General features: G+C 41.4%; 2 protein-coding genes across 5 annotated transcripts; both read left to right on the top strand.

Moving 5' to 3' along the window:
* Nucleotides 1-37745: 37745 nt before the first annotated feature.
* Nucleotides 37746-104210, top strand: MRPS6 (mitochondrial ribosomal protein S6; the record flags this gene model as incomplete). Of its 3 annotated transcripts, none has more annotated exons than XM_081235993.1 (3): nucleotides 37746-37860; nucleotides 87212-87351; nucleotides 103647-104210. In XM_081235993.1, 3 exons carry the CDS (start codon nucleotides 37819-37821, stop codon nucleotides 103834-103836), a joined length of 372 nt encoding a protein of 123 aa, XP_081092119.1. In that variant the 3' UTR covers nucleotides 103837-104210. The 3 variants fall into 3 exon arrangements, with proteins under 3 accessions (XP_081092119.1, XP_081092117.1, XP_081092118.1); XM_081235991.1 differs by lacking the exon at nucleotides 37746-37860 and adding an exon at nucleotides 38185-38318; XM_081235992.1 differs by lacking the exon at nucleotides 37746-37860 and adding an exon at nucleotides 39021-39167.
* On the top strand, nucleotides 38205-71959 carry SLC5A3 (solute carrier family 5 member 3). 2 transcript variants are annotated; one of them, XM_081235990.1, is made up of 3 exons: nucleotides 38230-38318; nucleotides 59171-59253; nucleotides 60339-71959. In XM_081235990.1, the coding sequence occupies exon 3, from the start codon at nucleotides 60678-60680 to the stop codon at nucleotides 62832-62834; it is 2157 nt and encodes a 718-aa protein (XP_081092116.1). In that variant the 5' UTR covers nucleotides 38230-38318; nucleotides 59171-59253; nucleotides 60339-60677; the 3' UTR covers nucleotides 62835-71959. The 2 variants fall into 2 exon arrangements, with proteins under 2 accessions (XP_081092115.1, XP_081092116.1); XM_081235989.1 differs by lacking the exon at nucleotides 59171-59253 and having other exon boundaries at nucleotides 38205-38318.
* Nucleotides 104211-144179: the final 39969 nt, after the last annotated feature.

The following is a 144179-nucleotide window of genomic DNA, read 5'->3' as shown; positions in this document are numbered from 1 at the left end:
TGCGGTGGGCTGTTAGGGAAACCTTTCAAGGGGAGCTGAGAAAGCAGCTGAGTTAGGAAGAACATAATAATTACCCAACTAAGTGGGGAAGGCTATGCAAGGCACCAACTTATTAAAGGCAAGGAAGTGGGTACTTTTGGGGAACTGTATGGTACAAGGCAGGGATGCATTGAGAGATTAAACTGGATATGTATGGGAGAGCCATTCACAGATGACCTTGAATTTCACTGAATTTTATATCAACATGTCTGCTCTATTTTCCACTGTATATCCACTGCTGGCACAGTGCCTGTCAGATGGTAGGACCTCCGTAAATATTTGCTGAATGAGTGAATGGATTTGGAATGCTACCCCAGAGCAACCCTTGCTCCAGGAGCCAATTAGAATTTTAAATAAGGAGGGGACCTGATCAGATTGACTTTTGAGATAGACCACTCTGGGAGCAGAAGAAGGAAGATTCAAGTCAGTGAGGGGTGATCGGGAGTGAATTTAAGGATCCTGGAGTGAGGTAGGTCAGAAGGATAAGATGGATTTGAGAGTTACATAGTGACTGGTTGGATGGGAAGTAAGAAGTAAGATCAAGGCTAGGAGGGTTGCAGATTTCTGGCATAAGACCTGGGTGTTTGCTGGTGCCACTCGCAGGACATGGGACCCAAAGGGGAGCTACTGGATTCAGCTGGGCCCCTGAATCTGAGTTGCATTTGGAACATCCTGGTAGAGACGTCAATAGTCAGCCAAAATGTGGGCCTGGAGCCCAAAAGAGAGGTCTGGGCTGAAAGAAAATGTGGACACCAGCAGGGTCTAGGTAGTGCATGGAACCTGACAGTGTGAGCCCAGGGAGGGAGCTCTCCAGGGAGGGGGCTGCAGGGGTCCTGGAGGCAGGTGAAAGGACAAAACAGAGAGGAGACCCAAAACTGCCTCAGAGGTGGTGGTGGACCAAGAATCATGGTTTAAAGGAACCAATGTCAGAGGCAAAAGGATTTTGCCATTGAACACAATTGAAGCATGAAAGAATGACCAATAATGCTGAAAGCTGAAAGGATAAAATCCAGGATGGAGTGAGGTGGGAGGAATGGACCAAGGCAGGCAGCCTGGAACAAGCAGGGATGGGACAGTTTCTGTCTTTTCATAGCTTTCAATGCCATCTCCCAGGAGGTTAGAGCTTCTCTAAAAATTATGCCCCTGGGATGGTGGCTTTCACCTGTACTTCTCCTGTACTTCTCTGCCACCCAGGCTCTGCTGTACAGCACTTGAGCCATCAGCTGTTTGAGGTGGTGCAGCCAGAGGCGGGGTCCAGGTGCACCATCTGCACGTGGGCAATTACATGTCTAGACTTATTACTCACATTCTCTGGCACAGATTTTCACATAAATCAGGCATTTCCAGCCATTCCCAGTTCCTCTTTCTAGATCCTGTGATCTCTTATGCTTCCTTGTTCTGGGGAAGTTTGGTTGCAGTTTCTCGGGGACTGAGAACATAGGATCCTTGCCATTTGGGTGTCAGTTTCCCCAAGTTCTGGTTCTAATCTGAGACCTGCTCCACACTGCTGTGCCCTCTTTGGGAAAACAGTGTGGCTGTAGACCATAAACGATTTGGGAAATTCTTCTTTGAGAGGCCAAGTGAAGGAGGCATTCCTAAATGCAGAAAAATCCGATGTACAAAGACATTCATCTTGGGATTGGTTTTAAGAATGAAGAATGAAAAATTGTGAAGTGAAATGGTCAAAAGCAGAGGAATGATTAAGAGGACAATGGCATTTCCTTGGATGGAATATAACACAACAGTTTTATTAATAGTTACGAAGATGAGCTAAGAACGTGGAAATGCTGCTGATTAGATATCAAGGAAAGAAATAGAATACAAAATGATGTGTATAGTATGATTAAAACTATGTAAATAAAAACACACAAGAAGTCTAGAAAGAACCTCTAAAGTCTCAACAGTGGCTGTGGGATTATGGGCATTTTTTTCCTGTTTCCCAGCTTTTCCATAATAAGGTTATATTGATCTTACAATGGAAAAATACATATAACAAAAATAACTTTTTAAAACCCTGAAATCTCATTTGACAGCTACCTTCTCTTCTCAGGCTTTTCAAGAACCAGGCTGTCCTGGTCCTCCCTCTGACCCCCTCTGTCCTCTGTGGCCTGGGGTTCATCTGTTGATCTGTCTAGGCAGGGCCTTCCCTGGAAACTAGACCCCCTTCTTGGTGTGGGGTAGATAGGGCGCCGTCCTGAGGTGTGGGCATTTAAAATGTGCACAAGTTTTAAAGAGTAGCACATGGTGAGCAGGGGAAGCTACCGGAAAGTTCTTGAGGGCCATTCTCACAGCCTGTCCCTGACCCTAGTCATGAAGCCCCCGGTAGGTAGGCTCATGAGGGTGGGGCACTCAGCCTCCTGTGGCCACTCTAGTTAATGTCCCATCCTGGTGCACCAAGAGTAGACTCCCAGGCCATAGGGAAATAACTCCATCAAAGGCAGGGGGATGGTGTCATGGGGTAGGGGCAGGTCCCCTCTGGGAGACTCCGGAGAGGCAAGCCGGCTGACAGCTGGCCCAGGAAGGCACACCAGTGGTGGCAGAGACCAGTCTCTGGTATCCGAGAGGTGCAGATGGGAGTAGAGGGAGGTGAGGGAGTGGGTACTGGATGGCACAGTAAAATAGGGGCTGGACTACAGGAACAGGACAGCCAGCCTGTGTTATAGCTGACTCCTGCGGGATGAATTATTAGGGAGATAAAACACCAATGATGTTGCAGTGTTGTTTTGCACAACTGTGGACTCAAGAAAGGAGAATGTCACCGTTTTCCACCCGACACTAGGATGGGGAGGCCAGCATTTATCCTAAGGTTTGAACTGCCTTTGAGTTCCTCCTAGAATGTTTTTGATTCAGGCCCCCTGAGGGGAATGATGCTGAAAGGACTCCCTAGGGGGAGGGTACATGGGGGAAGAAATGGCAGAGACCTGTGTCCCAAATGGAGCCCGAGGCCCCAAGTTTGAGGCTCTTCTTTTTTCTCTAGTCTCTGTCCCTGGGGGCTCCCCTGAACTAAAGGCTTGGGTACCACCTATACAGGGACTCACAGGTTGATACCCACAGTCCACCCCATCAACAAAATCCTACCTTGTACTGCCAACAAATATTTGTTGAGTGCCCTCTTTGTGTCAGGCGTTGTATCAAGGACCAGGATCAACAGCAATTAGACTAAGCCCCTGCTCTGGAGATCCTGCATCCCACTGACGTCTCAAAGGCACCGCAAACCCATTATGTACTACACGCTGACACTTACAGAGCCAGGCACCCTTTTAGATGCTTTACGTGTATAAACTAATTTCATCTTCACAACAGTACTTTCCTCATTTTCAGAGAGGAAACCTGATAAAGAGGTTAAGGGGCTTGCCTGATGTGCAGCTGCTGAGCAGAGAGCTGGGCTGGAACCCGGGCAGCCTGATTCTGTACACTACCAAACTTCCTGTTTCCTGCCCTAAACAAAAATTGTGATTTCCCTCTCACATCGTCTCCCTAAATGTCACCAGTACCTATCCAGTGACAGAGAACCACAGCCCAGAAGGCACTGCTGACACCTTCTTCTGCTCCTCGTCCACATCCACTCAAGCAACAAGCCTCACTGATTTTACCTGTTAAGTTTTTCAAGAGGCAGAAAGGTGTGTGGTTTTGGATGCCATTGTGTCCAGTCCCCAGCAAGTATAGTGACCACTCCACAGTGAGCCCATCAGTGAACCCCACACTCATGCTTGGCCTGGAGGGACGGAATCCCCTATCTTTGGATGCATCACTTTGTTCTAGATGGAGAACGAACATCCCAGGGGGCAAATCATGACTGAGATGGAATCTCTTGTCAGGTTTGGTGGGTGGGAGCCAAACTGGAAGATCTGATTTAGATAGATATATATAGAGATAAATTAATTAATGAATGCAATAATTCTAGCACCTGAGGTGGGGAGCAAGTTCATGCAACCTCCATCTGTTTACTTGTCTGTTTTTTCAATCAGAATACACAGCAAACAGTTGTTAAACACTTGCCACATGGCAGGCAGGTTTCCTCATGCTTTCCACGTACTACCGTGTAACCCTCACCACAGTCCTATGCCTTAGGTATGATTATGTTACAGATGGAGAAATTGAGGCCCAGAGAATTCAGTTACTTAGTCAAGGTCACAAAGTCATTAAGCCATGGGACCATGGGTTTGGATCCAGGCAGTCTGGCTTTGGCTCCGTACCGTTTACCAGCAAGCTCTACTGCCCCAAAACAGCCACCTTTGGTGAGATCTCCTCTGAGGACAACTCTTCCCTGAGAACCAAGCATTTGTCCTTCATGGCCACACTCTCTTGGATTCAGGGTGGATGCACCTCCTAAGGTGGATCTCAAGTGAGATTCCTTCTTCAGACCAAAGGTGATGGTCAATGTCAGCAGTCATTTGAACTCAGCACATGTCCCCAGAGCAGTCAGGCTATGGGCCAGCCATCTTCCACAATGGGGATGGAGAAGCAGAGAGACAAGATACTTCTAGGGCAGAGCAGAGACAGATACACGTAGTTCTGGAGACACCAAAATTGTCACATCTATTTCTTCAGGAGCCTCAGCCTCACTTCCTATTCCAGATTATATTCCAGGATATACTCTGGAGTCCTTTAGTAAGTTCCTGTTGTTTGCTTTTTCATTGTAATAACTACAAAATCATGGCCATTGAGATAGGCAAAGACATAAAAAGAGTGTTGCAGACAGCATTCAGTTAACCCTAATTTTACAGATAAGAGATTAGCTGCAATCTGCTGTCTGTGTGTGGGTTTGAGCCTGCATGTATTTATAGGGTGTGTCTACTTAAATCAGGTGATAGAAAGTTGAAAGAGGCTTCAATTAAAATAGTTGAAAGGAGAAACTTGGAAGCCACCCAGAAAACACATGATGCAGTGTTATGAAATGAAATTCCAGGTGAAGAGTGTAGGCTCAGAGATTCCTCTTGACACAGGAGATAGAGTTCAACTCTAGTTTCCCAACCCCAGTATTCACAGCTGCTCAGGCAGGATCATTCTGGAAGTACCATGCACCCATATCCACTTCCAGTCTTCACTTCTCTATCAAGAACTTGAATCTGTAACTACTTCAGGATCCTGAATCTCTCACAGCTAGACCAAGTTGGCCCAAGATAGCAAATATCCTCCTCTTGTTTGTTGGGTAAGTAACTTTGAAACCCCAGGAAAATGTGGAGATCAGAACAGAAAATGAGCTAAATCAAGACCAGAGTATTGCTATGTTTTATCGATTTTAACATCTTGCAAATTGTAGTGCATTCTACAATCAATGGTGTCATACAACTATAAATGGTGGTACTTCTTCTTTAATGATATTATAAAATAATGATGAATCTTATATTTGAAGATATCTTAGATCCCATGAAATACTGTTGACCTTGAACAACACAGGTTCGAACTGTGCTGGTCCACTTATATGTAGATTTTTTTTTCAATAAATATATTGGAAAAATTTTTTGAGATTTGCAACAATTTGAAAAACCTCACAGACAAATTGTGTAGCCTAGAAATATAAAAAAAAAGAAAGAAAAAGGTAAGTCATGAATGCACAAAATATACATAGAAGCGAGTCCATTTTATCATTTATTACTATAAAATAAACACAAGTCTATTATAAAAAGTTAAATTTATCAAAATATGCACACAAACACTTACAGACCATACATGGTGCAATTTACTGCTGAGAGAAATGTAAACAAATGTAAAGATGCATTAAATATGTATTAAATCATAACTGCATAAAGTTAACTGTAATACATACTGCACTACTGTAACAATTTGTATCCACCTTCTGTTGCTTGGCAGTGTTTCAAGTGTTGTGATATCCACTTAAAACGCAGTGTGATGCTCATCATTTCTGAGTGAGCAGTTCCTCTCTCCAGTAAATTGTGTTTCAAAGTAAAAAGTGACCTCTCACGGTTCTTGCTTACTTTTCATTGTGTTTAGTGCAATAACATAAACATTGAATAACACCCTGGGACCCATACGAACTGCCACTAGTGATACTGGAACTGCTCCCAATAAGCAGAAAAAATCCATGACATTAACAAGAAAAAGTTGAATTGCTTGACATGTGCCACAGAGGAGGCAGTTGCCCACCATTTCAAGATAAATGAATCCAATGTAAGGACCACTGTAAAAAAAAGAAATTCATATAGGCATTGCTGCAGCTACTCCAATAGGTGTGAAAACCTTGAGCTTCTGTGAATTAACAGAAGATGACTTGATCGAGCTGAGCACTTCCAAACCAGTGCCAGATGATGAGGAAGAAGACGTGGAAAAGACAGTGCCAGAAAACAAATTGACATCAGACAATCTGGCAGAAGAGTTCCGGGCTTCCCTGGTGGTGCAGTGGTTGAGAATCTGCCTGCTAATGCAGGGTTCGAGCCCTGGTCTGGGAGGATCCCACATGCCGCGGAGCAACTGGGCCCGTGAGCCACAGCTACTGAGCCTGTGCGTCTGGAGTCTGTGCTCTGCAACAACATAGGCCGCAATAGTGAGAGGCCCGCCCACCGTGATGAAGAGTGGCCCCCGCTTGCCACAACTAGAGAAAGCCCTCTCACAGAAACGAAGACCCAACACAGCCATAAATAAATAAATTAAAAAAAAAAAAAGAGTTCCGGTTATTCAAGACTGCTTTTGACTTCTTTAACAACATGGGCCCTTTTATGATATGGACACTGAAACTAAAGCAAACAGTGGAAGAAGGATTGGTACCATGTAGAAATACTTTTAGAGAAATGAAAAAGCCAAGAAGTCAGACAGAAGTTATGATATATTTTTGTAAAGTTACACAAAGTGCGCCTGCCACTCCTGCCTCCCCTTTCCTCTCCTCCACCTCTTCCACCTCTGCTATCCTGAGACAGCAAGACCAACCCTCCTCTTCCTCCTCCTCCTCCACCTATTCAACATGAAGACAATGAGGATGAAGACCTTTCTGACGATCCACTTCCACTTAATGAATAGTAAATAATCATCATGCCATACAGTTCATAAACATATCTGTTGTGTATGTTTGAGTGTCTTTGTGTAAAAATCTGATAACTGTACATCAAGAGCTGTGTGAGACGTTATTGTGCCATCATCATGGAAGTATTCATCATGTAGAACATCGTGGGCAAGACTTGTATTGAAGTGGATAGCGTATCCTTACATCAGCATAAGGTGAGTGATAGTGAATGTAAAATTAATAATATGTTAGTTTTCTTACTGCCTTACAACTTTGCTTCCAAAGAATTACATTACCATAGAGTATGCCTCTCTCCCTTGTAATTGGAGAAAGTGCATATCAGCCTATCATCACAGAAAAGTGTTTCTTAAAATGTAACAATGTTTCTAATATTGTATTATGAACATGGTTATAATACTGTATGCCATAGATATTTTATAACAATTGGTGCATTAGTGTATAAGATAGGCTACCATGAGGCAATCTCATATCGATTACACGAGGCTATCATAAGTCAATCATATTGCTGCGTCTTTGTTATCAATGCATGAATCGTTATACCTGTCAATAAATATGAATTTTTGTTTCACATTATCTTTTCATTTTTGATGTCTAGTTTTAGTAATACATATAACATCTACAGTGTTTTGTATCATTGAAGACACTACTGATGACAAACAATTCATTTTGTAAACAGATGACGTAAATTTATGGTATCATAAATGCAATACAGTACTGTAAATGTATTTTCTTTTCCTTATGATTTTCTTAATAAAATTTTCTTTTCTCTAGGTTACTTTATTGTAATAATATGGTATATAGTACACATAACATACAAAATATGTGTATCAACTATTTTCTATGTTATCAGTAAGTCTTCTAGTCAATAGTAGGCTATTAGTAGTTAAGTCTTGGGGGAGTCAAGTTATACATGATTTTTCAACTACAAGAGGGATCAGTGCCCCTCACCCCTGTATTGTTCAAGGGTCAACTGTATAGCATTCCTTTTGCAGTAAGGTTAGAAATAAGTTTTTAATCATCATAATCTCTGTTATTTAAAGAACCTTGAAACATTGAGGAAAATCTAACATATTAGAAAACCTGACATATTAGTCTTGTGATTTTAATTTGAAACGTTTAAGAGTATATAGTTAATTAAGCTAGGGACAGTCTTTGGAAATTGTATTATTGGGGTACAATCTAACCCAAAATTACAATGGCTGAAAGATGATAGGAGTTTACTTCATGCTCCTGTAACAGTCAAGTGGTGTGTGGTCCAGAGCTGTGGGCCAAGCAGCTTTGCTATGTGAGGTCTTCTAGGGAATTGGCTCCTTCTCTACTTTGGCTCTGCCATGGCCTAAGTTGTTATCTTCATCAGCCTGGATGATGTTGGCACACCACCACATCCAAGGGAAGTAGGAAAGAAGAGAGTCCAGGGCAAGTGTCTTAAAGAAGAACGCATCATATCTGCTTATATCCTATTGGCCCAGCTTAGTCACATGGCCACAACTAGCTGTAAAATGTAGCCTACTGTTGGGTGGACATGTGTCCAGCTAAAACTCAGGGGTTTTAGCTAAAGGGGAAAAAATGGGAGAATTAACACTAGAAAATATTTGGCAGTCATCCACCTTGAGTCTTAAGAAACTTCACTCACTAGATTTATTAAATTCCAGTAATTGCTTAAAGGCTTAGAAAGATTTCACTTGTCAGTTTTATAAGTTTGCCATGGAAGGTGTGTGAAGTGTTTTAGAGAAACAGATATATTTTAATTTTAAATGCACTTAAAATGTTTCAAGAAACTAAATAATAAGTTTATAAATAGGGTTAGTTATTTAGGAAGACTTACTATGTTAAACTTAAGAGTCAATTCAACATTAATCAGAGAAAATGAAAGCAATTAATATTATTTTTATATAAAAACTACTGCACATAATTAAGAATAAGATTGTGAGTTAAACATAAAGGGTTCCAAAAACCCTGGGTTTTAAAATGCTAAAACTTTCCAGATTGACTTCTTATACTTAGTAACATGAATTTAAGTTTCCTCCATGTCTTTTCATGACTTGATAGCCCATTTATTTTTTATTGCTGAATAATATCAAATTGTTTGGTGTACCACAGTTTTGTCAACTAAATAAACTTAGGAGGCAATAATCAAGCAAAAGCTGTTTATTTGGGATTGAACAATTGCAATTCGGGACACACAAATTCAGGTAGCAACCCAAACATTGTCCCACTATGGAATAAAAGTCAGGGGCTTTTAAAGGCAATGAAGAAAGGTCTGCATTACAAAGAATTTTAATTAGAGTTCCAGGCAGAAACTAGTCTTGGCTAAACAAGATTGACTGCTAAGTCTGTCGCTAGAGAGAAGGAAAAGTTCATTACTGTGACAAGTTGCAGGTGCTCTTGCAGAATGCTTTGAATATTTAGTGTCGGCCCAGTTCGAAAGTTCATGGCTCCACCTGGGGAGGATGTGTATGTTTGTTCTTCTTAATGTTCTCTCTGCCCCATTTTAAAACCCTTTGACATAAGTGACTCCATTTTATTTCACATTTCATAGTTTTTCATTCGTTCACCTGCTGAAGGATACCTTGGTTCCTCCAAGTTTTGGCAATTATGAATAAAGCTGCTATAAAATCCATGTGCAGGTTTTTGTGTGAACATAAGTTTTTAACTCCTTTGGGTAAATACCAAGGAGTATGACTTCTGGATCATATGTTAAGAGTATGTTTAGTTTTGTAAGGAATCACCAGACTGTCTTCCATACTGACTGTACCATTTTGCATTCCCACCAGTAATGATAGTTCCTGTTGCTCCATATCCTCACCGACATTTGGTGTTGTCAGTGTTCTGGATTTTGACCATTCTAATATGTGTGTTGTGATATCTTACTATTGTTTTAATTTGCATTTTCCTGATGACCTATGATGTGGAGCATGTTTTCATATGCTTATTTGCCATGTGTATATCTTCTTTGGTGGGGTGTCTGTTAAGGTTTTTGGCCTATTTTACCATTGAGTTGTTCTTTCTTTCATAGATTGTGCCTTTAGTATTGTATTTAAAGAGGCTATGTACTATATTATTTCAATTACATGACATTCTGGAAAAGGTAAAATTATGGGGACAGTAAAAAGATCAATGATTGCCCAGGGTTAGGGAGGAGGAAAGGATGAATAGGCGGAGCATAGAGGGTTTTTAGAGAAGTGAAAATAATCTGTATGATACTGCAACAGTGAAAACATGTCATTATGCATTTGTCCAAACCCATAGAATTTACAATACCAGGAGTGAACTCTAATGTACACTATGGACTTTGGGTGATGATGTGTCATTGTAGGTTCATCAATTGTAACAAATGTACTACTCTGCTGGGGGATGTTGGCTGTCGTGGAGGCTGTGTATGTGTGGGGGCAGGGAGTGCATGAGAAATCTCTGTACCTTCTGTTCAATTTTCCTGTGAATCTAAAATAGCTCTAAAGAAATAATCTTTAAAAAATATTACCAGTGAAGTCATCTGACCCTGAACTTTTGTTGTTTGGAGTTTTAAAAATCACTGATTTAATTTCATTACTGGTAATTAGTCTGTTCATATTTTCTATTTCTTCCTGGTTCAGTCCTGGGAGATTGTACATTTCTAGGAATTTGTCCATTTCTTCTAGGACATCCGTTTTCATTGACATATAATTGTTTGTAGTAATCTCTTGATCCTTTGTGTCAGTTGTAACTTCTCTTTTTTCATTTTATTGATTTGGGCCCTCTCTTTTTTTCTTGAAGAGTCTGGCTAAAGGTTTATCAATTTTGTTTAACTTTTTGAAGAACTGGTTCTTAGTTTCATTGATCTTTTCTATAGTTTTTTGTCTCTATTTTATTTATTTCTGCTCTGATCTTTATGATTTCTTTCCTTCTACTAACTTTGTTTTTTGTTTGTTCTTTTTTTTTCTAGTTTCTTTAGGTGTAAGGTTAAGTTATTTATTTGGGATTTTTATTGTTCTCTGGGGGTAGGCTTGTATTGCTACAAACTTCCCTCTTAGAACTGCTTTTGCTGCATCCCCTAGATTTTGGATCATTGTGTTTTTATTTTAACTTCTCTCCAGGTATTTTCAAATTTTTTTCTTTGATTTCTTCTGTGAATCATTGCTTGTTTAGTAGCATATTGTTTAGCCTCCAGTTGTTTGTGTTTTGCAGTTTTTTCTTATAGTTGATTTCTAGTCTCACAGTGTTGTGCTTGGAAAAGATGCTTGATATGATTTCAATTTTCTTAAAAATTACTGAGACTTGTTTTGTGGCCTAGCATGTGATCTATCCTGGAGAATATTCCAGGAGCACGTGAAAAGAATGTGTATTCTGCTGCCCTTGGATGGAATGTTCTGTACATCTCTATTAAGTCTATTTGATCTAATGTGTTGTTTAAAGCCAGTGTTTCCTTATTGATTTTTCTGCCTGGATGATCTGGCCATTGATGTAAGTAGGGTGTTAAAGTCCTGTACTAATACTATGTTACTGTCATTTCCTTGCTTTATGTCTGTTAATATTTGCTTTATGATTTTAAATGTTCCTGTGTTAGGTGCATATATATTTACAACTATTATATCTTTTTCTTGGATTGATCCCTTGATGATTATGTAATGTCTTTCTTTGTCTCTTGTTACAGTCTTTGTTTTAAAATGTATTTTTTTTTTGGCTGCACTGTGAGGCATGCAGGACTTTAGTTCCCTGACCAGGGATTGAACCTGCATCCCCTGCAGTGGAAGTTCAGGGTCTTAACCACTGGACTGCCAGGGAAGTCCCTAAAGTGTATTTTGTTCAATACAAGTATTGCTACTCCAGCTTTCTTTTAAGTTCCAGTTGTATAGAACACCTTTTCCAACTTCTCACCTTCAGCCTGTGTCTATCTTTAGATCTGAAGTGAGTTTCTAGTAGGGAGCACATATATGGATCTTATTTTTCTATCCATTCAGCCACTCTATGTCTTTTGATTGGAGCATTTGACATTTAAATTAATTATTGATAGGCATGTACCTATTGCCATTTTGTTAAATGTTTTAGGGCTGTTTTTGTAGGTCTTTTTTGTTTCTTTCTTCTTCTTTTGCACTCTTCCCTGTGATTTATGATTATCTTTAGTGTTATGTTTGGATTCCTTTTTTTTGTGTGTGTGTATCTATTATAGAGTTTTGGTTTGTGGTTACCATAAGGTTTATATACATTAAACTTTAAGTAATCATATATATGATTATTATATGACTATAATATGATCTCTTAAGTTCTAATGCATTTTGACAACCCTGCATTCCACCAAACATTTAGAGAAGTGTTAACACCTATGCTTCCGAAACTATTCCAAAAAATTGCAGAGGAAGGAGTGCTTTCAAACTCATTCTACAAGGCCACCATCACCCTGATACCAAAATCAGACAAGGACATCAACAGCAACAAAAAAAATTACAAGCCACTATTAGTGATGAAAATAGATGCAAAAATTCTCAATGAAATATTAGCAAACTGAATTCAACAATACAATATTAAAAGGATTATGCACAATGATCAAGTGGAATTTATCTCAGGGATGCAAGGATGGTTCAATGCCCACAAATCAATCAACATGATACACTACATTAACAAATTGAAGAATAAAATCATATGATCATCTCAATAGACAGAGAAAAAGCTTTTGACAAAATTCAACACCCATTTATGATAAAAACTCTCCAAAAAATGGGCATAGAGGGAACCTACCTCAACATAATAAAGGCCATATATGACAAACTCACAGCAAGCATCATACTTAATGGTGAAAAACTGAAAGCATTTCCGCTAAGATCAGGAACAAGACAAGGATGTCCACTCTCACCACTATTATTCAACATAGTTTTGGAAGTGCTAGCCACAGCAATCAGAGAAGAAAAAGAAATTAAAAAAATACAAATTGGAAAGGAAGAAGTAAAATTGTCACTGTTTGCCAATGACATGATACTATACATAGAAAATCATAAAGATGCCACTAGAAAACTACTAGAACTAATCAGTGAATTTGGTAAGGTTGCAGGATACAAAATCAATGCACAGAAATCTCTGGCATTCCTACACACCAACAACAAAAAACCAGAAAGAGAAATTAAGGAAACACTCCCATTTACCACTGCAACAAAAAGAGTAAAATACCTAGGAATAAATGTGCCTAAGGAGGCAAAAGACTTGTACTCAGAAAACTATAAAACACTGATGAAAGAAATCAAAGATGACATCAACAGATGGAGAAATATACCACATTCTCGGTTTAGAAGAATCAATATTGTGAAAATGACTATACTACCTAAAACAATCTACAGACTCAATGCAATATCTATCAAACTACCAATGGCATTCTTCACAGAATTAGAACAAAAAACTTTACAATTCGTATGGAAACACAAAAGATCCCGAATAACCAAAGCAATCTTGAGAAAGAAAAATGGAGCTGGAGGAATCAGGCTCCCTGACTTCAGACAATACTACAAAGCTACAGTAATCAAGACAGTATGGTACTGGCACAAAAACAGAAATATAGATCAATGGTACAAAATAGAATTCCCAGAGATAAACCCACGCACATATGGGCACCTAATTTATGACAAAGGAGGCAAGAACATACAATGGAGAAAAGACAGCCTCTTCAATAAGTGGTGCTGGGAAAACTGGACAGCCACATGTAAAACAATGAAATTAGAACACTCCCTAACACCACACACAAAAATAAACTCCAAATGGATTAAAGACTTAAATATAAGACCAGACACTATAAAACTCTTAGAGGAAAACATCGGAAAAACACTCTTTGACATAAACCACAGCAAGATCTTTTTTGAGCCACCTCCTAGAGTAACGAAAATAAAAACAAAAATAAACAAATGGGACTCAATAAACTTAAAAGCTTTGCACAGCAAAGGAAACCATAAACAAGACAAAAAGACAGCCCTCAGAATGGGAGAAAATATTTTCAAATGAAACAACAGACAAAGGATTAATCTCCAAAATATACAAATGACTTATGGAGCTCAACAGCAAAAAAACCAACAATCCAGTTAAAAAATGGGTGGAAGACGTAAAAAGACATTTCACCAAGGAAGACATACAGATGGCCAAGAGGCATATGAAAAGATGCTCAACATCACTAATTATTAGAGAAATGCAAATCAAAACTACAATGAGGTATCACCTCATGCCAGTCAGAATGACCATTATCAAAAAATCTAGAAACAATAAATGCTGGAAAGGGTGTGGTGAAAAGGGAACCCTCCTGCACTGTTGGTGGGAATGTAAATTGATACAGCCACTATGGAGAACAGTATGGATGTTCCTTAAAAAACTAAAATAGAACTACCATATGACCCAGCAATCCCACAACTGGGCATATACCCTGAGAAAACCATAATTCAAAAAGAGACATGCACCACAGTGGTCATTGCAGCACTATTTACAGTACCCAGGACATGGAACCAACCTACATGTCCATCGACAGATGAACAGATAAAGAAGATGTGGCACATTTATACAATGGAATATTACCCAGCCATAAAAAGAAATGAAATTGAGTTATTTGTAGTGAGGTGGATGGACCTAGAGTCTGTCACACAGAGTGAAGTAAGTCAGAAAGAGAAAGACAAATACTGTATGCTAACGCATATATATGGAATCTTTAAAAAAATAATGTTATTGATGAACCCAGTTGCAGAGCAGGAATAAAGAGGTAGACATAGAAAATAGACTTGAGGATATTGGGTGGGAGAGCGAAGCTGGGGTGAAATGAGAGTAGCATCGACATATATACACTATGGAATGTAAAATAGTTGGCTGGTGGGAAGCAGCAGCATAGCACAGGGAGATCGGCTCGGTGCTTTGCAATGACCTAGAGGGGTGAGATGGGAGAATGGGAGGGAGGCTCAAGAGGGAGGGGTTATGGGGACATGTGTATGCATATGGCTGATTCTCTTTGTTGTTGAACAGAAACTAACACAGTATTGTGAAGCAATTATATTCTAATAAAGATAAATTTTAAAAAAAGATATATGCACCCCTATGTTCATTATAGCGTTGTTTATAGCCAAGATATGGAAGCAAGCAAGTGCTCACCAATAGATGAATAGATAAAGAAGATTTGGTGTGGATATATATATATATATATATATATATATATATATATATATATATACATATTTCACTATATATATAGTGAAATATTAGTCAGCCATAAAAAGAATGAAATCTTGCCTTTTGTGACAACGTGGATGGACCTAGAGGGTATTATGCTAAGTGAAATAAATCAGGCAGAGAAAGACAAATGTGGCATGATTTCACTTATATGTGGAATCTATAAAAACAAAGCAAATGAACAGACATAAAACAGAAACAGAGTTATGGAGAACAAATAGGTGGTTGCCGGAAGGGAGGGGATGAGGGAGGAAAGAAATAGGTGAGAGGTACAAACTTCCAGTTGTGAAATAAATGAGTCACAGGTGTAAAATGTACAGTGTGGAGAATAAAGTCAATAATTATGTAATATCTTTGTATAGTGACAGATCATAACTAGACTTATGGTGATTATTTTGAAATAGGTAGAAATATCAAATCACTGTGTTGTATAACAGGAAATAACATAGTTTTGTAGGTCAATTATACCTCAAAAACAAACTCCTAGACAAAAAGATCAGACTTGTGGTTACCAGGGGTGAGTGTTGCAGGGAGTTGAACTGGATGAAGGTAGCCAAAAGGTACCAACTTCCAGTTATAAGATAAATAAGTACTACGAATGTAAGATAAATAAGTACTAAGGATGTAAAAAAAATTACAATTTTTACAACTTGAATATTAATTAAAACAAGTAGCTATAGGTGATCCTCTGCACATAAAAGCCTTCTTCAGATATTAAAAATCTCAAGTACCATATTTATGAGCCTTTGGATGGGTTTTGTTACTTACGACCAAAAAAGTCTTGAGGAAGACTCAGTTTCTCCCCTAACCCCATTATATCATGGTTCTAGCCTGTCTCAGTGTCATAGATCACACAGCTATATTTCTAAATTTTGTTCTGCTTATGACAACCCTCCAAACACACATGGGTGGAGAAGATGCCTATTGGGATGCCTGTCCTCTTTGCTGCATACTGTTTCTCTGCACCCATAAACCTCCAAATCTACAGGGTTCAGAGGTATCTTGTTGCTGTAATGATATGATTTGACCCACTATTTAGACTTGACTATTGGCCCAAGGTAACCACTAACCCAAGCAAGGCTAATAAGAGTGCCAGTTGAAAGAGAGCCTCAAACTATATCTAGGTGGCTAGAAGGATCATATGTAGACCACGGAACTGGGAATAGCTATCGTCTACTTTTGGAGACTGGAGAGCAGAGAAAAAGGGTCCTTTTAGAGAGAGAAGAATTAATCTGATGGCAGAGAAACAGAAAGAAAAGATGGAGAGCATCGGGTTCTAGTCTGTTCCAGAAGCCCAGTCAGCTGCACATTGCCTTGAGGCTTGGGAGACATCTGATACACTAATAATAATTCATCTCGGGCTTCCCTGGTGGCGCAGTGGTTGAGAGTCCGCCTGCCGATGCAGGGGACACGGGTTCGTGCCCCGGTCTGGGAAGATCCCACATGCCGCAGAGCGGCTAGGCCCGTGAGCCATGGCTGCTGAGCCTGCGCGTCCGGAGCCTGTGCTCTGCAAGGGGAGAGGCCACAACAGTGAGAGGCCCGCCTACCGCAAAAAAAAAAAAAAAAAAAAAAAAAATTCATCTCTCCCTTCTGAACAAAACAGAGTCAGTTTCTATTATTTGTAACCAAAAGAATACTATCTAATATGCCTGAAAAAATGTTAAACTCTTCATATGAAACAAACTCATGGGTTTTATTTTAAAAAGAAATAGCTGCTTAGTTGTCTCAATTAGAGGAAATTACCAGTGTAGTTCTGACTTCTGGGTTATAAGTACTGGTCCAAGGTATGTCCCTTGGTAAGTCAACAAAATCCAATTTACCTAAAACTCAACTCAGAGTAACTCTGGCCTGATAATCACTTGCAAAATACCCAACACTGAGTATAAGAAAGTTACAGACAATTAACCACCTGTGACTCGTGTAGCATCTCATTATACTTAGTCTATTGGAAGATCTCCAAATTGCATTATATGGTCCATGGTTGAAACTATTAGTTTACCATTCTCTCCCAGGAAAAGCTACATTTCCCAGCCCCCCTTGAAGGCAAAGGAAGGCCATAAGACTAAGTTCTGACCCATAAAAAAGGAGTGGACATGATGGGGGCAACTTCCAGAACATTCCCTTAAAGGAACATCCCAAGTCTACTTTTTCCCTTCCTTCTGGAACGTGAACATAGGCTGGCAGCAGGAATGGCTAGGCTAGACCACAAGATAGAAGTCATGTGCTGTAAATGGAAAGCAAAACTCTAGAAAGAGCCCGAGTCTCCAGCCCTACTTACATTTAGACTTGTCCATGTGAGAGAAATAAGCCATCTTATTTAAGTCCCTGTTATTTTGACTTCTGTTTCAGTAGCTGAGCCAGCACCTTAACTATAACACAGTCTTTGCATGAAAAAAACAGAAATGAATGACTGTTTTCTACAGAAGGTAGTATAGCCAAAAGTAAAACTTTAAATTTGTGCAATTCACTCATTCAACAAATATTTATTGAGTCACAAAGGTCTGAATGTGAACAGACTATCACCCTTGGAAAAAGTGTCCAGGCTGGTGAAGCAATTCAGCTCATGTGAAATGACGAGTGCCCAAAGGAACATGGGGCATTTAGCCTAAGGAGGGAAAAGGTCAGGATAGGTTGGAGAGCTGTCATCAGGTTTAAGAAGAACTCATGTGGAAGAGAGGATAAACTTGCTCCGTATGACCCCAGGGGGCTGAAGTAAGACCAACAGGGTATGCAGGGAATTGAAGCCCTAAGATCCAAAGAGTTCCATGTCAGTTCTTGTTCTTGGCTTTAAGCAACAGAAGCAGACTCTAATGTCTCAGGCAAAAACAAAATTTGTTGGAATGATATTTGGGGGGGAATCACAGAATTAACCATATATTAGAGTACTGGCCAGGAATCAAGAGTATCTGGAGGGCTGGTTTACAGGAAGCATAGCCACAGCCATGGAGCAGACAGGGTCTAATCAGCATGATGAATGACTTCTAACTGGTCCTCACGTCTCTGAGCCATTCACTCACGAGTCAGAATCATGGGAGAGAGTCTTATGGGTTGCACCTAGATCATCTTCCATTCCCTGGCTGAACACGGGGTGGACGAGGGGAAAATAAGGTCCCTGTTGACTCTGACGAGGAAGTCAGATACTACCTCCAGGAGGAGGAACCAAGATAGTATCAGACAACTATCCAGTGCTACTTCTAATGATTCTTTCAAAGCCCATGAATCTGTGACCCGTGTCTTGGGATTGGGAGGAACTTGTCCATTCAGGGAAGTTATCTCCTTTCTATATTCCTCACATATGCTCATACACTCTCTGCCGAATGATTCCAACCATGAAAGGGTCACTACTTCACAAGTTCCTTTTCATGTTAGGATGAAATAAAGGCTGGTGGCTTAGACTCCACCTGATGCTCAAGACCCTCCAACTCTGGTCCCACTTTTGTAGGGGTAAGTCCTATGATTCTTCTACAGAAACCTTTCTTCCTATCCAACTTATTCACTCAGTGTCACCATCCTTTGAACCCATCAAAGCATCTTGTGTTTATTCTCTTTACTCCTCCTATCTATCTAAATGTTATCCATTCTTCACATTCCAGCTCAAATCCCACATCCTACATGAAACATTCTTGAACCATCCCAGTCCAAAGTAGCTCTTTGGAAAATTTTGCCTGTACTCTTCATTAGGCGGTTAATCACTCTCTTTTAAAATGTTTTCTATTTTTTTTAGAATTGATACTTATGCTTTATTAGATAATTTAATTTTAAACATACTTATATCTTCTCTCTCTACCTGGATTATAACTTCTTGAAGACATGAACTATTTCTTATCCAACTTTGCATCTCCTGTAGAACTTAACAAAATTCTTTCCACATGGACTTTTTTTTCCCCCTTAATTGATATGAATACCAGAGGTGGGTATGGTCTTGACTCCTTATCCAGGAATTTGGGAAGGGGAAACAGGGGAAGATGAGGGGAGAAATAAGTCAGACAATGACTTAAAATAACTTTGCTCAGACTATAATAATGATGTGAATGATTTATCTTTTTATAGCGTTTTGAGTTATAATTGGTATGAAAACTGCATATATTTGATAAGTTTTGACATATGTTTACATCCATGAAACTATTGCCCTAATCAAGATAATAAATATGTCTACCACCTCCCAAAAGTTTCCTTATGTCCCTTTGTAATCTCTCTCATTCACTTCCACCTCAAGCAACTGCTGATTTGTTTTCTGTCACTTTAGTTTGAACTTCTAGAATTTTATATAAATGGAACCATTTAGTATGTACTCTCTTTATCTGGCTTCTTTCACACAGCATAATTATTTTAAGATTCACCCATGTTGTTGAAGAGTTCACTCCTTTTTATTGCTGAGTAGTATTCCATTGCATGAGCATATCACAATTTGTTTATCTGTTGATAGTCATATGAGTTGTTTCCAGTTTTTGGCTTTTACAAATTAATCTGCTATGAACATTTGTACAAGTCTTTGTGTGGATACATGATTTCATTTATCTTAGGTAAATACCTAGGAGTAGAATGGCTGAGCCATAAGGTAGGTCTCTGTATAACATTTTAAGAAATTACCAAAATGATTGCACCATTTGTATTCCCACCAGCAGTGTAGGAGAGTCGCAGTTGCTCCATCTCCTCACCAATATTTGCTCTTGTTTTTAAAATTTTGGCCATTGCAATGTAGTGGTAGCTCACTGTGGTTTCAATTTGCATTTTCCTAATGACTAATGATGAACATCTTTTCATGTGCTCATTTGTCATCTTCTTTGATGAAGTGTTTGTTCAGATCTGTTATCCATTTTTAAAATTGAGTTGTCTTACTGCTGAGTTTTGAGTTTCAATTTCCCTATATATTTGGGCACAAATTCTTTATCATACATGTGATTTGTAAATATTTTCTTATGGCCTCTGGCTTCTTTCTTAACTATATCTTTTCAAGAGTAGAAGTTTTAAATTTTGATGAAGTCCAATTTATCAGTATTTTCTTTTATGAATTGTGCTTTTGGTGTTGCAACTAAGAAATCTTTAACTCAGGGTCATAAAGATTTTCTTTTTCTGGAAGTTTTATAACTTTATGTTTTACCTAAATAAGTTTATGATACATTTTGAGTTAATTTTTGCATATGGTATGAGGTATTGATCAAGGTTCATTTTTGTGTGTGTGTAAAGACATTAAGTTGTTCCAGAATCATCTGTTGAAAAGACTATCCTCTCTCTGCTGGATTGCCTTTGCAACTTTGTTGAAAATCAGTTGACCATATGTGTGTGGATCTGTTTATGGACTCTATTCTGCTCTAATGATTGTTGTGTCTGTCTTTACACCAATATGTCACTGAATGATTTATATTCCTATAATGTCTTAGATAAAGTGCTTTCACCCACAGATATAGAGTTGTGTTCATGTGGACTCTGGAGCTAGATTACTCTGTGCAAATCCTGGCTCTAGCACTTACTGGCTGTATTACTTTGGGCAAATTCTTTAATATCTCTGTGCCTCAGTTGACTCATCTATAAAATGGGGATGATGACAGTATCCACTCATCAGATTGCTGTGATGGTTGTGTTGATACAAATAAAAGTCTGTAGAACAACACCCAATAAAAGTTTTCTCTTATATAACTTCCTGAACAAAACAGTCAGAGGAGTTAGTTAGGTATTATTGTTCCCTGAAATGTCTTGGCCAGTGTCACACAGATAAAGACTACACTTAGGTCTTCTGGCTCTAAACCCAGTGTCTTTTCCACTCCATCTCTGAGACTATAATGGAAACCCCAGTCTTTTTATAACCTAATCTCCGAGGTTATCTTCTATCACTTCTGCTGTATTCAGTACTTTAGAAGCTAGTCTTTAAATCTGGCTCACACTCAAGGACAGGGAACTATATGAAGTATAATGCCAGTAGGTGGGGACCATAGGAGACCATCTGAGAGGCTACTTATGACAGGTCCCTTCACTTTTCTAAGATTCTCACAAGTCTGGTGGGAAGTGTTGTAGTCAGAGGCTTCTGAACTATGGAATGAGAAGCCAGGGAGAGTATTCCTGAGCCAATGACCTAATAGGAGACTTTGTCTTCCCCTCATGGAAAGAAAGCGAATCTTAGCTGCTTCTTTCACCGTTGCACACTGGCCACACCTTTTAATTAGGAAGTACAGTCTGAGGCTATGCTTGTGGAAATAAAGGAGGTATCAAGTTTGGCCAAGAAGTTTTCTTCTGCCTTTCAGATGACACTAGAAACGTGTTCATACGAAGCACAGAAGTGAGAATCTCACTTATAAAATAAATAACTTATTGATTCACCAAGATTTACTCAGCACTTACCATGTGCTAGTCCCTCTATTAGGCACTGGGGGCACAAGAGTTTCTTTTTTCATAATTGTTCTGTTGATTGTTAAGACCACAAAATCAAGAGGAAATTACATTGTGTTAGTTTAGGTTCTCTAAGAAGTGGATACCAAGATAGGATTAGACATGTAAGAGATTTCTTGGAGGAAATGCCTATGAAGGACAAAGGGAGGGAACCAGAGAAGGTGGGGGGAGATTTCAGACTGCATTACCGGTCTGACATCTGTGCAAGGCTGGGGGAAGGAAGGAGGGGTGGGTAGGGAGAATTTTGCACTGCAGTGCAATTCTAAGAAAGGATGTGCCGGGTCCCTGGGAAGTCTTTGAGCCCAAGTCACCCATCAGAGGAGTCCTGTGTGTAACAGAAGTGAGCCTGGATTTGTATCATCACTGTGCTCTGTCCTTGACTGGGAGCACCTGAGGGATATGTGGCCTCAGCTCTAGTGGAGCAGTGGGTCCAGAGGGACAGCAGCTAGGGATCTGAGCAGCATCTTCTCACATCTGTCATGTGCATGCCACAAGGTATGACTAGTGTCATGATGAGGTGAACATAGGTACTAAAGAAGTACAAAAGAGGTGCACCTAATCTAGACTTTCAGGCATAGGGCAGGCTTTCTGCAATGCAGTGGTCAAAACTGAGACCTGAGCAGAAAAGAGGAATTAGCAAACTCACACATACTGCTGATGCAGGTGCAAACTCGTACCACCGCTTGGGAAAACCATTGGCATTATATAGAAAAGTTGAAGTTTTGCATACTCTGCGAGGTAGCATTCCACTCCTAGGGATGGCAATTAGAGGAACTCTTTGCACATGCACATATATGCACTGGTCTCTATGTAGAAGAGTGTTCCCAGCAGTATTATTTGTGATAGCCACCCACAAAGGAAACGACCCACGTCCATCAGCAGAACAGATGAATTGTGGTACAATGGAGTAGTATCAGCAATGAAAATAAATAAATTTACAGCTACATTAAATAACTTGGATCATAAACGCAATGTGGAGGGGGAAAAGATACTCATACAATACTTAAAAAGCAGGCAGAGATAAGCTACGGCTTAGGGAATGCATACATTGATGGTAACGCCATACAGAAAAGCAAGGAGAGTTGGGGTTGTGTTTGTGGAGATGCACAGAAGAGGATTCTGGGATGTGCTATTCTGGAATGCTTGTTGAATAATTTTTCTTTAAATTCTCCATATGTGTTTCATGCAATCTCTGTCTGTATATTTCATAATTTAAAAAAGGGGGTGAATAGGAGTAGGCTGGGTGGGGGGAGTGGGGTGTGTTCCAGGCAGAGGGCAAAGGATGGGGGGGGGAAGTGCATGCAGAGCTCAGGGACTTGCAAACACAATGGGGTGACGTGGTGAGGAGTGACGAGAGTGGTGGAAGCAGACAGGAGGCCCTTACAGAAGGAGGGGCCTCATAAACCCCTGCTGAGGAGTTTGCACTTTACCCTGAGGGCAATAGGGAGCCACTGAGGTATTTAAGCTGTGGAGAGACTGAATCAGATTTACATTTCCAGAAAGATCCTTCAGCCCCAGTGTAAGGATGTGCCCTACAGTATCCAGGCGAGTAGCAGTGAGGTGAGAAATGGACGAGGATTCCTGATCCTAGGTATTGCTGGTGGCTGGTCTTCCTCACCATCAGACTAACTGCCCTGCTATGCTGCTGCATCTAGGGACTTGTAATTTCTTAACCACTGAATCATTAATAACAGGAGAAGAGTCTCCTATCTGGTTGCTCTCCAATGTCCATCGGTCATATTATTTTATTTTATTTTTTGCGGTACGCGGGCCTCTCACTGTTATGGCCTCTCCCGTTGCAGAGCACAGGCTCCGGACGTGCAGGCTCAGCGGCCATGGCTCACGGGCCCAGCCGCTCCGCGGCATGTGGGATCTTCCCGGACTGGGGCACGAACCCGTGTCCCCTGCATCGGCAGGCAGACTCTCAACCACTGTGCCACCAGGGAAGCCCCATCAGTCATATTATTAATTGAGGTGAAAGTGTCATTCTGGGTCCCAAAGGCCATCTCATTAAGGTGCTGAACATTTTGGTGCAGATGAGAAAAGAAAAAAAAGCAAAATGATTTGTAAATAACTGATCATTCCAAAAGATAACCCTCTGTAGGAATCATTTAATAATAGCGCTATAGGTAATGATTCTTTATCACTAGAATGACTTGTTCCATTTGCAGTGCTATTATAGATGAGCATTTGGTTAATATGGGGAAGTTTTCTTAGTGATTATGTATTTAATACTAAGGTCAGTTGTGAATTTCTTTATTCAAGTGAGGAACTAAATTGCCAAGATATTTCCTGCATGTTCTCTTAAGGCCTCAGTAAACCTAGGCTGAAAGTTTAAGATGATTTATTGTGGGAGGAACCACCTAATGGCCCCCAATTACCTTGTAATTTTAATTGCATGTGAGGACAATTTTTTTCTTACTGGCAGCATGGATAGCTGCTATTATTACCATTGTGTTTATTTTTTAAAATATGGGCAATCTGAGAAAGTAGATACTATCTAATACTGAAATAATATATCTAGATTTGATACATTCTAAAGTAACAAGTCGTCCTCATAGCAGCTTTGGAGGAAGTTGGCTACCTACTAAATATATTCTCCAGTGACAATAATCATTTACTTCCTGAATATGTTCTCTGTTGGAATTCCCTCTGCCTCCTACACCCTCTTGCCTAGCTGTCATCTTCTTCCTTTGTCAAGGGAAAGTCAACGAAGTTCAGATCAAGGGCACAACTCTGTTTTGCCAAGGCAAACTTGACCCGGAGTCAACGGGGGCTGCACAGCTATTAAGCGTAATCTAGTGCCTATGGGCTTTGCTTCTTTTACTAAAGCTCTATTCAGTCCTGTCTGATGACAATGTGGACGTTCTTGCAAACGTGCCTCAATGGAGCCCCAGAAACACAGGGTGGGATGATCCTCATGGAGGGCTAGACTCTGAGATGGTACTTGAATGTATGAACTTCTTACCAGGAAGTGTTGACCGGTGGTGTCATGACACCCACCTTTCAACATTCCTTGGGTGGCCAGATCATTTAGGTGGTGCTTCTCCTGCAGGCTTCAGGACTGTCACTTTCCTTCTTTTGGTTAAAATCCTGAACAGGGAGACAATTTTGAGCAATAAAAGGTAACACCTAGGTTCTCCAGAAGATTATAACATTGTTATGAAGATTTATGAAGGTAAGACAATCAGAGAAAAAACACCAACACACTGAGTTGTCATATAAGCCTTATGAACTAGGAGCTGAGGAAATAGCACATGGAGGTGTGACCAGAACTAAAGGAAATTCAGTCGAGAACGTTCGTTGCCGTGGTTGACACTTGCCTCGCTAGCTGCCCCTCAGATATCTGATCAGCCTTCAAATCCTACAGATTCTATCCCTAACACTCCTGCCTTCAACCTCCACAAGACTCCACCCCTTTTTTGGCCTGCACAATGCCCTCTGAGCTTGTCCCTGCTTGCACAAGTACACACTTGCACACATGCCCCCTTTGAATCCATTCCTCCCTGATCACCTCCAGCCTCGACACTCCTATGTGCTGAGCAGGGCAGGCTCATGCCCCTCTCTGGCCTCCCCTGAATGACTGCCCATTTAGCTTATTTTGCCGGGTGCTCCCGTCTCGCCCAGAAAGCTTCGCCCCTCCAAGACCACTGTAGATGTGTTTCATCCACCCACAACCTTCTCCAGCTCCTGGCCTTTGTTTATTTGACTAAATCTCAAATCCTTCCACATGTGTTCTTCTGTATTTTGCACTTGTGGAGAAAGAACATAAAGCTTTTTAATACCTACAACATTATTGACATTTAACCTTAAGAACACTGTGGGAGGAGACCTTCAAGATGGCAGAAGAGTAAGACGTGGAGATCACCTTCCTCCCCACAAATACATCAGAAATACAACTACACATGGAACAACTCCTACAGAACACCTACTGAACGCTGGCAGAAGACCTCAGACCTCCCAAAACGCAAGAAACTCCCCAATGTCCATTGGTCATATTATTAATTGAGGTGAAATTGTCATTCTGGGTCCCAAAGGCCATCTCATTAAGATGCTGAACATTTTGGTGCAGACGAGAAAAGAAAACAAGCAAAAGGATTTGTAAATAACTGATCATTCCAAAAGATAACCCTCTTTCTTTTGTACATGGGTAGGACAAAAGAAAAAAGAAAAAACAAGAGACAAAAGGATAGGGACAGGACCTGCACCAGTGGGAGGGAGCCGTGAAGGAGGAAAGGTTTCCACACACTGGGAGCCCCTCCGTGGGCGGAGACTGCGGGTGGCGGAGGGGGAAGCTTCGGGGCCGCAGAGAAGAGCACAGCCACAGGGGTGCAGAGGGCAAAGCAGAGAGATTCCCGCACAGAGGATCGGTGCCCTCAGGCACTCACCAGCCTGAGAGGCTTGTCCGCTCACCCTCCGGGGCAGGCCGGGCTTGGGAGCTGAGGCTCGGGCTTCGGTCGGAGCGCCGGGAGAGGACTGGGTTTGGCGGCGTGAATACAGCCTGAAGGGGCTAGTGCGCCACGGCTAGGCGGGAGGGAGTCCGGGGAAAAGTTTGGACCTGCCAAAGAGGCAAGATACCATTGTTTCGGGGTGCGCGAGGAGAGGGGATTAAGAACGCTGCTTAAAGGAGCTCCAGAGACGGGCGCGAGCCACGGCTAACAGTGCGGACCCCAGAGACGGGAATGAGACGCTAAGGCCGCTGCTGCCACCACCAAGAGGCCTGTGTGCAAGTGCAGGTCACTATCCACACCTCTCCTCCCGGGAGCCTGTGCAGCCCACCACTGCCAGGGTCCCGTGATCCAGGGACAACTTCCCCGGGAGAGCGCACGGCGTGCCTCGGGCTGGTGCAACGTCACGCTGGCCTCTGCCACCGCAGGCTCGCCCGGCACTCCGTACCCCTCCCTCCCCGTGGCCTGAGTGAGCCAGAGCCCCCGAATCAGTGGCTCCTTTAACCCCGTCCTGTCTGAGCGAAGAACAGACGCCCTCAGGCGACCTACACGCAGAGGCGGGGCCAAATCCAAATCTGAACCCTGGGAGCTGTGCAAACAAAGAAGAGAAAGTGAAATCTCCCCTAGCAGCCTCGGGAGCAGTGGATTAAATCTCCACAATCAACTTGATGTACGCTGCATCTGTGGAATACCTGAATAGACAACGAATCATCCCAAATTGAGGAGGTGGACTTTGGGAGCAACGGTATATATTTTTTCTTCCTTTTACCCTTTTTGTGTGTATGTGTATGCTTCGTTGTGTGATTTTGTCTGTATAGCTTTGCTTTTACCATTTGTCTGAGGATTCTGTCTGTCGGTTTTCTTTCTTTCTTTTTCTTTTTTTCCATAGAGTTTTTAGCGCTTGTTATCATTTGTGGGTCGTTTTTTTTGGTTTAGTTGCTCTTTTGTTTCTTTCTTTTTTTCTCCCTTTTCTTCTGAGCTGTGTGGCCGATAGGGTCTTGGTGCTTGGCTGGGTGTCAGGCCTGTGCCTTTGAGGTGGGAGAGCCGAGTTCAGGACATCTACTAGAGACCTCCCAGCTCCATGTAATATCAAACGGCAAAAGCTCTCCCAGAGATCTCCATCCCAATGCTAAGACCCAGCTCCACTCAGCGACCAGCAAGCTACAGTGCAGGACACCCTATGCCAAACAACTAGCAAGACAGGAACACAACCCCACCCATTAGCAAAGAGGCTGCCTAAAATCATAATAAGTCCACAGACACCCCAAAACTCACCACCGGACGTGGTCCTGCTGACCAGAAAGACAAGATCTAGCCTCATCCACCAGAACACAGGCACCAGTCCCCTCCATCAGGAAGCTTACACAACCCACTGAACCAACCTTAGCTATTGGGGGCAGACACCGAAAACAATGGGAACTACGAACCTGCAGCCTGTGAAAAGGACACCACAAACACAGTAAGTTAAGCAAAATGAGAGGACAGAGAAACACACAGCAGATGAAGGAGCAAGGTAAAAACCCAGCAGACCTAACAAATGAAGAGGAAATAGGCAGTGTACCTGAAAGGGAATTCAGAGTAAGGACAGTAAAGATGATCCAAAATCTTGGAAACAGAATGGAAAAAATACAAGAAACATTTAACAAGGACCTAGAGGAACTAAAGAGCAAACAAACAATGATGAACAACACAATAAATGAAATTAAAAATTCTCTAGAAGGAATCAATAGCAGAAGAACAGATAAGTGTGACCTGGAAGATAAAATAGTGGAAATAACTACTGCAGAGCAGAATAAAGACAAAAGAATGTAAAGAATTGAGGACAGTCTCAGACACCTCTGAGACAACATTAAACACACCAACATTTGAATTATAGGGGTCCCAAAAGAAGAAGAGAAAAACAAAGGGACTGAGAAAATATTTGAAGAAATTATAGTTGAAAACTTCCCAAATATGGGAAAGGAAATAGTCAATCAAGTCCAGGAAGCACAGTGAGTCCTTACAGGATAAGTCCAAGGAGAAATACACCAAGACACATATTAATCACACTATCAAAAATTAAGTACAAGAAAAATATTAAAAGCAGCAAGGGAAAAGCAACAAATAATATACAAGGGTATCCCCGTAAGGTTAACAGCTGATCTTTCAGCAGAAACTCTGCAAGCCAGAAGGGAGTGGAAGGACATACTTAAAGTGATGAAGGGGAAAAAACCTATAACCAAGATTACTCTATGCAGCAAGGATCTCATTCAGATTTGATGGAGAAATTAAAACCTTTACAGACAAGCAAAAGCTAAGAGAATTCAGCACCACCAAACCAGCTTTACAACAAATGCTAAAGGAACTTCTCTAGGAAGGAAACACAAGAGAAGGAAAAGACCTACAATAACAAACCCAAAACAACTAAGAAAATGGTAATAGGAACATACATATTGATAATTACCTTAAATGTAAATGGATTAAATGCTCCAACCAAAAGACAGAGACTGGCTGAATGGATACAAAAATAAGACCTGTATATATTCTTGTCTACAAGAGACCAACTTCAGACCTAGCGACACACACAGACTGAAATTGAAGGGATGGAAAACGATATTCCATGCAAATGGAAATCAAAAGAAAGCTGGAGTAGCAACTCTCATATTGGACAAAACAGACTTTAAAATAAAGACCATCACAAGAGACAAAGAAGTACACTACATAATGATCAAGGGATCAATCCAAGAAGAAGATATAACAATTGTAAATATTTATGCACCCAACATAGGAGCACCTAAATACATAAGGCAAATGATAACAGCCATAAAACAGGAAATCGACAGTAACACAATCATAGTAGGGGACTTTAAGACCCCACTTTCACCAATGGACAGATTATCCAAAATGAAAATAATAAGGAAACACAAGCTTTAAATGATACATTAAACAAGATGGACTTAATTGATATTTACAGGACATTCCATCCAAAAACAACAGAATACAGTTTCTTCTCAAGTGCTCATGGAACATTCTCCAGGATAGATCATATCTTGGGTCACAAATCAAGCCTTGGTAAATTTAAGGAAATTGAAATCATATCAAGTATCTTTTCTGATCAAAACGCTATGAGGCTAGATATCAAATACAGGAAAAAAATCTGTAAAAAATACAAGCACATGGAGGCTAAACAATAAACTACTAAATAACCAAGAGATCACTGAAGAAATCAAAGAGGAAATGAAACAAATGACAATGAAAACATGACAGCCCAAAACCTATGGGATGCAGCAAAAGCAATTCTAAGAGGGAAGTTTATAGCAATACAATCCTACCTCATAAAATAAGAAACATCTCAAATAAACAACCTAACCTTACACCTAAAGCAATTAGAGAAAGTAGAACAAAATTATCCCAAAGTTAACAGAAGGAAAGAAATCATGAAGATCAGATCAGGCATAAATGAAAAAGAAATGAAGGAAACAATAGCAAAGATCAATAAAACTAAAAGCTGGTTGTTTGAGAAGATAAACAAAATTGATAAACCATTAGCCAGACTCATCAAGAACAAAAAGGAGAAGACTCAAATCAATAGAATTAGAAATGAAAAAGGAGAAGTAACAAGTGACACTGCAGAAAAACAAAGGATCATGAGAGATTACTACAAGCAACTACATGCCAATAAATGGACAACCTGGAAGAAATGGACAAATTCTTAGAAAAGCAAAACCTTCTGAGACTGAACCAGGAAAAAATAGAAAATATGAAAAGAGCAATCACAAGCATTGAAATTGAGACTGTGATTAAAAATCTTCCAACAAAGAAAAGCCCAGGACCAGATGGCTTCACAGGTGAATTCTATCAAACATTTAGAGAAGAGCTAACACCTCTCCTTCTCAAACCCTTCCAAAAGATAGCAGAGGGAGGAGCACTCCCCAACTCATTCTACAAAGCCACCATCACCCTGATACCAAAACCAGACAAAGGTGTCTCACAGAAAGAAAACTACAGGCCAATATCACTGATGACCATAGATGTAAAAATCCTCAACAAAATACTAGCAAACAGAATCCAACAGCACATTAAAAGGATCATACACCATGATCAAGTGAGGTTTATCCCAGGAAGGCAAGGATCCTTCAATATACGTAAATCAATCAATGTGGTAAACCATATTAACAAATTGAAGGAGAAAAACCATATGATCATCTCAATAGATGCAGAAAAAGCTTTTGACAAAATTCAACACCCATTTATGATAAAAACCCTCCAGAAAGTAGGCATAGAGGGAACTTATCTCAACATAATAAAGGCCATATATGACAAACCCACAGCCAACATCGTTCTCAGTGGTGAAGAACTGAAACCATTTCCTCTAAGATCAGGAACAAGACAAGGATGTCCACACTCACCACTATTATTCAACATAGTTTTGGAAGTTTTACACAGCAATCAGAGAAGAAAAAGAAAGAAAAGGAATCAAAATCAGAAAAGAAGAAGTAAAGCTGTCACTGTTTGCAGATGACATGGTACTATACATAGAGAATCCTAAAGATGCTACCAGAAAACGACTAGAGCTAATCAATGAATTTGGCAAAGTAGCAGGATACACAATTAATGCACAGAAATCTCTTGCATTTCTATACACTAATGATGAAAAATCTGAAAGAGAAATTAAGGAAACACTCCCATTTATTATTGCTCCAAAAAGAATAAAATTCCTAGGAGTAAACCTACCTAAAGAGACAAAAGACCTGTGTGCAGAAAACTATAAGACACTGATGCAAGAAATGAAAGATGATACAAACGGATGGAGAGATATACCATGTCCTTGGATTGGAAGAATCTTTATTGTGGAAATGACTGTACTACCCAAAGCAATCTACAGATTCAATGCAATCCCTGTCAAACTACCACTGGCATTTTTCACAGAACTAGAACAAAAACTTTCACAATTTGTATGAAAACACAAAAGACCCCGAATAGCCAAAGCAATCTTGAGAAAGAAAAATGGAGCTGGAGGAATCAGGCTTCTGGACTTCAGGCTATACTACAAAGCCACAGTAATCAAGACAGTATGGTACTGGCACAAAAACAGAAATATAGATCAATGGAACAGGATTGAAAGTTCAGAGATAAACCCACACACATATGGTCACCTTATTTTTTAAAAAAGAAAGCAAGAATATACAATGGGGAAAAGCCAGCCTCTTCAATAACTGGTGCTGGGAAAACTGCACAGCTACATGTAAAGGAATGAAATTAGGACACTTCCTAACACCATACAGAAAAACAAACTCAAAATGTTTTAAAGACCTAAATGTAAGGCCAGACACTACAGAACTCTTAGAGGAAAACATAGGCAGAACACTCTGTGACATAAATCACAGAAAGATCCTTTTGGACCTACCTCCTAGAGAAATGGAAATAATAACAAAAATAAACAAATGGGACCTAATGAAACTTAAAATGTTTTGCACAGCAAAGGAAAACTTAAACAAGATGAAAAGACAACCCTCAGAATGGGAGAAAGTATTTGCAAATGAAGCAACAGACAAAGGATTAATCTCCAAAATATACAAGCAGCTCATGTAGCTGAATATCCAACAAGCAAAAAACCCAATCCAAAAATGAGCAGAAGACCTAAATAGACATTTCTCCAAAAAGACATACAGTTTGCCAACAAACACATGAAAGAATGCTCAACATTACTAATCATTAGAGAAATGCAAGTCAAAACTACAATGAGGTATTACCTCACACTGGTCAGAATGGCCATCATCAAAACATCTACAAACAATAAATGCTGGAGAGGGTGTGGAGAAAGAGCAACCCTCTTACACTGTTGTTGGGACTGTAAATTGATACAGCCACTATGGAGAACAGTACGGAGGTTCCTTAAAGAACTAAAAATAGAACTACCATATGACCCAGCGATCCCACTACTCGGCATATACCCTGAGAAAACCATAATTCAAAAAGAATCATGTACCACAATGTTCACTGCAACTCTATTTACCATAGCCAGGACATGGAAGCAACCTAAGTGTCCATCAACAGATGAATGGATAAAGAAGATGTGGCACATTTATACAATGGAATATTACTCAGCCATAAAAAGAAACGAAGTTGAGTTATTTGTAGTGAGGTGAATGGATCTAGAGTGTGTCATACAGAGTGAAGTAAGTCAGAAAGAGAAAAACAAATACTGTATGCTAACACATATATATGGAATCTAAAAAAAGAAAAAAAAATGGTTCTGAAGAACCTAGGGGCAGGACAGGAATAAAGACACAGATGTAGAGAATGGACTTGATGACGCAGGGAGGGGAAAGAGTAAGCTGGGACGATGTAAGGGAGTGGCATGGGCTTGTATATACTACGAAATGTAAAATAGATAGCTAGTGGGAAGCATCTGCATAGCACAGTGAGATCTGCTCAGTAATTTGTGACCACCTAAAGGGTGGGAGAGGGAGGGTGGGAGGGAGACGCAAGAGGGAGGAGATATGGGGATATATGTATATGTATAGCTGATTCACTTTGTTATAAAGCAGAAAGTAAAGCAATTATACTCCAATAAAGATGTTAAAAAAAAAAGAACACTTGTGGGACTGCAATAGGCAGTTGGGGATACTTCACAGTAATGTTAGAAGAAAAACTAACTGCTTCAATAAGTGGAGATGCAGGAAGTATTTTGTCTTTTTAAAGTCATAAAGTTAAAAAATACATTAAGCATTTCTTTCCTAAAAAAAGACATTGTGGTAAGGAGAACATCTCCCACAAACATCCCATAATTTATTTGCAGGCAGGGTAGGCAAGGGTGCAAGTAAGAGCACATTCCATTTTAGGCAAACGTTGCTTTATCTTCTTTTTTTTCTTATAAGTGGAGCCCAAATTTGAGCTGCACCGCCCCTCCCCCCAAAAAACCCCTTATTTTTTCAAGATTAAAAAAATAACTTGGAAATTGGGGAATTAAAAGAGAGGAAGATGTTTAGGGAACTCCCCAAATGCCTGACCTAACAATATATGTAGCACACAGGATTTCATTCTGCAAGGGACACAACCAATAGCACATGCAAGCTGACGGGGTGAGAGAGGTAAAGATTAGTCTAGATATTTCCTAGAGGCTTGCTGAGAAGACAGAAAGAATCACAGGCAAATCAACAAGGCTGAAAGGATCTAAAAGGTTGGGCAAGGCTGCGGGTAGGGGGTTTAGGAAATACCACCGGTACACTGGTAAATCATTTAAAAACAAAATAAGTGTGAAATGTTGTCACTTGGGTGTGGGCCATCGGATGAGGAACAAAGGTACATACTGAGCAGCCAGGCAGAGAAACAGGATTTTACAGGTCCATGTTCTGGGAGCAATTAGCGATGGAACAATCTCAGATCTTAGTGAAGTGAGATACAGGACGGGGAGCTCACATTTGCCAGGAATGGTGGCTCCCTTTCATCAGTGAGAAGATGATAGGCTGATGAGAGTGATGATTGACAGCCTTAAATATGACTTGATTCCACCGTGGGATTATTTTCTCCGTTGATTGAAAACATTCACATCTCTTCACTTTCTGAGGGTTGTATTTAGAGACACAGGACTCTTTTTGAGATATCTTTGAGAATTAATGATCTAATGTGACTCAAGGTCAAGCCTCATTATACAGTAATATAAAATAAAAGGGTAAGGTGATTAAACTTACGTAGGGCATAAGCTGAGGTTACATTTTTTGTAATAGGATCAGATTTTGACTTCTTATTTTTTCTTTTCTATTCCCTCTCATAAAAACTTACTTGAAAATGTATTATAATTTCTGGCTAATCAAATCTTAAACGTATACCGTATCAAATCTTTAGGAGACTCTAAATTACAGGGTAATTTTTTTTTCTTGTAGAACTGAAACTGTGCTCTTTGACTAACTAATACCTCCTCTTTCCCCTGCTTCTCCCAGGTCCTCCCAATCACCATTCTACTCTCTGCTTCTATGCGTTTGACTATTTTAGATGCCTCATATAAGTGGTATCATATAGTATTTGTCTTTCTGTGTCTGGATTATTTCACTTTCATAACATCCTCCAGGTTCACCCATGTTGTCACAAATGGCAAAATTTCCTTCTTTTTAAAGGCTGAATAATGTCCCATTTACCACATCTTCTTTATCCACTCATGGACATTTAGACTGCTTTCCTGTCTTGGCTGTTATGAATAATGCTACAATGAACATGGGAGTGCAGATATCTCACTAACATCTTGATTTCAATTCCTTTAGATATATAGTCAGAAGAAGGATTGCTGGATCATATGGGAGTTTTATTTTTAATCTTTTGAGGAGCCTCCATACCGTTTTCTATAGTGGCTGCACCAATTTACATTCTCACCGGTAGTGCACAGGGTTCCCTTTTCTCCACACCCTCACGATACTTGTTGTCTCTTGACTTTTTGCTAATAGTTATTCTAACAGGTGTGAGGTGATATCTCACTGCGGCTTTGATTTGCATTTCCTAGATGATTAGTGATGTCAAGCTCCTCTTCATATTCTTGTTGGTCATTTGCATGCCTTCTGCAGAGAAATGTCTATTAAGTTCCTTTGCCCATTTTAAAATCAGGTTATTATTTATTTATTTAGTGCTGTGAATATTATGAGTTTCTTTTTTTTTTTTTTTTTTTTTTTTGCAGTATGCGGGCCTCTCACTGCTGTGGCCTCTCCCGTTGTGGAGCACAGGCTCCGGACACGCAGGCTCAGCGGCCATGGCTCACGGGCCCAGCCGCTCCGCGGCATGTGGGATCTTCCCAGACCGGGGCACGAACCCGTGTCCCCTGCATCGGCAGGCGGACTCTCAACCAGTGCGCCACCAGGGAAGCCCATGAGTTTCTTATATATTTGGATATTAACACTTTATTAGATATATAGTTTGCAAATATTTGCTCCCATTCTGTAGGTTTCTTTTTCATTTTGTTGATTATTTCCTTTGCTGTGCAGAGGCTCTTTAGTTTAATGCAATCCCATTTGTCTATCTTTGCTCTTGGTGTCATATCCAAGAAATTATTACCAAGGCCAATGTCAAGGAGCTTCTTCCCTATGTTTTCTTCTAGGAGTTTTATGGTTTCAAGTCTTATATATACATCTTTAACCTATTTTGAGTTGTGTGTGTGTGTGTGTGTGTGTGTGTGCGTGGTGTAAGACAAGTCCAATTTTATTCTTTTGCAAGTGAATATCCTGTTTTTCCAGCACTATATGTTAAAGAGACTATCCTTTTCCCATTGTGTATTTTTAGACCCTTGTTGAAGATCATCCATTGACCTCATATGTGTGCGTTTATTTCTGTGCTCTCTATTCTGTTCCATTGGTATGTGTTTTTATGCTAGTACTGTTTTGATTACTATAACTTTGTAATACAGTTTGAAATCAGGAATTATAATGCCTCCAGCTTCGTTCTTCTTGCTCAAAATTGCTTTGGCTATTCAGGGTTTTTTGAAATTCCACATGAATTTTAGGATTCTTTTAAAGAAATTCTCTAAAAATTGTCATTGAGATTTTGACAGGGATTGCACGGAATCTGTAGATTGCTTTGGGAACTATTGGCATTTTAACAATATTAATACTTCCAACCCATGAACATGGCTATCTTTCCATTTATTTGTGTCTGCTTTAATTTGTTTCATCAGTGTTTTGTAGTTTTCAGTATACAGATATTTCACCTTTTTGGTTAAGCTTATTCTTAAGCATCAGAGCAATTTTTAAAATTTATACATGGATACTGAAGAAATATTTTATAATTCTAAATGATGACTATACATTGCACAAAAATCTTTTTTGGTGAATTTACATTTATAGTTACAGTAGGAAGACACTAAATTTGCAGCAGCATTCTCTATGATTTTATTATTATTTTTAAATGAACCCGCCAGCATTCTGCAGCTGTGCTCAAAAAAAAAAAAAAATTGAAGGGGTGTAAAGTTTATTAACAACAACAAAAGATAGAACAGTAAACAGCTACTGAACATGGGATACTTCCTTATTTACAAGTTTCGCTACAGAAGGCCTGTTTTAATCAGCATTTCAAATAATCAAAGGAGTACAATGCTCCTTTTTCTCCTTTTCAGAAGAAATGGAATGAGCCCTCAGGCAGCCACCAGCTTGGGAGAGTTGGGGGTGCTGTGTTGAAGCATTAGGCAATCAGGCTAATTTCCTTATGCTACTTCTCAGGTTAGAGGGAGGAGGAGAAGCAGCAGCTAGATTCTCACTCACCCCTGGGCACTGGGGGAAACTGTGGCGCTTCCTAGGTGGAATGCTGAAAGTTGAAGTCAGCTCTTGGTATTGCCCTCGTCTTTGGCTCAGCATGTTCCTTTGGGGTCCACATTTTCTCATTCAAACGGGGACACATGATTGATAACAGGAGGGAGAGTTGAAGTAGGGACCATCCTGGGAAACCTGTAACTCACTTCTGAAGGTCCAGAAAATTCCTTACTTCCTTATTTATTTACAATATATACTCTTTATATCCAAAGGCGAAATTGCACTAACGAGGTAATTTGTATTAATACTTCTATGGTTTCTCTTTGGAAGAATATGTGTGGTGGAGTCGTCCACGAAAGGAAAATGTTAAAATCCAGGTATCACAGAAGAGTTTGTGTTCAAACCATCCTTATCTCTGGTGATGGATGGGAGGTTGGGGATGAGAAATAGAAAGGTGTCTGGATAAGGTGACAAAGGGACTCATTCTTGGTTCACACAGAGCATGTCTACTGAATAAGAGTATGAGCTCAGTCTCCATAGTCTGGATCCAAACTTTGTCTCTATTACTATCATAACCTTTGCGTGCCTGTATTCTAAATCCCTAAAGTGGGGTTAATAATAGTTCTTGCCTCATTGCAATGTAAAAATCGTAGCGTGGTGCCTGATCCATAGTTAGTGCTCAGCAAGTTTTACCTATTATTAAAGCACTTAAAAGTTGACAAACATTTCGCCTACAGACCATTTTAATGGGGCAAGCATGGGCAGAGGCTACAGTTGCAGGAGACTCCAACTCTAAAGAGTGCAGCTGGAGAAAAATGCATTTAGTCCAACTCCTGCCAGATAGAGTACAGCCAAAGGCTGGAGGGAGGTGAGCTCTGCGTTCGTGCTTGCGCGGGTAAGGGGTACGCAGGATGAGGCTCCACTCCTTCCAGGGCACGCACGATCCCGGACAGTTACTAAGTGGCTTTCCAAGCATTCAGCGGGTTCTCTAAATGAACGCCCAGTAAACATTTGAGCCAAAGTCTTAGCCTATCCTTAGCAACAACACGTGGGTCAGGCCGTGCTCATAGAACAACAAATGCCGGTCTGTGCAGGCATCGTTCTCAGCGGTTTAAGAGCATCAACTCACTCAGAGGCATCACAGCCCTGGGAAGTAGGTGCCCTTCACATCCCCTTTTTGTAGGAGCCTGCCCAAGGTCAGGCAGCCAGCGAGGGATGGGCACGATCCGAACCCGGCGGCCCACTGCCTGCGCCTGGCGCCCAATTCGCCGCGGAAGGGGCCCCGGGAAGCCGCGCCAGCAGCCGCACTGGAACGGAGAGCTGTGGGCAAGGGCGCGAGGGGTAGCCGGCCCCCCCGCCCCGGTATCCCCCGCGCAGTGCGGGTGGGGGACGCAGACCGAAGCGGGAACGTTCCGGAACCCGGGTGCGCGGCCGGGGGCGGAGAGAGGCCCTGGTCCGGCCGAGATCCCGCACGGAGCAGCGTAGCCACGGAGCAGGCCCCTCACCCCGAGAAGTCGCGGGGTAGGGGCGCGCGCACGGGCTAGACCGCACCGCAGCGCACGCGCACACGGGGGCGCAGGCTCGCCCGCCGCCCAGGATGAGACGGAAGGCATGGAAAGTTCCAGCTGGTTCGAGAACTGTACGTAGCAAGCGCGGCGGCAGCGGCGGCGGCAGGGTCGGAGGGGGCGTGCGGCTGCAGCTGGAGGTTTCCGCCGAACCCGCGGTGCCTCCCCCCGCGCAGCACCTGCGGGGCCAGGGTGGGGGTCCCGGCGGGGACCGCGGGTGGCGGGGAGAACGGCTGTGCAGGGGGGGGCGGCGCAGCCGCCTTACCGAGGGGGCGTGGCTTGGCCTACGGGGGCGTGGCTCTCTGAGGGGGCGTGGCGGCCCGTCTGCGCAGCTGCCAGAGCCTTTAAGCCCGGGCTCGCTCGGCCGGAGCGTGCTTTCGCCGCCTGGGAGCCTTCCGGCCCAGCTGCCTGTCCGGTCCCCGCGGTCCCCGCCCTCCTGCGATCCGGGAGCCGGCTCGGTTCGGAGCCGAAAGCTGTGCGTTCGGGCATGCCCCGCTACGAGCTGGCTTTGATCCTGAAAGCCATGCAGCGGGTAAGTGACCTTCCCCTCAGAGCCCGCCTTCCCGCGCGGGCGCCCTCGCAGCCGCTAGGCCGCCGCCCCCCGCCCTCCCCGCCCTCCCCGCGCGGCCGGAGGGGGCCGGGGCCGCGGGCGGCGGGCGGCGGGCATCCGCGCTGAGGGGGCGCGTGGGGCCGGCCGGCCCGGCGAGGCCGCGTGCGCGCGGCCGCGGGAGGGTGTGCCTCGCACGCGGCCGCCGGGCGGTCTGGCGGGCGGGCGGGGGACGGGGGGCGGGGCGGCCCGCGGGAGTCCAGTGGAAGGTCCGCGGGAGGACACGCGCCAGCGCCCGGCCCCGGCCCGGGTCCCGCGCCCGCCGTCGCGAAGCTGCCTCGTCGCCGGCCCCGCCGCTGCCGCCCGCTCCGGCCCAGCTCCGCCGCCCACCCGCCTCCGCCTCGCCTCCGCCGGCCGCCCCGGAACCGTCCGCGCTCAATAAAACCTTCTCCAAAGCGTGTTTGTGCGATTGTCTGGACCACGGTCGCGTAGAACCGGCTCTCACGTCAAAAAAAAAAAAAAAAATCTTTGACTTCTCGTTTTCTGACTTCAGCGACAATCCTGCTCCGGGTGCCCTTAGCCCAGTTTCATTCATCCAAGTTGTGGCCTTTTTTGCGCCTTCCGGAAGAAATTTGGCTCCCTCTGCTTTTGATTGCTCTTGAGGTAGAGGATTTCAGGTTTGGAGGGATGTTAAGCGATCCTGCAGTCCGTTCACTCCAGGTAACGCTGTGGCCGAGGACAGGGACCCGCGGCCCGGAGGCAGCTCTTCGTTCTCTGTTCTGGGTCAGGTACTCCTCAAGCCGTCGCCGAAATCCCCATTCTTCCGTGAATTCGGTAACGTAGAGTGTGGTGTGTGCTTTTTTTCCTCCCCCCCTTCCCTTCCAGGTATAATAATAAAAATGATAATAATTCGATGTTCGAACTTTGGGAAGATAGCTTCCTACAGCGCCAGAGGCTTGGGCACATTCCATGTTTTGGGTCAGTTTTGAAACGGAGCTGTTAGGAAGTTAAGCCTGGGGTCTTGGTCCAAGCGCTGTTGAAACGCTGCCAATCACAGAGCATTAGAAAATCGTTCCGTTCTTTGCACACTATAAAGTGGAAAAGACACCAGTGTCTCTCGATCAGGTCTGGAGAGTCTGGTCAGGCATGCCATTGTGTCCCCAAGCTTGTTCTCCCTGAATTTGGGGGAGGGTAAGATTGCATTGTTTAGCCTCCTGAGTATTGCCCCTTTCTTGGACCTCTTCCCTCTATACTGAAATACACTGCTTAAAAAGAATGGGAACAATGAAGAAAAGAAAAGCACGGTATTGAAAAGGAAACATTTAAAATTTTGTGGCAGTTTAAGTCCTCCCTTTAAGTTACGCGTTTTAGGAGCTATCAGAACCTGGGAAATGGAGATACTGACATTTCTTTTGTTTCACCTTGTTTTAGGGAGAAAACAAGTATCATTAAACAGTCAATGTATTTGAGTCAACGTACAGACATAGTATTTGTTCATTCCATAAACCTTTGGAATGAAAATTCAGAACTCTTCTTTGTCTTTAGCATAGCTGCCAAGTACTGTACATTTGTTAACAGAGCTTCAAGTATGTTAGTTAAATGTATTTACTCTGTGTTCCTTTTTTTTTTTTTTTTTTGGTATCCTGTAACAACCAGGATTCACAGTCTTTGGTGTGGATCATACATTTTTTACTCCAGTTCAGATAAGCCACGTAGTACAGTTTGGTTAAAATAATAATTCAATTAACCTTCCTTGAAATCCTGGTGAGGTTGGGCAGGGGCCCTTTGCAAATAATCAAGGTGAACTCCTCCCTGGAGGCGGAGGCCTCCATGGCTACAGATAAGGACATTTTAACAATGATGAAGTTGTGTTGAAGAGATCCTTGACCTAAATAAAGTAAGATTAAACGACAAAAAATTTCTCTTTTTATATTGTTCATAAAACCTGTTTTTGAGTAGGTTGTCAATAGGTAACAAACACAAAGACTTACTGGTTTTGAACAATTTTGCTTGCTTTCCATTTGGGGAAATAGGATCCTAAAATAAGATCCATACTTCGGGGGAAATGAATGGAAAATGCCACCATGAGCTTATATATCTCTGACAGGCTTTGGGGAAGCCTTCCTTCTAATATGCAGTGGTTTGCAGTTCCGCTTGCAGGTAGGCTATTCCATGTAACTCCTCAACTTTAAGATGCATATCTTTTATATTTTTAGATTCTGAAAAGTATACCTCTTATGGTGTACCCCTTGATGACTTATTTTCCTTTCCCACCTTCCTCAGATCATTTATGTATCTTGGAATTGAGGAAATATTCTATGTTAGACAACTCTTGTAAGAGATGTGGAAGTTGCAGTCTTTTCTTGGATTCCCAGAGAGGTTTTCCTGTTTCTTTTTTGTGGTACTCTGTAGGCCTGAAGAGCATTCCTCTCTTTAGGGTGAAAACTGAGCATAAAAGAGAGTTAAAATTCTAGATGCAGGTACTGTGTTGAAGCTCTCACAGCATTTCTTGTGTTAAAGACCCACTGCATTGTAGCACAGACTCTTGTGGGAGTCCCCATTGGAAGATTTCAGGGTGTAGTATATAGAATGAATCTTTATTGAACTATATACAGTTGTGTATTAGTCACTTAGAAGTTTCAGTGCTATCTTTCTCTCAGTTTGCAATTGGTAGTCCATTATAATGAATCGCTGCTTGTGTTGCGCTTTCAAGTTTGTGTACTAACGAATGTAGATACCAGCCCTCCCAAGAAGAAATTTATTTGCAGGTACCATTTAGCTTCAATTTTATTAAAACGTGTGTATGTAAAGTTGTCTTTCTGTATTCTCCCTATTTTTAATTTAGCGTGAAAAGTAGATAAATGTGGTTAATTCTGAAAGTTGATGCGGTAGAGTAATGGATGTTGTGAAACCAGACTTTTAAAGGTGATGACTAAAGCCATTTGAAAAGGTGGTTGCTTAGACCAGTTGTAGATCATTAGGTAGAAGTGTCTCCAGAAGAAAAAGGTATTGAAAAGTCTTGTCATAGGTCAGCATCGTAAGAGTTTTATTCCTTTCTGGCAAACGCGGTTTTCAAGGCTGCAGTATGGAAGGACATAGCTGTAGAAGAAAGATCACAAGCTGCAGGGTTCCAGGCAGTCTCAATTCAGCATATGGAAAACCTTTTCTAACAACTGAAAAAGTAACGAATTGCCTGTGAGGTGGTGAGTTTTCTCTCCCCCTCTACCCTGACCTCTTGCAGTGGGAATGTTTAGGTAGGTAGAGGAGGAGGGGGCATGCATTTGGTAGGTGAGGTATGACACTGACTTTTGAGCTCCCCTGAGAGTTTGAGAAATGGCTTGTCCTTTGATTTCACTTTGAAATTTGATTTCACACATTGGTATTTCATTTCAGCTAGGTAAAAGATAGATTGAATAGACAATTTTTGAATTTTAAAGCCACACACTGTGTTGAAAAGCTGTGTGAACTTTGTAGAAAATTTTTACGTTTGGGATAGGCTCAGGAAGAGGAATTTTGAGGTTCAAAAAAGATCTATGCAGGACATTTATATATTTTGGTTACTTAGTTTAGGAACCCTTTATCATGTCTTAGCACGTTTGCCCAGAGGATGATCACAATTGGCATATTTAGAGTTGTGAAAGCTCTGGGAAAATAGTTTTTCCTGAAGCCTTCTCATTGCTGCTGAGGAATTTTTACATGAAGAATTAAAGGTTAATGGTTTAAATAATAATTAGTTTAATTCTAAGTGAATATAGGTGTGTACCAATAAAATAGCATTTATATATCCTCTTGCATAATTTTTCAAATAGGAATAAAAGTAGATAGCTACTTTGGAAATCAAATTCTTTTTCATTGAAGGAGATTTCACAAGTGATTTTATGTTTAATATCCTTCATTTTTAATTTCATTGAAAATCAGATTATATTTTAAATTTTACGATAACACTGAAATAGTTCTCTGTAAGTAAAGAGTTTTACGATGTACTGAGTTTAATTTATGCCTTGGGTTTTATAAGTTTAGAAATAGGAGTGTAGTGATATTCCTAAAACTGTGCAAAGCAGTAGGTTTTCTGATAATGCAGTGAAGGGTCCCTTCTGTTTCTCCTCAGTCAAGACTTCTTGGTTAGAAAACCTGGCAGAAGTTGTGTACTCTAGAGTTGTATCCCAAGTTTAGGATCTTGTGAAAGTAATTGCTACAAAATGTTTGCATTTTAGATACTTTTTGTAGGCATAGGGTCTAATAATGAACTCAAGTATGGAACTGGCCAACCTTAGGTCCTTGCAGCTTGGCTTGCTTGGCAACATTTGATAACTGGGAGCTAGTGATACTTTTGTTGTCAGTTGGTGGCAGACAGAAGTTCAAATGGAAACATATTTGTTCTAGTTGTCAGATGGCTAAGTTAGTCTCTTTTTCCTTCTGTGAGCCCTCCCTTAACAGCTTAGCTTGTAGCTTGTATCTTTAATAATCACCCTTTGTGTTTTGTTTACTTGAAATCAGACAACTTAAAATAGTTATCCAGTAATGAAAGACTTGAGCCTTGTGGGCAATGTTGTACTTTCACTTGGTACTAAAGTTTTCTTGGGTTACAGCTTATTGCCGCAGCAAGTGATTGAAGAAGGAGTCCTGTTCCTGCCCCTGAGCTTACAGCTAAGGTACAAGGAGTGGCTTGGGGGTAAGGAATCCTTCCTCACCAGACGTGGTTTGTATATATGAAGACTGCTTCTCAGAAGTTTGACATTCTGCACTAAATTCTTTTGTTATTTGTGACTCACACATTCAGTACAGCTGTTTGTTGCTTTTTAGAATCTACATGTTTCATATGCAGACTGTATTGAATCTTCTCACCTTTAGATTATAAAATCACTTTAAAGAAAACTAAGTGTGAAAGCATTGAGGAAATTCTGAAGTAATGTTTTTCATCAAGTACCTTCACTGTATTTGTAGTTCAGGTAGAATTTACCTGTTCAAGATGAGGAATACATCTTTTTAGTGGAAGGCAGTTCTAAACCAACAAGGAGGGTTACCAACACATGTAGTTAATCTCTTAGGGGAATCGAATTTAAGGAATTAGTCAGATTTAAAGAAATCATTCAAATTTAATGAATGTTTGGTAAGTTTTCAACTTATCTAAAGGAAAAACTACCCTCAGAAGTTCGGAAAAAGACAGTTAATCCAGTCCTGTTATCCTTCTTGTACTTAGAGCAGGAGCTGGCAAACTATATGGTTCACAGGCCAAATCCAGCCTGTCACCTGCATTTGTATGGCCTGTGAGCTTAAGGAAGGATTTTACATTTTTAAATAGTTGGGGAAAAATTAAGAGTATTTTATGAAAGTTACATGAAGTTCAGATATCAGAGTCCGTAAATGCAGGTGTTTTGGAACATAACCCTATTCATTTGCTTATATTTATTATCTGGTACTTTACAAAAAAAAGTTTGCTGACCCCTTATTTACAGACACATAATTTCCTAGGTTCACCATTTCTCTTAGCTTCTTATGGTGCTGTTTTCTGAGATTTCTGCTTTGATTCCTTCCTTTCCCTCCTCTTTATATACTGTACCTTTGCCTTCATGTGGTTTGACCTTCATATGGTTTGCCTTTTTTTTCGTAACAAGTCAAGAACTCTGGCATTTTGTACTCTTCTGTGCTGGTTATAGCCTCCTGGATGTAACCTTGGCTCTGCAAACTCAGTGTGGTTGAAACTTAATGAGTTACCTACCCCAAAACTTGTCTAACTTATTTCTGTTTGTGGCTTCTGTTTTCTGTCACATGTGGCTGAACCAATCCAGCTCTTTTTTCCTTCAGTCTCAATCACATATTAGTCTCTTCTCTGCCCTAGCTGAACTACTTATGTTTCTTGCTTGGATTCTTGCAGTTTCTTAGGTGGTCTCTCTAACATATTGCTGGGGGGAGGATAATCAATGCCTGTAAATATGTTTTTTGGAGTGCAAGAATATAGAAAGAATTAAATTGGGATGCATTTTTAAGGAAGTAACACAAACCATTGTTACAAAGCATTGTATAATGATGCCTTTTTGGTTACATCATTACCATCCCATATAAGTTGATTGTGTCAGCACCATTGCCAAATTACAGCATATTCAGAAATGTGCTCTATTTCAAAGATATTCCTAATGAAGTCTGGCATCCAAGGCCACCTGTGATATGACTCCAATCTTTTTTTTTAACCTCATCTCTCAATTTCTTTCATTCTCCATTTCGTATAGTACTGAGTAAAGAGAACTGCTGTAGATCCCTGTAAATACCATTCCCTTTTATTTCCTTCGGTGCCTGTGTCACACTGCTTTTCTTGGAATGCCCTCCTGTATTACCCCATCACCTCCATGAAAACATGCTTCAAGTTCATTTTAACTCATTTGGTAATGAAACAAATATTGAGGACCTGCACTGTTATGAGTATAATATTGCCTTTGGACTTGCATGGTGTGTTTCCATGTCTTATCACATGGACCACTTTCTATTTAGTATTACAGTTAATTGGTGAATGTTTCATACCTCCTTTGGTAGGTTACATGTTCTTGAGGGTCAGGTCCGTTTCATTACTGTCCTCTGCTTTGCACACAAGGTTGATGTTCACTTAGCTGCCTTATGGGGATTCCTCTTCTATCTGTCTAAAACAGTTCTTGAATGTGAGATAGCATGCTGACCTCTTGTGCTAGTAAGTTGCTTTCAAGGCAGTGCACTTTGCACTGAGAGAGTTGTATGCTTATCAGAAGTTGTGTTGGTTTCCAAGACTATTTCATGGCAGGTAATCTTGCTTTTATAATAATTTAAATATGTAAACTGACGAAATGAGTGCAAACTTTTTTTTTTTTTCCTGAAAACCAAATTGGATTCTTTGGAAAAACTTGATAAAGGTGAGTCACTAAAATAACGGCTGTAGAATTAGATATGGCTGTAATAACAAAGTTTTGGAGGAAGAATAACAATAATCCAGGATGATTCTGTATGTAGACTGCTTTACAAGATTTCTTAAAGCTTTCCACTTTAATGAAACTGGAACGGAGATTGTAGATGATGCATTTATAGATACAGTTTAGATCAAGCAGCAGGAACTTCGGTCAGCAAGAAGCTCCACATCATCAATCCCATTCTCCAAGTGCTTGACCCCATATTAAGATTGGCAAATACATTTATGTGTTAAATGTAGATAAAATGTTTGTTATGTATGTATGATTTTTTGATTTCCTATTTTAGCTTTAATCCCTTTTTTACTTACTACTTTTGTATATGATTGTTTTGGATACAAAGGCTTTTGCTTCAATAAGTGCTCCGATTTCTGTTTTCTAAATGAATGGAAGAAATTAAGATCCGAAATGAAGACCCTGGTTGTGTTATGTTGGAGTAAACAAAGAACTGACACTGGGACAGCAGAAAGAGCTTTAGAAACAATGAACCTGGTTTTGGTTCCTGGCACCTACATCCTAGGAGTCTTAACCCTCTTGGATCCTCATTTCTGTCTGTAAGATGGGAGTGATCCCTCAGTTGGAGAGCCTTTGAAGATAAAGTGGTAACACGACCTTAGAGGTAGTAGGTGTTCAGTATGTCATTAAAGTAGCCTTGTGATCTCAGGCAAGTTATCAAACTTTATTGTGTAGTTTTCCATTATTCCCACTTTCTTAATGAAGAGACTCCAAAAGATAAATTTTCTTATGTGTAAGCTACCAGAATCCAAGACTGAATCAAACCTGGGATATAGTACTTGCTTAGAAATTTTTGTATTAGTGAACATGAACCATACTGCATAATAGCTTACATGCTAATTAAGCAAGGTCTAGCTTCTGCATCCGTGAAACGTAGAATGTGTGTGTGAGGGAGCCCATGAAGGAACGCCACTGCTTGGAACGGCCTCTCTGTCAGACCAGATGTGCAGCGTTTATTCATCAGCTACTGGCCTTTCCCAGGCTGGGTGCAGTGGGATTCCTCAAGAACTAAACTGTTTGCAACTGGGCTTTATGTTCATCTCTCTCATCTGACCTTGTATAACTAGTACTTAGGTTTAATGTGTTTTTTAAGTGAGAAGGTTGGGAAAAGTGAAGAACAGGGAAAAATCTAAAGAAAAGAATTACTTTAGATAGGCTAAGTGTCAAGGTGATTTGAGGCAGGTGGAGGGAAAACTTAGTATTTTAATCTTCAGTAAATGTTTGGTTGCTAATTGCCAATTGCTAAATCTTTAGGGATGACCCTTCAGTAAAATCAACACATGGAGCAGATAGATCATAGCCTAATTAATTTCTGCTGCTACGTGATGTCTTCAGTTAGTATTTTACTTTTCATTTTTGATGGAGCAATGTATTATAAAACTACATCTTTCCTTTTAATTGTTGATTTTGAGAGATTTTTTTCCACTCCTATTGGTACAGATTTTTTTTTATAAAGGACTTAAAATACAACAGTATTATTTTATTTTTTAAACGTCGTAGCATATGTTGCTGGAATGTATATGTTTCATTAACATTAACATGTTAACATTCATTAACACGCTTGATTGATTTTTAAATAATTGTCTTGTAAGCCAGGGGTACCTCTGATCCAAGTCAAAAACAAGACCATTTACAAGAGAATGCACATTTTGTATTGATGTATACTTAACTGTCAGTTTTTTAAGTTCAACTTTGTTTCAGACTTAATTTATGACTTTTTTTCTACCTGATTATTTTACTCTGAAGCTGCATAATGAAATATTGGGTGATGTAGGGTATTGGGTGCTGTATGAAGCGGGGTTGAGAAATATGTGTGTGTGTGAGTGTATAATAGTGGATGAAGAAACAAGAATGTGACCAAGAAGATGGAATAGTAATGCTGCTAACTTTGAAGTCATTTTCATTGTGTTTGGAGATGGCAATGTGAAGTGTAAATATATTCATGAGTTAATGAAAGCTGTTTAACAAAATTACCTAAGAAATAGAAAGGTTATATGTTGAATTCTTTTGACTACGGTGTTTTAAAAACTGGGTAAGTATGAATCAGCCTTATTTTGTCATAGTTTGGAGTGTTGTAATTCAAGACTGAAAGGGGTTAGGTGGGCCCGTGGTAAAATGGTAGAGCTGCTAGGGGTGGGGGGAAGGTAGTGGTGTGTGTGTGTGTGTGTGTGTGTGTGTGTCTGTATGTGTGTGTGTGTGTGCACGCACACATGCTGGTGGTGCTGGTGCTTACCACTACAGTCTATTATTGCCATGGGGAGTGTGGGCCAGGTTTTGCCAGCTTGTCCTTTTCTATCCTATTCTTAGCTGGAAATCCAGATTTTACAGGAAGTCTGATTTTTAAGGTGTCGCGACTAAAAATATTTAAGCACCATGGACCTAAGGAAATGTATCTGTTGGTCAGGTATGGCTACCATCTTGTAATTTCTGCTTTAGATGATGGGCTTTAGATGTTCTTTAAAGACATCCTTAATTGCCTTTAGAGCTCTTAGCATTTAGGTTACAAAAATTGCTGCTCACACATTGACAGAACCCCTCTTGTTAAATTGGTCATTGATTGACAGTAGGACTAATACTTAGTAAATGGCAAACATGTTCATGTCTTAAAAGTAGTATCAGTTTCTAGTTCTGGACTCATGGATTATGTACGCCCATTTAGGCTAAGTGTACATACAGACTTCAGAGAGTTGCACAAAGACTGAGGTATTGACTTAGTGTGAACTGTCAGAAATTGGTATTCATAGTCCACTTTTTCTTTAGGTGTCTGGGTGATTGCTTATTTTAAGCATACCTTAGTACAGTTTGGTTTACACCCACTGTTCTAAAGTCTTACAGGTTTGAAATACTGCTTCCTGGAAAAGACTGCTTTATCTAGAAAATGACATTTTTTTGCTCAGGGTATATCTGTGAAATTCATATTAGCTTATATGACACATGATCCTTGGAATATAGTATTACTATGAAAAAAATTAGGTGCTCTTCTAGTCAGAGGATAGAACAAGAGGATGATACAATATTATAATTTTTGTCCAGGCTTCATGTTTCCATGGAATGGAAGCCAAGTCATTACCTTGACTGACTTGCCCTTTTTGTCTTTGTTACTTCCCCACTCCCACTCCAGATACATAACAGCAAATTGCAAATAAACTCAGGTCCAGTTTGTTCCTCCCTACCTCTCAAGTCCAGGATACACTTGATTTGTTCCCATCCCTCTCCCTCATCATTTTTATTATGATTACAGTGCCCTAGTTAAGGGAATCCTTACCCACTTTGGGAACGTTTCAGTAGAGGCTGATGGAATTGCAAGTGAAGGTAGGGACCTAAAACCTCGACCTGGAGCTCTCAGTGCTCATAAAGTGGCATTTCCCTGCTTCTGTCCTAGCATCAAGAATTCCCGGTTTTGGATTCCCTGGCGGTCCAGTGGTTAGGACTCCGTGCTTTCACTGCTGAGGGCGAGGGTTCGATCCCTGGTCGGGGAACTAAGTAAGATCCCACAAGCCATGTGGCGTGGCCAAAAAAAGAAAATTCCTGGTTTTGTCTTTGTTTAGACTTCAGTGTCTCCTTGACACCTACCTTGCCTATTATAATGCTTTAATTTTGTCAGGTGTAGAAACCCAAGTGCAGCTATAACAGCCAGATTGCTGTGGATGTACTTCAGTATGAGAACACATTGACTGTGTGGTGGTCAGGTCATAGCTGAGCTTGGATTTCAGGTGCTGGGAAGGTCCTCGTGTGGGAACCCATGTGTAGTCTTTGCTTATATTAGAAGGATGGAAGACCAAAGTCCCAGATACCCGTCCTGTTTTCAGTTGTTCAGGTGTCCTGTGTGCAAATTATGAATATAAGACATTGTTCAGTACTGGTTTTGATTCGGATTCAAGGTGAGTTTCTGCTGCTGAATAAAAAGCAAAATTTTGGGGTAAGATCTTTACCAGGCGTTTGTTGCAGGGAAGGTGTACTTAAGTGTCCTTTTAAAAAAATTGCGTCAACCATTATTAAGTAAATATATGACCCAGTAGTAGGTTGTTTTGATTGTCATTCGTTTGTGCTGGTATACTGCTTGCCTTCTGTTTTGTTGGCAGTTATATGAGAAAGCAGTTTTGTGAAGTATACTACCTTGAAAACCTTAGACACCGAGTTTCCATCAGGGATGATCTTTAGTCCAGCAGACTCTAGTAGCATGATTGGTCTCAGGAATGCCATTCTTATGTATAGACTGAGGGCCAGGAGTTTGTGCAAATTCAGTTTAAGGAGATTAAAGTGAAGAAAAGAAATTCCTTCTAATATCATTTCTTTTATTAAATATTTCATCTGATTAGGATGAAATAATTGGAAGCTACTTATAATTTCAAGATCTCCTACCTTCTGACATCCAAGGAAAGCACTTCTGATCTTATTTTTCTGGATTTTTATACCAGTCTACTAGTTCTACCTTTGAAATGTAAGAGAAAAATCCAGCTGCATTTGTAATCTACAAAAGCATGCCTCAGTTTTATGTTCACTTCTTAGGTTCAGTTCAGGGCATAATTTCTTCCAGTCCTTCCAAATTCTGTTCAAGTTATCCTGTTTATGGTCCTATTGTTTACTTCTTGAAAATCCTGTATTCCCCAAACCTTGGAGAAGATTAGAAGGTTTTAAAATTTTCTAACCAAAAGTATCTGCCTGAGGAAACATCCCAATTTCAGGATCTTCTATTTTATTACTTGGCCTCCTGGGAGAATTAGAATCTGGTCTACTAGGAAGACTCTTGTGTTTACATTTTCTGGCCTCAGTCTCATGGAAAAATGAGAAACTTCTTGGCCTCTGTTCTTCTAGGAACATAAAATTGGAACCAAGTAGGATGAGAACAGAAAACCTGACGGTAAACCACCAAGTTGACCTGGTTGGATGTCCGAGATCTGTATATATTATGGTTTGTAATACCTAATTCTTAGTGGCTGGTTTAAGCAGGGTGTGTGTGTGTGTGTGTTAGTTACATATATGTGTGTGTGTGTATTCCCTCCCCCCCTTGAATATTCAGCCATCTTAAGGGTTAGATAGTGTGATCTCCATTTTACACATGAAAAAACTGAAGCAGAAAGGTACCCGGGACCACACAGCTCAGTAAGGGGCCAAGTCAGGATCCTAAAGGCAGTCTCAAACTAGAAGCTATACTTTTGATCACTGCATCTGTAGAAAACAGTGTACACTGTACCGGTATTAGAGCTATAAAGTCCCTTTAGACTGAAGGATACCTGTTTTGAGTGCCTAGTAGGTGCCAGCACTACCATGTGTTTGGGGAATAGAGTGGTAAACTGCAGGGCAAAGTTCCAGCTTTCATGGGGCTTACATTCTAACGAGGGAGACAAACTAGCAAAGGCTGTGAAGAGAAGCAGCAGGAGAAGGGGACAAATGTGGCCTTATGTTTTCGTTAGTGCTCAGGCAAGGCTGAGTGAGACCAGTGAGGGAGCGAGCCATGGCCATTAACTGGGGGCAGAAGAGCAGGGATGAGTGCAGAGGTCTTGGAGTGGTTGTGTTCACATGGCGTTCAGTTCAGCAGGCTTCTGTTGTATAGGTGGGGTCTTCAAGCCTTTCCTGAAAGGATTGACAACATGTGACAGTTCAGTGCTTACTTCTTCCCACAGGACGTTTACCTAGTTACCTATCGTGATGAAGCTGGCTTGAGGTACATGTTTTTCCCATTGTATAGAAGTGAGAGTTAAGATGTGGACTCGAGCATACGCGAAGGTGACTCATTTAACGAATCTCCGTGTTGTACCCATCACCCAGTTTCAGCAGTTATATCACCATTTACCACTCTTGCTTTATCTCCACCACCCCTTCCCGTTATTTATTTATCTTTTTTGCTGGAGTATTTTATATTTTCTTAACTCTATCTGAAAATTTTAAACCTTTAGAAGAGTTACCAGTATAAGAACCATTCACTTAAAACCTGTATGCTTTTCACCTAGATCACTAATTTGCCATACTGGCTCTTTTTTTTTTTATCATTTGAGAAGAGTTGCAGGCATTGTTGACATGCCTTTCTTAGGAATAAGGACTTTCTTCCTAACCATAGCATGACCGTTACACTCAGATTTGACATCAATACAATACAATTATAGAATGTTCCATTTGTGTTCTAATTTACCTTGTTATTCCAGTGTTATCCTTTAGTTCTTCAGTCCGTTATTCAGTCAAGGCTCATGTATTTGGTTGTTGTTTAGTCTTTTTGATCTAGAGCAGTTCTCAAGCCTTTGTCATTAAGGACAGTGTCACTTTGAAGAGTCCAGGCCCTCTGGTCTGGAGAATCCCTCAATTTGAATTTATCTGGCTGCTTTCTCTTGATTAGAGAGAGGTTAAACATTGTCGGCAGGGATGTTACAAAGGGTTGTCAGTTTGTCCCACTGTTGGGGATGTCAAACAATTATTTGGGTTAGGTGATATCCACCAGATTGCTCCATTATAAATGTACCTTTTTTCCTTTAGTAATTATTAAGTGATTTATGGAGCGACAAACTTGATTGAGACTCAATATTCTTTTCTCCAGCAGTCTTCCACTGGATTTAGCATTTATTGATGATCAGAATCAGTTATTGCTGGAGTACTTTAAAGCAAATGCAGATATAAAATTTCTCCTGTAAATATTTATCATGTATCTAAAAGGTAAGAGCTTAAAAAACAAAAACAAAAAACCACAGTGCCTTTATGCCACCTCACTACAATTCCTTAACATGTAATATCCATATTCAGATGCCCTGAATTGTCTCAGTTGTTTCTCTGCCGTTGATTTGTTTGAATCTGAATCCAAGCAACCACAGGTTGTATTTACTTGATGTTTTTGCAAGTGTTCCTGGGTATAGCATTCATGTCTGCCTTTAGAGGTAAGATTAATTCTTGATGGGTGTAGATGTTGACAGCCTCATGCATCCATTCTGTAGTTCCCATCAAACTTTCTTTCACCTAAGGGTTCTAGCATCCATTGTAATCATTGCCTAGGGACCTTATTTCATTAGGGATTACGAAAGGTGATTCTCAGATTGCATCGTTCCTTCTGTATTGATGAGCAGATTTTTTTCTGACCTGTGTTTATTTCTACTTTTTTATGTATACCTTCCTGGGGAGAGTTGTAAAAGGATACATTCTGCATCTTTACAGAGGATGGTTCTGGACTTCCTTAGTAATTCTGTAATATGTCCTCAATTTTCTCGTATGTAAATTTGTGGGTAATTATGCCTACCTCTTGGGGATTTTGTGAGGATTAAATGGTCTGGTACATGTAGCTTAAAAATGGTGCCTGGCACTCATGTTGGGGTAAGCGCTAGTTATTAAAGTAACTTTTTCATTTAATTCTTCAAGTGTAATGGAGAGGCAGAGATGGGAGAGGTGCTTCATGTGTTGACATCAGCAGGATGCTTGAATTTGTATAGAGCGAGCTGAGGGAAGTGCTGCTTGCCCACACCAGGCTGTCCTTTTTGACTGCATGGAAACAACCATAATACACGAAGCATATGTCACTGCACACTGTGAACTGGATATTGACAATTGAAGAGGTAAAATCTGGAACACGTTCTGAAATGGAGTTAGTACAATGAAGGGAAGTTGGTAGGTAGGTAGGATGAGATGGTGGCTCCAGGTACAGGTTTTTACTATGTCATGGCCCTTTGGGATTTTTATCTGAACAAAGGGCAGCATGCTTGCCTCGTCTGATTTGTCTTGTTGTCATTCTACACTCAACTAGAGCTGTTTGAGATTGCAAATCACTTTGGTAGGGGAGGAAATGCTTTACTTCTTCTTGGCCTTTTAATCTGCCTTCTCTTTCTGCTTTAAAAAAACCCCACTGTTGATAATTATGTAGAGTGTTGGAAGTTTAACACTCTTTTTTTTTTTTTTTTTTTTTTGCGGTACACGGGCCTCTCACTATTGTGGCCTCTCCCGTTGCGGAGCACAGGCTCCGGACGCACAGGCTCAGCGGCCATGGCTCACGGGCCCAGCCGCTCCGCGGCATGTGGGATCCTCCCGGACCAGGGCACGAACCCGTGTCCCCTGCATCGGCAGGCGGACTCTCAACCACTGCACCACCAGGGAAGCCCAGTTTAACACTCTTGATCAGGTGTTTAGTCATTAATATGTGATTCATTTATTTAAACACTTGAGCACCTACCGTGTGCAAGATAGTGTTCTAGACACAGACCACATCAGTGAGCATCAGAGACTAGAGTCTCTGCCCTCGTGGAATTCACATTTTAGTAGTGAGGTGACGGTAAGTATGAGGAAGTCGTATAGTATGTTAGAAGGTCTTGAGTCCTGTGGGAAAAAATAAAGCAGGGTAAGGAGAGATTGAGACGGTTAGGAAGTGACTTTTGAGCAAAGACAATGAGAGGAGAGCAAGTCTTGTGAAAATCTGGGGGTGCAGAGTGTGTCCTGCATAGGGAACAGCCAGTGTCAAGGTCCCGAGGCATGTCTGGTACATTTTGCGTTGTGAGTGAAGAGGTGACTGCTTGCTGTGTTCATGCCCTGTAGTGGGCCAAGGACCAGAGCTTGGAGACAGGTTAAGAGGCTAGGGCAGTTAACCGGATGAGATGGAATGGTGATTTGGATCAGGGTGCTAGTGGTTGAGATTCTGAGTGGTCTGATTCTGGATATATTTTTTGAGAGAAAGCTAACAGATTTTGCTAATGGATTGATCATGAGTGGGTTGAGAAAGTGAGCAAGGCTTCAGGGATGACTGATAATTTTGGGCTTGAGCAATAGTAAGGATGGAGTCACCATTTTCTGAGGTGAGGAAGATTGAGGGTGGAACAGCTTTAAGGGGGTGAGCCAAATTATTCATACTCCCAAGGGAAAAGATAGGTGGTTACAGACACTTCATTCAGTAAGGACGGTGGTCCATAGATTTTGCTATGAGAACTCATATCTATAGATCATATAGCCCGTTCTTTTAACCTAATGTCTTAAGGATGTAAGAGTTAGCAGATGAAGGAAGGCTGAGATTCATATAGCCTGTGCCAACAAGGTCAGATGTAGAATAGACTTTGAGACTTAATTTTTTAATTCTAACACTGAAAAAGAGAATGGAGGCAAAAGCCTTGGACTTGGAGAGTGAGAGGCTGGTTGAGCCTTGATCTTCTAGCCGAATTTCCTGCCCTGTGTGTCTTTACTTACCTAAGAAGCCTGTGCCTGGGACTACTTTTTGTTTTGAATCTCTTCGTTTTCTTCATACATATATTCATCACAAATGACCATACATAAGTACTTCAGTTGGATTTTATCCTGTACACTCTTCGCAGTCTCTTTTGTTAATATTTGTTGTATATACATCTCAGTTGTTTTCTCTGCAGACTCAAAATTTTTAAACATGGGTGATATTGAATGATCTGTTATTAATATTGTTTGTTTCTATTAATAAATGTCCTTTTCATTAAAGATAGTATTGCATAGTGATTAAGGGAAGAAGCAATTTAAACCTAGATGGGAGTGCAAATCCAGATGTAAACACAAACAGCTGTATCCTGGGGTGTTATACTACCTCGTTGGTTTCAGTTTTCTTGTGTGTAAAATGATCATAATAATTGTATTTATCCCATAATTGTTGTGAGCATTAAAGTAATGCATACAGCACTCTAGGCACAGTACCTACAAGGTGTTAGGACTGAGTGCCAGGTATCTATTTTTTATCTCTGTTATTTATAACTCATTTATGATAACTAGTTGTTTGCAAGCAGCTAGTGCTGAGCCTCTTGAATTCTTCCCATTAAAAGTTAACACAAAATGCTTAGTCATTGGAATTACATGACACGGTATCATAGGCGCTTCTACTCCGTTACTTTACACTTTCATTTCTCTAAAAATATATAGGTTATTGGAGTTTGCTCCATACACATGTTCTGGTATCATCCACATAAGGATTGAAACCAGTGGTAGTTTCGAATTTACCCCCATATCCAAAAGGTCTTCATTGCTGAGACTTTCGAAAAATGAAACCAAAAAGACCCCTGGTGAGCCACACTTCTACATTTGTAGAAGCAAATTAAAATGACTATCTCGGGGGATGTGTGTTTATGGATGAAATGATAAATCTGGTGATTTATGAGCTTTTCTAGGTGAATAAGATTTTATTTGAAGAAATGGATTACTTACATGGGAAACCATCCCTCCTAACCCCCCACCCCTAATAATTTGCTAAAAGTAGGGCCATTCTGGTTGGTAGAGGGTTGCTGGAGGGGGGCTTAAATCCCTGTTCACTCTACCTCACCTCCCACCCCTGTGATGGGACACCCCCATGTCCCATCTAGGAACCCTCAGAATATAGTTTGAATGCCATTTTGAGTTCATTCACAGGTTTCATACATTTCTTACATACTTCCAAAAACTTGAAGAGCAGGATTGTAGGTATAGTAGAAAAGTTTTGCCAAAGAAATTTAAGGGCAAGCTCCTTAAATGTTTTAGGGACGATTACATGTCTTCAGCTCCACTTGTAATTTAAAATTGGCTGGAATTCATATCTGTTGTATTAGAAACACTCATTTTCCTTTTGGTGTCACTGATAAACTGCTATCATGGCCAAGTTCTACATTTTTAAAGTTAAGCAAGGGTTGAGGAAGGCCCTGTTATGAGTATGTATATACCAAGCGCCAGTAACCTATTCTACTAGAGGAGTTTGCTTTGCTGGACTTTGAATCAAGATAACAAAAGTGAAAATGTGTCTGAAAAGTCCATAAGTAGAATTTTATATAAATTTAGTGAGTTTTTTTGTATTTAACTTGAATGAAGCGATGTAGATAGGAGCTCATAGTTGAGGTGGTTGGGAGCCTGTTTAAAATATTTGTGAGAGAACTGCATATTTAATACATTATTTAGTTCTTTTTATCTATAAACTTTTATGAGGCTCCTAAAACACCTGGGGTATCGTTGACAGTAATTTGAAAGGCACCGATATCACCCCTTCCAGTCTATGCAAGTTGTAGAGAGTGAAGTGACGTTTACTGAGCACCTGCCTGTTGCACTGGGCAACACACTTTCTAGGTGTTAACTTATTCCTTATTAAACCATTAGGAGCTGTGTGGTGCTTTCATTTTACAGATGAGCCCGTTGAGGCTCATAGAGATTGTTACTTGCCTAAGATCCTGCAGTTAGGAAGTGAGAGTGCTTGGACCCCCAGCCCTCCAAAGCTCGTCTGCTTGCTTGACCATGCCACCTACACATGGAAGTTTTCAGATGTGTCGGTGTATTCTGTACCCCTTAAATTACTACTTAGTAAAGGGAATATTTTCCACTGGATCAGAAAATGAGCAAGACTTGGCAAGCCTACTGTTGACAGCAGTGGGCTCTGCCGACGCGGATTGTCCTTTTGAATGTGAGGTTCTTAAATCGACCCCAAAGCTAAAAAGGTTGTGGTTGGGTCACTTTGAGGGTCACTTTGTTCTACTCTTTGGTAGTTCACGAGCCTCATTGAGTTTATTATGACCTGCAGCCGTGATGGCATTTGAAGGTTTGTTTTTCTTGTTCTCTGTTTGGTTTTCATGGCAGATGACTTTCTTTTAAGAGTGACCATACATCCTGGGTTTTACAGAATGTCCCAGAATAGCTTCCTAGTTTGGAAGATAAACTCTATGTTCTCCCTAGATAATAGAAGAGATATGTTAGATTTGGTCATAACTAATTATGTTTTGATTATATTACCTGAAGGGGTTAAATAGCTGATTTAAATTTGGTCTTACCTATTTTACTCTTTCTAGTTCAAACACAGCAACTATTTGTGTACACTTGTTTATTTGGATTAATTCTTTAACTGTAATTTAATTCATCCAAGTAAATGAAATAGTACTTTCATGTACCAAGATTTTATTTTAATTTTGTGTGGAACTATCAACAGAACACTGCTTTCTGAGACAGAAGCCCCCTCCTATTGGGGAGGGTCTCTCTGTTTCACAACACCCTTGTGTTTGATTGACATCAGCTAAATTTCTTACACTGGCCATCATAACTAGGAGACCATTTCTTTATACATTCTACGTGTATTACTCTCATTATAGAAATAATCGTTTTCTTAAAAATGCACTGCCAAGGAGCCAACCCACATACTTATCATTACTATACCTACTTTATTACTTGTCCCACATTTCTCACTTACAGGATTTATCTGAACCGTGAACCAGTTTAGTCCTAGAAATATAAAAACATAAATTAAAAAATTGCGTTTTAGCTGGAGAAAAAATTTTTCCATGTATATTCTTTCTAACAATAAAGGAACTCTGGCTAGTGTTTGTTATATTTTTGTTGTAGAATTGTTTACTTCTTTAAAAGAGTGAGAAAAAATATGCAACGCTTGTATATTTTCTTTGGAACCATTTTGTAAGGGTTGCACAGTTTATCTCCTGAAAGGCTGTGACGGTCTCTCTTAATGACTAGAATGTGAAATTTGGCTGCATTGTATTATAGTAGTTTATATCTTTCTGTAAACTAATTTGGTCTGTTTTTGTTTCCTTTTCCAGTCTTTACTAGGTGCTGGTCTCTGGATGTTTTTTGTTTACATTGGAAACATCTTAAAATCTGTCCACAGACTGATATGGTATCCAGTGAGATGGGGACTGTTGGCAGTGGCTTTTGAAGGATCTGAGGGGGCAGCAAGAGTTGAGAACTCGGCCTTGAGCTAGTGTTTGGCGTCGTCCTGCTTCCTCTCCTGTGGGCCCAACATCTTTTCTCTCTAGCTTACCTGCCAGCTGTTCTAGGGAAGTTAGGGGTTAGACCAGTCTAAGCATTCATCAGGGAGCGGAATACGGCTTAGATATCTTACCTGCATCATATTTGACAATGGGAAACAGTGTTGTTTATTTTAGCAGTGCTTCCTAGTGCTCGGAGAAGGAAGGGCTTGTTTTGTTTCTGAGTGTTCTGTTTTTTGAACAAATAGGTTGCTGCAGCAGCCACTACAACACATACCCCCTTCCACCTTCCCTCCAAACCAAAAAATAAAAACACTCTGGGTGTTTGTCCCTTCTTGAGGAGACAGATAGTCAGGTATTGCCGTTGAGAAGAGAGACACTTGAAATGGCCCTTCTGACCAGTGAGCTAGGCTTATCTGTGTGTAAGTTGGAACAAAATGGCAAGGGTATGGCTTGGATGTTGGATGGCAGTGGGAGCTCTGTTGGAGGCAGGGATCTCCTAATTGCCAACTACAGTTTTCTTTGTAATTGAGGACCTAACCCTTATACTGAAATGTTACAGGTACCCTTTTAAATAATTAATATTTATTAGTCACCTGATTAGATTTTATTAAAAATTTAGGTGGTTCTTCCTAAATAATGTCCAAGTATTTTTTTTAATAACTTGAACATTTTGGGGGTCAGAGAAAGTAGTCATAGAAATACAAGCAGCTTCAGGTTTGGGCAAGTATGAAGTGATACAAATACCAACTTTTAGTGTATTTTATGTTTTTGTGTGTGGCAGTTTTACTCATGCCTGTCATTATGGACACTGGCTTTTAGGAGGAAGAATTTTAGTCAGTTTTTTTTTTTGGTGTAATTGTTGTAGTGCTTTATGCTTAAAAAGGCATAAAGATGGGTTTAAGACATTTCTACTTGGCAGCATTATTAATTAGACCTAATAACCTAATTCGGTAGCGTGTTTATCTTTAAGCATTATTTCCAGCTCTTTTCCTTACCAGTAAGAGGTGTGTTGTTAAGTGTTTAGTACTGTGATCTGTTTGGAAAACAGGTGGCTTTTAGTATCATTTATAGGACTTAATGATTTTTAAAGGAAAATATCTAGATTCATCAAAAAGCATCTGCTTTGTCAAGCATAAAAAAACATTTCACTCTGAGGTTACCTTATCTCAAGAGGAGAAATCACTTTAGGAGTTAACATGTGGAAGGCATTAGGTTGAATAACAAAATGTTTTTCATATTGGTCTTTCAGCTCCAATTATAATAACTTTGAAGATTCAGAATTTGTCTCTTTTTCCAGGAGAAAACCCGTCATATTCATAAACTCAATTTTAGGTAAATTTAAATGTCTGTTTTTCAATGATTTTCTTAATCCAGGACTGAAAAAATCTGATTGACTTATTGAAGATAATTTATTATCTAATGGTTTATAGATGTCTGTTTTGTTTAGGTTTGGAAGATATAATAATAATGATGTTATTTTTCAGTCTTCCAGAAAAATTTTCTCTTTCTTCCTCCTCTCCTTGCTCTGTATACCCTTCAACAAGAAAGCATTAAAAGGAAAAATTATTCAGCAAAATCAAACCTTGAGTTAGTGCCTTTATCATCTCAGAGGTTCTCTTGGAAATAATGCCTGATGAAATGGAAGGGAAGGAAATTTCTTTAACATTAAAAAAATCTTTTTTTCAATGTCTCCCTTCTAGCTAGCAGAGTAAAATTTTAGGGTTGTTTATAAGTTGTATGTTCCTAGTTTTTTTTGTGTGGAACATCTTGTTTCCCCTTAGGGCAGGAGTCATGTCACAATTTCTAGGTTAATGTATGATGACTAGCACAGATGTACATTTGTAGTAGGAATTTAGGAAAATTTTGTAACAGTAGTCTGCACAGACTAAGCAGTACTTGGTATTGTGTTTGGGGGTAGATGATAATACTTAGTAAATACCTGTTCTGTCCAGGACCCTAACTGGCTATAAAATACATTACTCACAGTATTTGAAGATTCATTTTGGTGCCCTTATTTATTATGAATAATTAGTGTCATCCCCCCGCCCCCCACCCCCCACCCCCAAGGTGCTTTAAGACCTTGGTGCCTTTCCAATCTGAGACGACCACACTAAGACAAGAAAGGGCAGTGTCATGGTGGGCAGTTCTTAGTTGCCAGAGAAGTTAAGCCACTTAGTTAGGAGGTCAATGAATTTTTGTTCTTAGTTCAAAATGATAAATATTCTCCCTGACTTTACGTATCAGATGTAATAGTATGGATCGCTCTTTCCTGTGGAACTAAAGTACATATATTTTAAAAGTTTTTTTTCTTTTTATAATGTCTTGTTGCGCCGTTTTGCTAGACTGAAAGTTTCCTCATCGCTTGGTGAGCCCCTCCTCTAATTCAATCTTTGTCTTTTGTCTTTGCTGCCTTGCAGGGTTGGTACAGTAGGCTTCACTAGACTTAGCTGCAACTCAGAATTTCTCCTCCAGCACCTGAGTAAATGCTGATGGTCTTGTGGAGAGTGGATTAAGAGTACGAGCTAAGTTCTCAATCCCAATTAAGAAGCGGAGGAAAATTTAAACTGTCTCCTTCAAAGTTTATCACAACCGCCACCATCAAGACAGCAAACCAAAGGACAAAGACTTTGACCTGCTGTGTTGCTCTGTGTAGTCCAGTTCACGTATGGTTTACAGACTTGGCTGGGGTTACTAATGAGTAAATAAAAAGTTGGACACTTCTGTCATTGGACACTTTTATTCACAAAGTTACCAAAATGAGGGCTGTACTGGAGACAGCAGACATTGCCATAGTGGCCCTGTATTTTATCCTGGTCATGGGCATTGGTTTTTTTGCCATGTGGAAATCTAATAGAAGCACTGTAAGTGGATACTTCCTGGCGGGGCGCTCTATGACCTGGGTAGCAATTGGTGCCTCTCTGTTTGTGAGCAATATTGGGAGTGAGCACTTCATTGGGCTGGCAGGATCTGGAGCTGCAAGTGGATTTGCAGTGGGCGCATGGGAATTCAATGCCTTACTGCTTTTGCAACTTCTGGGATGGGTTTTCATCCCGATTTACATCCGGTCAGGGGTATACACCATGCCTGAATACTTGTCCAAGCGATTTGGTGGCCATAGGATTCAGGTCTATTTTGCAGCGTTGTCTCTGATTCTCTATATCTTCACCAAGCTCTCAGTGGATCTGTATTCGGGTGCCCTCTTTATCCAGGAGTCTTTGGGTTGGAACCTTTATGTGTCTGTCATCCTGCTCATTGGCATGACTGCTTTGCTGACTGTCACCGGAGGCCTTGTTGCAGTGATCTACACAGACACTCTGCAGGCTCTGCTCATGATCGTTGGGGCGCTCACACTCATGATTATTAGCATGATGGAGATTGGCGGGTTTGAGGAAGTTAAGAGAAGGTACATGTTGGCCTCACCCAATGTCACTTCCATCTTGTTGACATACAACCTTTCCAACACAAATTCTTGTAATGTCCACCCTAAGAAAGATGCACTGAAAATGTTGCGGAATCCAACAGATGAAGATGTTCCTTGGCCTGGATTCATTCTTGGGCAGACCCCAGCTTCGGTGTGGTACTGGTGTGCTGACCAAGTCATCGTGCAGAGGGTCCTAGCGGCTAAAAACATTGCTCATGCCAAAGGCTCTACTCTGATGGCTGGCTTCTTGAAGCTTCTGCCAATGTTTATCATAGTTGTTCCAGGAATGATTTCCAGGATACTGTTTGCTGATGATATAGCTTGCATCAACCCAGAGCACTGCATGCAAGTGTGTGGAAGCAGAGCTGGGTGCTCTAATATTGCTTACCCACGCCTGGTGATGAAGCTGGTTCCTGTGGGCCTCCGGGGCTTAATGATGGCAGTGATGATTGCAGCTCTGATGAGTGACTTGGACTCTATCTTTAACAGTGCCAGTACCATATTCACCCTCGATGTGTACAAACTCATCCGCAAGAGCGCAAGCTCCCGGGAGCTAATGATTGTGGGGAGGATATTTGTGGCCTTTATGGTAGTGATCAGCATTGCATGGGTGCCCATCATCGTGGAGATGCAAGGAGGCCAGATGTACCTTTACATTCAGGAGGTAGCAGATTACCTGACGCCCCCAGTTGCAGCCCTGTTCCTTCTGGCGATTTTCTGGAAGCGCTGCAATGAACAAGGGGCTTTCTATGGTGGAATGGCTGGCTTTGTTCTTGGAGCAGTCCGTTTGACACTGGCCTTTGCCTACCGTGCCCCAGAATGTGACCAACCTGATAACAGGCCAGGCTTCATCAAAGACATCCATTACATGTACGTGGCCACAGCGTTGTTTTGGGTCACAGGACTCATTACTGTAATTGTTAGCCTTCTCACGCCACCTCCTACGAAGGAACAGATTCGTACCACCACCTTTTGGTCTAAGAAGAGCCTGGTGGTAAAGGAGAGCTGCTCCCCAAAAGAAGAACCGTACAAAATGCAAGAGAAGAGCATCCTGAGATGCAGTGAGAATAGTGAGGCCATCAACCACGTCATTCCCAATGGGAAATCTGAAGATAGCATTAAGGGCCTGCAGCCTGAAGATATTAATCTGTTGGTGACCTGCAGAGAGGAGGGCAACCCAGTGGCTTCTTTAGGTCATTCAGAGGCAGAAACACCTGTAGATGCTTATTCCAATGGGCAAGCAGCTCTCATGGGTGAGAAAGAGAGAAAGAAAGAAACAGAGGATGGAGGCCGGTACTGGAAGTTCATAGATTGGTTCTGTGGCTTTAAAAGTAAGAGCCTCAGCAAGAGGAGTCTCAGAGACTTGATGGAGGAGGAGGCTGTTTGTTTACAAATGTTGGAAGAAACTCCACAAGTAAAACTAATACTAAATATTGGACTTTTTGCTGTGTGTTCACTTGGAATTTTCATGTTTGTTTATTTCTCCTTATGAACTTTTAAGGATATGATGAGACACTAACTTAAGAAAATACTGGTCTTTGAAAAAAAAACAAAAAAACAAAAAACAAAACACTTATGTAACTGTTGCATCTCTCAGGCATTGTTTACGCTGTAGGTTTTAGCCAAATTTTACTTAGCAGAAAAATCATCTATTTGCAAGGCTTTATTTTCCCAGAGATGGATGAAAGTAAAATTTCAATCTAAATGAAGTAAAACTTGTTTAACAGACTGAATTGTGCAAATGTGGTTTAAAATTTTCCATACCAAAGTAAGGAGAGACCAATTATTCTCATAGAGCACTTAGAGCAGAATATATCCTAAGATATCACGAGTAAGATATACTGTCTGCACTGCCAAATCTTGGTAGGCCTTCTTACCCTCAAGTAGAAGACTTGCTCATTTTAAAGTTTTTTCTCTCTGTAATCCCTACTTCCATTTTAAAAAACTGAATTTATAGACATTGTATAATCAATTATGTACTAAAAATCGCTAACATGTGCTTGTTTCAGGGCAAGTTCGTTTGCCAGGTTTGTTTTGTTTAGCATGAGCCTATGGATTCTGAATGCTGAAAGAAAGGAAGAAGAATGTTTTCCTATAGCTATTCTTGTACCACCAGTATATGGAATGTTGGGGAAAAAGTTTATTCCAGTTGTTTTTTTCTTTTTTTCCTACTTTGAAGTTTAAGTGAACCGTACTCAAATGACCACCAAGTCTGTCTTTATAAAGTTGTACGTCATGATTGTATTGTAAATGATTATGGGGGAGAAAATGAAGTAAACATTGCTGATGATCCCCAGATTTACTGACCAAATTAAGATCATTTATATCGTTTGGAAATTAACATCCCCTAAGCAGCATTTGATCGACAAAGCTGAACAGGTGATAGTCTAATACTAAATATTGGACTTTTTGCTGTGTGTTCACTTGGAATTTTCATGTTCTCATACTTCATTAATTCTCTAGCTTTGTTCTTGTCATTTGGTAACATTCTTTATTAGCCAGGTACCTTCCCAAGCGGATCCATTTGGAAGATATGTCCGGAAATTTGAAGAAGAATTAACCCTGCCTTTGTGCTGGGTTGCCCTACTTGATTAGATCATGAGATATTGCAGTTGAGTTTTCAGAGTGAAAATTTAATTCTCAGATCATATTGTATCCTTGATAAGTCTTTTTTCCCCGATTTACTTTTTTTTCAGAAGACTTGCCATGTGTACACAGCCTCTACATTTTTGTTTAAAAAGTTGACAGTGACTTAGAGTGTGATGATATTTCGATGCAAACTGACCATCAGTAACAGAAAACTCAAGAGTGCATGCTTTGCCATTGGTGGATTGTCAGTATAGTTTTTCTGTAGAATGGATAGCAGGTTCAAGAGGTGCCATGAACAAGAACTTCTACGGGTTTTGTAGCGTGTCTTGTAGAGGAGATTACAGGACTTCCATTAATTGTAGGACCCTCTATCTTGACATGGCTTTGTACCCAGTTACAGCCTTCCTGGAAGAGAATCCATTTTTCACAGGGTGATTCCCTTCATGAGGACAGGGTACAAAAGACGTTTGAGAAGAGCTCTACAGATTAGGTAGTTCTTTGTGTGTCCTGTCCTTTTTCCTCCATGACAGATGAAGGAAACTAATTGTGTATCTACTTTGACGTTTCTGTAATCTCTGATATTTTTTAAATTGCATGATTTTATTAACCTTTATTCTTCAGGGGAAAATTATTACTTTTTTAGATATTTTTGTAGATTTTGAATCAAAACTCTGTCCTAATGACTTTAAATTTTTTTTGTATTTATAAACTAGTTTCATTATGATGGATTTGATTAGTTCAAAGTTGATTTTAGAAATTGTCAGGTAGCATAATGTCTTCCCATCTCCAGGGGGCTTTCTGAAGGACTGAGTCTGTAGATGAAAAATTAATTCATGTATGAATAGTATGATTTCTGAGAGCTTATTAGAGTGCCTTGTGGAATTTTGTTCTCAATTTCATTCTTAAGGTTTATGAGCTGGGGGCCAAATAAAAATAAGGACCATCCTTTTCTTGTGTGGAGGCTGAGGCTGTGACATGTCCAAGGTTACAAAGTCTGTTGGGAAGAACAGAAAACCAGGTGTCCAAATCTGGATTCGTGGTTAGTCCTCTTGTTTTTTCAAAGGAACTGTTCTTCCTTTGAGACAGCCTTTTGATATTTGGGGAAATAGTAGGATCTTAGATTTTTCAAATTGACATTAAGTTGTAGGAACTAAAATTTTTCTTTGACTCTGAACACCTTGCTGTGTAACTCAGCAGTGAGGATTGACATATTGGCTGAGCAGCCTTCTTACCCCTTCTATTAAAAGCATAAATGAATAGGTGGTATTTAAGTGGATTCTTCCCCCCTTTATTTAATGTTGACTCCTAATAGTTTGGGATATTAGCATCCCCCTACCTTCTCTCTGCTGTTGTCTTAGTATGATACATAAAATACATCATCTTGTGTCTATTCATGTGTATATAGCAGTAGGTCAAGTTTAGAGTACTAATGTTTGTAAATAAGGAATTATTATTAGCGTATCCATTAGGGTTGTTTATTCTTGCCAGTATAAACACTTTATTTAGACTGAAGTCCCTGAAGCTTGCCCTTCTTATTGCTTCCCAGTAATAGATAATGTGCTTGAGTAAGTATGTGAATTCCTGATTGCAACTTCATTTCAGGGGACCATTCTTCAGTCTGTATTTCATTAGAATGATTGTTCATGGAGTGATACATGGTCTGTCTTAAAGCTAGCAACATAGTCATACTTTACACTAACTAAATGGGTCCTAAATGATGACATTGATACCTAGACATTAACATGTATATGTTTTCATATTGGCTCAAGCTGAGGTTCAGAATTGGCTAAGAGTGATTGACTACAGTAGTTAGCTACGAGTCAGAATGAAGCGAGGACACTGGTGTTCAAAGGTGGAGAAAAACGTCTTATCTGCTGTTAATGGTATCCCCAGTTCTTAGATTTTTGTCCTCTCAGGCAATCTTAGTCTCCAGATCTGATGAGAAGAGCTTATTACCCTGACATGCAGAATGATTATTGGTTCCTTTGTGGTACCTCTAATTTCCCTGTTCATCTAAGAATATTTTGTCCTCCCACCCAAGACAGTAAGCGGCTTTTGAAACAGCTGAGCCAGTCTTTTTCCCCAGCCTTTCTTTCCTGGTGAGGTTATCACTCTTATCTTTTGGTTAGAGAAGCATCAAGCAGTAGCAATGGTGCTGTGTCCTTTGGCCTAAATCCAGCAGATCTGATCTCCCAAGTCGTCTTTTTCACTTGGCTCAAAGGATCCATTGTCTGTTTGCACAAAGAGGATGGCCTGGGTCACAAAGCCCTAGCTCTTGGGGATGGCAAGTCAGGTAATTAGTGGGGGCCCATCACTTCCTGAAACTTCACATTTTAAGAATTGAGTGGGAAGGTTGTTACTCAGTTCTCTAGCCTGAGGCTAAGTGGGGGCTTGAAAGTCTTGTCCAGGGTGATTAGAACCTTTTAAGTCTCTGCATTTCTCAGTCCATTGCTGTCTTCCCTATATTGGGTGTATGGGTCTTCCCCCTCTCTTTAGATATCATTCAATGTAGCTATGGGTTATTCTCATTCTTTACCACCCTATAGAGCTGCTATATTATTAGCTATTAAAAGGTTAGACCCATCAATGTTCCCACTTGGCAGTATTCGGCTTACTTGCTTTTCTTATACTTTACTCCCATGTGTCATTTTCATCTGAGGTATGATGGCTGAATATGACCACATGGGTATCTAGTAGTGACACCTCAGCATTTCCTGAGTTTGGGTTGAGAGATGTATAAAGACCATTGTTTTTAAATTACACGAGTACGGAGACTTGCCAGGACAAAATTTTCTTAAGAAGTCAGAAACACTATTAAGTGAGATGCTGAGAAGTACCTGGGTGATGCAGACTTGGCAAAAATTAGCTTAAAATGTGTTAGATGTAGAATCATATTCATTGAACTCTAGAACTTGAGGTATCTTTGCTATCAGCTAGTTTAAACCCCTCCGCATGTAGATTAGGGTACAGTGACTAAGATCAAGCTTGTTAAACCCTGGTTTGATGTTAAATATCGTAAAGTATGAGTTTATTAACATATTTGAGGTTAAAATGACTGATATTTCCTAATGATACTAGTAGAAAAAATGCTTTTAGGTTTCAGTATTCATAAGATTTATCATTAGCCAGGTGTTAAATTGTTTAAGTCATTTTAATGTTGACATTAGCCTGAGCAGACTTTTACAAATGGGATATATTCCTATTTGTGTGTATGCCTACCTACCATTCAGAGAGACTGGTTTCCCCCTTTGTCTTCCCTCACATTGCTTTAATTATTCACCTATTCTTTCAACACTTAACAGATTCCTATTTTGATCTTTTGTCAGCTTAATTCACTTTCTTTCAGGCTTATTGTCATGGTGTGCAGAAGTGCTGCTTTGCCCGATATTTGAAGGTCTGGATCCAAATAGTGATTCACTAAATATAGTTGTGTTTAAATATACTCAATTTCTATTAGCTTAAGCTGTTCTCAAGAATTATTTTCTTAGACTTCGTGTTCACTAATAATAAAAGCCCTTAGTAATTCATCAGTATTTTATTCTCGAAACTCATTTTTCAAAAATTAGGAGGCAGGAATAGTTAAATTCACACCAGTCCCTTTGAAATGATGGTATCACAATGTAGAGAGGAATGGAGTTTGTTTTGATGCCGAAAAGCCTTGTTCTTGCAGTAATTAAAGGTAAAAAGTTGGAACTAGTCAGTTGGCATATAGAGAAGCCCTTTTGTACTAGTTAGGTATGAAGCTGGATTACATAAGAAGTAATCTTTTGATCACTACATTTGGTTTTCTTGGTTGACTTAACTCAGGCCCACAAACCCCGTTTCCTCCATTAAGCTAACTTCTCTTAATTTGGTATGCTTTTTGTCAAACTCTCACCTCTGTTGGAAGAGTAGATACTCAACTACTTTGACTCCACAACAGAATTTAGCTAAGGTTCAAAATAATTGATGGGCTTTGCCAGCACTGAGTCCCACACCATTATTCACGTTGTCATATAAATGTTTTTATTTAAACTTCTCTCTCCAGGGCTGGGAATAAGGCTTTAAACTACTGATTCACCTTTAAAGGAATGTTAAGAGAATTGATATAATTTATGTTTGTTTCCATCTCAAATCCTTTATAAAAGATAGGGTTTAGCTTATTGTTTTGGGTTAAGCACCCCATTTATCTGATAACTAACAGGCTTAATTAACCATTGGCATATAGTCTTTTACTCAGAAGTAAACAAAAAAGGTTTGATGTATCTGTATCATTACTCATCTCGTGCACTTTACTTTTTCGGGGAGGACCATAATCTGAGACTTGACTTAAACCAATAACCTTAATTTATGTAATGACTTTTAAAAGTTTGATTTGGTTACCTGGATGTATAGCGTGTTTGAAGAGAGGGATGCTAGAATAAATAAGTCAAGACAAAGCACAGTGGTCTCAGATTCTTGTTAGTGTAGGAGCAGTGCTTTGCTCTCCTCAGAGAAGCACTGTATTATAATTGTTGCCCAGGATAATGGAGCCCCCCACCCCAGTTCAAGACAGTTTACAGTAAGTGAACTCTGTCATTGAGGGAAATACATTTTCCAGTGATTTCGGCAACAGCACAAGTTGACAGTAGATAACCACACCTTTGTTGGAGACTTATATTGGAAATTCACCTTGTACCCTAGTGCTGCTGGATAAAGGAGTGTTTACTTTTTTTATTGCCTCTGGACAAACTACTCTGGATAACTTTCCAATATATCAGTGTAGCCTATACCTCTATAAGTGGAACGTTCCTTAATAACTCACTTTTTTGTTACACTAGTTGGAAACTGAAATTAAGCTCATTGCTATCTATATTATTGAAACCCCCAATTGGCAAAGGCCATTCTGTAGGGTATTCCGTAATATAATCATCTTATGAAATTTATGGTTTGATTAGTGCCTTCTGGTTGCCAATATTGAATCTGCTAGTTCACACCTTTCCCTTTCTTGATAGATAACTCTTATTTGTTACAATTCCTCTTTTTAAATATTGTTATAGCTAGTGAAGGAAATACATTTATATTTACATACTTTATATTGCAGCCTCTGTTTAAGTTCAAGGAACCAGGTAAGTCTGGTTTGTGTTGCAGCTTAAATGTTATTTATTCATCTGTATTTGTTTCTTTTATATCCTTAATTAAAAATTTAAGGTTGCTTATTCTGTGAGTATATTTTAACTTTATCATTTTCCAGTGTAGGTTGGATAGGCATATCCGAGAACATATATGTGACGACAGTTTCACATTCCATGATAAGGAAAAAGCTGAAAGTAAGTGTCCATAGAAAGCACAAAACCATGTTCCCTCATATTTGTAACTCCACATGTAGAAAGCACAAGACTACCAGTATTCTCATTATCCCACAAGTGCCAGGCATAAAAAGCCCACCATGGGTTTGTCTCGAGTTGTCAGGATGAGGACCGTGGTATTGAAAGCCCTAGACAGTGAGGTACCTAAGATAGGGGTCCTAAATCATAAGGGATTCAGCGTTCTAATCTGAGTGCGTTTGTACTGCTTTGGTGGAGGAGAGAATACCAATGTCAAGAATGCTGCAATTGTATTGGGGGTTACTAGCTAAAATGGGGTCTGCGGGCTCTTTCCTACAATCTGGAACTTGAGAAACAGGGACAGACTTCTAGGTTTTTGGTGGGTGGAACATTTTGACAAACTCCTGCTTTAAGCTGTAGAGCCATTGGATTTTTTTTTTTTTAATCATAAATCTTTAGGAAATTTTACCTCCCGTCATTAGTACCCTGAAAACATGGAGAACTCTCACATTTTAATAGGGCAAATACTAATCTTTAATCTTTGCGTAAATTTAATCTAAACTTAATGAAGTTATTTTTTTCATATGCTTCACTGCACTTCATTTTAATAGAGCAGAATTTGATCCAAGTGTTACGAGCATCAAACTAACTGAGACAGATCTGCCAAATGAACTGCTTTGCTTTTCACGATGGTTGTAAGAGTCTAAAGGATTCTTTTGCCTGTCTCATTACCCGCTTCAAGACTAGATTAGATGAAATCTGTGAATATGCATGCAAAAGAAGAAAGTAATGTGTTTTCTTGAACTCGACATTATCCTTATTTTACTCCTCACTGTCTACACCTGAATAGTCCCTGTTTGTAAACAATGAATAAATACATTTGTGTCTTGGATTTTGCCTGTATGTCAAAAGATGGAAGGACTCTCAGGATGGAGAGAAGTGACTAGCTTTGTTCCCACTCTCCTCTGTTTTGTATGTTTATCTTCTTAGGGATAATCGTCTTTAATACTATATGGAATGAAGATTAAAGCTGGGATAGACTAATGGAACATGTTTTAGAAGAATTAACCTGAGCACTTTGAGGGAGAGACTTACCCCCTCTAGCCAAAAGTTGCCAGGTTGTGGACCTACAGCATTTTTTAAGAATGTAAAACCTCAGACTTTGGTGGGGTTACTGGAGAGGGGTACCAGAAATGCAGGAGAAAGGAGAGGTTTGAGGAACATCTTTGGCTTAGCAAATATGTGATAAGGCAAAGCAGTAATAACCCGTTAGTCCTGTGTAGATTGTGTTCTGTACCTTTAAATTTTGTTTTTAAATTTAAAATAGTTTTTAAGAACTTAAAGGATGCTTTTGAAGATTCCTTTGGCAGAATATCTTTCATCTGTAATTCCATGGAAAATTGCTTTAATTAGTCTAGGTGAAAGTAGTCCTAGCGGTGTAAATATGTATAAATAGAATTTTCTAATTTCACTGTGAGATCTCTAACTTTTGAGTGGCAAACAGATCAACAAGTCTTTTGCTCATGGACTTTTCTGTGGGGTTGTTAAAATGCAAAAGCTTTATTTTTTAAATAATGACATATTACATTAGTGTCAGATGATGGTATGGAATCTGTTGCCCTGCTTTCCCCCACCAATATTGCTTCAGTTTATAGATTGCCAACAGAGTTCCAAAATAAAGCGAGGATTTACCCATTCTTTGCTTGGACATCCCATCTTCTGTTGCCTGGACCTATGTTGGCAATCACATATGAACTATGTTATGCTTTTCAGTGCTTCTTCTTCTCCTTTTTTTTTTTTGATAAGGTGGATATCAAAAATAGTTGCTGTGCAAAAGTTAGTAGTCTTCTTCAAGAAGAAAACCAATTCCTTTTCTAATATCCTGTGAAATTGCTTCATTCATTCCTTTATTTTTAAGCCAAATGTCAGCAGAGTACTGCTGCTTTTATCTAGTAATTTTGATATGTAAGTATTACTGCATTTTTAAAAGATGTCTGCATTGAAAAATGTTTTTCCCAGTGTCCTGCCTCTTAAGCTTTGTTCAGATGTTCTGTGAGAGACCAGTCTGTGCACTGGGGTTGTGTATTGTATACATGGATTGTTTTGTCAGTTATGCATTGTAGACCAAATGTGATTTTAAATGAAGTTGTTGGGTTATTGGTGAGTTTTTTGAATTGTAAACTGATTTCCAGGGTACCTTCATTGTCCACAGCATTTTTTTTTTAAGGCTTGACTGATCAGGTCCATCTCACTGTACAATGTTTTAGTTGCAAGCAGAAAGTAGAATTTGATATAAACCAGGTTACTTCCATATTGAAAGGAATACAATTAAAATTGTAGATTTAGGATTGTTAACCATACATGACAATTCTAACTTGACTTATTCTAACCTATTGTATACAATCTTATTTTTTAAATTGTAGACATGTATGATCTTGGTTTAATGTGTTTTTAAAAGTGTTAACTGTTTAAAAATGAAAAAAATGAAGCAAATCTGCTAAAGAGCTGTCAGTTTTCATTACTGACTCTGTAAAATACACTGTTCTTTGTGTACTCTGTGTTATTTTGCCAGCTGCTGCATTAGCCTTTAAAAGTATTTGGAAACTTAAGATGAACTGCATTTCTTGCAAAGTATATTCCTTTCTGTGGTATTTTGTCCTGTAACTGAAGTATAGTAATTATTTTATGGAAATGTTAGCACTTCTGTACCAACTTTGAATAAAATGAAAAATTTACACTTCTGTGACTAAGTATTTTCAATATGAACACGTCTACCCTCAAAAGGTTGTATCTCAGTTCCTTTTCTCTTGGCTCATGAAGAGTTCCAGTGGGTTTCCCCCACCAGTTATTGCCATTCTTTACCTTGGTAAACATGGACTTGCAAATACTGACTGAGAATTGAGTTGTATATATAAAACATTGAATAAATAAAAATATTCTTAGTTTTTTCATTTCTAATTTTGAGATAATTCCAAATTATAGGAAAGTTGCAAGAATAGGTTGAAGAACCCAGGAATCATTTTCATCCAGATTCATAGTAGTTAACATTTTGCCACAGTTGCTTTGTCATTCTCTCATCAGACACTTTCCTGAACGGTTTGAAAACATAAGTCGCAGACATCATTCCCCTTTACCTTCTAAGTACTTAGGGATATATTTCTTAAGACAAGGATAATCACAATATAATTATCAAAATCTGGAAAGTAACTGGTACGATATTTTAATCTGAAGTCTTTATTCAAATGTTGCTGTTTCAATAATGTTCTTTTGTAGCAACTTTTTTTTTTTAAGTTTGGAAACCAGATAATTGCATTTAGCTCTTATGTCTATCTCCTTTAGTCTGAAATAGTTCCTCAGCTGTTCTCTTTGTCTTTTGTGGTATTGATATTTTTGAAGTGTAGAGGCCAGTCATTTTGTGAATGCCACCCCTATTTAGGGTTGTTTCCTCATGATTTGATTCACACTATGCATTTTTGGCAGGACTACAACGTAAGCAATAATATGTCCTCAAAGCCTCACACTGAGAGGCATGTGTTGTGTTGTCTCATTATTATTAACTTTGATGCTTGATTGGGGTGGTACCTACCAGGTCTCTCCACTGTCTAGTTAATGTTTTCCCCTTTGGTAATAAGTAAATTGTGGGGAGATAATTAGAGTTTATGTAAATAACTTATTCCTCATCAAACTTGAATCCCTAGTTTTAGCATCCATTGATAATTCTTTTTCTTTTAAATAAATTTATTTGTTTATTTTTGGCTATGTTGGGTCTTCGTTGCTGTGCGCGGGCTTTCTCTAGTTGTGGTGAGCAGGGGCTACTCTTCCGTTGAGGTGCTCAGGCTTCTCATTGCGGTGGCTTCTCTTGTTGTGGAGCACGGGCTCTAGGCACGTGGGCTTCAGTAGTTGTGGCTCACGGGCTCTAGAGCGCAGGCTCAGTAGTTGTGGTGCACGGGCTTAGTTGCTCTGTGGCATGTGGGATCTTCCCAGACCAGGGCTCGAACCTGTGTCCCCTGCATTGGCAGGAGGATTCTTAACCACTGCGCCACCAGGGAAGCCCCATTGATAATTCTTGACTGAATAAGTTATTACTGTGGTGGTGTGAAACAGTGATTTTTCTAACTTTTTTTTTTTTTTACTATACTGAAATCAAGAGTTTCCCCTTTTCCCCATTTATTTATCAGTTTGAACTCATGTATTATTTAGTGGGTTGTAATTCATTACTGTCATTATTTTGCTCAGATGTTTCCAGATTTAGCTAGCAGGTCTCCCTTCAGGCTCGTTTGTGTCCTGTGGCACGTTCCATCATTTTTTGAGTTCTTCCTTATTTTCCAGCACAACAAAGTATTCCAGGCTCATCTTGTACTTTCCCTGACCCATTCAGGATCAGGCATTTAGTAGGGTATGGTATTTAGAAACTAAGATCTGGGTGTGCTCATTCTTACAGAGGTAAACATGGTCAGTGTACAGAACTAGGAAGTTCGTGTACACATCTCCTGATGTCTCCAGTTTTAAACCAGCACCAGAGGTTTCTTTTTAGCCTCCCCTTTCTATGTTTGTATCTCCCTTCTCCAACAGCAAGAAATCTGATAATACTGACACATTTACTTATTTTTTTTCAATTTTACAGTGCCTTAGAATTAAAGTTTTTGCATGTCTAAAAAGTGTTTTTATTCTACTCATTTGTCTGAAAGTTTGGCTGAATATAGAATTCTGGATTGGGAAGTAGTTTCCTTCAGAAATGTGTAAACATAAGACCATTCTTTTCTAGCTTCTAATCCCTGTGTTTTAAAATTTCATGATCATGTGCCTTGAAGAAAGCTTTTCTTTCACTTGTACTGGCCCTCAGTGGCCTCTTTCAATTTGTCAACCCCGTGTCCTTCAGTCTGGGGGTAATTTTTCTCCTCTTTTGGAACTTTTGTTCATGTCTTGGATCTTCTGGACTGGTCCACTTGGTTTCATACAGTCTTTTAATTTTCATCTTTGTCTTTTTGGTCTTTCTAGAGGCGTATCTAAACTTTATCTTCCAACCCTTATGTTAAAAAATTTCTTTTAAATTTCTGTCAGGTTTTTAATTTTTAAGAGATCCTTTGTTCCCCAAATCTTTCTTTTTTATAGCCTTGTTCTTTTTTCATGTATGCTGTATTTTCTCATCTTTGAAGATGCTAAAGTTTTCTCCTTCTGCATTGTTTCCTTCAGTTTTTATTTTGTTTGTGTTGGTCCCACTTGTTAAAGGCTTTTCACAAAAGTGTTCTGATCTTTGGTGGTTTGCTTATGTTCAGTGGGGTGGACTAAAAAATGCTCTGAGTGTGTGGGTGGAGTTTGTTGGCCTCATTGTTGGGACTTCAGGGCCTGGCTGTTGGTTGGATGACCCCTGCAGTCTCTTTAGAACGGCTCAGATTCCCCACAGAAGGTTCTTTGAAGGATAAAAGGCCTTGGGCCATCATTCTCGAAGCCAGTGGGGAGGAAGAGCACAGGGGTCTTCAGCATGCAGTGTGCCTTTTTTTCTTAATTCCTTTTTGGTATAATATCTCCTCTTACAGCTGTGCCTGTGTTCTGCAGTCCATGTACTTCTCTGTTTTACCCACTCCAGAGAATCAACCTCCAGACATGCATCTAGGGGTCCAACCAACTTTCATAAACTTTCAACCAACTTTATTTTAGTCCCCCACTCACCCCCATTTTCAGAGGTGTACTCAGTGTTGCCAATTCCCAGATCTTTTGGGGAACTCTACAGTGTAAATATGGTTGACTCTTGGTTTTCCCCATTGCTGCTTTTCTCCACCTGCTTTCTTTTTTTCTAAAATTGAATTGCTGTTTTCCCCTCCTTTCTCCCTCATTCTTGCAGAGTTGTACGTTTAAAAAAACACACACACACAAAAACCACTCCTTTACAGTAGTTCTAGTAGGTTTTCAGGAGGGAGCATAACATGCTTATGTTGAATACTCCAACTTACTGGGAAACCCTGGTATCCACTCTTCACTTAGCATTTGAAGCTTAAAATTTCAGAGCCTGTTGCCAGTTTCTGCCTTATCCTAAAAGAACATGTTGTCAACCAGAAGCACAGTGGGAGTTTAAAAATTCTGCTTATCTTAGGAGTTAGACAACTTTTATATGTGACCTCCAAGTTTGAATGCAGTACTCCAGGGTAGATGCTGCTGATTTTAGACTGGAAGGAGAAATAAACACAACAAAATGATGGCTATCGTTACTTTGGGTTTTACTCTCCTTCCAATTCTAATTTGAAATTTTATTGTCGTGCCCTATGGCAGATTCTCTGTAAAATATTATTGTCTCTACATGAGGCTTGCTGACTCAGTTACCAGAAGTTTTCTTAGGTTTTTGGAGGCTGAGTTTTTTTGTAATATTCTCTGGTACGCTCTAGGAGTCAAATGTCCATAGAAGTTTGGAGGCACCTTTACATGTCTCCCACTATGGTTTTTTTTTTTTTATTTTTATTTTTTATTTTTGGCTGCATTGGGTCTTCGTTACTGCGTGCGGGCTTTTCTCTAGTTGCGTCGAGCGGGGGCTACTCTTCGTTGCGGTGTGTGGGCTTCTCATTGTGGTGGCTTCTCTTGTTGCAGAGCATGGGCTCCGGGTGCGTGGCCTTCAGCAGCTGTGGCTCATGCGCTCTAGAGTGCAGGCTCAGTAGTTGTGACGCATGGGCTTAGTTGCTCCGCGGCATGTGGGATCTTCCTGGACCAGGGTTCGAACCCGGGTCCCCTGCATTGGCAGGCGGATTCTTAACTACTGCGCCACCAGGGAAGTCCCTCCCACTGTGTCTTTATTTCCACCTTCCACCTGTTTGTTCCTAGTTCCTTGACCATGTACATCTCTGTTTTTGACTAACAGGATATGCTTAACTTTATTATGTATCTCTGCCTTTATATATATATATATATATATATATATATATATATATATACACACACACACACACACACACACTATATATACCCATTTTATATATATATGATGTTTTCCTTTTTGCAGTGAAGATCTTATTTCTCCTTGAATTTTATTTCATTTTTTGGTTTAATCCTTTCTTCCTTTCTAGTTGAATTAAGTACAGTTAGTAACTTCCATCTCTCATCTATCTTTCCATTTATTCTTTGATGTACGTATTCATCAAACTTTCATTGAATGCATCCTGTGTGCCAGGTTCTTTGCATCTCCAGCATCTAGTAAAGATGAATAGGAAGCAACCTTGAAGAGGCTTTGTTAGGGAAGGACATGTACTTCTAAATAATTACACTTGCAAGATAGGATTAGGGGAGGAAAGGCACACTTTTCCTAGGAAGTAGCTGAATCTCGAAGGGTGTTTTGATCCCTTCAGATCCTCTGTGCTTTTATGCCCTTTCTCCTCCCTGCTCTTTGGAGCCGTGTAGTCCCGTAAGCACCTTCCTCCCACCACTTGAGTTAATACGCACCACTGCAGTGGCTTAGTTGGTGATGACACTTTTGGTGTGTTGTTCAGCAAGGTATGCAAATCTGACTGTCTTGCCAAAGCCCAAGTTTCTGATTCTTTCGAGGCATATTTTTAAAAAATTTCTCTTAACCCAGTCAGACTGATATTTTTGCTAAACCCATACACTGATGCTTAGAAGATTCACAGAATCTGAATCGGCTTTTCTCATAACCCTTTTGTCTCTACTATCAACATCCTTTGCTGATTCTTACCTCCTTGGTCTCCCTGTCGCTCCAAGTGCTGTCCCCCTTCTACTCTCTGAACAGGATGAAATATAAGGCGGAGGCAGTGAACTGAATTGTGCATGAAGGTGAGCAATCAACAAGACAGGTACAGCTCCATGATGTCTACCTGATGCCTGCTCTCACTATCAGTTTCATGAGCTGTGGCATTTCATTTACTTGCTGCCATAGGAACCAGGACTCCTGCCAATCTTCTTGTTTCCCATCTTTTATTCATCTGTAAGTGCATCTGGAGGGGAATGAGGAGGAAAGAAATGGAAATCTCCCAGTAAAAGGATTGTGGATTTTGGAATGTTCTCAGAATAGCAAACATGGGTACCTTAATTTTGGCATTTTCCCAGCTGTTCAGGCAGTATTAACCACAAGGAGTCACCTGTTGTGATTGTCCTTTCATATTCAGGGAGAAGAAGAAAAGAGACCATTATTACTGTGAGAAAAGTGGAGCATTTAAGTTCCTTAAATTAGAGTTGAAGGAGATCATTGCTGAAAATCCTTTATAAACTACAGTTCAGCCAGAATCATTCATCGTTGGAGTGGTGAGAAGCTAGCCAGCTTCCTACTAGAATGTGGTTTTCACCTTTGTCCACACCTGGGAAGCTTTGAAAAATCCTAGTGCCCAAGATTTTTGAATCCCCAATAGAATCAAAATATCTGAGGATGAGACATAGGCATCTCATTTTAAAAGCTCCCCAGATGATTCTAATGTGCTCTAGAGGAATGCCTTGGTAATTCTGCCCTTTCCCTTGACTTACGCGAATCACAAAGGGAATGGTTGGTTATATGCAAATGAGCCCCCACTTTTGGCCTTAAATGGCCTCTGAATGACATTGAGTTGAGACCTTGGAAAGAAGTGGGTTTATTAAGGAACAGAACTGCATTATGGTTGAACTACTCATGTTTACTGATAACCTAGGCACATAAGTAATTGACAACTAGTAAATTGACGTGAAGTCGGATCTCATGTAATCATGACTTCCTTCTTGCTCTCTGTGTTAGTTCTTTACATTTATTCATTTATAGCCTTTTGATACCAATGCCGGTATTTATGTCTCTGTGTGGACTAGCTGCAGGGGTCCCTTGGATGCCCATTGCATTTAAGGTAAGTCCAGTTTATGATTTAAAGACATTCTGCCTACCTTGCAGCTGAAGTTACTTTACCGATCATCCTATCATTATTATTACTATTTTTCTGCGGTACGCGGACCTCTCACTGTTGTGGCCTCTCCCGTTGCGGAGCACAGGCTCCGGATGCGCAGTCTCAGCGGCCATGGCTCACGGGCCCAGCCGCTCCGCGGCATGTGGGATCTTCCCGGACCGGGGCACGAACCCGTGTCCCCTGCATCGGCAGGCGGACTCTCAACCACTGCGCCACCAGGGAAGCCCCATCCTATTATTTTTATATTTGCAAATTCAGCCACGCTATGAACTGTGACTCTACTTCGTTTGCACTTTGCTGTTGGCATGGCATTAATCTATGCTGAATCTGGCAGTCGTTGGACCTTTATTTCTCTGATTTTTTTCTTCCATTCTTCCCTGGGTTCTTTTTATTTTCATCATATCGTCCAAAGAATACATTTTTGTGTCAGATTTCCCAGATCTCAAGAATCTGAGTCTTGGCTGCATGGCAATAGAATGGGCAGGCTCCTCTTAATTTTCACATCATCTTGCTTTCATTGGCTGTTGTGTTTTCAGGGCCACAGTTGGCCTTTTCCCATCACATCTCTTTGGTCTGCTCTGATTCTAGAATCAGAGATCAGAGATCTCTGGGCTCCTGACTCCGAGATTCCAGTTTTTCCTCTGATTCCCAAGAGACAGAGCAGCCAGTTGCAAGAGCTCATGATGCTGGAAGTATAGCTTACAAGGCTCCTTCAGTAACCACTGAAAAGCTCTCCATCTATACCTCCCTGATGATTATATGTTTTAAAACGTATATGGATATGGAATCAGTATGGATATGGCATGAGTTCTAAATGTTGAGGCATAGTTTCAGGGCTTTGACACAGAATTCACAAACTGTGGCATCTAGTAAGATAGCAATTGGCATAGACTCAGGGGAAGAAATTCTTCTTAAAACAAAACAAAACTGAATCTGCTCCCATCCCCACCCCAAAAGTTTTTAAATCACCTTTTCATTGCTCATTGTGAGAGAAATCAGATAATAAAGTGCAGAAAGAAGAGAATAGAATACTCCTCTCATCTTACTACCTAAGGAAAACTGGTATCGTTTAGCTGTATGTTCATCCAGACTTTTAAAATATATGTATCTTAGTACTTTTTTTCTTTTGGAAAAAACTGGACTGACCCTATATGCTGCGTTTTTTCTTTATTTTATTATTATAATATTTTCATGTCAGTATGTAAGGATCAGCATTCCTGTTGTTTTAATGGCTGCATAGTACTTGTTCAGTCAGTAAAAATAATTTATTGAACCAGACTCCTATTTATGAAGAACTACATTTCCATTTATTCACTATCCTAATAATTTTGTGGTATTTTCATAGCTAAATCCTTGTGCGTGGGTATGACAGTTTTCATAGAGCAATTTCCTAGAAGTGGCTGTAGCATTGAAGGCATACATATTTTAAACTAATATATATTGCCAAATTGCCCTCCAGAAAGTTTACATTTTTACCAAAAGTGTGTTTGAAGAAACTAAATCTTAATGTTCTAGGCAAAAAAAAAAATACTGCCACGAGTGGAAAAAAGCAATGGCTTCTACCTGTACCGAGTACAGTGTCCACATTGATTCCACCCCAAATATAAATTCCATCAGAACCTCCTTAATCCAGACCTGCTCTGAGAGGACCCTAACGAACTCTCCTTCCACCTCTTGAAGAGGTGTTCTTCAGCCTTTAGAGTCTGGCTGAGGTCCGCCATCTCCAAACCACCAGTCAGAAGTGTTTCGCCCTCCCTTTATTAGTTACTTATGTGTGTCTGCATATCTACATCACAGACTTCTAAAGGGCAGGGACTTTGTGTTTCATATCCCTGTGGCTATCCTTTTGGAGGTGGATTTCACAGTGAGCAACTTGGAAATTCTTGTCTTGAGGGAGGCACTTTGAGAGGAATGTTTGTGGATAGCTATTAGGTTGAGCCTTAAGAATGGTCAATATTTGGACTGTTCTTGATCCTCTCAAATGGCAGTTTCGTAAGGTTCAACCTATATTTCTGATACCCACAGAGTTTGGTATATGTATAAGGAATCATCCAGTTTGTTCTCACTCCATTTCCAGATGTGGATGTATACACCTTCTTTTACAGCTGATTTATGCCATTAAGATTATTTTAAAATTGTTCTGCAATGGAGAGTTCTAGATGCCCCCCCCCATAATTGTTTCTCATGAAGATGAGTGTGTATATTGAATATCACATTCATGAGTGCTTTTCACTTAGTACATGCTTCAGCAACTCTTCGGGATCTGTTGCTTTAACGGTTAAATGACCACTTGATATGTCTGAACTGTGAATTTGCAGTATTTAACATTATTTTAAAATTTTGAGATATTTTCGGTTTGCAGAGTACACAACAGTGGCTTATAAAAAGAAACCGTTTTCCACCTCATTAGAGTATTTGTTACTTTCCCAGGACACTTGATGTGTATTGGTTCCCGTCTCTTCTGCTGTCCTCTCCCCCGCTTCTTAAAGTCTGTTAAGTCTTTGTTCATAGTTATTTTATATTTTTTAAAATAAATGGTTTAATGATTCATGGGCACAGTAGTAGAGCAGTTAAAAGATCTCAAGTGTTTTCTATCTTTGACCTTTAAAAAATCTTTAAGAGTTACTTTTCTAGTCACTTACCTACAAGTTTTATAGTGTATAATAGTTCATTATAGGTAAGTATAATCATGTTCCAGCATGTATTTATGTATCTTTACTTTTTTTAGTGTTCTAGACTTGCCCTTACTGAATTTTATTCTAATTTTTAAAATAGCTTCTGTGCTTATTAATTTTTATCCTTAATTACTCGGAGGACTGCAGCTCTTGATTCCATAAACTGTGGGGCAAAGAGATTCTACTGAGTCATAAAAATATTTGATAAAACAGTTCCCATGGAATCATTCCCAAAGTTGGGCTCTGTAGATGTCAGGCAGGGCTGGCACCTCACACATTTTGAGGTAGGTGGTGTCCATTCTCTGCTTCCAACTGAGGACTGCTAGTGGCAGAGCTTTCCCTGGAAGCTCGTTCTTCTGTTGAAAGCTGTGCTCACAGATTTTCTTTTTCAAATTGCTGTGAGACTCTCAATGCAGAATTTCCAGGTACATTCTCTCTATTTGGAAATGTAAATTTCAAGGACATTTTCTTAAGGAGATTAACCTTGGAATTAAGATGCAGCGTGGGTTGGGAAAGGCGTTTACATTTGCATTTTCACAGGTCTTGACAGTTTTCTGACCTGGCTCTACCTTCCCTAAATCCTGCTTGCTCCTGGGAGTTGCACTCCTCTTTGTAGAGTGAGAAGGGCGAGGTGTAGGTGGATGCTTCACTCCTTTAAATGTTGTGGATTCCATGTGGTTTTCATTTCCTGGTGGGCCGTGAGGGTGTTGTAGTGATAGCTGAGTGCACCCTAGGGCCACTGGTTCAAAATTGTCTTTGCCAGAGAATCTAATTTACAAGATAATTTTGTTGAAAAGCTTCTCTTCTGGGATGAAAGTAAGTTTAATTAGATTAAACACTGGTCATTGACCGATGGTGTTTATGATATTCCCATGAATTCTTAGCTTAAATAACCTTACCGAATGGGGATTTTATTTGAGGGGCAAGTAGAGATGCCCTCCCTTTTATTTTCCTCATCTCCTTGCTCCTTATTCTTTTTTACAGAAACTTTGCCCATTAGAATCCCTAGAACTGCAGTTTGCAAAATGTGATCTGAGGAGCCTTGGACTTCCCAGAGACCTTTGCAGGGGATCACTGCAAAAGCAATAGTGGGTAAAACAGCTGGTGCCTTCGTATACATCTAGGCACCACCACCAAACTTTACTAGTAGTGTATTCCTCACCACCATGCAATTGGAATGTTTGTAAAAAGGCGGTTTCATGTCAGAATGTCCTTCAGAATGATGAGTGGTGCCAGAATAGTATTGGAATTTAGTCTCAGCAGGTGCTTTAGAAGCCGAAAAGTCTAACCTCCCACCCGGTGCAAAGACTGATACGATGGTCATCCCATCCATATCTTTGCATTTCGAGTGATGGGAAGGTCAGTTCTGTACAAGGCAGCCTGTTTCACTCGTATAGCTGTAATTTTCAGAAGTGTGTTCTTGTTTATACATCAGTGCTCTGTGTCTCTGTAATTTTTACCTTTTGATTCCAGTTTCTCAGTGTCCAATCAAAATAAAACATACCTATCTTTGACACAGTAGCCCTGCAAATATTTGAAGCTAGCTGTTGGGTTTTCCCTAAGCCTTCTTTTGTAGCCTGAACACCAGTAGGTCCAGTAATTAATAAGATCAAAATTTGGTTTTAATTTTGTCTAGGATGAACTTTCTTTTCTTAAGTATTGTTTCGTGTAAATTCTTTGGATAGTATTATATCTTATCACAGATAATTAGAACAATCCAAGTTTAACATTTATGTTTATGTATGTTTGTACTTTATATTTCTGAAATACATGAAATATTTGGTTTCACTTCTATTAGATGAATCCTGGATTCTTTTAAACTGTAGCATTGGTATTAACAGCGTTTTGGCACTACATGAAATAAACAGCAAAACGCTAGTACTGTAATGTTGCTTCAGTATTACGGTCACTACCCTGATAGTGAGGTATGTTGTATGTGAAAAGTGGCTTCAAATTGTATTAGACAAACGAGGAAACTTCCAGTCCCTCAGGGGGGAAAATGAGAGTAAGCAAGAGACCCTCTTGGGAAGGTACGTTTGATACGCTAATTTATTCAACGACCATTTCTAGTGCCCGCTCCGTGATATGGACTCTTGTAGATTTGGGGAGTACAGTTGTGTACAAGATAGACAAAAGTGCTTGCTGTCCTGAAGCTTACATTCCCGTGAGGAAGGGATATTCGTAAATTGCTGTGTAGAAGTAAATGAGAATGACATAAAGAGTCCCTGAGGTGGGTGGGGCACTTTGGGGTGATGAGGATATCAGAAGAAAAGAGAGAGACTTTTTAAAAACTTTGTGCCCCCAGGATATTTTGAGAATTGTGACGTAAATGTTGTTTGTGAGAGGCTTATAGAGACAGAACATTTGTTGAAGACCACTAATTTAGCACATGAGGAAACTGAGGCACAACTTTAAAATGGATAAATTTTAATAATTTATTATTAAATTTAATAATTTAAAGAGTGGCATAGCATTAGTGAAGGAGCTGCGACTGGAGTCCAGTTTTCCTAGTTCCCGTTCACATTTCATTCACTCTTCCTCTTCCATACTTTTTTTGTCCAAGTGAACGTTTTTGGCTCTCCAATCTGTGCTGTAACAGAATTGTGTTTCATTGACATATGGTGGGTTGGAGGAAAATCTTCAGGAGCTGCTTTCAGATGGGGTGAGAGAAGCCCGTAAGGAGCACATGCGCACAACCTCTCTTAGAATAGTTGGAATTAAAGGGTTCACAGACCTTGTAAATGAGAATTACACCAGCAAGATCGTGTGCTTCCTGTAGACCATATGTTTTTACAAATTGAACATTGTGCTGTGTTGAGCAGAGATTTTTTTTTTTTCTTTTGGAAGCCTAAAATTTTTATTTTAATAGACTTAGAAGTTTCACCAATGAGGGAAGTTGAAAGGCTGGATTGATTAGATTAGGAGCTTGGTGGGTGGAATGGTGATTTTGTAGAATCCCTTCTGAATCCTGTGGTGATTTGAACAGTCAGGCTGATGTTCCTTATTAGGTTGGCGCCCTGTGTTTCTACCTGAGGACCCATCCCATGGGGAACTCACTGTCTGTAGCTCAGTGACCCAGGCTCATGGTATCATCTGTGGTACATTTTAGGGTGAGTGGATTGAGGCCTTGCCAGCTTCCCTCAATCCATTACAGTGTAGAGCAGAGGTTGGCCAGATAGTAACTAGTTTAGACTTTGAGGGTCATATAGTCTCTGCTGTAATTTCAAGTCTGCTTTTAGCATGAAAGCAGCCATGGACACTCTGTGAATGCATGAGCTGGCTGTGTTCCAGTAAAACTTTGTTTGCAGAAGGAGGTAGTGAGCTAGATTTGGCCCACAGGCCCTGGATTGCTGACCCTTGACTTAAGAGTGATGAGGTAGGTATATGGGACAAGTTGAGCAGCTCCCTTAATAAACAGGAAGTCTTTTAACCCCTCCTTCATCTTTTTAAACTTTTGGGTAATTTGAATTACAGTGAAATGAATGTGGCCATTCAAACAGTCTGCAATTTGACCTTGACATGCCAAAGTTAAAATGTGTTTTGATATTTTCCCAAGTTACATTCTTGTTAGGTAGCCTTTCCCCTTTTTTGGAGAGAAGCAAATCTTTTATTATACAAGCCCTTTCTTCAGAAGAGGATGCTCCATGTTTCATTCTGTAAACTCTTCAGCTGGAATTTAAACAAGAGGCATTGAGATATATTCCTTTTTAATCAGGAAAAACTGAATTAAAATTTGTGATTTGGGTAGCTAATCAGAAGACTGTAATCAAAGTGTGTGTGTGTTTGTGTGTGTGTGTGTTCTCCCTTACCCATTCTTTATTTGGATAGACTGTTCATCTACTTATCATAAGTTAATTGATGTAATATCGAGTCAAGAAATAGCATTTTTAATGAAATGAAATATTACCCTGCTGTTAGTAACGAGGTTTCTGCAAAATACTGAAACATCTGTGAACTAATGAAATGTGAGAAGAATTTAGGCTCTGTTTGATTTAGAACTATGTAAAAGTATTTGTTTACCATCGTAAGGAGAAATTGCCATAGACTTTTTACCTAGTTAGTGTTAATGCAAAGAGATTTTGGCCCTTATTTTTGTTTTCAGGAAGTTTCTGTTTATCAAAAGGCTGGTTAAATATATAAATATACATAATTTTCAGTAGGAATTTAAAAAATCCCTAGTGGGCTACAATATGAAATAAAAGTAGAAATTTTATTTCTAAACCTTAAACTAATACTTAGTGCATTCACAGCATTTTTAGCAGTATTTGTCAGAAAGAAAATATACAGGTATATAGTGGATTTTCTTCAGTTACTAGAGTGCGCACTTAAAATTGTTCTGCGGTTTTCTTTTCATTTGATCCAAAATGAGCCACTGGAAGGTAGCCTTTTCTTAAGTTCACTCCTGCATTGAAGATTTCTCTGCTTGCATTTCTTCACTTATGTCTGAGGAGAAGTACTCTTTTCCTTGCCAAGGTGTCCTCTGGCCTCCTCCCCCGATTTGACTTTTGTCAGTGTTCCTTTTCTTTGCATCAGGCTCTTCCACTTGTTAACTGCCATGTCATCTCAAAGTCATGACATCTCTCAGAGGCCCAGTTTCCAAATCTATCAACCTTCTTGGCTCCCTTTTTTTGTGTGTGGTGAAGATTAAATATGTACCAATAAAACACTAGGTCTGTGTTGATCACGTAGCAGTTACGCAGCAAATCATGTTGGCCATCGATGATGATGTTTAAAACATCCTACATTTTATCCTTCGACTGGTTCATTCCCCTTTAACTGCTAACTTCCTTGTGTTTTCTCTCTCCTCAAACAGTTTACTCAAATTTGTTTGCCCCTCAGGCTCTAGAGCTTTCTCCTTCTGTCACCTCTACCTTTGCAATCTAGCTTTTAGCCCCATCTTGCTAAGTGACCGTGCAGTCACCGTGCTGTGGCTTTTTCTTCATCTCCATCCTGTCATTCTGGAGGCTGCCTCTTTCCTTAGTTTCTGTGACAAGGCAGGTCTGGTTTTCCTTTTGCTGTTTGCTTCTCTGACTTTGAGTCCTCTTGTCAGCCCCCAGATGTTTGCACTCCCCCCCACCTTCTGTTGTTGGTCTCTTTTCTTCTCACCCCACCCCCTCCCTCAGGGCTCTCACTCCTCCCAGGGTTTCAGATAGCCCTTCTCTGCAGATGACTGTTAAATGTGTAATTCTAGCCTGCCCTGTTGTTTTGAGCTTAAGGTTTACATCTTGAGAGCTCAGCCTGGAGGAACTGTGGGCATCTCAGACTCAGCATGTCCTAAACCAGAGTCATCTTTTGTGTCCCCAGCCAGCTCGTCCAGATTTCCCTTTAGCTGTTAGTAATAACCCCGTTCTCCCAGCCACCATGTTTGGTGCCCCTCTTTTGCCACGCCTCTCCCTCATTTTCCACATTCCGTTAGTTGTGTCTTCTCAAGTCTACCCCTATAAAGTGTCTTTTCTTCCAAAAGTTTTTGATGTATACATGTGCATAGAGGGCTATCTGGAAGGAAATTCACCAAAATATTTAAAGTCTTTTATCTCTGGATGATCGGATTTTATATTGTTTCAATTTTGTTTTTTAGTAACAGGTATTGATTGTTTATATACGTGGACCCAACCTACAATCTTAACTTCTCAGTCCTCCTTGTCCTGAACTTCATCGGATGGGACTCCTAGCTGTTTCCTCAATACTTTCTTGTCTCTGCTCTTTTACTCAATGCCTGGTTTGTTTGTTCTCTGCATCTCCCGTTGTCATTTTCCAGGGCTCCCCTCGAGACCGTTTTCTTTAATGGAACCCTTCTTCCAGCTGAATGTGCTTTCTCTTTTCATGAGCTCTCTGGTCCCTATGTCACTTCCGGTGTTCTGCCTTCTGGTCTTCTTACATGGGTTTTTGAGTTCATGTCTTTATTAGATTGTAAGCTCCATGCGGGCAGAGATTGGGTCTTACTCATCCTTTCTCTCTTTTGGTTACAATCTCTCAGTTTTTCTTTGGGAGACAACCCCTTTTCCCACTGGCTGTCTATGGTTTTGGTGAGATGGTCAAAGTGTCCTGCCAAGAGGATGCTCTTTCCCTGGAATTTGAATTTTGAATCATGGGCTACAAGGACTGACAGTGATTGGCGCTGATTCATCCTGGCCAAGGTGCTCTGAAGACAACACTCATTAGTTCCTGCCTCCCAGATCCCTGGAGCTGCTCTGGTCCCTGAACTCTCCGAGGCCTGCTGCTTCAGATTTTCCTTCGTATCTGTGAGCTATCTCATATCCTTATGATAAATGTGTCTTTCTCTCTCTCTCTTTTTTTTTTTTAAACTTTAAGTTAGCCAAAAGTAGTTTCTGTTGCTTTTACCCAAAGACCCCTACCAATAGAGCTGTTATGATTGGAACTGACCACACGTAATCATTCTAGTTCTTACATTAATTCTGATTTTTTTTTCTTCTTTTTAAAAACAAAAACAAAAAACAGCCAGAGACCGCTGCTGCTTTGAAGCGTACGCTAGAAACCCTGATGGACAGAGGGGCTGTGGTGAGGAACTTGGAGAACCTGGGCGAGCGTGCACTTCCTTATAGGATCTCCGCCCACAGTCAGCAGCACGCCAGGGGAGGGTAAGTCCTTCGTGAATCACTGGACACGTGCCTTTGGTGGGCTCCATAAGGAGCGCTGTGTAATTCATCTCAGGAGTTATCAGACGCTCATAGTCAGATCCCCACTGCGCCAGGTGGCGTGCAGGTACGTGCCCCAGCAATGTTGTGTTGCATATGGGATGCATTTATGCTGACCCACAATAAGCTAATCAGAGCCCCCAAAGAGGTCATGCCAGCAGGAACACATTTATAAGCTTTTGATTGTGGGAAACTTTTCTCGTCAACTTAAGCACTGTTTTCCCCTGGTATTTCTTTAACTTTCGCCTTTAAAACACCTCATTGAGCAATGTGTTGTCCACCTACTCAGCGCATCCTTTGTAAATATGAAGGTTGCAGATAACAAGCAAAATGTACTTCTTATTACTAATGTGTAGAACCAGAGCCTAAAATCCCCAATAGGAAAATGGTTTTACCTATTCCAGCCAATTTTAATCACAATTTTCTGTAGTGGGACTTTTTTCTCACATAGTATATATAGCAAGTTCCTCAAACATGTCAAGGATTTGATTTTATAGTGATACCTATCTTTGTAGAAATTCTTCGAGGTCAGTTTGTTGGGTTGGTTTGCCGCTTCTCTAAACTTAATGCCCAAGGTTTCTGGTTTGGAGGAAGAATCTTATTTTGTTGGATTTCCTAGAAGTAGGTGATAGAGAGACGGGAATCAGTTTTTAGCATAGCAGGGAAAGTCCAGGACTAGAAGACTTGATTCTCCTTCTGGGGCTCCCAGCTGTGTGGCCTAGACCAAGTCACTTAGCTTCCTTGGATACTGAACTCAGGTGGTCGTTCTCCCATCCACTTTGTCACAGTGGTCAAGTGAAATAACCTCTGAAGATGTGCTCTGTGGACAGTACCGGGTGTTGTATGCTGCTGCTTTTAGTCACGTGGGGCGCACAGCCTCGTGCAGGTTTGCTACATGTGATGGGCCCGAGTAAAGTCACACCTCACGCCAGGCTTTCTTACTGCTTGTAAACCTTCTGCCGAGATGTGGCACAGACTGCACGTTTCTTTTGATCGCTTCACCTTGTTTTGTGCTAGTGTTCAGCTTCTTGGGAGCACCTCTGAAGAGTGTGCCCGAGGTGTTGCTAGGCAACCTGAAATGCTCGGTGGCTTATTCCTCTCCACAATCATAACAACAGTAAACGATGGAGACTGTGTGTCTAACATTTTTTTTTAAACTTAAGCCAAACAAAGGGGTTTGGTTTTAATAGCAAGGCTATGAATCCTTTTGCCTTTTTTTTTTTTTTTTTTAAGAGAAGCATATAAAATTTGGCCAAGAGTTATTAGCCGGGTTCTGTGATGGAAGGCACTGAACAGGGAGAGAAGTCCGTTTCCTCATTATGTGCTTTCAGGGATGAACAGGAGGAATGCTTTCTTCTGCTCCCTTTCCAAGTAGAGGATTTGACCTTGTTGAGGGCTAGTGTGACCAGCATCCTGGAACTTGCATTCCTCACAGTGCGTGGGTAGCGCTGCTGCTGCTACTGTGAGGACCAGCACAGTTCTCTGCTTTGAGAACGGCAGCATTAACTCATCTAGTTTTCAGGCCTCTGTGTGCAGTGCTGAGGTAGGGTGATACTCTTTCTCCTTTATGGATAGAATAAACTCAGATCTGGGAAGAGCTCACCTGGAATCAAGCCAGAGCTGCTGACAACCCCAGACCTACGTTCCAGATTCCTGACAAGGTGCCGGTGCCCCACCAAGGGCTGTGCTGCCGTCACTTAGTTCATTTATAGTTAAGGATCTTACTTCTGGGTGGTTTTTCTGTTTGTTTTTTTTTTTTTTACTTTCAGACTCCTCAGAGAAGGAGAAGCAGCATCCTTAAAATATATCATACTGTGTCTATTATACATCAACATAAAAAGGTGGTGCCTAGCCCCAGTGTGGGAGGTTCATGTTTTAAGTTTGCTTTTCTGAGGATAAATCAGTATCTGGTATTTACTTGCTTGAGGTAGTGTTTTCCAAAGTGTGGTCTCTGAAATGCTTGTGATACAGATATGCTCCACCAAAAATGGAGGGTGTGTGTGATCAGTCAGATGTGGGAAGCCTTAAAAAAAAAAAGTGAAAGGAAGGGACTTTCCTGGAAGTCCGGTGTTAGGACTCCGAGCTTCCGCTGCAGAGGGCACGGGTTTGATCCCTGGTCGGGGCACTAAGGTCCCACATGCCGCACATACCGCGCAGCGCGGCCAAAAAAAAACAAAACGATGTGGGAAGACTTGCATGATCTAATCCTGGAAATTCACAACACACCTTAGCGTATAAATGGTGAGAAGCCCTTCCATAAGATGCCCTGGTTTGTCAGTTTTACTTGATCATGTTACTTTTGTTTTTGTAACACTCACTAATGTTCTTCACAGTGGCTTTTGGTAAATGAGACGAGGGACTAGTGTAGTTGGGAGTTCCCTGGTTTGGAGATTTAAAATTGAGTGGCGTGTCAGATGGCTGCATTGTGGAGCTTACGTTTAGTCTGATAGTCCCTTAGCTGCAGCCAGTCCTCCCGTAGTCACTAACCCCAGTGACGTTCGTAATAGGCATTTTGTTCACTTGTCAAGTTCTTTTTGTGCCCTGACATAGCCACAGGAGGCATTACAAGCATGTACGAAGGAGACTATGTGCCAGGGTGTGTTAGGTGCTGGGCAGGTTCACTTTTATGAAGTGGTTGAGAAGAAACAAGGTGGGCTTGTGCGTTATGCATTTATTAGCATTCAGAAGTTTTTGGCTCTTTTCAAACAGCCCTGGAGGCCATGAAACGTATCTGTAATTTTGGTGGGGCACTGGTTTGACTCCTGAGGTTGATATGTTGAGAGCCAGTTTTTTAGCTGGCTAACGAGTGAGCCCTAGATGCCCTCCATGAATCCACATTGCACTGTGGTCCCGTTGGTTTTAAGTGTTTGTTGCTTTTACATTTTGTGGCAAGAAATGGTATATCCTAGTGGTATTCCTAGGTCTCAGGATGGTTCTTATGATCGTTGTGGTTCTTGATCTCAAGGAGTTTTCACTTGAATCAAAGACATGCCTGCATATGGCTAACCTAGGCACCAGCCAAGGGGCTGTAAGCGCAGGGGCCCAGCACAGAACTGTCCCTCTGACCGAGGCTGACAACCAGGCGTCTCTCTTGCAGTTACTTCCATCATGTTGAGTGATTGCCTCCCATCTCACCTCCTTCCCCCAAATCCATACCCCTGCTACACACATGCCAAGTAGGCCTGCCCGAAAGAAGAGTGGACTGAGAGAGTGCTTAGGTAGGAGAGACAGTGCTACTTTAGGGTTATTTGGGAAGCTTTCCAAAAGGAGGAGGTGGTACCGTGAAAGTGGTACCTGGTGTTTATTATTATATCAAGTCTATTACCAGTTTATGCCAAAAAAAATAATCATTATATTCCAAATATTACGTAGTCAGTCCTGACTTTGGGAACAGGTTACATTCCAGGAATTTGTCTGTAAGTTTATTGTTTATAACTGGGAACCTATTTTCCCATTGGAACAACTTGATGGTTAAGTTCCCAGGCTGATCCACAGAAACTTTAACTTAAACTCATAATCTCTGAGGGTCAATAGAATTGGACGAGTCATTTATGTCCCCTAGGGACAGGGAAGAGTTGACCGGATGCCCTGTTGCTGTTTGGGCCAGGTTGGGATGGTTGGGAAGTTTGGGTCTTCGGACCGTTTTTCCCGATGGAGGCTTCTGGCCTCACTCACCACCCATTTCACGAGGCAGCGTCTGGAAACCACTGGAGCATGATTAGGAGCTGGGGGTAGAGTGGGGGGTTGGGGTGGGATGGTCTTAGAGGGGCTGGGATTTATTCTCAGCTCTGGATTTGCTTTGGTCTCCTGGGGGCCCCCCCAGATTATCTTTCCTTTGTGCTTTCACACGCTCACCTTCGAACCCTCATCAACTCTCTGGGAAAGGCAAGGTTGTTGTTGTGGAAAATTCTTTCTGTATTCCTTGGTGTCTAAAAGGGGACAGTGTTACACAGGCAGAAGGGAGTAAGTGCTCATTTAGACCCTTGCTCAGAAGGGGCAGGTTTTTACTGAATCATAGTATCAGTCACCCTCTGCCAGAACTGCCTCAGCATCTTCCTCCAGGGCTGCACAGACTGGTTTAAGGCTCTCTTTCCACTAGATGGGGCTGGACTGAGACTAAGAGGGATTTCTGGTGCAGGAGAGGGAACCTTAGAAGAAACCGTAGTCTATATTGCAGCGATGGGCTTGTGCCTGTTTGTAAAAGGATGCCCCAGATTGCTTTGACTGTTTTTACCACCTCTGCTTTCACTGCAGTGCGATTGGGCTGACTTCAGAATGTGTGTGTATGAGAACTCTTAAGTAGTGAAGGAGGTTTTTCTTGCCTGTTTTGTCCCTCCTTTGTCTGTTCTCATGTGTTTAAAATGTGAATAGGTGCTTATAGCAAAGATCTGCTGGCCTACATGTAAGATGCCCTTCTGTTTACGGGTAAGCAGAATGATAAAAATAACTGGCTCTATGGAGAATCAGTGGAATTTTACTGACTTGCTCTCCAAATGTGTCTGCAGCTAACTCCAAGAGTGCTGGCACCCTCTGTAGAGGAGATTGATTCTCCTCTGTAGTTTTCCCGTTAGCTAACGTTTCTATGTTCTTATGCTTTCCTGCCAGCATCAAGTCCAGGCCAGCATCCTGACCCCATTCTTGTGTGTAGGTGCTTCACGATGGGGTTTCAGGGCAGGGCTGCTGTGGCCTTGGAGGTTTCTTTTTAGTGGCAGTGTCCCAAGATTTGTAAGAGTTCTGCAGCAGGTTTGGTGGTTTTTAAAATGTATGAGACCCAACGGATTTTAAAAAAGGAATGGGGCTTTTCCATGCAGAGGCTGTCTTGGTTTTAAGGAGAATAATTCACTGCTTCGGTGAAGCCTGAATCCAGCAAGGTTTAACCGATACAGTCTAGGAACTGGCATTCAAACGGATCTGTTTCCTATGTTCCAAAAGGCTTGAAGAGGCTTCCTGGCTGCAAATCCCTCTCCTCTCCCTCCCCCACCCCCACTCACGGGGAGCCACTGAGCGCTTCAGTGGAAATTTCCACTCATCTGCGAGGGGGAGGGCGAGGCTGTGAGTGAGTGTGTGACTGAGAGAGACAGACAAAGAGAACTCACATTCAAGCAGGCACTTTCTATGGACCACTTGTAACTGCAGGGTGAAGACGGAAGTGAAATAAAAACCAAATACAACCTTTAGCGTTTAGGCGCGTTGCAAGAAGCCGCTCGGGTGGGTGAGGGCTGGCAGGCCGCAGAGTCTTGTGTCAGGAGGCCACTGAGTGGTTTGCTGGTCTTGTTGCCTAGAGAGGAGGGCAGAAAGGGCGCTGAGGGCTGCTGGCTCCCTCGTGAAGCTGAGCTGGGGATGGAGTATGCTTGGTGGCACTGGGCTCAGTCTGTTCTGGGCAAGCCCTTTCTCTGGGTCTTCTCACATCTCTGGGGGGTTTCAGTCATGTCGTGGAGAGCTTTGTAGTGCGTGTCTTAAGAAATATAGAAAGGGTTAACCGTCACCTTCAAGACCACGGGGGCAGTTCTGCCTACGAGATGGTTCCCTGTTCCTCCAACTTCTGAGCATGGGACTCTGTGATGAGAAATGCACTAGTGTGCTAAACCTTTTTTTGTCCTTTCTTTCCTTGCCGGTATCCATCATTTCCTTGCTTCTACTTCTGCAGCGTTGGTGCCACCTAAAATCCAAGTGCTTTTCTGTAGAAAAGAGAGAAGCTGTTGTCCACCTTGCGGATGAAGTGATTCTATAATGAGAACCACATGTGGGGCAATACACCTTGAAATGTCAACACCACCGGGTTGTGCGTTGAAGGCGAGAGCAGTGCGTACCTACCTGGTGTGCAGAACCATTTCACTGGTGCTACTGAACCTGTGGTTGAAGGTGCTGGGAATGTAGACTGTAATTAGATTTGAGATTGCTAAACTGGAGTTTTCCAAAATGATTGGTTCATATATTGATTTAATCACTGATTAGGGTAAATGTGGAGAATGGAAAACTGGCTATTTGGAGAACTTGATTTTTATTTTTTTCCCCTTATTGGAATGTCAGCTTTTGGGCATGTCTAGGCAGTTGTAATTATAGTCATAATTGTAAACTACCTTGAGTGAGGAACTTATCCCGAGAATGGAGATACGAGTCTACGTGTTAGATGTGTTACGACGTTTGGTCTCGTGTTTTGATTCTGCGTAGCTAGGTTAGGGGAAGAAACAAACATTGTTATCTCATTGTGGGATAAAGGTGGAGCAGATTCCTCTGGAGACAGCAAGCCCCTCTTTTGGCCCCCTTCCTTTGAACAGCAGCTCGTCTGAATTTCAGAATGGCTTCCCCATGGCAGATTTCAGTGGGATGGAGGGAGTTCCGAGGTCATTCTGTCAACTTAATTCCTATTTTTACAGGTCTGTTATGGACCTGTGCTGTCATGGGAAAGGGATCCTTGCAGGCATCAGAAGCTGCCCAGGCCTGCAGCTCCAAGTAGGCTGTTTCTGGGCTTCACTTCTCATTGTCATTCCTTAGGTCACCTGTAGTTAGAAAACCCCACTAATATGTATAAAATAGATAACTAACAAGAACCCGCTGTATAAAAAATAAAATAAAATGAAATTCAAAAATTCAAAAAAAAAAAAAAAAAGAAAAACCCAGTAGCTAGGAGTCAGGTGTCCATGACCGCCGCGTCATTTCCACAGTCTCCTGCGGGACTGGGAGATGTGTGCAGGTCTTGGAAGCCTGGGTTTCTGCTAGCACTGTGGCTCTTGTGACTTCTCTCCCCAGCTGGACTCAATGTTCCAGTGGGTCAAGGCCGTGTGTACCTCATCTTTTTAGTCTCCTGAGGTTTGCCCATAGTAGATGTTCATTGACTGGTTAAGTTTGTCCAAGATAAATCAGTGAGAAGAAGAATATATCCTGGCAGTAACCAAGAATTGGTCAGTGCATCGCTGTGTGGGAAAGCCATAAAGGACTATTGACCTGTGTGCTTGGGCTGCTAAGGCAGATAGAGATTGTCCTGGACTCCTGCTTGTTTCCCTCACAGTGGGGAGGGAGGGACAGCTTGGTTCCCTGGGAGGGAGATGTGGAGGTAAGAGGTTAGCTATTTTTTTTAATTGATTTATTTTATTTTATTTATTTAATTTTTGGCTGCGTTGGATCTTTGTTGCTGCGCCCGGGCTTTTCTCTAGGTGCAGCGAGCAGGGGCTACTCTGCGTTGCGGTGCGCGGGCTTCAAATTGCGGTGGCTTCTCGTTGTGGAGCACAGGCTCTAGGCGTGCGGGCTTCAGTAGTTGTGGTGTGCGGGCCCAGTAGTTGTGGCTTGCGGGCTCAGTAGTTGTGGCTTGTGGACTCTAGAGCGCAGGCTCAGTAGCTGTGGGCTTAGTTGCTCAGCGGCATGTGGGATCTTCCTGCACCAGGGCTCAAACCCGTGTCCCCTGCATTGGTAGGTGGATTCTTAACTACTGTGCCACCAGGGAAGCCCAAGAGGTTAGCTTTTAACTGTGAATGTAAGGTTAGCTTTCAGCTCTGAATACAGTAAGATCTGCCCATCTCTGAGCCACTCCTAGCCCCTTCTCTGTCTTGGTGGTGTTTTCTCTTTGTGGAAATTTCCACAGTGCAATAAGGAGCATGGGAGTAGAAGCAGTCTTGCCCACATGCGCCCCAGGCGTAGATCAACAGTGTGATAAGCATGAAGTGACTGTCACAGCTGTGGTTGTGGGCACTAACCCAGTTGCATCTTGGCCAGTGCTTTTGTTTGGGTTTGGTTGCTGGATGAGTGTCCTGACTGGTAGAGGGAAGACAGAGTAGCTAAAAGAAGGTAAAGGCTGGAGGGGTTTGGGTAGTAACAGAGCCTCCTGAAGCCAAGCTTAGGGTTCGCAGACCTTTTTCTAGTGCTTTTCTTTATCCTTGAGAAACCTGCAGAATGCCAGTTGCTGGCTAGCAAGAGATGTAGTTGACAGAGTGGGAGCTGAGGGGTCTGGAGTCTGGATCCTGCCTCTCCCTTTGTGACCTGGTGCAGATCAGTTCCCTCGAAAGCAGCGGAAGGGGTTGGACTGCGTCGTCTTCACGGTCCTCTCCCCATTCACTGGGGTTCTGTAACCCAGTGATCCCAAAGTTCTCTGTGGCTTCTTATGTCCTGGAGTCAAACGACATACTCTTAGAATCCTGGCTGAGGCCACTTAGTAGCTGAGTGACCTTGAACTAATGACTTAATCATTATAAAATTCAAAGGAGATAATGTGTAGGAAACCACTTTGAAAACTGCTAGTTGTTGCTGGGGAGAAGGCTGCTGGGCCCACACCAGCACCCAGCATCACTTCCTCTTGCACTTCCTGAGTTGCCACATGGAGTGGAGCTTCCACTTCCTCCTCCTCTTCCTCAGGAACTGTTTAAAAGAAAGTTCTATCTAAGACGCTTGCCTTTTCATTTCTGAAATAATATCTGGTCTCTAGTTTCCATCCTTGGGTATTGTTTTTACCCTTATCACAAAATGGTATCCCAAAAGCTTTGGGTTATTTCTTAGCATTATTTGGTGAATGCCAGTGTATGGAGGATACTGCTCAGGAAGACTGCACGAGAATTGATTTGTGGGCAGATGAGTTGCTTGTTGGCTATCGTAAACACACTCTCTCTTAGGAATATGTTTAGACTCAGAGGCTAGCCCACAAAAATACCTCTGTGGTGTAGTAGGATGGAAAATGGAAGAAGACAATGCTTGCTGAACCCCAGATATGGTATCTGAGTAACTTGAATACTTGACCGTAAAGAGGGGCAGGCTTATTAACTCACTAGAGCAAGAGACACCTGTGTACTCTCTGGAGGGAGGGGATTGGAGCATTTACAGGGCTGGCAGTGGTAACTGCCGGGGTGGCTGTGTGCCCAGAGCCTGTCAGGCCCTCGCTAAGCATTTCCCTCCATATATTACCCTGTGTAATAGGTGGCATTTCACAGTGCACCACCTCCGGCTATCAGGGCTTTAAGTGGAGTAAAGCAAAAGAGGAAGACACTTCTAGGGAAGCTAGACGAAAAAGCAAGGAAAGAGGAAGGAGCTCAGAGAGGATGTATATGTGTTTAAAGAAAAACTGCTGCTATAGAACGAAGTATTGTGGGGTGTTAACAGACAGAGGGTGAGGTCATAACTTGTCCATGGTGGCTAGGCAAGACATTTTGATGTATACTGGATGAAAGAACAAACGGATAAAAAAGGGAAGAGAGATGCTGGAGGCCATGTTGAATGAGAGCGTTCCCAGCCCTGGCCACCAGGCGGCCATAATTATTGGAAGTGGAGGAGTGGGGAAAGTGCTGGGGGTTGGCAAGGAGAAGGTAATTTAAGGTTGATTACACTTATTTTTTTTTTTAACATCTTTATTGGAGTATAATTGCTTTACAATGGTGTGTTAGTTTCTGCTTTATAACAAAGTGAATCAGTTATACATATACATATATGCCCATATCTCTTCCCTCTTGCGTCTCCCTCCCTATCCCACCCACCCTCCCTATCCCACCCCTCTAGGTGGTCACAAAGCACCTAGCTGATCTCCCTGTGCTATGCGGCTGCTTCCCGCTAACTATCTATTTTACGTTTGGTAGTGTGTATATGTCCATGCCACTCTCTCACTTTGTCCCAGCTTACCCTTCCCCCTCCCCGTATCCTCAAGTCCATGCTCTGGTAGGTCTGTGTCTTTATTCTCATCTTACCCCTAGGTACTTCATACACTTATTTTTTAGGGTCTAATTCAGAGCCTTACTCAAGGTAAGTAATCAATAATTAACCATTGAACAAATAAGCAGTTCTTACGTTGGGTGATTGCAACGGTAGTTCCTGCTTTGTGGAGTAGAAATAAACAAGTAGAGTTAAACCTTGGAAGATTTGGCCAGGTTGGTGTGTAATTTTCAGAGTAAGCCCAAATGGTGGTCTCATCATTGAGCACACGTGCAAGTCAGTGATCAAGAAGTTTGCCAGGTCTTGGAGGAATTGGCGTTTTTATTTCATTTCTTTTTTTTTTTTTTTTTTTTTTGCGGTACACAGGGCTCTCACTGCTGTGGCCTCTCCCGTTGCGGAGCACAGGCTCTGGACGCGCAGGCTCAGCGGCTATGGCCCACGGGCCTAGCCGCTCCGTGACATATGGGATCGTCCCGGACCGGGGCACAAACCCATGTCCCCTGCACCGGCAGGCAGACCCTCAACCACTTGCGCCACCAGAGAAGCCCTTTATTTCATTTCTTGAAAAACCCTCGGCGTCTTCATCAGCTGTAGTTACTCCTCATCACCACCACTCTATACTGAGGCATTCACCAAGTCCTGCTCATTCAACCTCTACATACCATTTTAAAATCAACAGCTTTGTAGAGGTATAAATGACACACAATAAACTGCACATATATGTAAACCCATGAAATTACCACAATCAGGATGATAAATTGGTCACCCCTAAAGTTTCCTCCTGCCTGTTGTGATCCTTCCTTCCACTTATCCGCCATCTCATCTCCTTTCTTTCACTGTAGATTAGCTTATGTTTTCTAAAATCTTATTTAGATAGAATCAGACAGTATGTACTCTTTTTTACTCTAGTTTCTTTTACTCAGCGAAATTATTATGAGATTCATCAGTGGTATGTATTAATAGTTTTTTCCTTTTTATTGCTGAGTAGTATGCCATTTTATGGATGTACTACAGTTTGCTTATCAGTTTACATGTTAATGGATATTTGTGTTATTTCCAGTTTCGGGTTGTTACAAGTAAAGCTGCTCTGAACATCGATATAGAAGTTGATCTGTGGGCATATGCTTTAATTTTCTTGGGTAAATCTAGGAATGGAATGGCTCGATCATAATGGCAGGTGTCTGTTTAACTTTCTGAGAGACTGCCACACTGGTTTCCAAAGTTGGTTGTATCATTTTGCATTCCCACTAGCAGCGTGTGAGAGTGTCAGTTCCTCTACATGCTCACCACACTTGGTATGGTCATTTTTTAGCCATTCTGGTAGGTAACTCTTTGTGGTTTTAGTTTGCATTTCTGTAATGACTAGTGGTATTAAGCATCTTTTCATATGCTTCTTCGCCATTGTATATCTTCAGTGAAATGCCTTTTCAAATTTTATGTCCATGTTAAAAATTGGTTTTTTAATTAAACTTTGAGACTTTTTAATATTCTAGAAATAAGTCCTTTATCAAATATGAGTTTGCAAGTCCCAGTGCATGGCTTGTCTTCTTATTATCTTAAGAGTATCTTTCAAAGAGCAGTTGTTAATTTTGATGAAGTCTAAAATATCAAATATTTCTTTTATGGATTGTGCTTTTGGTGTCATGTCTAAGGAATCTTTGCTTAACCCAAGGTCACAAGGATTTTCTCCTGTGTTTTCTTCTAGTTTTCTAGCTTTGTGTTTTATGTTTAGATTCGTGTTCTAGTTTGAGTTAATTTTTGTATATTGTACAAGCATGGATCAAAGAGCTCATTTTTTTTGCCTATGGATATCAAATTGTTCCAGCACCTTTTGTTGAAAGGACTATCCTTTCTTTACTGAATTGCCTTTGCACCTTTGTCACAAATCAGTTGTGCATTTAGATCTATTTCTGAACTCTCTATTCTATTGATCTATTTGTTTATCTTTATATAAATACCATACTGTCTTGATTACCATAGCTTTATAGTAAGTCTTGAAATCAGGTAGTGTTAGTCCTTCAACTTCATTCTTTTTTTTTTTTTTTTTTTTTACTTTTTATTTTATATTGGAGTATAGCCGATTAACAATGTTGTGATAGTTTCAGATGCACAGCAAAGGGACTCGGCTACACATATGCATGTACCCATTCTCCCCCAAACTCCCCTCCCATCCAGGCTGCCACATAACATTGAGCAGAGTCCCCTGTGCTATATAGTAGGTCCACTGGTTATCCATTTTTTTTTTAAGTTTATTTATTTATTTTTTAAATTAGTTTCTGCTTTATAACAAAGTGAATCAGTCATACATATACATCTGTTCCCACATCCCTTCCCTCATGCATCTCCCTCCCTCCCACCCTCCCCATCCCACCCCTCCAGGCGGTCACAAAGCACCGAGCTGATCTCCCTGTGCTCTGCGGCTGCTTCCCACTATCTATCTACCCAACTTCATTCTTTATCAAAGTTGTTTTGGCTGTTCTTGGTCTTTTGAATTTCCATATGAACTTAAGAATCAGTTGTCAGGGCTTCCCTGGTGGTGCAGTGGTTGAGAATCTGCCTGCCAATGCAGGGGACACGGATTCGAGCCCTGGCCTGGGAGGATCCCACATGCCGAGGAGCAACTACGCTCGTGAGCCACAACTACTGAGCCTGTGCGTCTGGAGCCTGTGCTCCGCAACAAGAGAGGCCTGCGCACCGCGATGAAGAGTGGCCCCTGCTTGCCACAACTAGAGAAAGCCCTCGCACAGAAACGAAGACCCAACACAGCAAAAATAAATAAATTAATTAATAAACTCCTACCAACAACATCTAAAAAAAAAAAAAAGAATCAGTTGTCAATTTCTAACAAAAAAACCTTAGGATTTTGACTGGGATTCTTTTTTTTTTTTTTTTTTGCGGTACGCAGGCCTCTCACTGTTGTGGCCTCTCCCATTGCGGAGCATAGGCTCCGGACGCGCAGGCTCAGCAGTCATGGCTCACAGGCCCAGCCGCTCCGTGACATGTGGGATCCTCCCAGACCGGGGCACGAACCCACGCCCCCTGCATTGGCAGGTGGACTCTCAACCACTGCGCCACGAGGGAAGCCCCTGACTGGGATTCTTTTGACTCTTTACGTCAGTTTAGGAAAACAGACAACTAAACAAGTTGAATCTTCCTACCCATGAAGAAGGTATACCTCTCCATTTATGTATGTTTTCTTTAACTTCTTTCAGCAATGTTTTATAGTTTTAATTTACAAGTCTTGCACATCTTCTGTCAGATTTATCACTAAATATTTAATATTTAATTTCAAGGTCTGATTATTTGTTGCTAGTATATAGAAATACAGTTGATTTTTGTTTATTGGTCTTGTATCTTGCTACCTTGTTAAACTTACAGTCTGGTAGCTTTTCCATAAGCTTCTTCAGATTTTTCTGTATACACGTTCGTGACATCTGCAAATAAAGACAGTTTTACTTTTTCCTTATCAACCTGGATGTTTTTTACTTCTTTTTTTCTTGCCTTGTTGCACTGGCAAGGCACTTCAGTAAAATGTCAGATAGAAGTAGTGAGAGTAGGCGTTCTTGTTTGTTCCCTCTCTTAGGGGGAAAGCATTCAGGCTTTGACCAGTTAGTATGATGTTAGCTGTAGGTTTTTCAAAGATGCTTCTTATAAGGTTGTAGAAGATTCCTTCTTTCCCTAGCTTGCTGAGAGTTTTTATCAGGAATGGATATGGGATTTTGCTAAATGCTGTTTTTTGCATCTATTGGAATGATCACATGGTTTTTCTTTTTTAGTTTATTTATATGGTGATTTTGAAATGTTAAGCCAATCTTGCATTCTTGGACTAAATCCTACTTGGTCAGGATATATTGTCCTTTTTATATAGTTTAGTAGTCAATTTGCTAAAATTTTGTTTAGAGTCTTTTCATTTATGTTTATGAGGGATGTTGATCTGTTTTTTTCTTTTCTTTTAGTGTCTTTGTCTGGTCTTGGTACCAGGGTAATGCTGACTTCATAGGACAAGTTCAAAAGTGTTGTCCTACTTTCCAGACCAATTTATATCAGAATTGCTATTTTTTTCTTAAACATTTGGTAGAGTTTGCCAGTGAAGCCATTTGTGCCTATAGTTATCCTTGTGGGAAGGTTTTTAACTACAAATTTAATCTCTTTGATAGATATAGGGCTATTCAGGTCATCTGTTCCTTCTTGAGTGAGTTTTGATAGTTTGTATTTTTCAAGGAATTTCAGTTAGGTTGTCAATTTATTGCAAAAGTTTTTTTTAAATGATATTCCCTTACCATTCTTTTAATATCTGTAACCTTTGTAGTCGTTTCACCTTTCTCATTCCGAAATATCGGTAATTTGTATCTTGTCTCTTTTTACTGATCAATCCAGTTGGAATTGTATCAGTTTCATTGATCTCAGTGAACTAGTATTTGGTTTCACTGATGTTCTCTATTGTTTTTCCTGCTTCAGGGATTTCTGCTCTGATTTTTATTATTTTCTTTTTTGGTCTTACTTTGCATTTAATTTGCTCTTCTCTTCCTAGTTTCTTAAGGTGGGAGCTGAGGTCATTGATTTGAGGCCCTTCTTGTAGTCTTACGTAGATGTTTAGTGCTGTAAGCTTACTGCTAAGTACTGCTTTAGTGGCATTCTCCAAATTTGATGTGTTGTTTTCATTTTCATTCAATTCAAAGTATTTTGTAATTTCCCTTTCGATTTCTTCTTTGACCCATAGGTTATTTAGATGTATGTTTAGTTTCCAAGTATTTGGGGATTTTCTCAAGATTTTTCTGTATGACTCGAATCCCTTTAGATGTATTGAAACTCATTTTATGGCCCAGAATATGGTCGTCCTTGATAAATGTTTTGTATGCCCTTGAGAACCAATATGTATCTTGCTGTTGTTGGGTGGAGGGGTCTATAAATGTCAGATCCAGTTGGTTGAGGGTGGTGTTTGCTTCTTCTGTAACCTTGCTGGTTTTCTGTATACTGGGTCTGTTGATTACTGAGAGGAATGTTAAAAGTTTCCACCTATAATTGTGGATTTGTCTCTTTCTCTTTTCAGTTCTGTTAGTTTTTACTTTCTGTATGTTGTAGCTCCGTTATCTGTACGCACACATTTAGGAATTTTGTGTCTTCTTGGTGAACCCATCGTTAAGTATTTTCTCTTTTTTCCCCTGATAATTTTTTTTGCTCAGAAGTCTCCTTTGTCTGATATTACTGTAGCCACTTCAACTCTCTTTTGGTTAGTGTTTTTGCATGATATATATTTTTCTGTGCTTTAACTTTTAATTATTTTTACTTGAATAACTTTCCCACTAGGCTTGTGAATGGTCACATGGGAAGTTGGGAATTTTTCTTACGAGTTTTGAACCCTCTCCCTGTGTAGAATTACACAAAATGCCATACTTTTTCTAATAACGTTCTTACTTGCCGAATTTGTTCAATTTTAATTTGGTCTTTCCTGCTTTCTGTGAGAATCCCACCTTTCATGCCAACACACCACTGTGAAATATTTACTGTGGACCTGATGTTCGTTAGCCTATGCTCAAGGTGCTGGGGGTGGAGCAATAAAGTCCTTCTTCCCAGGGCAGTTATGTTTCAGTGGAGTGAGACAGACTGTAAACAAATATACACTGCGTTAGTGGTGATAAAGTGCTATGGGGAAAAAAATAAAGCATGAAGAAAGGGAGGTAAGAGGGATGAGGCTGGGTGGGTGGGGGAGAAGGGCTCTCTGACAAGGTGACTTTTGGACAAGACGTGATGGAAGTGAGGGATGAGCTGTGTGGAACCAGGGTGAAGAATATTTCTGGCAGAGGCACAAAGAGTGCAAAGACCTAGGATGGGAATATGCTTGGGAGAAGAGTGTGGCTGGAACCAAATAAGTGGTGTCAAAGGTCGTCTGAACCAGCTGGAACACTGTAGAATTCTGAAATACTGCGCTGAAAACTGTCCTTTAACACCGTCGTCCAAACCAAACAGTACAAGTGAGGCTTCAACTTTTGCAACAGAGCACGGGTAGGGTGGGCAGGGAATAGAGACGCTTATTCCTTTGCATCGGCATACAGCCAACTACTGATAAAGTTATTAACACTGAAGACCAGTGAGCTGTATGAGATGTCTGTCCGTATTCGTCTGGTCTGAGTAGATGAATGTTAAATTCTTCCTGCCACCCAAGATTCAAGTAGTTTTCTTTTGTTCTTTGTCAGTTCTTGAATGTGCTGGATAGTCTTAGATGAGTCCCAGGCCTTTCTTAACCTTTTTCTAGTTTGTGAAGTATGGCTGATACTTACCGTATCTCTTAGGTGCGTTAAGTCACTTGTCAAATCCTTTGGAAAATTAGAAGACTCATAGATGTTTTCACAAAAAGCATCAACTAATGGTTTGAAAAATTCAGTGGAGTGTAATGGGAAAGGCCGTAGGAAAAGGGAGGTCAGGCATAGTACTTGCTACACTTTGGTTTAGCTGGTCAGCTGGCAGTTTCTATTTTGATAAAGAGGTGTATGTGTGTTTGTAGGTAGTTGATGTCTGTATGTGGAGAGGAGTAACACGAAAACATTGACCAAAATAGTGAGATTGCTGTATTTCAGAATGCAGCACATTCACAAATTTTTATTTTATTGCAGGTATTTCTTGGTGGATTTTTATGCACCGACAACAACTGTTGAAGGCATAATGGAGCATTTGTCTCGAGACATTGATGTGATTAGACCAAATATTGTAAAACACCCTCTGACCCAGGAAGTGAAAGAGTGTGAAGGGATCGTCCCAGTCCCACTTGAAGAAAAGCTGTATTCCACCAAGAAGAGGAAGTGAGAAGATTCACCAGATTTTAGCCTCCTATTTAATTCTCTCACTTTTGAGCACCATGGATTAATAACTGACCAGCTTGATCTTTATGTAAGAGGGTGCTTTCAGTGCCCTTTGATTTTTCTAAGGTACTTTTAGTTCTTGATCCCCTTTGCTGTGAGAAGTCGGGGAATGGCCTCCTTAGAGCCACTTTGTAATACATGGCATCAGCGCTCCCTGCTCGATTGCGTTTCACGAATGTAATTTGTCAGTGAGGGCTTTGCCCTACAGCAGCACTAAAGCCACTTAGAATAGCAAAGATTATAAAAACCACTTCGGATTGCACGCTAGTCATTCAGACTGTATACCACCATGCAAAATAAAATGTTAAGACCATCGTATTATATGAGTAAATTTTTTTTTTTTTTTTTTTTTTGCGGTACGCGGGCCTCTCACCGTTGTGGCGTCTCCCGTTGCAGAGCACAGGCTCCAGACGCTCAGGCTCAGCGGCCATGGCTCACGGGCCCAGCCGCTCCGCGGCACGTGGGATCTTCCCGGACCGGGGCATGAACCCGTGTCCCCTGCATTGGCAGGCGGACTCTCAACCACTGCGCCACCAGGGAAGCCCTATGAGTAACTTTTGATCAGAGTGAGAGTCTGTGATTTTAAAGAACTTTTGCCTCGTCACCTCCCCCATCCGAGGCCTCACAGCTCCAGTCTGCCCAGAATGCTGGCAGTGTGTGGGCGGGGCTCCCAGTTACCAGCGCAGGTTCAAGACGGGGAGAAGCCAGGGTGAGGGCAGGTGGGATGTGTCTGTCCCTTGACTCCTGGGCAGTCACTTTTCCTTTCATCTCACAATTAACTTGTCCTTGTGGTGGGTGCTGCTCTTGGTAGCGGGGCGTGTGTGTTCTGTGGCAGTTGGTGGTGGCACTGCTTCCTGTCATTCCTCTGCCGGTAGCACTGCTTCCTCACTGTCCCTCGGGCCTGCAGACCTCCTTGGGGAAGTGGCCACCTTTGAACTCTGCACCTCCTCCCTTCTCCCCGTTACCCTGATGAGTCGGAAGCCAATTGCTGTTGAGTTGGGGATGCCCAAAGAGCTAGCTGGCGCCATGCCTGTGGCTAGTGGCATGCTGAGCTCTTAAGTTAGGGGGACTTGTAAGAAGATCCATCTTTTTTGTTGTTGTTTTTATTTGATACTCATAGACCTATTTTTAAATACATGTCCTGGAAATAAAAAGACAGGTTTTGCTTTGAGAGACTTTTGTGTTGGCAGGGGAAAAGTTGGGTTTGAAATGTTGTTATACTTGGAGACTAAGAAGCAGCTAGTCTTTGCTTAAAATTGATTTAATTAGGGTTATCATATTTAGCAAATAAAAATGCGGGATGGCCAATTAAATTTGAATTTCAGATAAATAGCGAGTCAGCTTCCACATAAGTATGCTCCAAATATTGCATGGAGTACACTTATAGCAAAAAATGATGCATTGTCTATTTAACATTCACATTTACCTGGGTGTCCTGTATTTTATGTGGTAACCTTGGTATAACTCACATAAAGGAATAATCAATACCAAGCCAGAGACAGCAAAGCTGAGAAGAAAATAAAGTCGACATCCAGCATCCTGGCTTCAGCTGACTACACTGGCAACGAGGCAAGTTACGGAAGAGAACATGGTGCGTGTGCCTTCACGTGCCCCAAACCCTTATGCCCTCAACCTACCAGAAAACTGATCTAGAAACCAACTGAAATTTCATTTCTGGTCAGTGCCAGATAATCTGTGCTGTGAGCCTGAATTTACACCACAGTCTGAGAATTCTCCTTTAAAAAGTTCCATATGTGGTCTCTGCCCCAGGCCTGGGACGCTGAGGACCTGGGGTCCCTGGCAGTGGGATGGCTTCCGTGGTGGGTGAGGGTGAGGCTTTTTGCTGGAACAGTCACTGGCATCTCCTCCTCAGTCTCCTCAGAGCTGGTGAATTGGAAGAAATTGACCGGCCTTTCCATCTTCCCACAGCGGGACCCTGCACGGGGTGTCCATCGGCAGCCCGAACAACGAAGCTTCTGCACACAAGTTGTTGGGGGAAGTGCCAGTTACTAAGTCGAATCTCTGGTTGTACTAATTACACAGTCAGATCGTGTTGAAGCAGGAGGGGGCCCAGAGATCTGGCCTCTGCCTCTTTTTAATGGTGAGACTGAAGCACAGAGAGATGTGCAAGAGAGGTGCCCCAAGAGCCAGGAGGAGCCCAGCTCCAAACGAGTCCAGGGCTTCTTCCCTCCGTGATACTGCCTGTCTCCCCCGGACGATCAGCTTCCGCCCTTTCTTATTCTTAAGAGCCCGGGCAGCATCCAGCTTCAACTTCCTCCAGAAGCAAAGCGCTATTAAAAAGTCTCTTTGAAGAGCAATAGTTCAGTGAAGAGGGTCATTAAGAACTGTACACTGGAAATAAAAGGGATAAAGTGGAGATTATCGGGGAAAATATGCTTCTTCCTGTTCATTAGGAATTTCCTGAAAGCGCAGGCTGTCAACCAGGGCTCGAGGGAGCACAAACTCTTCCACCAAATGGCTTGTCTCGATGTACTTTCACTCAGGTGCTATCTGAGGTGCGTCTTGCGTTTTCCTTACAGTGTATTATGTGCGTGCTGCGTGCCATATGCTGTGCTGCACACACTTAATCTGTTACCTCATTTAGCCCTTTCAGCAGCTCTGTGAGGGAGTGGAGTTACCCCTGTTTTTTGGATGAGAAAACAGACTCCAAGAGATTTGAACTTGACCCCACCAGTAGCGAGTGACAGCTGGGATCTTGAGCTGGGGACCCTGACGCCATGGAGTCTTTTCCATCCGGTAGCACTGAGGTTGTCATTGTCCTCTCTGGTTAAACAAGGCACCTGGGTGTCAGGGGTGAGTTAGTGTCCCTCAGATGGTAGCAATTGTCCTCGTGTCCTGAGTGTGATGCTGGTACTTTCTTTTCCTGCACTTGCTAGCCCCTAGGAAATCGACGGACTCTGTTGGGCATTCCAGGTCATCGAGTGTTCGGAATCCTGTGGCACAGTTTAGAGCGGCTTAGGAAGGAGGCTGGCTAAGTAGGACAGCGGTGCTGTGTGCCAGTTCCCCTCCAAAATGAAGCTACTGTCCCTTCCCCCTGAGGCGCTGATTCATAGCTGGACCTTCAGCCACTAAGGGGCCCTTGCCCCCTTGCAGCCTGTTGGGATGCCAGGGTTTGAGCAGGGCCTATGTGCAGGTCACCTCCGGGCTGCTGCTTTGCCCTGGGTCCTCTTGCCCAGGTTGGCGGCAGGCAGAGGCACTGTTGGGGTGGTTTTCCCCCTCAGTGGGCGGTTGTCAGTGAAGTGCTGGGAGTAGAACAGTGGACGAAGACAGTCCTGGGGGGGCTGATAGCCGGGAAGGCAGAGCGGTGTGGGTGTTGCCACTGGGGGGCGCTGCAAAGGGGAAGAGCAGAGGACGTGGTCGGGAGGGGACAGGGAAGCTGAGACCTGCAGGATGCGGAGCCAGTCCCGTGATGGGATGGTGTCGGCAGATGGCACAGCACGTGCAGATGCCTCGAGGTCCTGAGCTGGAGACCAGAGGGTGGAGCGGGCAGGATGAGGAACGGGGGGGCCAGATCTGGGAGACTGGATGGAAACTCCCGAGAATAAACACGAAGGCATAGGAGTCTGCCGAAGTGAAAGGAGACGCAGAAGCACAAGAGGCCAGGTCTCGGGGTGAAGCAGCAACTCCAGGGCGCTCCCTTTGGGGGCCTCCTCCTCAGATTTGTTACCCTATTTGTGGTCCACTTGGAACAGGGTTGAGCTTCCAGAAGTACTTTTTTTTTTTTTTTTTTTCCCACATAAGGTGGGCTCAGGAAGGTGGAGAAAGATGGAGGCTGTGGACCCAAGAAGCTATTCCCAGGGGTGCCTTGGAAGCTGCTTCCTGGAGACGCTGTCAGGTCACGGAAGCATGTGAATCCGAGACAGTGAAGTCCTGTCCCGTGGAATGTCCACAAGGAAGGACCCCTAGGCCCAAGTGAACCTTTTGCTGAAAGACCAGGTTTGTGTTGATTGAGATGAAATACCAGTTAAAAGATAGAGGAGCACTGAAAGCATGAACTGCGTGTCCATGCTTCTGGTTGAGTCTAGAAGAGTAGTTATCCACCCTGACACACCTGACGGATACCACACACACCTTCAGCAAAAGCTCAGCGTGGACATTATGCCTCTCCCCTCCTCACAACTCCCTGAGGCCAGTATTATACCCATTTTACAGATGGGGCACCCAAGTGCTAAGAGAAAATAAGTGACTCCTCAAAAGCTACCAAGGGAGGAGTTGGGATTGGGGATTTGAATGTCCACTTTGGGCACACTGCACCCTTCTAGAGGTGGCCCCTGCCAGTCCCTGCAGCCCGGGCCCCGCTGACTGGCCTGTTACCCTGTGCCCTTCCTGTGCCACACCTGGACCAAGACCCCGGGCTTCATCACTATAGGAGGAGAGACAGTGGATCTGGGACCCCCTGGGAGTGTTTTTAATCTCAGGTCTTCAAAGGGAAGTCCTGAGAACACCGGAAGAAAAGTTAGTGTACCCTGGAGATCAGGCCTCCTTTTGTCATGTTTTTCCAAAGTGTTCCATAATTTCCCACAGAGCTTTTTTCTCTCCACATTTCCCCAGGGATGTGTTTATAGGGCACACACATGGCAGGTGCTGCCCTGGGCAGGATACAAAGACGAGTGGGCTGTGTCCCTGACCCCAAGGCTCTCACAGATGGGGGAGGTGGAAATATTCAGCCATCTGAAGACAGGCCGTAATAAAAATAATCACTGAGGTTCACACCAAGTGCTGTGGAAACGGAGAACTGGATTCATTAGTAATTGCAGTGGGGGGAGGTGGGAAGTTTTCCAGCAGAGATGGCGTTTAAGCTGGCATGGGAGCAACTAGTGTGGAGCGTGGGTGGTGGGAGATGGGAGGTGGCTAAGGTGTGTTTTGGAAACACCTGGGAGCGGGCAGGTATGGTGTGATGGCGGGAAAGGGCTTGGGGTGCAGGAGAGCCTGGAAATTCAGGGAGGGCCCAAGTTGCCATCTGTTGGTGAAGAGATATTTTGTGGCTGCTAAGGGTTTCTTGAAGTGAAGGGACCATTTTGAAGAACCAAGAATGAGTGCTATGCATATTAACTTGTTCTGAAAGGTGCCTCCTAATTGACCAACCCCCCATGCTGCCCACATGTTCGTGAGAAAGAAATGATTATACAGACTCATCATGGAGAAGTACAAAGAGGGCTGAGGCAAGGTTTTCAGATGTCCCCCAGCAGTAGACAGAGTGGACTAGACAGTGCAGTGCTTGCCCCGTGGCCCCTACCTGACCTGGGGGCGCTCTGAAATGGCGTGAGGGAGCATTTGCAAAGTAGGCACCATCCTCTCCTTGTGGTCTGGAGGGCTCAGCGAGAGACGACTGCACCTGACATCCACCTGGAAGGCCACCTGCCACCCCCTGCCCTGTTTTCTGCACCCAGAAACAGGCCAGTGTGGTGCTGATAGTGGGGAGTTTCCAGGGCAATTTGTGAGATTCTCAGTCACCTTGGAAAAAAAGGTAGTAGTGGGATGAGTGTAGCACTTTGGGTCAGAGACCTCCTCAATGGACCACAGGATCATGGACAGTTTCTTATCTTCTCTCAGCCTCCAGTGCACAAGCTGGTCTCAAAGAGCCTTTCCAAGTCTATCAGGCCCTGGACCAGGTCCACTGTCCGCCCAGTTTGCTGCGGTTTTGGGTGGAGGGTTATTCAGTCATCCTGCTGGTTGGCAGGATAGGGAGATGGGGAAGGGTTAAGAGAATTTCTCAGAGGCTTTGCACACTCTTCATCGTCTGGTAAGGATAGCTGTTTCCACAGCCTGCCAGGGGGTTCTGTGAGGCTATCACTCTAACTCTAAACAGAATAGGCGCTGTACTTGATCACAAGAAAACAGCAAAGGGAGCTCCAGAGGCCAGCATGGTCATTTGCTGGGCTTGAATTGGCAGCATTCTTTTTGTTCTGAGAACAGAGTTTTAAGGCATCTGGACTTAGACCCAAACACAGGCACAAGGCATCCTGTGAGTCCACAGGAGGAAAACAGTGTGGTGACCAGGAAGTTCTTGGGTGGTGGTGAGGTCTGCTTTTTGGAGAGCTGCGCCATGACCCCAAAAATCAGCCCCTAAGTTTATAGTAACAGCAGTAATACCTAGATAACCTTGCACACTCTCAGCTACCCGCAACCCAACAGGGAGATTAACAAAAGTCAAACTCCTGAAGCCAGACCGAGTGTCCAAACTGCTCAAGACCTTTGGGTTGCTGCAAAGGGGCAGAATTGTCTGCGTACTGCGACTGAACCCTTTTCTCCAGAACACCTGGGGCTAAGCTGTGTCTCCTCTGGGGAAGGAAATGTGACCTCACTTCATTTCCCAGAGATTTGCCCTGAGATGATTGCATTGTGAGTGAAGACAAGGGTACACTGTTCAGTGGATAATGCCAGAAGTCAGGATTGTGCAAAATGGGCTCTTGACCTCTCCATTCCAAATAAGTGGGTGAGTCCATTTTTTCCATAAACTTGTATTGAGCCAAATGATGTGACTTGGATGTAGCACTGTTTGTCCATGTGGATCCCAAAACGTGAGCACCTCTTTTTGGAGGATTAGATTTGGCTTTTTGGACAGAGGTTAACTGGTACTGTTAACTGGTACAACCAATTCTCATTATTCAAAGATTCTGTTTCTATGAATTTGCCTACTCGCAAAAATTTATCTGTAACCCCCAAATCAATACGGTGTCTCTGTGGTCATTGACAGATACAGTGGCAAAATTTTGAGTCTCCGGTGAATCTGTTCGCAGCCAAGGATGAACAAGGTGACTTCTCGTTTCAAGTCTTAACACTGTAGACAAGTGTCTTTTTTTCGGTCAATTTAGTGTCGTGTTTTTTGCATTTGCGTGCTTTTTGTTGGTGATTTTACTGCTTAAAATGTCCCTACCCGTGTGCCCGCCCCCCACCCCGCCCCGCACTGTGTAATGCTGAAATGCTGTCTATTGTCCCTAAGCACAAAAAGGCTGGGATGTGTCTTACGTAAAAAATACATGCGTTAGGTTAGCTTTGTTTTGGCCCAAGTTATGGTGCTGTAGGCCTTGTTCAATGTTAATGGATCAACAATATATATTAAGTAAGGGGTCATGAGAAAGAAACACACAGATAAAGCAAGATTATGTATTGACAGGTTGACACAGATGTGCCCAGAGGCTCGCAGGAGCCTAACCCTGTATTTCCTCTAGGAGCAGTGGTTTTATTGTTCTCTAAATCAGCATTCGCAGCAACTGTATATGACAGAAGCATCAGGCATGACGAGAACCGACTGTATTTGACGTGGGTTTTGTGCTTTGTTTTTCTGCTGAGCACCTCTTTGACTTCGTCCAATAATTCTCCAACTTTTATTTGCAACAGAGATTTTTATCCCACCACTGTTCTTATTCTGCTTGTCCAGTTTGTCTTTCACCATCCTGCCTACCCCCTGTCATCACTTGCATTCTCCTCCACCAGCTCCCATCCACTCGAGAGCCACATGTCTGCATGAGCCAGGGGGCTTCTCTTTGAGGGGAGAACAAAGAACCTTGACAGAAAGGTTTGGTGACGTGGCCAGAAAGAGGCTGGACACTGTCCACTTGTCTCCCAGCCTTAGAAGCAGGCGATTCAGTGGGTTTAGTTAAGGGATAATTAGATTAGCAGTGGAGCAACCCCTTCCCAGGACTCTGTGATATCTCAAGGGTTTTCATAACACTCTTCAAATCAAATACTTTTTTTTTTAAGATAGCATTTTAAAAATTATTTACTTATTGGCTATGTGGCATGTGGGATATTTTTTTGTTTTTATAAATTTATTTCTTTATTTTTGGCTTCGTTGGGTCTTCATTGCTGCGCGCAGGCTTTCTCTAGTTGTGGCGAGCAGGGGCTACTCTTCGTTGCGGTGCGCGGGCTTCTCATTGCTGTGGCTTCTCTTGTTGCGGAGCATGGGCTCTAGGCACGCAGGCTTCATTAGTTGTGGCACGCGGGCTCAGTAGTTGTGGCGCACGGGCTCAGTTGCTCCGCGGCATGTGGGATCTTCCTGGACCAGGGCCCGAACCCGTGTCCTCTGCGTTGGCAGGCGGATTCTTAACTACTGCACCACCAGGGAAGTCCCCGGCATGTAGGATCTTTGTTCCCTGACCAGGGATCGAACCCGTGCCCCCTGCATTGGAAGCAGAGAGTCTTAACCACTGGACCGCCAGGGAAGTCCCAATCAAGTACGTTTTAATCACCTTTAAAACAACAACAAAAAGTTGTTCACAAATCAGAATCAGAAGGAATTTTAAAGATGCTGATTTTATGAAGTAGGCAGTTATGGCCAATGTTTTGAAAGCTTGTTCCTCTTCCATTTATCTCTTACCAGATCTGAATATAATAATATGGAATAAGTTACTTAGTGTGGTTAAACAAAATGTTAAAGGAATCTCTGTTTGCTCAATACTTCCTTATCCCTCCTAATCCTGAAATGGTTCTCGGTTAAATCTCTACTGTGATGAAATGTGATTGCTCTAACAATTGTGGTCCTCACCTTACAGCACTATTCACACTCTGCTCGCTTTCTTAAAACTTTCACATGGATTGATACACTAGAAACATCCTACTTTAAAAAAAACTCAAACATCCCTAAAAGAACAAAAGATACTATAACAAACTTGAGGTCCTTATCACTCAGATTGAACAGATATTGTATTTTTGCTGTATTTCTTTCAGTTATTTTATTTTAAAGAAATGAAATGTTAGATATAGTTGAAGTCCTTTTTTTGTATCTCTTCTCATCTATTCCTTCCTTCCCAAGAGGTAGCCATCATTCTCAAGTCAGTGTGCATCATTTATATCCATCTTTTATGTTTTATTATGTACATATTTGGTCATAATTCATGATACTGCTTTGTGGATTTTTTTTTTTTTTTTTTTTTTTTTTTTTTTTTGCCGTACGCGGGCCTCTCACTGTTGTGGCCTCTCCCACTGCGGAGCACAGGCTCCGGACGCGCAGGCCCAGCGGCCACGGCCCACGGGCCCAGCCGCCCCGCGGCACGTGGGATCCTCCCGGACCAGGGCACGAACCCGCGTCCCCTGCATTGGCAGGCGGACTCTCAACCACTGCGCCACCAGGGAAGCCCTGCTTTGTGGATTTTTAATGAAGTAACTGAATTTTTAATGAACTAACTGGATGTGGAGGCTTCAGCAATGTGCTTTTTTTCATTCAACACTATCATCTTGAGATCTATCATGTATATCTAGTTCATTGATCTCTGCTGTTCTATAAGGTGCCATGTGTGACTTTGGTCACTTTGGTCACTTGCCTCTTTTTTTTGTTTGTTTTTTGGCTACTTTGGGTCTTCATTGCTGTGTGCGGGCTTTCTCTAGTTATGGCGAGCAGGGGCTACTCTTTGTTTCAGTGCGCAGGCTTCTCGTTGTGGTGGCTTCTCTTGTTGCAGAGCATGGGCTCTAGGCGTGCAGGCTTCAGTAGTTGCAGCACGCAGACTCAGTAGTTGTGGCTTGTGGGCTTTAAAGCACAGGCTCAGTAGTTGTGGTGCACGGGCTTATTTGCTCTGCTGCATGTGGGATCTTCCCTGACCAGGGATCGAACTCGCATCCCCTGCATCGGCAGGTGGACTCTTAACCACTGCGCCACCAGGGAAGTCCAGCCACTTGCCTCTTAATGGGCATGTCTAAGTTTACAGTGTTTCAAGCAAAGCTCTAGTGAACTTGCTGGCAGATATCTCCTAGGGCATACATGTGAGTATTTCACTAGACATTGAATTGCTGACTCATTGGGTATTTCCATTTTCATCCTTACTAGTTATTGAAAAATTTCTCTCCAAAGTCATTGTACCAGTTGACACACCCAACAGCCAGATTTGAGAGACCCTGTTTTCTAACATCCCCCAACACATGGTATTAATCATGTTATTTAAAAAAAACACAAAAACCAAAAAACTTTACCAATCGAGTGTCGAGAGCTGTCTCTCTTTTAAACTTACATTTTTCCCTATTATTAATAAGCATGAGCTTATTTTCATGCTGATGGTCATTCTGTTTTTTCCCTTGTTAATTGCCTTTTTATATACTTCGTTAATTTCCTTCCTGGATTGTTCCTCATTTTTCTAACCTAAGAAACCAAAGGCAATGCTTTCTATACAAGTGCAGTTCAAAAGAAGGCCTAAGACGCCACCCTGGCTTCACCCCACCACTGGCAGGAATGAAGAAGGCGTCCCAGATCCCAGATTCTACATGCTTCTGTCAACACCGGCATTCATTCTTGACTTCCCCCTCCCTCCCCTCCCCCCAGCCTGGCTCTGCTACTGCCTTGAGAATTGGGGACTAATATTACGATGCCGTTTATTCTGGTTTATGAGAGTCACCACAAGCAGGCTAGGATTTCCAGATCGTCCCTCACTCTCGGCAACCCAATCCACATTTAGCTCAGGACGTACTGTCTTTCACCCGTCTCCCTCTCCACTCTCAAAACTTGTTCTCTGTGCCCCTGGGACTCACAGTCATCAGTCAGATCTCTTACCTCTTCAGCTTGTTCTAAAACATCTCTTTCTTCTTGTTGCCCCGGCTGAAGCTGGGATCGCCCCTGAGCCCCTGCTTCCCCTGGAGCCCTCTCAATTGTGACTGTTTTCTCTCCCATCACGCCTTTCCCACTTGGCCTAGAGGTAGAGCAGCCATCCTCCTTGGCTCTCTGCCCCATCCAACCACTGCCCCTCCTGTCCCAAACTCCCTAGACTTCTGTCATCTGCGGGCCCCAGGCCACACCCTCGGGTTCCATGACGACTTCAGCTCCTGGCTCACTGTTACTCCTTCCACCCAGTTTCATCTGATTCTGGGTGATTTCAGTATCCACTTAGGTGATCCTCTCTCATACGCTGGCCTCCCATTACCCGATCACCTCCTCTGCGCCAGCGGTCATACCATCCATCTTCCCTTTGTCACCTGCTCCCTGGTTATACCTTAGACCTTGTCATTACCAAGAGCTACATCACCCAACATCTCAATTTCCCTTTCTTACCTTTCTAGGTCACTCCCTCTTGAACCCCAGCTCCCACAATCCATTCTGTCAACCCCACCGGGACCTACCGATCCTACCATCTTTTCTTTGCGTCTCGTCTCCCTCACGCCATCACTTTCCTCCCTACTTCAGCTTCAGTTCCATCGCTGTGGTCACCCCTGTACTCTCTAGATCCTCTCTTGCTGATTACAGTCAAATGCTTCACCCATTCTGTGCCTGCACCTGTGTAGCTGAATGTGGCTGGAGAAAAACCCATCTCTGCTGACCGGTCTCAGAGACCACCCGTGGGCCTTTGGTGCCTGGCACAGCGCCACACCCCTAGTCCATTGACCCTGTACCCCCAGGCAAATATTTCCTTCCTTCCCTTGTCAAACTTCCAGTATCCTTTTGGCCCAATTTCACTCTCAGCTGATGACCTCACTCCCTATTTTACTGAAAAAATTAAGGCAGTTAGAAGAAAAGTTCCACAAATGCTCAAACCACACCTACTGTCCTCCCGGCATCTGTAACCACATCCTCCAACCCCTGTCCTGGGTGGACGGCCCGTGATGCTACAGAAGGCTCACGCCTTCCCTGTGCCCAGAGTTCTGTCGCCTTGCACCTGCCGAGGCATCACCCAGCACATTTCCCCCCTCCCGCCTGCATCGTCAGATTTCTCACTCTTCTGGTCATTCCCATCAGCAAAAACATGCTGTTAATTCTCTCTGAAAAAAAACCTCTCAAAAGAGTTATCCACGTTCGTCCTTTCTTCTCAGTCTCAATGAAGATAATGGTGAAAGGAGCAAAAAGAAGCCCAGCCTTTTGTATTCAAGTGCATCCCCCCCCCCCGCCAACCCCTTGAACTCGCTTTTGCCCCCTGCCTCACTCACTGCTCCCCTCAGCCCTCATTTCACTCTCCCATCAGAGGCACTGGCACAGCTGCTCACTCCCTCCCCCTTGAAAAGCCTTCCTCGCTTCGTTTCTAAGGCATCACAGACTCCGCTTCTCCTGACTCTGGTCTCCTCCGAGGGCACTTTGCTGGTTCCTCCTCAACTTCCTTGACTCAGCATCAGGCTGTTCCAGGTTCAGCCCAGACCTCTCCTCCAGCTGCTCTCACGCCCACACTTCCAGGGGGATCTCACCCACGCTTCTGGTTTTAACTATATATTCATCTCTATACCTTGGAAACATCCTGAACTCCTCACTTTCCTCCACATCCCCTATCCAGTCCCCTTCCTGTTTTCTCACCTTCAAAACGTATCTGGAGTCCAACCAGTTCTCATGTCCTCCACAGCCGCCTCCAGGGTCCAGACCACATCATCTCCCCGCTAGACCACGGCAAGCAATTCCTTTATTCTTTTCCTGGGGCTGCTGTAACAAAGTACCACAATCTGGGAGACTTAAAACAATGGAAATTTAGTCTCTCACAGTTCTGGAGGCTGGAAGTATGAAATCAAGGTTTGCAGCTATTTTATTGACAAGTATACATTTAGCACAAGGAAATAAACACCCATATATGGAAGCCTAATTAATAACCATGTAGCAATATGTATCATTTTGATGATTACATTATTTAAAAAAACAAACTGCACTGAAAATGAATGCGATAGAATTCTTGGTCATCATGTTATTAAGAAGTATTGTTAAGAAATTATATATTGGTTTCAATATATAAATTGAAAATATGATTGCTTAAAATGTGACTCCCTCCAAAGGCTCTAGAGGAGGGTCCTTCCTCGATGCTCCCAGCGTCGAGTGGCTCCTGACGTCCCTTGTCTGCAGCTGCATCTCTCCTCCCATCCCTGCCTCTGTCTTCACGGGGCCTCCTTCGCTGCGTGTGTCTGTGTCCCCTCCCCTCCTCTTAGGATACCGGAGTTTGATTTAGAGCCCACCATCTAGTCTAGGGTGATCCCACCTAAAGATCCTTAACTACATCTGCAAAGACGATTTCCAAATAAGGCCACATTCTGAGGTTCCGGGGGCCATGAGTTTGGGGAGACACTGTTCAATCCACTCCACCTCGTCTCAGGTGCCCTCGTCCTACTCAGCACCCCCTGCCCTGACTTGCAGCCCACAGCCTGGGCACATGGCTCCTCAGCTTAAACCCTCCGGAGGCTCCTGTTTCACCGGAGTAAAGGCCAGTGTCCTTCTAATGGTCTAGAACCCGACCTCCTTCTCTTCCCCTCCCCCACTCCGCTTTAGCTACACCAGCTCCCAGGCCTTTGCTTCCGGCAGTGCCCTCTGCCTGCCTGGCCCTTCCTCGAATCTTCCTATTTAGCAGACACGCATGTAACATTTATTATAGGCCAGGCCCAGTCGTAAGTATTTTATGAACATTAACTTAGTTAATTCTTCTTGTTCTCTGAACATCCCCCTGCCATGGGGGCTGACACCCCTCATTTTACAGTGGAGGAAACCCAGGTACAGAGGAGTTAGACTGCTCTCTCAAGGCCACACAGCTTGTGTGAATGATCAGAGTGCATGATCCTGATGGGGGCACAGCACCACCTCTCTCTGAGGGGTTGGCCAAGTATCACCTTCCCAGCGGGGCCTTTCCTGACCACCCTGCTTTGAAATGCAGCCCACACCCCTGCTTTGAAAGGCAACCCACCTCCTTCCTCTGCTGTATGTTTCACCACTGCACGTGTTTTGCCATCTGATACGTGTGTTATTTACTTGTATCTATAGTGTCTGTCTCCTCCCAGGTGGAATGTAAGCTCTGTTGGGGTATGAATTTTATCTGGCTGGTTCATGGATGCATGAATAGTGCCTGAAGTGGTGCCTGGCACATTGCTGTTGGATGAACGAAGAGGAATTTTCCAAGAGAACATGATAGATCTAAAGTTAGTGTCCTAGACTTTGAAACCTCCCATCCTAAGAGAGCCAACATCAGTGGCCCTGTCTTCCGTATGTCCCAGGGGCAGAATAGATTGGTCAAAAACTGGATGAAGATGAATAAGGGTGAGTACAGCAAAATACCTGTGGATGTAGAATCACAAACTACCAAGAGTAAGTTGGCAGTAGGTAACAAAAACCACCAAAAAATGCATGGCCTTTGGCCCAGCAATGCCACTTGTGGGCATTTGCCTTGAATCATGATTGGCGCACAGAGTTAAGGTATGAGGATGGTCACCACATTGTTCTTTGATAAAATCAAAAAGTTGAAAATCACCTAGATGTTCTGCAGTAGGCGACTATTGAAATAAATTGTGTATGGACCTACGATGCCACCATTAAAAAATCAACATATAACAGCATGAGAAAATATTTATGACATATCAATGGGAGTAAAGTGAAATGGTATCTTAGATTCATAAACTTAATATGAAAATAAAACAGATTTGCCCCCAAAAAGAGAACCAGATTTACAAAGATAGGAAAAAATACATAGATGGGTCAATATAATATCAATGAGAGCTCACGGATATAGTAGAAAATCGGTGTCTGGTATAATTTTGAGCACAGAAACAGCATTAGGTTGGCAACCAAATTGGAAGAAAAGCAACCAGCATGAGGGTCATCCACAAGGAAGGACTGGATAGGCATTCAGCAAGCTAGTCTAGGACGACAGCCAACCCTTCAGCAGCAAGGATCCACTGGTGCTCATGTGAGGGCCTTTATGTAGCAGCCTGGTAAACCCACTGTGGGGACCAGAGTGCCCCGGAGAAGGTCCCTCGTGTAAACCTGAGTGACTCAGAAGATGGAACAAAGGAGAGGTTTTGGTTTGAATAAATATCTCAGCCCAAGTCTTCTTGAGTGCTTGCTGCTGTTTCCCTCCATGTACTGGGCTGGTTCCTCTTCAGGTTAAATAAATCAGTGTTGGTAGATTCATTTTATTTTGCCTCCTAAGCCAATCTGAACTGCTGCTAGGACTGATTCTGAGACTAGGAGCTGCTTTTGTGTTGAAGCGGGTTGTACTGATGGTGACCCAACAGCCGGGAAAGAGTGAGATGGCTCTGAGCAGGGGGACAGCGTGGGACCCCGTCTGTTATTGGATGAAAAAAGGAGCTTGAGAGCAGTCCAGTCCAGTCTGATCTCTTCTTAAAAAAAGAAAAAACTCAGGATAAAAGACCGAAGTGCTGAGTACCACCCTACCAACAGTAGTTGTCTCTGAGAAGTGTCATGATGGCGTTTTTGATTTTCTTTTTTTTGTTGACTATCATTGCTAATTTTTTAAAAAACGATGGCTATGTGCTGAAGAATACAGTAGAAATATTTGCAAGAACAACGAAGAAATACTGAGCAAGCAAAACAGCACGAGAAACAACCTGAAGGGTCATCACAGCAACTTTCCTACTCTGCAAATATGATTCAGAGAAAGCTCATATGGCACGGAGGATAGTAGAACTGGTTTGTGAAGTCATCGTCTCTGGGGGCTTTATTAAGCTCTTCCTGGTCTCAGGAGAGACCCAAGAGGGCTCAGCAAACACAACTAATAATAGAATTAAGAAGATGATCACAGTTTGGATTATTTAGCATAAAAGAAATTGGGGCTTAAAAATTGTGAGTAAAGAGGTTTTAGATGAAGACACTGATCAATTATGAATCATTTTCACAGAAGACAGACGAAGAAATGGCCTTAAATTGATTAAGAGAGAGCTTGAAGAAGAGATCCTTGCTAGGGAGGCTGTTGAGAGCCTGGCATGGGCTGACCTGACCGTGGGCTTGCTCAGTCCTGGGAGGACTAAATATAGGAAACACCATCTGTCCTAGAAAATCCAGGGAGACTTTCCAGAAGGTTCCTTAAAGTTCCAATCCTATGATGTCTCAATGAAGGTATAAGCTCACCCAATCCATTCTTGAACATTCTATCCTGGAATTCGGCGTGTCTGTGTTCTTGGCTAGGAATGGTCTTGGGAGAGCTGGTGGCGATCTCATCTGTGTGATGGGAAGGCTGCCAGGATACCAGTCCTCCCACTGAGTCATGCTGTCTAAAGTTCTACCAGGTGACAATCATTCTTTGGTCATCAAGAGCCCAATGGCGTGTGAGTGATGCACTTAGGGTTTTATTTTTTTCTATTCTTAGGTTCAAGAAGGAATAAATGTGGAGATTTTGAGATAACTAGTTTAGAATTTCTTTTAGGGATCGTTAAGAGAAATTATCCCAAACTATTTGCCTAGAAATAAGGCAGAAGTGCATGTCCTCTCCATGTCACACAGAGACATTGTTGAACAGGCTCACCCAAGGATTACTTAATTATTGAGGAGAATGTACCTGTGTTTGACTTTACTATTCACTAGTTGACAAGCCCAGACACAGTAAAGTTGCATGTTAACTTGTCAATTTCTGTCCCTTAGAAAAGATAACCATGAAGGTTATGGTTTTATTGTCACATAGGGCATTAACCAGTTTTGTAACTAACAAATGATCCAGCCATCATTCTGACATTCTGTTTTTAAAGGGTCAGTAAGTTCCACAAATGCTCTTTGAACCATCTTTCCTGTCCTACTGGTTGGCTCATTTTCACGAGTTAAATAACTCTTGGACACATGTTCATTCTATGTCTTTATGGGAGTCATGGGCTTAACTTTTTGAAAATCAATCCTTTGATAGGAAGGAGGAGAGGTGACACTGGGAGAACAGCTTTAAGGGCACGACACTGATTCTCATCTGTTTAGATGTTTCTATGGTCATTCTTGGAAGGAAAAGGATTCGTCAGTTCCGTGTAATCCATGATGAAACAACCCTTGGTGAGCAAGAGGTAACTGGATTTTTTCCAGCCTTAACAGCTAGCTGAGAATGAGGTCTGCAGGGTTGGGTGTGGGGAATGTTGCGCAGTAGAACGGTTAGGGTTCTGAAATGAAAACCCTGGTGGGTGCAGACGTCAAACTGGAGAATAAGATTTCAAAGGCAGAGGGATTCAGGGGAGGTCAAGGTCTTGATGTGAGTGTGGGAGAAGGTGGCTGAAGTGGGGGCTGAAATTCACCAGAATCAAGGAGTTCAGGCGGAAGGTGGCCCGGAGCCAAAGAAGCCACCTGTGGGCATGGTGCATTCCTCTCTGATGGTGACAGACCTTGGCAGTGGCAACAGGAGCACTGGCCCTGAGATGCTGGAAGGGAGTGGGGTACCTGGAGGAGGGCCAGGCCTCAGCCATGGCCAGAAGGTGGAGGGACTCAGGGGGCCCGAGGGTGACAAGGAAAGGCCCCTTTAAACAGAATGGGGGCGGGGATGCTGCAGAGCTGTGTAGGGGGATCGAGGGGCCAGTAGAGAACTGGCGACCCGAGGATAAGAATTCGGGCCGTACCAGCAGCTCCCAGGGTGAGGGCGGGAGGGGAGGAAGTCCGCCATGAGCGGCCCAAGCATCGTAAAAACTGTGTGGGTGACACAGCGGGGCAGAGTGTCCGAGTGAGGTCGCTGCCGGCCCTGCCCCAAGGCACAGATGCAGGTAAACCTCAGACACCACCTTGTACGGTGTTGACATCTCCTTCTAGGCCTTTTTCAGAAAACAGCCTCCTTCGTCTCACAAGGCTCCACGGCTGGGGAAAGCTGAGGAGGCGCTGGCCCACCCTTTCAGGCCTTAGAAGGCAGCACACAGCAGCTGAGAGCTTTGGACCTGCAGGGCTGGGTTTCACTCTGGGCTGGCAGTTACTAGACTCTGTGCCCCGCCCCCCATGCTGGGGCTGCTCCTCTTGTCCCTGCCTGAGGCTCAGATACCACATCACACAGCGGGTCTCAACTGTGGAGTGTCTGGGGCCCTGGCTCCAGGGGTCGGAGCCCCTCATAGGTATCTCCCGAATAAAACAAAACACCACACTTCTGCGCATTCATTGTGTGTGGCCTGTTTCACCCCATGGGCGTCTCTCTTCACAGCTGCAAATTCCAGGTTTATCTCTGTCCTGTTTTTGAACCTGTTTGCTTTTGATTACGATTCGGGTTTGAAAGGGAAGAGGCACACACTCTCCAGCTCCCTGTTTTCTTTCTTGGATGGAATAACACAGCTTATTTATAGTGGGATTATTTTTTCCATTATGGCATATGTACTTTTATTGCTGTACCACCTTATGTTTTGAATTGCATGGGGAAAGAACGCATCAAAGAATAGTCCATTGTGTGTGTGTGTGTGTTTTTTTCCTCCTGTAGTTGATGGTGGAAAAAAGTGTAGCACCCGATTAGTCATCCTGTACCATGATGGTTTTTTGCCCCGACCAGCAGAATTACATTTTACACTCAAAAGAATTCTCTGTAGGAACCCTTTCGATTCAACATGGGAGGAGACAAGATTCAAAGTGTGGCCAACCCCATGCACACCCAAAGTCCATTTCTTCTATGGTTTAAAAACAAAACAAAAAAATTCATTCATTCATTCATTTGTCCGCCTTGGGTCTTAGTTGTGGCGCACAGGCTTCTCTCTAGTTGTGGCACTTGGGCTCCAGGGGCACAGGCTCAGTTCTCATGGTGCATGGGCTTAGTCGCCCACGGCATGTGGGATCTGAGTTCCCCGACTAGGGATCGAACCCGCATCCCCTTCATTGGGAGGCAGATTTTTAACCACTGGACCACCAGGGAAGTTCCTCTTCTGTGGCTGATGATGCTCTCCCAGGATGCAGTGCGCTGTAGAGCATGAAGGTTTAGGCTTCTGCACAGAAGTCTGGGCATGCTATTCCTTTTTTCTTTTTTCTATTCAAACCTGTTGAAGACATTACTTAACTAAGCATTCTGCTACTGCCCTTTGCTTATAGCCACCTTGGCTCTCCAGGTCACTTCTCCGTCACCCTGGTCTTTGCTTTCTTAGGCCTGGAAGGAGGATAAGAAAAACCTCTCTCCTTGGAATCAAGGAGGTTCCTTCATTGCTCAAGCAGGCTTGCGAAAGATCTGTTTGTATGTCACGTGACGCTTTCTTACATGTTCTAAATCTTAGGTTTCAATCCTACCATGTTTTCTATTTTGGACTAAATAGGTACCTTAACCAGATGCTTCTGCCTCTGTCTTCATTTCTAGAAGAGAAAATGGAATCACAGGGGAGGGTGCTTGCCTTGCCTGGAATCCCCACAATTTAGGAGAAGGACTTTGATTGAACTTTACTATTTCTGTTTCAATTTATACAAATAAAAAGGAAGCAGATCTTTACCAACTTGTGATGCTGTCCAGGAAAGAGGTGGGGATGCTGACTATCCCATTTTTCTGTAGTTCATTTGCTCTCTGGTTACTTTAAAAAGCATCCTACTGACATGAAGAAATTGGAACCCTCATATACTGCTGGTGGGAATGTAAACTGGTGCAGCCGCTTTGGAAAACAGTCACAGTTCCTCAGAAAGTTAGACATACAGTTACCGTATAACTCAGCAATCCTAGTCATAGGAATCTACCCAAGAGAACTGAAAAACATATCCACACAAACACTTGTACACAGATATTATAGCAGCATTATTCATGATAGCTGAAAAGTAGAAACAACCCAAATGTCCTTCAACTGATGAATGAATAATTAACGTGATATATCCATACAACGGAATATTATTTGGCAATAAAAAAGAATTTTAGCAAGCTATGGAAACCAAATAAAAATAAATCATTGGAGCATATTTTTTTTTTTTTTTTTTTTGCGCGGTACGCAGGCCTCTCACTGTTGTGGCCTCTCCCGTTGTGGAGCACAGGCTCCGGACATGCAGGCTCCATGGCCGTGGCTCACGGGCCCAGCCGCTCCGCGGCATGCGGGATCTTCCCGGACCGGGGCACGAACCCGTGTCTGCTGCATCGGCAGGCAGACTCTCAACCACTGCGCCACCAGGGAAGCCCCATTTTTTTTTTACTTCAAATCAAGGAACCTATTTATACCTAAACACCTAACAATAATAATGATAATAAGAATAATACTCACTTATTTACTATAGTTACTATTCTACATATCTCATTTGATTCTCATGATAACCTTCAAAAATACATATTATCATTCCCATTTTCAGACGAGGAAACTGAGGTTCCAAGAATACTTTCGATAGCCCCCAGCACTTTTATCTCCAAAGCCCTGCCCTTCTTAGAGTTTCTGAAACGTCTGTCGCCTGCCACAGAACTGGCACCAATGGTGACATTTTCAGAAATGTGACATCTCCTGCAGGATGCACTTGACCTCGGGCTGGCAGAGCAGTATGGAGGCAATGATGAAAAGAACCAGTTACAGTGTGGCTTCATGTTTTCCAACAAATATTTCTTGGGGTGAAGAAGCAAGACACACAGACACATGCAGTTTCTGTAGTTCTGATGGGTACAGTTCCAGTTGGCAATTAGGTAAAAGACTCAGGCACCAGGAAGTAGTTTTGCACCTGCACCCCAATAATGAATGTGGGAGCAGTTCTGAATTCATGGACAGGAGGAAACTTTGTAACATATTCATTCATCGCTCCAGTTACCCATGGGTCACTGTTTTCCCATCCCTGGCTTGGTCTGGCTCTGAGGCAAGCTTCCTGGATCCATGGGTAGAGAGTTCTCTCGTTTGGTTTCTGGAGACAAGTCACTCTTGGTAACTCCTGGCTTCATGCAGTTGGCTCATTCAGCTCCCCACCTCTCCTGACCCGGCAGCCTGGGCTCCTCTTCCAGTATGGTCCCCCAATCCCAGCCCAGATGTCCAGGCCTATGTTTGACTCTGGGAGACCTTGGACTGTGTTCAGTACTTTTGCTATCTCTCACTGCTTTATGTCACCCCCTTTTTTTCTGGTCTGTCTCTGTTTGGTTTCGAGCTCAGCATTGTAACAAAATTCTGTTATATTTCCATCCATTTGGAGCAGGACATTCTTTCTCATCATCTCAGGCTTCCACATTGAACAGAATGTTTGTATCTATTTTTACCTTTTCCTTTGTGGCCTAATTGTTGTGGACTGAATGTTTGTTTCCCCCCAAAGTTCATATGTTGAAGCCCTAATCCCCAGTGTGATGGTATTAGGAGGTGGGGCCTTTGGGAGGTGATCAGACCATAAGGACAGAGCCTTCTTGAATGGAATTTGTGCCCTTATAAGAAAAGACAAAAGACCTCTGTCTCTCTTTCTCTCTTTCTTCCTCTCCTACAATGAGAAGACAGCCCTCACCAAGAACCTGACTGTCTGGCACTTGGTCTTGGACTTCAGCCTCTAGGACTGTGAGAAATAAATGCTTGTTGTGTAAGCTGCCCAGTTTGTGGTATTCTGTTAGAGCAGCCTGAAATCATTTATGAGTGTTTGAAGAGAATTTGTTTTCTAAATTTAGTCTGAAGTTCTACGCAGATGGCATTTGGCTTATTGGGTACTCAGTGTCTCCATGTCTTCACTTCTTGTTTGACAACTTGATCTGGTAATTTCAAAGAGAGCTGTTACCCTACACGGACTCTGGATTCATCCGTTTCTTTTATCTTGGAAAAGTTTTGCCCTATGTATTTAGAAAGAATGTCATAAGGAATATATAATGGTTCATGACTCTTTCTATTTGGAGGTGTTCCTATTATCGTGATAAAATATTGCTTTTTGTTCTATTTAAAGCTGTTGGTCTTAAATTCCACTTTATCTGATCTTCATTGTTGCCTCCATTCTTTTGTTTACTCTTGCCCAGTATATTTTCCCATCTCTTTCTTTTCAAGCTTTCTTTAGAATTTTGTTTGGCTGTTTCTCATAAATAGCATATAACCAATAGTGCTTTAAAACTCTATTTCAGAATATTTTTCATTCAATGGAGGAATTTAATCTAGTCACATTTATTGAGATGTCTAATATCTTTGGTCTTATTTTTTCTTCTTACCTCTTTTTTTAACGATTTATTAAAGTTTCTTCTTGTGTCTTATTTTTACTTTCCTTATTTTTCCTGGATTAGTCAAGGGTTTTGTTTTTATTTTTTAATTCTTCCTACCCATCTTGTCCCCATCCTCATTGGCAATTGGAAGTTCAACTGCGTATCTTCTTTTATGATTTGATTTTTCCTAATCCCGTGTACTCCTAGTCTTTTCTTAAAAATGGAACATGGGTAGAAATTTTTTAAGTCCTTGCAAAGTGCCAAAGTGTCTTTCCCTGGCCTCCTGTATGCATGATATTAGCCAGGCAGAGGGATCTTGGACCAGAGCCTTATCTCTCAAAAGCTGTAAGTCTGGCTCCACTGCTTGGGGGCTCTAGCTGCTTCCCGTGAGGATCTGGTGCCATTCAAATTTCCTTCCCTATGTAAATATTTGCTTTTGTTCTCTAGCAGCTGGAGTTTGGGAATTCACCAGATTTTGTCCGGGTGTGATGGGTTTTTTTTTTTCTTTTCAAATTATTCTTATTTATCTTGCTTGGTGCTTAGAGTGTATTTACATTCGGTCAAAAAATTGGTCTTTATTCAGTTAAGGGGTGTTTTCTTCTATTTACTTTTCAAGTTTGCTTCTTCATGTCGTTTTTCTCTCCTTTTCTGAAACTCCCAATATTCAATAGCCAATATTCTCCCAGTGTGCAATATTATTGAAGATGTACTCGCCAGCTCTCATATTTTATTCATGATTTTCATTTTATTGAATTTGTACTCTATGTTCTGGGGTCAATCATATCATTGATCATTCAGATCAAGTTGTTTACTGGCACCATCATGAGAAAGTGGAAGGCTGAGGGATGGATAGAAACTGTTAGCCCCCCCCCCCTTTTTTTTTTTTGCGGTACGTGGGCCTCTCACTGTTGTGGCCTCTCCCGTTGCGGAGCACAGGCTCTGGACGCACAGGCTCAGCGGCCATGGCTCACGGGCCTAGCTGCTCTGCGACGTGTGGGATCTTCCCGGACCAGGGCATGAACCCGCATCCCCTGCATCGGCAGGCGGACTCTCAACCACTGCGCCACCAGGGAAGCCCTGTTAGCACTTTTTATACTAATTGCTTGGGGATGGTTTATACCTGGAAGGCAGGAGGATCCAAAACCCCTTGATGGGGAGACTACATCAGCAAGGGGGCAGCTTCAGATTCAGATGTTGTTTTCAGTCTGACCAAACCCAGGATGAATCCAGTTTCTAGAGAAAGTATCAGTGTTGAGAGTTTTGAAGTTGAGTTTATCCTTTGATCTTCTTAATTATTTCCTGGAATCAAGTCATTTCTCCCTCTGTGCTCTGTTTATGGGCCCACAAGCTTGCTTATCACCCCACCCTGGGTTCTGAGTATTGTTACCCTTTGTTCCTGGGTCAGCTTCCTCCTGAGCCTATGCCCTCTGTTCACCTCCCACCTGTATTAGTCAGCTCAAGCTGCCACGACAAAGTACCACAAACTGGGTGGCTTAAACAACAGAAATTTATATCTCACAGTTCTGGAGCCTGGAAGTCCAAGGTCAGGTGTTGGCGGGCCTCTCTCCTTGGCTTGCAGATGGCTATCTTCTTCTTGTGTCCTCACAGGGTCTTTCTTCCTCACATGGTCTTTCCTCTATGTGTGCATGTTCCTGGTGTCTCTTTTTGTTTCCAAATTTCCTCTTTTTTTAAGGAACCAGTCAGATTGGATTAGGGCCCACCCTAATGACCTCATTTCACCTTATTTACCTCTTTAAAGGCCCCAACACAGTCCCATTCTGAGGTATTAAATATTAAGGCTACAACATATAAGTTTGGGGGACACAATTCAGTCCTTAACACACCCCTGGACCTTAGTGCAGGCACGGTCTGTAGTAGATGCTCAGTAAAGTTTTGTTTATTACTTAAATGAAAGTCTCCCAGTGTGTCCTCTTTCCCTATTTTGATTTCCAAGCAGGTTATTATGCATGAGATGGCAAATGCTTTCTTAAGATAAATTAAACGAACTACCTCTTTATTGTCTATTTTATCCTTAGGCGGTCATATTTTATGTAAAAAAAAAAAAAAAACTCTATAGTGGCGTGAATATACAGTCCTTTCTTTCTTTTTTTTTTCTTTTCCCCAAAATATCCTGCTGTTGCATGGTAATGAAATGAGCTCTATTCCTGAGGTCAGAATCAGCCCATAGTCTCCGTGGCAAAGCCACTAAATTTCTCACAACGAGGCCTGTGTTTGTCTTTGGGGATTTGCATCTGTGTTATTGCATGCTGGATTTACCTGCCTTGGGAATTTAGTTCCTTTTTTATTTCTTGGCACACTTTCTCTGTTTCATCATATTTATTTCCATTCTCTGCCCCCAGCTCTGACAAATCTGAATTTTTCAAAAAGCACAGAGAAATGTATTATACTGATTGTGTCAGTTATTTGTGGTTGTTCTTCAAGTTTATAATAATGAAAAGATGGAATTTAAATTTTTTCCTTTGGCTATTTTACTCTTTTGCATTCTTAATTTTTGTATTTTGCTTTCAGTCTCCTCACTGAATTTTTGATCTCTGAAAGAGCAATTTAAAATAGCCATCCAATGGTATATGTATCCACAACAGAGGTTGTTGCCAAGCATACAAAATGAATGGATTCCTTATTGAAATGTGAAATGCCTACACAGCAGAGTCTATGTATAGAACTGAGATGGAGATTTGGAATTGGATTCTACCATGGATATCATCAGGATGACAGCTTCCAGTGGGCTTAGAATTTCATTGAATTTAATAGTCTACCAATGCTGTCTAATGAAACAATATGGTTTTCTTCTGCCATGGTCTCAAAAGCCAAGAAGAGTTCATGTCCTGGCCATTCTAAACTACTCGCTATGACCCACACTTTCCACACTCTGGTTCTTTTCTGGCTCATGAGCATGACTTTCCATTTGCTGAGAACACTCTTCCTCCCCTGCTCACTGGGCAGCCTTTCCTGATCCCAAACTAGCCTACGTGCTCTGCAAGCAGCTCTCCTAGCCGCTCCTCCTGAGCATATATAATGCTGATTTGAAAGTCGTTGCTGACATGTCTGTCTCTCCCTTTTGGCTAAAAATCCTTACTATGCCAGGCACCTCTTTGGAAGCTGATGTGGCCTATGGATCTTACCTCAAAATTATGTTTTAAGTGCATGAAATAAAACACATTGGGTTCTGACTCAGGGCAAGATGGAGTAAGCACGTTCCAACCTGTCTGAAAAGCAAATGGTAGTTTGCAAACTGGTGAAGAAGACAGAATCTGAAGAATCCCCAAACTTGTGGTGAGTTACCATTTTTTCCCCTCCAGAGCCCCCCAGCCTAAAGTCAGTACAGCTCTAAACCCAGAAATGCACACTGGTGCCTATAGAGAGAGTCCCACTCAGGTCCTGCCCTAGCGAGCAGGAAGGAGGTCTCCTAATACTGAGAAGTGGTGGAGAAATCCCCTGTTTTGTTTTCCTTTTCTCCATTCTCCTGTGCCCCAGACTCCAAGCCATCCTGTGGTGTCAGGTGCATGAGAGCTCATAGGATCCTAAAACTGAGGGAGGAGAATCATCCCTCTGATCAGAAGAGCTGTGGTCCCAAGAGCATAGGGCAAACTCCCAATGCTTTTTTTTTTTCCCCCTTTCTGCTACCACTACTATCCCTGGACACAGATGCAGTTGTGGAAAATGCATAGAAGAGCAGGCTAAGTAAAGCCCCAGCTTTTTGGCCAGGGGACCAAAAAGTTGAGCCCCTGGGAATTGGAAAGTACCAGAGGGAAGGAAGAGCTAGGGAAAGCAACCCCAGAAAGTTTTTTATGAACTTCTGGGCTCACCCCTGAGATGCACAAGAATAGACCTGACCTCAAATAGCACACCATAAATTTTGAGAATTGAACTACAAAATAGACCACTGCCTAGGTTTCAGACTGGCTACTGAATAGTGTACACAGGCCCAGATCTGAAATCTTGTAAAACAGGACTTATGTTAGAATCATAACCCACGGAAGACTGATTGGAACTCAACCTGGTAGACTCTGATGAAAAAAAAAATCAACATTCTCTATAGGATTTAGATAAAATCTAGAGTCTTGTAACATAATCATCCAAATGTCCAGGAAACAATTAAAAATTACTCAGCACATATGAAGAATTGGGAAAATCTCAATTTGTATGGGAAAAGACAGTCAACAGAAGCCAATACTTAGATGACACAGAATTTAAAGCAACTATTGTAAAAACACTCCAACATGTAAGAGTAAACATTCTTAAAGCGAATGAGGAGATTAAAAGTCTCAGAAAAGAAAAAAAGATAGAAAGAAGAACCAAAAGGAAACTTTAGGATGGAAAAATACTACAACCAATATAAAAACCTCACTGGATAGGGCTCAATAGCAGAATGGAGATGACAGAAGAAAGAGTCAGTGAACTTTAATGTAAATCAATAGAAATTATAAAATCTGAACAATACAGAGAAAAAAGATTAAAAGTAAAAAAGAACAGAGTATCATCAACTGGTGGGAAAGTATCAAATATTCTAATGATCTTATCCTAGGAGTCCTAGGAAGAAAGGATATGGTGCATAGAAAATGTATGAAGAAACAATGGCTAAAAACTTGCCAAATTTGTAGGAAGGCATAAATCTACAGACTCAAGAAGTCTAAGAAACCCCAAAGAAGATAAACCTAAAGAAATCCATGCCCAGATATATCATTATCAAACTGTTGAAAACTAAAGAAGAAAAAACAACATGTAAAGCAACCAGAAAAAAACAACACTTCACTTATAGAATAACATGATTCAAATAGCTATAGATTTCTCCAGAAGGAAATGGAACATTTTTAAAGAATATTTTAAAAGAACTGTCAACCAATAATTCTATATGCAGTAAAAATATCCTTCAGAAACGAAGATGAAATAAAGACATTCTTAGGTGAAAGACAAACAAGAGAGACTTCATTGTCACCAGCTCTATTGCTTCAGGATGAGAAATGACACCAGATGGAAGCTGGAACATCAAAAATGAAGGAAGAACAACAGAAGTGGCACATACCTGGGTAAGTATGACAGACTATTCTTCTCCTCTTGAGTTGTTTAAATGTGTTTGATGGTTAAAAACCAAAATTATAACATTGTCTAGTAGGATTTCAGTGTATGTTAAGGTAACAAATACGACAATGGCAACATAAAGGAGGGAAGGTAATGGTGCCTACACAGTGGTAATATATCACTTGAAATGGTAAATATTGATTCTACGAAGACTATGAAAAGTTGAGTATGTATATTTTAATCCCTAGAACAGCAGCTTAAAAATTACACAAAAGAAGTGGTACATGGCCCCAGCCATATTGAATTGCAGTGTCTCCACAACACTTCCGTGAGCTGAGGTATTGGGCATAGCTTTTTGCTCAAGGATCTTTGGTTTGAAGCTGAGGGCAAAACCTCTGTATGCGGTACGCTATGAGCAAGTGAAACTGGACTAAGCGCAACTGAGAAGTAAAAAAAGGAACTCATGTTCCCTTCTTCCTGCTGGTGTTCCCTTCTTCTGTCTGCGGTACTACAGTATCTGGTGCTACAACAAGTCAGTTGCTGAGCTCTCACTGGCTGCCGGCAGCCAAAGTAACAGGTTACCCATCGGCACTCTGACTCAGCAGGACCTTCAAGATGGCGGAGGAGTAAGACGTGGAGATCACCTTCTTCCCCACAAATACATCAAAAATACATCTAAATGTGGAACAACTCCTACAGAACACCTACTGAACGCTGACAGAAGACCTCAGACATCCCAGAAGTCAAGAAACTCCCCACATACCTGGCCGTGTGGCTGACAGCGTCTTGGTGCTCTGGCCGGGTGTCAGGCCTGAGCCTCTGAGGTGGGAGAGCCGAGTTCAGAACATTGGACCACCAGAGACCTCCAGGACCCACATTATATCAACTGGCAAGAGCTTTCTGAGAGATCTCCATCTCAACGCTAAGACCCAGCTCCACTCAAAAACCAGCAAGCTCCATAAAGACTGAAAATGAAGGGATGGAAAAAGATATTCCATGCAAAAGGAAATAAAAAGAAAGCTGGAGTAGCAATTCTCATATCAGACAAAATAGACTTTAAAATAAAGACTATTACAAGAGACAAAGAAGGATACTACATAATGATCAAGGGATCAATCCAGGAAGAAGATATAACAATAGTAAATATTTATGAACCCAATGTAGGAGCACCTCAATACATAAGGCAAATGCTAACAGCCATAAAAGGGGAAATCGACAGTAACACAATCATAGTAGGGGACTTTAACACCCCACTTTTACCAGTGAACAGATCAACCAAAATGAATATAAATAAGGAAACACAAACTTTATATGATGCATTCAACAAGATGGAATTAACTGATATTTATAGGACATTCCATCCAAAACAACAGAATACATTTTCTGCTCAAGTGCTCATGGAACATTCTCCAGGATAGTTCATATATTGGGGCACAAATCAAGCCTTGGTAAATTTAAGAAAATTAAAATTATATCAATATCTTTTCCTAGCACAACACCAGGAGAATAGATATAAATTACAGGAAAAAAAAGCAAAAAAATACAAACACAAGGAGGCTAAACAATACGCTAATAAATAACCAAGATATCACTGAAGAAATCAAAGAGGAAATCAAAAAATACCTGGAAACAAATGACAATGAAAACATGATGTCCCAAAACCTATGGGATGCAGCAAAACCATTTCTAAGAGGGAAGTTTACAGCAATGCAATCCTACCTCAAGAAACAAGAAACATCTCAAATAAACAACCTAACCTTACACCTAAAGCAATTAGAGAAAGAAGAACAAAAAAACCCCAAAGTTAACAGAAGGAAAGAAATCATAAAGATCAGATCAGAGACAAATGAAAAAGAAATGAAGGAAACAATAGCAAAGATCAGTAAAACTAAAATCTGGTTCTTTGAGAAGATAAACAGAAATGATAAACCATTATCCAGACTCATCAAGAAAAAAAGAGAGAAGACTCAAATCAACAGAATTAGAAATGAAAAAGGAGAAGTAACAACGGACACTGCGGAAATACAAAGGATCATGAGAGATTACTACAAGCAACAATATGCCAATGAAATGGACAACCTGGAAGAAATGGACAAATTCTTAGAAAATCACAAACTTCCGAGACTGAACCAGGAAGAAATAGAAAATATAAACAGACCAATCACAAGCACTGAAATTGAGACTGTGATTAAAAATCTTCCAACAAACAAAAGCCCAGGACCAGATGGATTCACAGGTGAATTCTATCAAACGTTTAGAGAAAAGCTAACACCTATCCTTCTCAAACTCTTCCAAAATAAAGCAGAGGGATGAACACTCCCAAACTCATTCTATGAGGAAACCATCACCCTGATAACAAAACCAGACAAAGATGTCACAGAAAAAAGAAAACCACAAGCCAATATCACTGATGACCATAGAGGCAAAAATCCTCAACAAAATACTGGCAAACAGAATCCAACAGCACATTAAAAGGGTCATACACCATGATCAAGTGGAGTTTATCCCACAAATGCAAGGATTCTTCAATATATGCAAAGCAATCAATGTGATACACCATATTAACAAATTGAAGGAGCAAAACCATATGATCATCTCAATAGATGCAGAAAAAGCTTTTGACAAAATTCAACATCCATTTATGATAAAAAAATCTCCAGAAAATAGGCATAGAGGGAACTTACCTCAACACAATAAAGGCCATATATGACAAACCCACAGTCAACATTGTTCTCAATGGTGAAAAACTGAAACCATTTCCACTAAGATAAGGAAAAAGACAAGGTTGTCCACTCTCACCACTATTATTCAACATAATTTTGGAAGTTTTAGCCACAGCAATCAGAGAAGAAAGAGAAGTAAAAGGAATCCAAATCAGAAAAGAAGAAGTAAAACTGTCACTGTTCGCAGATGACATGATACTATACATAAAGAATCCTAAAGATGCTACCAGAAAATGATTAGAGCTAATCAATAAATTTGGTAAAGTAGCAGGATACAAATTTAATGCACAGAAATCTCTTGCATTCCTATATACTAATGATGAAAACTCTGAAAGTGAAATTAAGGGAACACTTCCATTTACCACTGCAACAAAAAGAATAAAATACCTAGGAATAAACATACCTAAGGAGAAAAAAAAAACCTGTATGCAGAAAACTATAAGACACTGATGAAAGAAATTAAAGATGATACAAACAGATGGAGAGATGTACCACATTCTTGGATTGGAAGAATCAAGATTGTGAAAATGACTATACTACCCAAAGCAATCTACAGATTCAATGCAATCCCTGTCTAAATACCAATGGCATTTTTCACAGAACTAGAACAAAAACTTTCACAATTTGTATGGAAACACAAAAGATCCCAAATAGCCAAAGCAATCTTGAGGAAGAAAAAGGGATCTGGAGGAATCAGGCTCCCTGACTTCAGACTATACTACAAAGCTACAGTAATCAAGACAATATGGTACTGGCACAAAAACAGAAATATAGATCAATGGAACAGGATAGAAAACCCAGAGATAAACCCATGCACATATGGTCACCTTATCTTTGATAAAGGAGGCAAGAATATACAATGGAGAAAAGACAGCCTCTTCAGAAAGTGGTGCTGGGAAAACTGGACAGCTACACGTAAAAGAATGAAATTAGAACTCCCTAACACCATACACAAAAATAAACTCAAAATGTTTTAAAGACCTAAATGTAAGGCCAGACACTATCAAACTCTTAGAGGAAAACATAGGCAGAACACTCTGTGACATAAATCACAGCAAGATCCTTTTCGACCCGCCTCCTAGACAAATGGAAATAAAAACAAGTATAAACAAATGGGACCTAATGAAACTTAAAAGATTTTGCACAGCAAAGGAAACCATAAACAAGATGAAAAGACAACCCTCAGAATGGGAGAAAATATTTGCAAACGAAGCAACTGACAAAGGATTAATCTCCAAAATATACAAACAGCTCATGCAGCTCAATATCAAAAAAACAACCTAATCCAAAAATGGGCAGAAGACCTAAATAGACATTTCTCCAAAGAAGATACACAGATTGCCAACAAACACATGAAAGGATGCTCAACATCACTAATCATTAGAGAAATGCAAATCAAAACTACTATGAGGTATCATCTCACACCGGTCAGAATGGCCATCATCAAAAAATCTACAAACAATAAATGCTGGAGACGGTGTGGAGAAAAGGGAACGCTCTTGAACTCTTGGTGGGAATATAAATTGATACAGCCACTATGGAGAACAGTTTGGAGGTTCCTTAAGAAACTAAAAATAGAACTACCATATGACCCAGCAATCCCACTACTGGGCATATACCCTGAGAAAACCATAATTTAAAAAGAGTCATGTACCACAATGTTCATTGCAGCTCCATTTACAATAGCCAGGACATGGAAGCAACCTAAGTGTCCATCAACAGATGAGTGGATAAAGAAGATGTGGCACATATATACAATGGAATATTACTCAGCCTTCAAAAGAAACGAAATTGAGTTATTTGTAGTGAGATGGATGGAGCTAGATTCTGTCATGCAAGTGAAGTAAGTCAGGAAGAGAAAAACAAATACCGTATTCTAACACATATGTATGGATTCTAAAAAAAAAATAGCTCTGAAGAAGCTAGGGGCAGGACAGGAATAAAGACACAGATGTAGAGAATGGATTTGAGGATATGGGGAGGGGGAAGGGTAAGCTGGGATGAGGTGAGAGAGTGGCATGGACATATATACACTACCAAATGTAAAATAGATAGCTAGTGGGAAGCAGCTGCATAGCACAGCGGGATCAGGTCAGTGCTTTGTGATCACCTGGAGCAATGGGATAGGGAGGGTGAGAGGGACACAAAAGAGGGAGGGGATATGGGGATATATGTATACGTATAGCTGATTTACTTTGTTATACAGCAGAAACTAACACAACAGTGTAAAGCAATTATACTCCAATAAACATGTTTAAAAAAAATAAAAAATATAAAAATGAAAAAAATTACACAAAATAGTAAAAATGCAATAGATAAATTAAAATAGAAAACTAAACAATGTTTAAATAACCTAAAAGAAAGGAAGAAAAAGGGAAATACACAAACTAAAAATAGAGAGACGAAGAGGAAACAAATAATAAAATGGTAGACCTAAGTCCTAAATACCAGTAATGACATAAAATGTAAATGAACTGAACACACTAATTAAAAGATTGTTGTCAGAACAGATTTCAAAAATGACTCAATTATATACTGTTTATTAGAAACTCATTTCAAATATAATGATGTAGGTAGGTTACAAGTAAAAGATGGAAATATCTATATATATTTCACTATTCTGAAGAAATCTGGAGTGGCTAGAGTAATATCGGACAAGTCAGATTTCAGAGCAAAGATAATTACCAGGGATAAAAAGGGACAATACATAGTGATAAAGTGGTAAATTCACACAAGGAGAAGTCACGCAATCCTAAATGGATGTGTACCAGGTAAATGAACTTGAAAATGTATGAAACAAAAACTAACCAAGCTGTAACAAGAAACGGACAAACCTACAATAATAACTGGAGACTTCAACATTCCTCTCTCAGTAATCAATGGAACTGGCAGACAGAAAACCAGCAAGTGTATAGTATACAAAACTGAGCAATACTATAAACAACTGGTTCTAATTGACATTTATAGAACACTCCAGCCCAAAACAGCAGAACATACATTCTTCTCAAGTGTACATGGAACCTTTACCAATATAAACCATATCCTGTGTCATAAGATAATTTTTTAAAAAATTTAAAAAGTTGGAATCATACAAAGTATGTTCTCTGACTATAACGAAATTAGACTAGAAATCAGTAACAGAATGACTGGGAAAATTCCAAACCCTTGGAAATTAAACAACACACTTCTAAATAATCCATGAGTCAAAGAGGAAGTCTCAGGGAAATCAGAAAAATATTTTGAACTGAATGAATAGCCAAATATAACATATCAAAATTTGTAGGATGCAGGAAAAGCAGTGCTTAGAGGGAAATTTATACGATTAAAATGCTCATATTAGAATAAAGAAAGGTATCAAACCAACAGCCTAAGCTGCTACCTTAAGAAATTAGAAAAAGAAGAGTAAAATAAACCCAAAACAAGCAAAAGGAAGGGAATAATAGAAGTAAGAGTATAAAGCAATGAAACTGAATAAAATTTAAAACACAATAGAGAAAAATCAGTGAAATTAAAATTTGGTTCTTTGAGAAGTTCAATTTTATTGATAAATCTATACAGAGACTGCAGAGAAAGAGAATGCAAAAATTACCAGTGTTAGGAATGAAAGAGGAGTTATCACTATGGACTCTGGTCATAAACTTGACAATTTAGATAAAATGGACAAATTCTGCCCAAAACACAAACTACCAAAACTCACTCAAGGTGAAATATAGATCAGTTGAATAGCCCTAAAATTATTTTGAAGACTGAATTTGTAATTTAAAACCTTCTGTAAAAGAAATCTCTGGACCCAGACGATTTCACTAGCAAATTCTATCAAATATTTAAAGAGGAAATACAATGCATTCTATACAGTCTCTTCTAGAAAATAGAATAGGAGGGAACACTCCCCAACTCATTTTATGAGGCCAGCATTACTTTGATGCCAAAACCAGACAAAGATGGTACAATAAAAGAAAGCATATGGAACAATTTCTCTCATGAACACAGATGCAACAATTCTCAACAAAATATTGGCAAATATCCAGCAGTACATAAGCACATGAAGAGATGCTCAGTATCACTGACCATTAGAGAATGCAAATTAAACCCTGAAGAGATATAACTACATACCTAGAATGGCAAAATAGAATGGTGACAATTAAAAACTACAGGCAATACCAAGTGCTCAGAATGATGCAAAACAATTGGGACTCTCATATATTGCCAGTTTGGAAGGCCAAATTGCGCAACTACTCTGCAAAACCACTTGGCAATTTCTTATAAAGCTAAATACGCACTTAGCTTATGACCCAACAATCATACTTCTAAGGAATTACCCAAGTGAATAGAAAATGTATGTTCACACAAAAACCTGTACATGAATGTTTATAGCAGTTCTACTCGTAATCATAAATACCTAGAAACAATCCAAACGTCTTTCAATGGATAAATGGGTAAATAAACTGTGGTACATCCTTATGGAATACTACTCAATTTAGCAATAAAAAAGAATGACCTACTGACACCCAACAACTTGGATGAATCTTGAAGTTGTTATGACGAGTGAAAGAAGCCAATCTCAAAAGTTCTACATACTGGGCTTCCCTGGTGGCTCAGTGGTTGAGAGTCCGCCTGCCGATGCAGGGGACACGGGTTCATGCCCCGGTCCGGGAAGATCCCACATGCCGTGGAGTGGCTGGGCCCATGAGCCATGGCCGCTGAGCCTGCACATCCGGAGCCTGTGCTCCACAATGGGAGAGGCCACAGCAGTGAGAGGCCCGCGTACCGCAAAAAAAAAAAAAAAAAAAGTTCTACATACTGCATGATTCCATTTAAATGAAACTCTATGAAGAATTTTATATGAAGAAATAAAATGATAGTGATGGAGACAAATCAGTGTTTTCCAGCAGTGAGAGGTTAGTGAAGACAATGTTGTAAATTTTTTCCCATCCACGTTCATGAACCACTTTGGGAGAGGGTCTATGGGCTCTAGGTTAAAAACCATTCTGTGCTATATACTGTGTAGAAAAGTGTCTCTTTTTTGTTTATCCTTCTATGCCCTGAGCCTAGTAGAGTGGACTGGCATACAGTAGGCATTCAGTTATTTGGAGAATAAAAGAATAAATGAATGAACGAACTATGAAATGACTTATTAAACATAAAACGATGCATTGAGGGACTCGAAAGACTTTAAGAAAAATGGGCACATTTTGTTTAACCCAACATATGCTCACTTTTGATAACTATGCCCTGGACCCTCTCCAATGACTCTGCTGTCTTGTGTTGTGGTACCTGCATTGTTTCTGAGCATCTCCTGCTTCCATCCTGTAGAGGGACCACAGTTAAATATACAAATCCTTTCTCCAGAATTATGCAGCTGTTGTCATCAAAATGGTAAATAAGTGTCCAAAAAAGGTACACATGGGAACTTCCCTGGTGGCGCAGTGGTTAAGAATCCGCCTGCCAATGCAGGGGACACGGGTTTGAGCCCTGGTCCGGGAAGATCCCACATGCCACAGAGCACCTAAGCCCATGCGCCACAACTACTGAGCCTGCGCTCTAGAGCCCGCGAGCCACAACTACTGAAGCCCGTGTGCCTAGAGCCCGTGCTCTGCAACAAGAGAAGCCACTGCAATGAGAAGCCCACACACCACAACGAAGAGTAGCCCCCGCTCGCTGCAACTAGAGAAAGCCGACGTGCAGCAATGAAGACCCAACACCGCCAAAAATAAATAAGTAAATAAATTAGTTAATTTTTTTAAAAGTTCACATGGGAATTGGCGTTTGAGATTTCTCATGTCCTGTAGGGCAAGACTTGGTAAGTGCAGTGTTGAGAAAATAATGCAAATGGGAATCATTCCGGCTTAACAAGGAGTCTCGGGTGAGGGGCAGAACTGAGCAAGCACAGATGGTACTTTGCATGAGGGGTTCCAATGGGAAATTTATGGAGACCTGAAAGCTAAGGTTGGAATTGGAACTGGAGAGCCCTTCTGCTCAGCCAGTAGCAGGGGCTGGTAGAGAACTCAATCACCAGAAGGTTCTGGAAAAGTTGTACAGACTGGATGAGTTGCTACACTTCACTGACCCTATCATGTACCAACACTTTCCTTGGTGATCCATAGACCTGAATAAAAGATTGGGAGAGGCTAATACCTCATTTCATTAAGTCAAGTCTAAGATGCCCTTGATTGTAAGCTCTACCATCATTTTATGCACCAAGAGAGGAAAATCGCTTCCAATAGACTATGACAGGTGCCTTTAACAACAGTCCTGAGAGACATATGAATCAATCATATCAGATTCCTTTGAAATTAATCTTCATCTCTTCTGAAGGATTTGGCAATGAAGCAAATATTTTGATAATAGAAAGTAACACAGCTTCCCTGACTTTGTGGGTATCTTCCTTCCTGCAGTTTCTAAGGCACTTGGTTGTTCCTTTACAAGAAAATGTGGACTTATGATCATTCCTCTATGACAAGTACTCTTCATTAATATCACATTGACATCCTACTGCTTGGCTTCTGTGCCTTTCTGAGTACAAAATAGCTTGTCATTTCAATGCTGAATCATAGTGAAAAATTTTTTGACGACATTCTGAATGACAGTTAAGTGCACAAGTTAACAGATGCACATACCTCAGCTGAAGTGAGGACAGTGTAAACAGCTATGACCAAGTGAGTGCATACACAAAGGCCATGGCCTCCATGTCATGACCGCCAGGTGGCTGATGGCTTTTGAAAGGCACCATTGACTCAGATGCACCGGATTCCAGAGATGTTAACTTTTGCAAAACTGTATATCTTGGAATCAGTAGAATACAGAAATTCTGTTAGATTCCATGATTTGGGAGAGGTCTGCCCCTAAGACATGTTTCTTTTTTTAAAATTTATTTTATTGAAGTACAGTTGATTTACAATGTTGTGTTAATTTCTACTGTAAAGCAAAGTGATTCAGATATATATATATATATATATATATATATATATATATATTCTTTTTCATATTCTTTTCCATTATGGTTTATCACAGGATATTGAACATAGTTCCCTGTGCTACACAGTAGGACCTTGTTGTTTATCCATTCTGTATATAATAGTTTGCATCTGCTAATCCCAAACTCCCAATCCATCCTTCCCCCACCCTCCCTCCCCCTTGGCAACCACAAGTTTATTCTCTATGTCTGTGAGATTGTTTCTGTTTTGTAGATAAGTTCATTTGTGTCATATTTTAGATTCCACATATAAGTGAGATCATATGATATTTATCTTTCTCTTTCTGACTGACTTAGTAAGATAATGTCTAGGTCCATTCATGTTGATGCAAATGACATTATTTCATTCTTTTTATGGCTGAGTAATATTCCATTATATATATATATATATATATATATATATATATATATATATATATGGTATATATATATACCACATCTTCTTTATCCATTCATCTGTCGATGGACATTTAGGTTGTTTCCATGTAAGACATATTTCTTGAATGTCCTCTGCCAGGAAATGTTCTAGGGCTACAGTGGAAGACAGGCTAGATGACTCCCTTGACCACATGGAGCTCACAGTAAGTAGGGAGAGCAGACAATAAATGAATAAACAGAAAAATAATCACATTTTTAAAGTGCAGTGAAGGAAATAAACGGGGGTGGGTTGAGATGGAGACTCATGGTGGGGTGTGGGTAGGGTGTATCTTGCATTTGTGATGAGCTCTCTGAGCTCTTGCTGAGTTCCAACTAAGTCAGCATTTGAATTTTGGTCTCTGAGAGTCATTGATAGCCTGCAGGGTGATCACCTGTTTCGAGGTTTGCCTGGGACTGAGTGGTCTCCTGGGATGTGGGAATTTCAGTCCTAGAGCGAGCATTCCCAGGCACACTGGCAAGGCTGCTCACCCAATAGAACACAATAGGGGTTCTAACTCTGTTTCCTTTTAGTTTAATATTTGCATTACTATTTCCATGTCTAAGTTTGATACTAAACCTACAACTGTGGCTTTTACTTTCTTTCACTTCCATCTTTCCTATTTTCATAGAATGAGGTTAATTTGACAAACATCCCTTAAATCTTATAGTTACTAAATCCATTCCATTCAGTCACTCAACAATACTGCATAAGTTCCTACTTAAAGCCCTGTAGGGGGCTACAATGATAGGTCAAGGTGGCTGCCAGGGGTGAGAAGACCTGTCCACAAATGGCTAGAGGAAGATAAGGTGGTAGCCTAAGAGAGCATCCACCACAGTCTCCAGAGGTTCAGAGAAGGTGGGTGGCTGGTAAAGCAGAGATGAGGAGGGCAGGGAAAGCTGCTTTCATTTTGTAATTTTATTTTACTTTGGATAAACAATACAAACCAACATCTCTGAAGAAAAGTAATTTTCTTTCCCTTTGAAATGAGTTAATGGCAAAAACAACTCTATTCTTTCATATTAGGAATCATTTAGGTGTAGCTTTCTGTTTTTCAATTAAAAGGCTAGCTGAACTCTGGACTGCAAATGCTTTCATGAGTATTGGAAATATATATATATATATTTTTTTTTTCTTTCTTTATAAAACAATGAAACGTATATTCTTGGCTTTCCCTTCCAGCAAGGGGCCCTCACATGGAGAAATCATTTTTGTGTCTATATACAAATGGGGTGATTAGGTTGTCAGTGATGTTACAATCCTTATTAGTTTTCACAAACCCTCAGTGAACTTTATGTTTGATCTCTGCCTTCAGTTCAGGGTTGACATGTAATGACTCACACACCTGCTGGAATATTCCAAAACTACTGTATGAGTCCTTTGCTTCCCTCTTACCCATCTGCGTCTCGTTTTCCCATCATAGCTCATAAACATAGTCTTTAACAACTCATTGCATCGAGTACCATGACCAGACTTAGAAGCGTTACAGCCTGAATGAAGCAATCAAACTCTCCACTTGATCGCTCCTGTTTATTGTTATTTTTTTAAAGATGAAAGTTGTCAGATGGAAATGGGGGTGTTAATTCCTTATCCTATTCTAAAACTTTTGCTCAGATATGCCAAGAAAAGAGAATGTAAGTGTGAGAGTGTATGTGCGCGCTTGAAGCAATAGCTTAGAGGAGACCAAAAAACCTTAAAGTAAAATTTGGAATCAACATTTAAATTAGGTATGCTTTACAGGCTGATGTTATTTGAAATCTGAAAGCTGGTGTCAAAAATAGATTTCCCTTTCCTTCCAGAGTGTGGCAAAAAATAACCACATGCCTTCTTGGACTCCTGACTCTCACCCCAAAGGGTTTTCTTGTATAGGAACCAACAATTCCTTGGATGGAAACGCTGGATAGGCTAGTCATTATTTTGAGATTCAGAAGATTGCAGATTCTTGGCAGACCTCGGTTGTTTTTCTAGTAGTAGGCAAGTGGTTGGACAAAAAGCAAGAAACGGATCCATGTCGCTGGCTTTGGGTTCTTTGAACAAATGAGACAGGTGAGTAGCTGCCTTGCTCATCCCCTCTCTTTGTCTGGCGAGGAAAGGTCGTGGTGGCTCCGATCCTGCCGTGGGATTTTCGTTTCCTGGAAACAATGGGTCCCTTCCCCTTTGCCTTTGGGGTTACCGGCCACTTGAGGAAGACCTAAGCGATGTCTGCCTTTGCCAGCACAGCTCATGGAGGGGTTAGAAATAGTAGGATTGCTTGTGGAGGGAGAACAATCACTCCATTGTCAGATTTTTTTTTTTTCTCACTCTTCATCCAAAAGCTGGGTTGCTTTGTAGCGCAGTTGGAGATACTGTGTTGAGAAGCCTTTGCTCATGGCAACGTTTCCTCTCTTCGTTTTCTGCTGCTTCTTGCATTGGAAAATTCCATGGTTTAACACTGGGATTATATGTCACCATTGCTGAAATCATAGACAGAGTCCACTTAATTGGCTGCAAGCATGAGAGATAGCCAGAGAGAATGGGAGATGCAGAGCGTTCCCTTGCATAAAGAGAGGATTGAACGAGGTCAGTGAACCAAAGAACCAGCAGGTCACAAACCCTCAGGGGGTCATGAAAATCTTCCCGGGTTTCCTGTCTTTAGAAGAAAAAATGATGCCTGTTAAAATTTTTTAAAAAAGAAAACGTATTTAAGGTTGCCCATAATCGAGGTGGGTGAGGTATTTGAGGGCCCATTATTCTAATACTTTCTATATTTTTGAAAATTTCAGTGAGAGAAAGTTTTTAGAAAGTATGTAAATACTTCTATTTTTCATCTCAGAACGATCTCAGAGCCCGCGGGTGGGTATCATGTACACATGCGCGGCGGGGAGGGGGCTCGACTGAGCATGCTCGCTCTGGAGCGGCCTCGGCCTGATTTCACGGGGAGCTGAATCCCCCGCTCCCACCACAAGGCTTCTAACGGAGGTATTGATACGGTTTCCAGTGGCCTTTATTCTTCGCCATATGTTCTTTGGTCCATATCCTGAATGGATCATTTGTTAAAGACCAGGAGCATTAGCAACACAGATGCTGAAATTCATGTTAATAATTCAGTTAATTGCCTGACAATAATATTCTCTTTATCTAAATATGATCTTTTTTGCATCAAAATCTGTCCCTCTGAAGAGGCCCCTGGACCTCAGCAACAGTGTTACAGAAAGAAAAGACAGTGACAATTATGTCTAAATTTGGTTTTCACTTAATCAAGAACAAACGATCATACAGAAGTGATTATAAATAGCGACTAGTTGATGTTTTAAGCACAAAATATAAGAATTTCAGACATGAGGTCATGAAAGCAAGCTTTGATGCTCCAAACCTATATTTTAATGTGAGTGCCAAGCAGCTCACACAAAGTAACTCTTTTATTGACTTCCTCCTTGTATCTGATGGCCTTGATGTTGGTGATCATAAAACGTACTCTTTAGTCAGTGT

Source organism: Mesoplodon bidens (assembly GCF_964165515.1).
Source record: "Mesoplodon bidens genome assembly, chromosome: 5".
Taxonomy (NCBI): domain Eukaryota; kingdom Metazoa; phylum Chordata; class Mammalia; order Artiodactyla; family Ziphiidae; genus Mesoplodon; species Mesoplodon bidens.
The sequence above is the reverse complement of the archived record's forward strand: the minus strand, read 5'-3'. Positions and strand labels throughout refer to the sequence as shown.

Excerpts from the sequence above, each read along its gene's own strand:
- SLC5A3 (XM_081235989.1), top strand. The coding sequence starts at position 60,678 with ATGAGGGCTGTACTGGAGACAGCAGACATTGCCATAGTGGCCCTGTAT.